This window comes from Homo sapiens, chromosome 17 (assembly GCF_000001405.40).
Source record: "Homo sapiens chromosome 17, GRCh38.p14 Primary Assembly".
In the NCBI taxonomy this organism is placed as follows: Eukaryota; Metazoa; Chordata; class Mammalia; order Primates; family Hominidae; genus Homo; species Homo sapiens.
The window spans coordinates 6,126,489-6,270,667 of NC_000017.11; the positions used below are offsets into that span (position 1 = coordinate 6,126,489).

At 46.1% G+C, this 144,179-nt stretch overlaps 2 long non-coding RNA genes and 1 pseudogene across 3 annotated transcripts, besides 7 other annotated features; 2 read left to right on the top strand and 1 right to left on the bottom strand.

Annotated features, from left to right (window-relative positions):
- Nucleotides 8,963-9,464: an enhancer, noted in NCBI's record as "H3K27ac hESC enhancer chr17:6038771-6039272 (GRCh37/hg19 assembly coordinates)". NCBI's record gives its function as "activates a minimal SCP1, AML or CMV promoter by ChIP-STARR-seq in primed H9 embryonic stem cells {active_cell/tissue: H9 hESC(primed)}" and the evidence as "EXISTENCE:reporter gene assay evidence [ECO:0000049][PMID:30033119]".
- Nucleotides 12,655-13,209: an enhancer, noted in NCBI's record as "OCT4-NANOG-H3K4me1 hESC enhancer chr17:6042463-6043017 (GRCh37/hg19 assembly coordinates)". NCBI's record gives its function as "activates a minimal SCP1, AML or CMV promoter by ChIP-STARR-seq in primed H9 embryonic stem cells {active_cell/tissue: H9 hESC(primed)}" and the evidence as "EXISTENCE:reporter gene assay evidence [ECO:0000049][PMID:30033119]".
- Nucleotides 23,445-64,059, bottom strand: LOC105371508 (uncharacterized). Of its 2 annotated transcripts, XR_934185.3 has the most exons (4): nt 63,966-64,059; nt 63,237-63,372; nt 40,427-40,510; nt 23,445-23,624 (listed from the first exon to the last, which is right to left on the bottom strand). It is a non-coding gene; the product is annotated as an uncharacterized LOC105371508 (long non-coding RNA). The 2 variants fall into 2 exon arrangements; XR_934184.2 differs by lacking the exons at nt 23,445-23,624; nt 40,427-40,510 and adding an exon at nt 62,852-63,066.
- Nucleotides 64,941-65,235: an enhancer, noted in NCBI's record as "tiled region #13257; K562 Activating DNase matched - State 10:DNaseD". NCBI's record gives its function as "activates a minimal TATA promoter and a strong SV40 promoter by Sharpr-MPRA in K562 cells {active_cell/tissue: K562}" and the evidence as "EXISTENCE:reporter gene assay evidence [ECO:0000049][PMID:27701403]".
- On the top strand, nt 80,675-80,781 carry RNU6-1264P (RNA, U6 small nuclear 1264, pseudogene; annotated as a pseudogene).
- Nucleotides 96,838-97,038: a silencer, noted in NCBI's record as "peak2711 fragment used in MPRA reporter construct". NCBI's record gives its function as "represses an SCP1 promoter by STARR-seq MPRAs in K562 erythroleukemia cells {active_cell/tissue: K562}" and the evidence as "EXISTENCE:reporter gene assay evidence [ECO:0000049][PMID:32103011]".
- Nucleotides 111,437-111,954: an enhancer, noted in NCBI's record as "H3K27ac-H3K4me1 hESC enhancer chr17:6141245-6141762 (GRCh37/hg19 assembly coordinates)". NCBI's record gives its function as "activates a minimal SCP1, AML or CMV promoter by ChIP-STARR-seq in naive H9 embryonic stem cells {active_cell/tissue: H9 hESC(naive)}" and the evidence as "EXISTENCE:reporter gene assay evidence [ECO:0000049][PMID:30033119]".
- Nucleotides 112,074-115,098, top strand: LOC124903904 (uncharacterized). The gene is made up of 2 exons (XR_007065593.1): nt 112,074-112,194; nt 114,291-115,098. It is a non-coding gene; the product is annotated as an uncharacterized LOC124903904 (long non-coding RNA).
- Nucleotides 133,441-133,735: a silencer, noted in NCBI's record as "tiled region #9220; HepG2 Repressive non-DNase unmatched - State 22:ReprW". NCBI's record gives its function as "represses a minimal TATA promoter and a strong SV40 promoter by Sharpr-MPRA in HepG2 cells {active_cell/tissue: HepG2}" and the evidence as "EXISTENCE:reporter gene assay evidence [ECO:0000049][PMID:27701403]".
- Nucleotides 143,108-143,308: a silencer, noted in NCBI's record as "peak2712 fragment used in MPRA reporter construct". NCBI's record gives its function as "represses an SCP1 promoter by STARR-seq MPRAs in K562 erythroleukemia cells {active_cell/tissue: K562}" and the evidence as "EXISTENCE:reporter gene assay evidence [ECO:0000049][PMID:32103011]".

A 144,179-nucleotide genomic window follows, 5' to 3' on the forward strand; every position in this document is an offset into this window, starting at 1 on the left:
ATACTTTCTAAGCCTTCAACCATCCAGTTGTACCATGGCACTTGCCGAAGGTTGAAATCATCCCTCACCAGAATCACCTGTATTTGTTTTCTATTGCTGAGCAACAAATGACCACAAACAGAACAGCTTAAAACAACATGCATTTATCATTCCACAGTTTCTGTGGGTCTGGAGGCTGAGCATGGTTAACTGGGTTCTCTGCTTCAGGATCTCATCAGGCTGCAATCAAGATGTCAGCCAGACTGCGTTTTCATCTGGAGATTTGACCAGGAATAATCCAAACTTACTTAGATCGTTGACAGAATCAAGTTGCATGTGGTTGTAGGACAGAGGCCCTGAGCTCCTAGATGCCATCCACTGTTCCTTGACATGTGGGTATCTCCATGTTCACCACATGGCTGTTGGCTTCTTCAAGGCCCAGAGAGTGAGACAGTCTAACATTCATAATGTAACTACAGGAGTGACATCCCTTCATCTTTGCCACATTCTACTGGTTAGAAGTGAGTCACAGGCCCTAGTCACATCCAAGGGGAGGGGATTGCACAAAGGCATGAACACCAGGAGATGGGGATCATTTGTACACCACAACACCAATAAGGAAAAAGTCCAGCAATCAGAGCATGCTTTGTGGTCCATAGAGAAGCACTGGCCATTGGATCATATTGCATGTAGTGGATATTTTGAAGCATCATCCAAGAGGATCGGTGATATCCAAGTCATAATAATGAATTCAGAGCTAATGTCCTCAACCCACTGCCTTGACAGCAGCAGAATCATCTACTTGTGAAGCTAAAGGAATATTCCCAATTTATATTGGCCAGACCTGTATTATTTTTAAAAATTTATTCTGCTCGGCACATAGTGCAACTTTCAATTTCTTTCTTTTTCTTTTCTTTTCTTTCTTTCTTCCTTTCTTTTCTTTCTTTCCTTCCTTCCTTCCCTCCCTCCCTCTCTCTCGCTCTCTCTTCTCTTTTTCTTTCCCTCCTTTCTTTCTTTCTTTCTTTCTTTCTTTCTTTCTTTCTCTCTCTCTCTCTTTCTCTCTCTCTCTTTCTTTCTTTCTCTCCTTCCTTCCTTCCTTCCTTCTCTCTCTCTCTCTCTCTTTTTTTGGATGGAGTTTCGCTGTGTTGCCAAGCTGGAGTGCAGTGGAGTGATCTCGGCTCACTGCAACCTCCGCCCCCCAGGTTCAAGCAACTCTCCTGCCTCAGCCTTGTAGCTGGGACTACAGGCGCCTGCCACCATGCCCAGCTAATTTTTGTATTTTTAGTAGAGATGGGGTTTTCACCATGTTGGCCAGGATGGTCTTGATCTCTTGACCTTGTGATCCACGCACCTCAGCCTCTCAAAGTGCTGGGATTACACTGGATTTCTTTCTTTAATTTTAGTACATATTAGCTACTATCTCTTTGAATATTGCCATCTCTTTTTGTTAATCTCTCATTCTGGCACTGGTGTTGGAACTCAAAAATCCGGTTTCCACACTCAGCTCTTTTTCTATACTTTTTATCTCTCAATCCCATTGTACTGGGTCCTGCCATAATTCTTTACTTTAATAGTCAAAATTTATAATTTGCACATCACTGTGCACATTCTGCTCGTCAACGCATCTATGGATTTCTATATTTATGTTTTTTATTCATGAGACTTCTAGTTGATTTTTATAACAATCTGGACATGCTTTATGGCCATGATACTCTTTTGCCTCCCTCTGAAGATATTAAATATATTTATGTAAATGTTCTGTCGTGTTTGCCCTATCAACTCTATTTTCTTGGGTTTTAGGTTTTTTCATTTCTTGATTTTGCTATATTTTTCCTGGTTTGGATTTTTATCAAAATTTTAGTGATTGTGTGTTCATGAAAATAGAGGGGAATTGTGGAGGTGTCAACCATCCTGCCTTCTGCCTTAGGTATGACGCCTTAATAATGACTCTGTTAATTACCCCTAGGCCACCTCTTGCTCCCAAATTCCACCCACTCTCAGTAGGAAGCACCAGTATTTCTGAGGCAGAATTCCCAGCTAGGTCCTGGACTGTGGGTTCCTTCTAAGCTTCCCGTCTACTTTCTATCTTTCAGCTCAGTTTTGGGTCCAGTCTAGTGCCTCTTCTTATTTTCAAGCGTGGCTATGTTATTGTATACCTTGATTCAGGGAACAAAGTAAGTGCTTGCTGAACCTACCATCATGTAAGCAAGGTCCTTGATGCTTAATCCATCACCAGGAAAACCAGGTTGTTAGTCATGAAAACCAGATCTTTGATGCTCTCTTGTGACCTAAGAGCACATAAAAATGCTGGCTTGGAGTGAGAAGGCCAAGGTTCTAATCTAGAAGGACAATTTATGTGCTGTGTGATCTTGGGCAAGTGTCTTGCCTCTCTGAATCTTAAAAATTAGAAGTTTGAAATAAGAATTGGCTCAGTCCTCACCTAGCTTGGGCTTTCTAAAGTTCTGCTTATCACATCCACAACATAATCCAATGGAATGATTTTTGTACCAGCTCAAAACATAGACTTCAACAAATGATATCATGACAGACTTTCACTTCACAAGAATTGGCTTCTCAATCTTTGTCAGGTCTCCTCCGCAAAATGGATAGTGCCCTGGGAAAAATAAAATACCCTAAAAATAATTTTTATTTATTCCTTCCATTCTTTGTTTTCTGTGTTTGATTCCATAAACAATTCTCCAATGATTTTTACTCACTTGAAAAGCTATATATATATATATTTTTTTTTGAGATGGAATCTTGCTCCGTTGCCCAGGCTGGAATACAGTGGTGCAATCTCAGCTCACTGCAAGCTCTGCCTCCCAGGTTCATGCCATTCTCCTGCCTTAGCCTCCTCAGTAGCTGGAATTACAGGCACCTGCCATCACGCCTGGCTAATTTTTGTATTTTTAGTAGAGATGGGATTTCCCCATGTTGCCCAGGCTGTTCTCGAACTCCTGACCTCAGGTGATCCACCTGCCTTGGCCTCCCAAAGTGCTGGGATTACAGGCGTGAGACGCCGTGCCTGGCCAAAAAGCTATATTTATATATTGCCTTCATTATATGTTTAAGCCAGTAGAGGCAGGGATAGTATTGTATTTTGCATTTATATTTGTAACCTTAGCTCCTAGCACAGGTCCTGGTATACAGGAGGCACAAGAAATGTTAATGAAATAGAAGGACGGATAGATTAAAATTCTAAATCACCTGGCTTTTAAAGTTTTCCAAGAAAATAATATCTTCCTGGAAAATAGTACCTTTCTCTTCCAATTACAAGCTGAGGATATGTTGCTGAGGATATTTGGTTGAGTTTTTCCACCAGCTGTTTATTGAGAAGCTCAGGAACTGAGCTGTGCTATAATCGTTCCGTGCTGCAGATGTAAAAGGCAAAGAAATGTGGCAGCCACCAAATTTTGCTGGAGAATTGTTCTCAGCTGGCACAGTTCTTGATCAACCACTTGTTCCCAACTCTTGAGGAACAGGAAACAAGTTGTTAGGATACCTGTCAAAATCTCTGTTCATGGATGTTCAGAACGATAGTTTAATGGCACAATCCACACCTTTGCTCCAACTCAGAGTCTCCACTGCAGATGGGCACTGTTCTTTTTTGCCTCGAGGTAGATGGGAAGCAGCATCTTCTCTGCCTCTTCTGGTTCTGTAGCTCATTACCTAAAGCTCATTAAACCTATAGCAAAACTTTTTTTCTTTTAATATTAACCACCCATCTATCGTAGGCCCTGAGGTAGGACACAAAGACCCCACTTCCAGCTAGGTTCAGGAAGAAACTTCCTCTCCCTGTTATAGGGCAAGGGCGAGAATGCAGAGACACAGCAAGGAGGGTCTGCCTACTGGTCAACCTGAGGCCTCCCACCCCAGTATTATCATAAAGTCTAAAGCTCCTTGTGTTAGTTACCCGCTGCCATGTAACGAACTACCCCAGAACTTAGCCACAGCTTAAACCCGACTTAAAACAAACATTTGTTAACTCAGGGTTTCTGCGGGTCAGGAATCTAGGCATAGCTTAGCTCAGTGACTCTCATGAGGCTGTAACCGAGAAGTTGGACTTGGCTGCAGTCTCAGCTGAAGGCTCACTTTGGGAAGAACTCACTTCCAAGCTCACTCAGGTAGAATAATGGCAAGATTCCATTTCTTGCAGGCTGTCAGACTGCGGACCTCTTGCTGGCTGTTGGTCAGAGGCCACCCTCAGTTCCCTGCCACCTGGGCCTCTCCACAGGGCACCTCACAACACAGTGGCTGGCTTCACCACTGTGAGCAAGTGAGAAGAGCCAGAGAGAGTGCAAGCAAGGCAGGAGTCACAGTCTTTTTTTTTTTTTTTCTGGTAACTGAACCTTGGAAGTGACATCACATCACTTTTATCATATTGTATTTGTTAGAAGCGCATCACTAGGTCCAGCCCACATGCAGGTGAGGGGATTACACAAGGGCATGAATCCTGGGAGGCAGGAAACCTGTGGAGCGATTTTCATGGCTGCCTACTATATTCCCATGGAGGGCCTTCTACACTAGAGTCACAGCCATCATTGTTGCCACACACACTTACCCTTGCCCCTGCACATACTACATTGCAGACTTCAGCATACTCAGCAAAGTCTTTCCAGGCCTGTAGGCTGGCTGGCCTTCTGCCTACATCATTATTGTGGCAGAGAGATCACTTCCTACGCTTTCTTTCCTTATAACTGTGCTCATCCCTTCTTTATGCCAAGGAGAATGCTCCTGGTCCCCACATTCAGCCTGGTAGGGAAAAAGCAAAGCAGGAAAACTCCACCCAGGCCTCCCATCGGGGTGCCCCCCTCTATGGGTCCATCCACCAAACCTGCTCTTAGCACAATCCATTCTCCCCGGTTACACCCAGACTTCCCCTGTTCCGTGGCCACATTAACCTCCATCAGATAATTAAGGGCTTGGCTTTCCATGAGAGACCTTAAATGTCACCTTTCTGCCACCCGATATGTCTCTGAATGACAGACTCTAATGAGATATTCAAATATAGAAAACTGAACGACTCTTTGCTTTCTCATCGTGGCATTTATTCAGCTGGAGTGATCTGACTACACCACTACATTACTTATAATTTCTACCTGATCTTGGTGGTGGAGTGTAATCTTTAAGGAAACTATCCGTTTAATCTCTCTTGCCTTATTAGCATTTAATTACTATGACAAATTTCCAGACGTACAAGGGATGTTAGGATTATAATTCAATTTTCCCCTCAAATGGCCCAGTAACCAAGGGCAGTGGAGCCATTTCTGGCACTGTCAAGTTCTGATCAAGGAAGTTGCCTGGACCTGGTGCAGGCTCCTGCCTGTCTGAGTGCTGAGCAGGGCTTATCCCAACCTCAGCTCCCCAGCTAATGGCAGAGCCTTCTGCCAGCCAGGACCCCTCACTCGTTCTCATTCTCTCTCTCTCTCTCTGTCTCTCTTTCAGTGGGCTGAGCCTTTTTACCCTGCTCAGGGTCAGGCCGAGGCCTGAGGCCAAGAAGAGGGTGTTTTATACACAGGAAGGGAGCAAATTCTCAGCTCTGAGAGCTGCATTGGCCAGTGGACGCCATAAGCCAACTGTTCTATGCAGATTTTCAGTCATTGAAGGACAGCAGATGGAAATAAGCCAGAGCCACCTTCAACTACTTTCACTCGTTTAAAAAGCCACATTCTGCTCTGTGTCACTGCTATTTTTCTGGGTCCCATTTTGACACCTCTTGCTTCTCTGAATCCCATAAATCACTGAGAAAGTCCTTCTTAGGGTCACCAGTCCTTCGATGTGGAGAATGAAGCAATTCCAAAGGGACCCTGCCTGGGGTCTGGGGAACTCGGGCTCTACAACTGACCCTACCTCTAACTGGCCATGCATCTTTGGAAGACTCTTATCATTTTCCCTGAGAACTATCACTCAAACAGGGCAGTAGAGCTGACATCTGGGTTTGACTTCATGACCTTGTCTCCTTGGCCAGAGCTCACGGGACTGCTGGGGCCCCTGACCAGAGCTGGGCAATTGGATTCTCCTTTTGGTCACTTGGGCTTGGGCCTGGGAGACCCCTGTCTGTCTGCTAGCTGCGCAAAATGAAGACACAGGAATGTGGGGCCCATGGAGCATAGATGTGGGCACGCAGACGATCGCTGCAAAGAGACCAATGAATGGCATCATTGTGCTGAGAGATGGAGATCTGAGAAGAAAATAACCCAGAGAGAGGCTGAAATAGGATCTGTTCAAGTGAATATTAAAATGGTAACCAATACCCAAGACAAAAATTGTGCACCTAATCAAATCAGTTCTTTCATTTGTCTGCATTGCCTTCTTCTCCCTTTTCCTGCTAATTTTTTACCTGTATGAATGCATGATGTAATAGATAGAACCTTTTCTTTTTTATTTAACATTATATCATGAATATTTTTCCATTTTTCTGTAGTCTTTTTTTTTTTTTTTTTTTTTTGAGGCAGGGTCTTGCTTTGCCACCCAGGCTGGAGTGCAGTGGTGCGATCTTGGCTCGCTGCAACCTCCACCTTCTGGGCTCAGGTGATCCTCTTTCTCAGCCTCCCGACTAGCTGGGACTGCAGGCGTGTGCCAACACTCCCAGCTAATTTTTTTTTTTGAGATGGAATCTTGCTTTGTCGCCCAGGCTGGAGTGCAGTGGCCGGATCTTGGCTCATTGCAACCTCCGCCTCCCAGGTTCAAGTGATTCTCTTGCTTCGGTCTCCCAAGTAGCTGGGATTATAGGCATGGACTGCCATGCCCAGCTAATTTTCATATTTTTAGTAGAGATGGGGTTTCACCATGTCGGCCAGGCTGGTCTCAAACTCCCGACCACAGGTGACCTGCCCACCTCGGCCTCCCAAAGTGCTGGGATTACAGGCGTGAGCCACTGCCCCTAGCCAAATTTTGGCATTTTTAGTACAGACCATGTTGGCCAGGCTAGTCTCAAACTCCTGACCTCAACTGATCCTCCCACCTCAGCCTCCCAAAGTGCTGGTGTTACAGGTGTGAGCCACTGTGCCCGGCCTATAGTTTTTGTATCTTATTTTTCCCCAATTCTTCTCCTTTTCCTACTTTCCCGTTCAGCCCCCTGATATAGTAACCAGTGACAGCCTGGTAGTATCCATTCACACCATTATCACACCATTCACATATAAATATATAAAAGCGTATGTGTATATATCTATATTTCTGTCTGTGTCTATATGTCTATAGATATAGATATAAAAATTTGGGGGCCATCATTTGTTTTTGCAAAAATGTAATAAAATGATTTTTCTGTGTTTTCTATTCAATTTGCCCTTAAATGATGCAAAACGTTCATTCCTTTGAAGGCAAATCTAATATTCTCTAGTTGGGAATCTCCAGAATGAGGTGTATACACTGTACCGGCACAAGGAAAACATATGAAAAATTTTATCTCTATTTATTTTGATCTCTTCTCTTTAAAATTTCTATTTTCTGTTTGTTTATCCTACACTTAAGGTATTCACACATGCAAATAAATATCCATCTTTTGGAAGTGCATGCTATCATCAAATGAGCAATCAGAAATGCTTAGAGACCACTAGTCTACAGAATCAGGGAACAACTTATTCACACATTTCCCTTTTGATGGATATCCAGGCTGTTCTTAGACGCTGCAGCAGGTACCACTACAAACTATGCTTTGACAAGCATTACTCTACACAGATATTTACATACTAGTGCTTTTTTATTTTTATTTATTTTATTTTTTTTGAGATGGAGTCTCGCTCTGTCGCCCAGGCTGGAGTGCAGTGGCGTGATCTCCACTCACTGCAACCTCCGCCTCCTGGATTCAAGCGATTCTCCTGCCTAGGCCTCCTGAGTAGCTGGGATTACAGGCACCCGCCAGCATGCCTGGCTAATTTCTGTATTTTTAGTAGAGACGGGGTTTCACCATATCAGGCTGGTCTCGAACTCCTGGCCTCGTGATCTGTCTGCCTTGGCCTCCCAAAGTGCTGGGATTGCAGACATGAGCCACCATGTCCGGCCGTGCTTTTTGTTCTATAGGACAGATTCCCAGAAGTACAATTCCTGATTCAAAGGGTTTGTCTAGTTTTAATTTTAACTGATATGGGTGGTCTGCTCTCCACATTGTCTGTAGCAATTCATGTCCCCGCCACCAGCAATGTATGAAACACTTATTTCCTGCATCTGTAAAGATTTTAAGAGTTATTACTCTTTTCAACTTTTGCCAATCTGATCAGAGGGGTGAGAAATGGCGTTCAGGCCACCTTCATGTATAAGCAAAGGCATCGGATCAGACAACCTCTAGGATTGTTCTAGCTCAAGTGTCCATATTTCTCAAATTATTTTTTTTCATAACTTATCTGTTAGCAGGTGTGTGCTTAGCCCCCATTCACTGACTGTTTGCAAATCCCAGAGACATCTTTGAAAAAATTGCCAGAAACCAACACATCAAGAACTGGAAAGAAAGAAAGTTGAATAGAGTCCAGAAAATCATCTTGCCAATACTGTTTAGCTTGTAAAAACCATCTAAGCCAAATCCCTGCGATTTCATCCAGAACAAATAATAAAAAAGCAGTGTGTAATATTTCTAAGATGAGCATATTCATAGTAAATATTTTAAGATCCATGGCTGCACAAAATGCATTTTCCTTGGAGGTTCACTTTTCAAATGGCTTCGTATTAAAAGTGCCATTTCAACAAATATTCATGGGGAAATTCATCGATGTGTTTTACCATTTATAGCTAAAATTTCAAAGGACTTAGGAAAAAAAGGTATGATGCATATCCTACCCTCTTCGGAGAAGTGGTGAAAAATACGTGCTATGCTTTGGTTTTCTCTGACTGTAAAACTCCCAGGCAAGTATCTACACTTTTCATTCCCACTCTTCTCTGGCTATTCCTGGGGTGGATGGCAGCCTGGTCAGAGGACAATCAGCAAGGACTAAGGGAGGAAGGGGAAGTGAGAGGTTAGGAAAGCCTAGGCGCCAAGCCTCTCCAAAGTCTCCGGAGCTCTTCCAACAGCTACCATCTGGTGAGCATTTAATGCACACACAGCAGCTTGACAGAAACACTCTATATTCTCTCACTGCAACCTCACTATCACCCTGTGAAGTAGTTATTATTATTATTGAGATGGAGTTTCGCTCTTGTAATCCAGGCTGGAGTGCAATGGTACAATCTCAGCTCACTGCAACCTCCACCTCCCAGGTTCAAGCGATTCTCCTGCCTCAGCCTCCTGAATAGCTGGGATTACACGCACCCCACTACCATGCCCAGCTACATTTTTTTGTATGTTTAGTAGAGACAGGGTTTCACCATGTTGGACAGGCTGGTCTCGAACTCCTGAACTCAGGTGATCCACCCGCCTTGGCCTACCAAAGTGCTGGGATTACAGGCATGAACCACCGCGCCTGGCCAATAGTTACCATTATTATCCTGTTTTGCAGATAAGAAAATGGGGCCTCAGAAAAGTCAAGCGATTTGTCCCTGAGGTCACACAACTAGTTAACAGGTAGAAAGGGGATGCAGACTCAGGACTATCTAGCTCCAACTTGCTATATTATTAGTCCCTCTGTGCCTCAGTTTCCCTTCTATAGCTTCCCCAGATCTCAAGGAGCCCACTGGGGCTGTAGAGATCGAAGGAAGTTTGGTATATGGTGCTAAATGCTTTCTTCATCTCCCCGGCCGCTTGGTCTCCGGTAAGCACGATTTGGCTGCCTGCTCTGGACATGAGGCATCCCACGGCCCCTGTGACATCATCCTTCTTGGCCCCTTTGCCTCCGGCAGGAAGCAAACCCCCACAGACAAAGAATTGAAAATCTGGTCACTTATTCCAGCCAATATTTCTCAGTCTTAGGTAGGCATATTCATTTTTATAATGGCAAGTTTTACCCTCGGTAATGATCAGATCCAATCCTTCTCTTGTTTGAGTTGCTGAAACCACTCACCATGGCCCAGGAGAATAAAACCCACAGGCTCCACTTGGCTTGGCACTCAAAGCCCTCTGCAACCTGCCCACATAACCATCATTTTGCATGGATGCAGTCTTGCATTGATGCTTCAGCCACTCCACATGGTACCTCTTCCACCTGCCTAGTATGTCTTTCTTCCCCTTCTCTGACTATTCAAATCTTAAATATCGTTCAAGGTCCAACTTGAATGAATCTGCCTCCTCCAGGGAGCATTCTCTGCTCTCCCAGGCTGAATGAATGGGCTTCTCCTCTGGAATCCCCACAGTTCCATTTCCACCATTCGGCTTCTAACCATCACTGGCATTTTTTCATATCTGCTTTTGCAACTGGCCTGTGAGCTCCTGTGGGGCAGTGGCAATGTTATTTACATCTGTTTCTACAGCACCAACTCATTATTTGGCTCAAAGTAATAATGACAGGCCAGGTGCAGTGGCTCACACCTGTAATCCCAGCACTTTGGGAGGCCAAGGCAGGCAGATCGATCACTTGAGGTCAGAAGTTTGTGACCAGCCTGGCCAACATGGTGAAATCCTGTCTCTACTAAAAATACAAAAAAAATTAGCCAGGTGTGGTGGCACACACCTGTAATCCCAGCTACTTGGGAGACTGAAGCAGGAGAATTGCTTGAATCCGGGCAGTGGAGGTTGCAGTGAGCTGAGATCGTGCTTTTGCACCCCAGAGTGGGCGACAGAGAGAGACTCCATCTCAAAAAAAAAAAAAAAAAAAAAAAAAAAAAAGGAATAGTGGCAATGACAACATCAATGGTAATAGGGTAATAGTTGCTATATTTATGGGGGGGTTAAAACATGACTTTGTTTAATCCTCAGACAATCTTATGAGGCAGGTACTATATTTACTCCTATTTAACAGGTAAGGAAAGGGGATTCAGAGAGGCCACGTGGAAATGGTGAAGCTGGGATTTGAGCCCAGGCTGCCTTGTTCCTCAGGTAACCACTCTGACCCACTGGCTTCTAAAGGTGCTCAGTAAATGTTTGTTGAATTAAAAAGCAAATGCATTCATGAACAAATGAGTAATAAGGAAAAAAAAGTCAGGCAACAGAGAAAAATCATCCACTCCATTGATGAAAGCAAGGCATTTCCTAGAACTCAAGCAATGATAGTGAGCATTCTCTTCCATCATCCAATCATTGCCCTCCCCTTGTTGGGGAAATCTCATGAACACATTTCACCAATGGGTGTCATTCCAAACCTACTCCTGAGGGATATGGAGGAGAATGTCTCATCCTTTTTAGTCCAGGACAATGCTTTGACTAACGTTCAGGAGGACAGGACCTTAGAGCTGTGCCCAGGCCAACAGGGATGAGTGGCTTGGGCTCATTATACTCCCAACATGATCTTCCTGGGACAAATATTGGTTCTAAGGCTGCTGCCCAGTATCAGAGAGCTGTACAGGCTGGAAATGTTTGGGGAGCAGAAGAAAGCCAGGTGCAATGTAGGAAACAGGAGAAAGGGCAGATGGTGAGCAGGCCACGTCCGTTTGGAGGCCAGGCTGCAGCTGCGGGAACCACAGGTGCTGGCAGAACTGAGGTTGCTGGTGCAGAAGGGAGGGGCCGCATCACCTGGGGCTTGGCCAGGGCCAACATGGAGACAGGGACTTGGCCCACCTGCCTGCTGGTGGTCACCTGTCTTGCTGGTGCTCAGAAGGAGGGGGCAAGCCCTGGAGCTTTCCCTGTCCTCCCTCCTCTGCACTTGCCCCACACAGGGAGAATTCTGGAGATAACACAGATACTCAGTGGCAGCTGAGTCATTCATGCACATATACATGTGCACAGCACATATAAACACACTTTCACACGTACATACGCACACATGCATACATGTACGTACACATGTGCAAACATAAACATGCATACACATGCTTCTGGTCTCACACATAAACACACACTTATACACGTGTGAACACACTTTCTCACACACGCACACAAACACATACGCTCATATGTACACACATTCACACATATACTCAATCACACATGCACACACACCCTTTTGGTCTCACACATAAACGCATACACACACATACCAGGCTCAGAAAATTTGTCAGGCTTCCAAGCACTTCAAAGCACAAGTCAATTGATGGATCTTGTTTCTGGAAAGAAATCAGCATGTCCTAAAGGCCTGGGAGCTGGATTCTTCCTTCTGAGATCTGAGAGCCGACATTAGCTCCTCAATCTCCATGTACATCCTTAATGGGTTTCTGGCCTTGTACACAATAGGAAAGTGGGCTTTGGGGCCAGGTGTCAGTCAGGGGCCAGAGAACAGAATTGCATGGCCAAAAGGAACACAAAGAAAGGAAAAAGGCCTTTCATGTGGAGGATTTAATTTCCAGTTAGGAAGATTGAAATAATTTTATACAGTGGTTTTGAAAACACATGAAAGAGTTTTCCTTTCTGAATTTGAGAGGCAGCTCTGGAGACTGTCACTGCCTCCTGGGTGCCCGAGAATCTGGTTCTCTTTCCAGATTTGCTGTGAACCAGTGCAGTCTCTGCCAGAACCTCAAGGGACAGCATGCCAGACGTTCCATTCAATTCAACTGAGTCCATCCATCCATTCATCCATCCAACTAACCATTCTTTGGACACCCAGCCTTCAACATTCATTCATTTCAACACCCAGCCTTCATCATTCATTCATGTAGTTCAGATCTCCTATCACCTGCTACGCACCTGCCTTTGGCCTGGCCTTGGGGTCCAGGTCCCTTGAAAGGACTTCCAGCTGTCCTCTTGATTATGGAAAGGATGGGATGCTGGTTACAGGGACTTATTCTTTTCTAATTCAAATGCAAAACAGAGGATAAACCCTCTCAGGTGTGAAACTCCCTTGGCTCCAGAACAATGCAGCAGTTAGTCCTGGGCCTGGCCCATGCCAGGTTCCCAGGAAAGCCCTGCTGATTCAGGATAACTGCTACCACCTGTTTCAATGCCCTTGAAGCTCTCCACACTTTTTATCTTTGAAAGTATTTCATTTAGGTTTCATAATGGAAGCAAGGCTGAATGATTATGTAACGGTGCTTTCTGCGACAAGTTTATGAGTATATTTTGAAGGCAGCAAACGTATGCCTATTAAGCATGGGGAGAATTATCAGTGAATGTTTTTAAATGACCAATAAAAATGAAATTATCATTGCTCATTGTTTTTTATGGATCATAATGTGTTTTTCTCTTATGGAAATATCCAAAAACTCCCCTCTTAGTCACCGGCCGCTAATTACATAGTTAGCACACAGTAATCCATGTAAGTGGGTTCTCGCCTGTCGTAATTCGTCTTCATAAATGTAATTGGCCCAATGAAACAGACCACAAAATAATTCTGCAGAGAGGAGATGGATTCAATAAAAACTGATTTTACTTTTCTTTTTCCAAAACTACAAACTTGGAATAGGAGTTTTTAAGAACATATAACTGTTTTTCCCCAGATTGCCACTCCTACCTCAATTTGTTTGTTATTCAACTATTTATTGATTTATTGAGGACCTGCTCTATTCAAATCATTGGCTCAATACTGGGGTTAAGTCAAAACTTGAAAGAAATTCCCGGCTGCAGGGAACTGGCCATCAAGTGAGGAAGTCTCCAAGCAGCAGGCAGAAACCATGGTGATGCAAGGTGGGTAGTAGTACATGCTCCAGAAGAGATTTGGAGAAAGGGCTAAAGGTGTTCAGAGGCAAAGTGGTTGCTTCCTCCTGGAAAATCAGGAAAGGCTTCATGGAAGAAGTGGTATTTGAGCTGAACTTTGAATGATGAAGGAAGGTGGAGCTAAGGCAACGGAGGTATGTTTGGTTAGATTAACCTGACAGTGATTATAGTGGAGTGCCGGCAGGTGAAAGGTAAGGGGAGATGGAGTGGAAAGGTAGGTGGATGGTTGTTATAGATGGAGAAGCACATTTTATACTTTTCAGCTCAAAGCTGTGCCCCCTCCCCTCTGCATATGCAATAAATAAATATTTATTAATATTAATATTATATTTAATATTTATCAATAGCAATATTATAAATATTATATAATAATATATTATATTAATAAATATTATATGTAATATTTTATATGAATTATACAAAATTAAAAATATGTAAATAAGAATAAAATATGTAAATATTACATAAATATAAATATTTACATAAACTATAAAATTATTTTATATATTTTTATGTAATTTTATATTATTTTATATTTTAAATTATATATATTAAAAATAATATAAAATTACATAAATATATAAAATAATATATCAATGATATGAATAATATGAAAATATATAAATATAAATATTTGCATTAATATATAAATATTATATATGTAGAATATTATATAGAGAGACTAATCCAATATAATATATATTGGATATAACTGGACACAATCAATACAGCATACCTACTGCTTGCCAGGTCCTGTGCCGGGGCTGGCTGGGTAGGAGACTTAGATGATTTAACACAAAGCCTACCCTCAGAAACTCAGAAGGGAGGTGGAAATGATGATGCGGTCAATACTGGCTTGAGCCTGTATCTCCATTTATTATTGTGAGATGGGGCGGTGGGGAGTGTCACTGTTCAAATGGGAGTGTCACTCTTCAAATATGGCAGTTTGTCCCAGACGAGCTCACTCTCCATATTCCATATTACAGCAGGCATTGTTAGTGTGAGGCTCTAGTTGCTTCCAAAGCAAAATATTTTTGGACCATTTACTGCCAAACGCTTCTTTTCTCTAGCTCAGTCGCCAACATTTTCCTCCTTGAAAATTTGAATGAGCCTCGAAAAGACACCGAGAAGAAATTCAGGGAGATAGGAGGAAAATGCAAATAAGAATTACAAGACAGAATTCAAGAGGATTGGGACTTTCAGGGAGGACATGATTGACAGTGTCACAGGCTACAGATGATCAAAGTAAGAGAAGGTCCCGTAAGCGTCCATTGGATTTAGCCTGGAAGAAATCACTGATGACCGGGTGAGAGCCAGGGAGCAGAGGTCAGAAGGCAGTAGGGTGAGGAGGGAGCTGGCCTGGGGTGGCTGGAGTTGCATAGGTGGTGCACGGATCTAGTCAACCTCCTCCACCCACACCTCCGCTTAGCTTGTGTGGTCTCTCCTCTCATCAGCAGACCTAATAGCACTCAGGAAATTATGTCTTTCTGCATGATTACAGAGTACATTATGTGCTACTGTGACACTTTTGCATTGCAGGATGTTTGTAGTGCCTTGGGATGACTCTACTGTGGTGGCTCTTGCCCTTTGTTTCGTGGGATTAAAACCCCGACTCAGTCACCTAGATGTAGCACGGATTCTCCCCCTTCTGTCTCCACCTCCAGCTCCTGCTTATCATCTCACTTATCCGTTTCCTCCTCTTTACCCCTATGGTTTCTTAGTGATAGACTGAATTTTTGTTTCCAACTCTTCACTACTTTGTAATAGAATTTTACTTGTACGCCGTTTCCATGGCCTCATGATCTATACAGTATACTTCCCCACTTCTTTACTTTTGAGTTGAAAATACGACTTGTTTGGGCTGACAATATGACTTGTTTGGTTCAATGAGATGTTAGTGAATGTGATGTAATCAGAGGCTTGAAATGTTCTGGTGCAATTTTTTTTTTCTTTCTGCACTGCAATGACCCACCGTGAAAAGTTCAGGTGCCAGGTAGATGCTGCCACCTCAGACTGCACCCCAAAAGAAACATGTAAAATGGACCTGAAGCTATCCTGTATCCTAGAGCCATGTCCAGTCAACCTGTAGCCTGAAGCAAAGCCACCCAGCTGAGACCAGTCTAGGTCAGCCATACTGTAATCAGCCTGCAAACCCATGATTATGAAAATAAATACTATTTTAAGCCACTGAATTTGGGGTTGGTTTGTTATGCAGCATTAGCATGATATCAGTACTGATCCTGACTTTGACCTAAGCACTCATGCTTGCTAGTTCAAATTCTCTACTCCATTCCTTTAAGCCCATCTTCCAGAGAGACTGTTAGACAACCTCAATCATCATTATAAACAAGGAAGACTGCCCTTTCAGGATTTTTCAATATTTCTTCCAGAATGTTTATTCCTTCATTTATTCATTTTTTTCAAACATTCAACAAATGACTACTTGTACTAAGCCTTAGGAAGGGCACTCGGGGGGAAAAATGGGTAACTATAATTTGAAACAAGACACATTCCATCTCTTTAAGTGAGTGCAAAAGAAGTGTGTGTAAATAATTACATCCCAAGGTGCCTGCTGTATTTCTTATCCTAAAGCAAACCAAGTGGAGGTAAAATCATCATTCTTGAAAATGCCCTTGTTTATACTTAAAGGCAATTATCTGTGGGTATTTAAAAATAAAATCTATAGTAATTACAAGCTTGCCTTTTTCTATTTCACATATCACATGAGCCAGTGAAGAAGCGGGATGCAAGACAGTCTTACCATATGTCAATATCAAATACGTTTTCTTTTAAAGCGTGCTTTGCGCATCCTTCTGGAAGATGGGGAATGAAATGCTGTAAACAGGCAGAAATGATTCACGGGATCATGATTGCTTTTCATCAGCTGCATCAATTATACACAGCAATGGGACTTGGTGAAATACATTTACAACTTGTTAAAAACACTCCTTGAAACAATTCAGACCTTGTTAAGTCCTGGTGTGCTCAGCCAAGCATAGCTGGGCTGGCCGTCAGCAGAACTTAGTCTGAGCTGAACAAGTCCAAGCTGTCTTTGGCCAAGAGGAATGGCATGCCAGGGTGGAGATTCCTTCTGACCTCTCCTTCCATTGTCATGAGATGTAGCTATAGGATGGGTTCAGATTTTTGTTAGGCTATCAATAAAGCATCCAAGCAGCCATCAAGCCAATTAACCATACTACGCCAGGGAACAGGGGTACAGGGACAGAAGTAAAACAATAAATACACGGTCCTGCCCTCAGGTTGCTTACGGTCTCATAAAAAATAAAGATAAACATGCCATCCATCTCTAGCTCCTCCATCTACTATGTAATCTTAAAAAAATAAGTACTTAACTTCCCTGTTTCTCAAGTCCGTCATCCACAAAATTACATTAATAATAATAGCTACAGCCTAGGACTGTTGTGAGAATTAAATACATTAATACATGTCACGGCAGACACAGCTAGTTGCCTACCCAATATCCATGGATTCCACTGGGCTGGCAATGCACCCTGGGAAAGTGCTCACCTTCCTAGACTCCCCTGCTGCGATGGATGGCCACATGTCTCAGTTCTGGTCAATGAGAAGTAGATGGAACTGGCCAGGCACCGTGGCTCACTCCTGTAATTCCAGCATTTTGGGAGACTGAGGCGGGCAGATCACTTGAGGTCAGGAGTTCGAGACCAGCCTGGCCAACGTGGTGAAACCCTGTCTCTACTAAAAATCCAAAAAAAAAAAAAAGAAAAAAAAATTAGCTGGGATCCCAGCTACTTGGGAGGCTGAGGCAGGAGAATTGCTTGAACCCGGAAGGCAGAGGTTGCAGTGAGCCGAGGTCACGCCATTGCATTCCAGACTGGGTGACAAGAGCGAAACTCCATCTCAAAAAAAAAAAAAAAAAAAAGAAGTAGATGGAACTCTTGGTTAAGGCATCCCTTCCTGAATAAAAGAACAAAGCTTCACTTCTTTAAAATACTTGCCAGAAAAAATATAATGGAAGAGCCAGCCAACTTCAGACCATGAGGGAGAAACCACATGCTTGGGATGATGGAGCAGGAAGCTGGAACGAACTTGGCTTCCAAATGACATCCTTGCGCACCTGAATAAACTCTGTTCTACTGACTTCCAGACTCCTTGTCAGGGGAGGAAGAGTTTTTGCTTCAGCCACTTTCTTGCTTAAGCCACTCTTCGGCAGGGGGAGTGAGGGTGGTTCTGTACTATGCAGTTGAACCTATTCCCAACTGACAATAAGTAAGGTGCCTGGTATTCAGAAAGAATTTAATAAATGCCATTGGTAATGCTGATTTTGTGGCCATGCAGCGTGAATGGGGAAAACAAGGAACTGTCGGACCACACAGGAGAGGTTATTTATTTATTTTATTTATTTATTTTTGAGACGGAGTCTTGGTCTGTTGCCCAGGCTGGAGTGCAGTGGCGTGATCTTGGCTCACCACAAACTCTGCCTCCCGGGTTCAAGCGATTCTCCTGCCTCAGCCTCCCGAGTAGCTGGGACTACAGGTGCACACCACCATGTCTGGCTAATTTTTGTGTTTTTAGCAGAGACAGGTTTCACTAAGTTGGTCAGGCTGGTCTCGAACTCCGGACCTCGCGATCTGCCCACCTCGGCCTCCCAAAGTGTTGGGATTACAGGCATGAGCCACCGTGCCTGGCCGGAGAGGTTCTAATCCATACCAGATGGAAACTTCTTGGAGAAAGAGACATCCAAGCAGAGACCTGGAAGGTCGGGTGGGGATGCTGCCAATTCTAATTGTTGGCATTGTTCCCTCTTTTTTTTTTCCACGGTTCTCTCATTCCATGGAACCTCTACCTGGGATGGCTCAACAGGCTCTGAGCAGACCTTCTACCTGCAGTCTAGCCCAGACCATCTTCCATTCTTGTTTCCAGGGAAATCTTCCTAAAACAGACCTGATCTTATCACACTCCCAGATGAAAACCTCCTGAGAGAGATCCCTCACCTACACAGAGGTTCTCAATGTTTCCATCAAAGGGCCATAAGCGACAAACCTGTACCTCCAAGGAAGCTGTGGCAAGGCCTGAAAATGTATTTGAACTTCTCTAATTCAATTCCAAAAAATGATGTCATGTTTTGTGTTTATTTTGTAATATATTCTTGCTGGTTTTAATATGAAACAGTTTTAACGTCCTAATGGGCTTAACTCATGTTCTAGGAAGACATGCCACATTGAGCCAGTGGTTCTGAATACACCCTTGCATACTGCTCTATACATGAGAGAGACACAGGACTCCCCAAGCAGGCATCAGGATGGCACTTACTTAGCATCTCATGATACTTTCTTGCCTTTCTACATGCCAGCCCTTCCTCACTGAATATCCTCCTTCCCTGGCTGTCTGGCCAACTCCTGGGTATGCTTTCATGTTGCGGCACCCACCATGTCCTAGTTTGAGCAGTGGTTAAAGAGTTTTCAATCTCTGATTAAATTGTGAATCTTCTGAGGGCAAAGGCTAAATCTGATTCATGACTGAAAGTTTTCCATTTACTGTTGTATAATAAATTACCCCCAAACCTACAGACTTTAAAAAACAATTATTTTATTTTGCTCACAATTATGTGGGTCAAGAATTCAGAAAGGAGCCGGGCATGGTGGCTCACGCCTGTAATCCCAGCACTTTGGGAGGCCAAAATGGGTGGATCTCCTGAGGTGAGGAGTTTGAGACCAGCCTGACCAACACGGTGAAACCCTGTCTCTACTAGACACAAAAAATTAGCTGGGTGTGGTGGCGCATGCCTGTAATCCAAGCTACTTGGGAGGCTGAGGCAGGGGAATTGCTTGAACCTGGGAGGCAGAGGTTGCAGTGAGCTGAGATTGTGCCATTGCACTCCAGCCTGGGCAACAAGAGCAAAACTCCATCTCAAAAAAAAAAAAAAAAAAAGAAGAATTCAGAAAGGGCTCAGCTGAGCATTGTCCCATACAGTTTGCAGTCACACATCAGCTGGGGCTGCAGTCATCTGAAGGCCCGACTGGGCTGGAAAGTCCCAGATAGCTCCTGCCTATGGCGGCAGGCAGTGAGTGCTCGCTGTCACCAGGGGGCTCAGGAGATGCTGTTCATTGGAGCATCTCTGAGCAGCCTCTCTAGTCAGATTTCCTAAGGTAGCTGGCAGAGCACGTGTCCAGAGCAAGTGTTAAAAGAGAACCAGGTGAAAGCTGCATGGTCTTCTCAGATCCAGCCTCAGGAGCCATGCAGTGTTATATCCAACCATATCCTATTGATGGCAAATGAATCAAAGGCCAACACAGAATCAAGGAGTGGGGAGGAATAGACTCCACCTCTTGATGGGGTCACATGACAGAAGAGCAGGTGGGATGGAAGCTATTGTTGCAATTCTCTTTGGAAAATACTTTCTGCCATAGTAAGCAGCTCAGCCTTTAGCTCAGTGTATGGAGAATGAATGAGATCAAGTGTTCTGAGGGCTGCCACCATTCCCAGAATAAGATTTTCACATGGAAGGGAAATGAAATCACTCTCTCTCCTTTCCAAAACTTTCTTCTTCTTTAGGACTCTCTCTGCCTCTCCCTACCCTCTCTCATTGAGGCCAAGAGATGAGAAAGAGTAAGAGAGGGATTGATGGAAGAAGGATTAGAAGATTTCCAACTCTTGAGAAGGAGATAAATAAATTCCTCTACCTTGATATTTCCCACTACCACCAAGCTTCAGTTTTTCTTTTCTACCCCAAATTAGGAAATGAAGTCGTTGGTATTTGTTTTGAGCACAGATGAATGGCCAGTAAAAGAAATGCAAATCAAGCTTGGTATTCCATCTTTCCCCACTGGAACCATTTATGTCCCCCATTTCCTCGGGGCCTCAGCCTGCCCATCTCCATTAGAACATAGAGGACTTTTGGCTAGCCCATCCCTTAGAGAGTCTCCTGCAATTAAATTCTATAATTTCATACCAGCCACCCCCAGCCAACCTAGTACAGCCTCTCCTGGGGAGACGCAGCCTGTCGTTCAGAGAACTCTCCTTCTCCAAAATCTAATTTCCCCTCATTTCCCATTATGAGTTCAGTTATGGGAGCCTTCATAGCAGGTGTCATTAAATAGACATTAAGACCCAACAAGGCATGTTTTACAGGACCATTACCACATGCCTGACGTTTGCTGTGACAAATGGAGATCCAGCCAACCACGCCATGTGATAATGGGCCTGGAAACACCCCCTGCGGTGAGGTAATGTGATTAGAAGATGAGGCTGTCATTGTTTAATGCCATCCATCGGAAGGGGACTGACTCCTCTTTGCTGACTCGCCTGGAAGTCAGGCTTCACCCTCTTCTTCCTGGGTCTATCAGGCTCCTGAGCCAGGAGAGAAGGGGACCACTGTCTGGCCAGCATGGCAAGCTTGATCATGTTCCAAGAACTTTGCATTGTGATGTAAGGACCAAGGGCTATGCTGCCTCAGTTTCCCCCAAGATGATAGGTCTCTGGCAGCCAGAGGCAGAACAGTAAAAGTGAGATGAGCTTATTTATCATTCTGATCATCTGAGTAGGAAGTCAGCCCTTTCCAGCCTCAGAGAACTCACCTTATTTCCCTTCACATCATTTTAGATACCCAGACTCCCAGGTGACCAGGCATCGCTAAAATACTCTTTTAGCTGGAGCTCTCTGTGACCTGGAGGCAGCTTGCATGAGGAGCAAGCATGAGTTTGGGTTCTGCCTTCCTTGGGTGTGAATCCCAGCTCAGCCGTTTGATCTCACTAATACTCCTTCCCATCTTCCTCGCAAAGATATTATAAGGATTACATGAGATGACTTACATGAAATATTTAGCACAGGGCCTAATTTAGCAAATCCTAAATTAGGGTTTTCCCAACCCTCCCCATTTCTTTTTATTCTGGGCTTCTAGTCCTTGGCCTTTTAGGAAGGTAAGGGTCTGGGATCTAGCATCTGGTTGATCCTGCGGCTCCCTGAGGACTGGAGATACTCAAAGCCAGGCTTGCTCGGTTTATGACAGTTACAACCTCAGACACTGCACTTTCCAGAATCTCCACTGTCTGCCTCCTCTGAAACATACCTCATTGACAAAACAGTGCTGAGGACAGTCCTCAAACCTGCCCACCTGCTGACTGAGCAAGCCTCTCACTCCTCCCACTGAGATGTCCAGCTCCCAACCAGATGCCCTACTTGACCCCAAAGCCCTTGATTCTTGGATAAACATTCACTCAGTACTGCCCCCCACAAAGTGTCTAGCCTCCCAATGTGTCTAGACCCCCAATGTGTCTAGACCCTCCACTGGCCCCCTACACGTCCTGCCCTCCTGTCTGCTCTGCAGTCTCTTCCCTTGTTTATCTTCATGCTTGCTCTAGTCCTTGCCCCTGGCTGCTTCCCAGCACTCAGATTTCCCCTGTCCTGAAGGAATCCTTCCTCAACCAACTCCCATCCCCCTGCCTTCACTGCCTCCACTTCCTCTCACCCAATTTACTCCTCCATTCCTCAAAATCTCGGTTCCACCCCCACCACTGCACTTAAATTGCTTTCTCTATCTTGCTCCAATATCCAATTAGCAGGGTGAATTGCCTTTTCTGTGCTCTCATCCATCCCCACACTTCAGCAATGGTTGAGAGCACCAATTGCCCCCAGTGCTTTTTGATTCTAGGTCACTAAGGTCTGGTCCTTGCCCCACCTCTCTTCATGGGCTGCCTCTGCTCCCTGCACCAGCTTCTCTTCTTCCATATTTCTATTCTCATAGCTTCTCCCTCCCTTCTCTAAACTCCCGCTTACTACATACACCCATTCTCATGGACTTGGCCATCATTTCAGGCTGCTGACTTCTCTATCCTCTTGCCACCCCCAGCCTCCTTCTCTAACTCCAATCTCATGTTCCCAGCGACCTGCAGAAACAGGTGTCTCACTGGGATCCCAGAGTCTGGATGTCCCACATCCCCTTTCTTCTCAAAAACCTGCTCCTCCTCCTAGACCGCATCTCCATGATGACACCACCAGTGCTTTGCTCTGTTTCCCAAATGCTTCCTCCCTCCCTCTCGCCATGCCCACTTCTAATTCATGGTCCAGAAGCCCTCTCAAACCACCTCCTCCCTGGTTCCTCTCCTTCCCAGCCCATCCCACCTGATGGGGGAAGATGCCAAGATGGCCTCTTGGTCTTCCATTCCTCCGTTCCTCCTCTATATTCTTCTACGGAGGCTTCCATTGTAAACATCTTTCTTCTGTGCTCTGTTCTGAGCCCCTCCATGTGGTGATGGGGCAGAGCAGTCACCACCTTCCAGGGGGATGAACCTCATCCATTGCCTTGCCTTTGGGCATTTTCCAAGTTTGTCCAGCCTCACCTTTCCAAACTCCCCTCAGACCAGAACCCACTGCAGAGACAGAGTATTCCAGTGCCTCCCCTCAGCCTCCCAGAAGGTCCTCCCACCTATCTTGTCAACGCTATCTTGCCTTTCTTGTTCTGGAACTTTCCGGGTCTTGCCATACCACTCACCCAGGTCCTCAAAAGAGCCAAGCCCATGCCAACCTCAGGGCCTTTTCACAGGCTGTCCTCTTTCTTGAGATTCCCCCTGTCCACTCACCACCCATTCTTCATGTGGCTGACTGACATTTCTCTTCCTCAGCCAGGGTCTCCCAACCTAAATTAGGACCTGTCCTTCATTTTCCGCCGTAGCACCAGATTTCTGCCTTCAACTTACATTATATGTGCATGTGTTTTGTTTACTTACTGCCAGCCTCTCCCACTTGACTGTAAGTTCAACAAGGTCAAGGACAAGTTCATGTTCATGCTGGAATCCCAGAGCCTAGTGCAGTGCCTGGAACACAGTACTCATTCCAGAAATGTTTGATGAATGAATGAAGTAGAGAATGGGAGAAACTCTCATTGGTTGACCCCAACTGCACCATTTTAGGCAGAGGATTTTTGTTTCTATGGAATTTACCAGAATTTCACCCCCCAGACGCTGGAGAGAGATGATGCGTATTCAAATCCCACTGCTACTACTCATCATCTAGATGACCTGGAGCAGCTTGACCTTCCTCTTGACCAACCCTCTGTTTATACCTATAAAATAGGAGTAATAATGGCATTTAATTCACAGGTTGTTCACAAGGATCAACTGATAGATGTAAAGTGCTTAGCATAATGCCTGGGACATGGTGAGTGGAGTCATTGCCACCATTTCCCCATACTTTGTGGGAAGAACTGATAGACACAGCAGGTGGGATGGGCTGGGAGGGAGAGGAACTGAGGAGGAGGTGGTTTGGGAAGGCTTCTGGACCATGAATTAGAAGTGGGTGTGGAGAGAGGGAGGGAGGAGGCATTTGGGAAACAGAGCAAAGTAGGTAACGAAAAAGAGGGAAGTTTGGAGCTGCCATTAAGTCTGAGACTCTTGCAGACCACAAGCACCTGTGGTATTATTTGCTGCTCTACTGTGGCCATGAGAGATTTTTGGTTTTGTTCTTTTTTCTCCTTATAATTTTTTTTAAATGGAGAAAATATTCACATAACTTAAAATCAACCATTTTAAAGTGTATAATTCACTGGCGTTTAGTACCTTTCACAATATTATGCAACCAACACCTCTATCTAGTTTTAAAACACTTTCATCATCCCAAAAGGAAACTCCATGTCAATTAAGCAGTGAGAAATTATATTCAAAACTTTTTGTTTTGATATAATTTTAGATTTACAGAAGAGTTGAAAGTTAGCATAGCTTCACCAAGCTTTTCTAATGTTAATAATTTCTTGCATAATCTGGGTCCATTTGTCAAAACCGAGGTATTAACACGGGCACAATGCTATCAACTAAACTACAGACTTTTATTTGGGTTTCCCCTATGTCTCCACGCATGTCCTCTTCTGTTGCACAATTGAATCCAGGAAACCAACATTGCTTTTGGAGAGATTACTTTGGAAACCTAAAGAGTCAAAATCAAGTCCACAATTCCTTGAGCCTGGGATCCATTGCTAGTGCAGGTTTTGCATTATTGCCTTCCTGAGGTTCCATGTGACTAACCCTGACCCAGAGGAGAGGTTTCCATTGTGCTCATGGGCTGTGAATCCATGAATCACCAAGACCCCAGAGCAGATCAGAGCATGGCATGTTCTCTAAGAATCGCACCTTATTCAGAGTCTCTAGCATGGCCAGCGTTTCCCCTGAGCTGCCTCCTGAGGCACCTTCCAGTCTCTGCTTCTCTCTCTTCCTCGGAGTCTCAGTCTGGAGAGGTGAGGTTATGCATCCTGGAAATCTCAGTGGCTTAGAAACACCGAGGTGCCCATCTCATTCATGCACCCTGTCTATGGGGACCCATCTTGCTCCACACCCTCTTCCCTTGAGACTCAAGCTCATGGGCCAGCCACTTTCTGGATCACTGCATGTTTGAAAGACAGCTCTTGAGGTGCTTACACCAGCATCTGCACATTCCAGCCTCAAACTGAAGCCTGTCATGTCTGTTCAAACTCATTGGCTGGAACCAGTCACACAGCTGCACCCAATCAAAAGGAATCAGGGGGTGTGACCCTCTCATGTGCTCAGAAGCAGAGGAAGAGAGTTGGATTGTTGAGCAAACGCCTTGATGACTACAGCTCTCAAAGATGGTATTGAAAGGCAGGCCTGAAAACCTGCCTCCCCAAAGGCAGACTGGGCGACTTCAGGCTCTGAGAAGACCGTGTGCCTACTGGGGTTTCAGGACAAACATGGGTAGGCAGGAGGGAGGAAGCAGGGCCAGCACAAAGATAAGGAAACCATGCCAGCTCCTAGCCTCAGATGCTCAGCCTGAAGCAAGCAACCATAAACAGAACCAAATCATCAGGACCCAAAGCACTGAAAAAAACCATGAGGCATTCTATCATTCCACCAAGATGAGGTGGAGCCATACCATTCACGCAATTTCATCTGCACATCCCTATCACATGCCTCCTGGAATCATCTAAGATTTACTGAGAACATATCATGTTTGTTTTTGTTTTTGTTTTTGACAGAGTCTTGCTCTGTCACCCAGGCTGGAGTGCAGTGGCGTGATCTTGGCTCACTGCAACCTCTGCCTCCCAGGTTCAAGCGATTCTCCTGCCTCAGCCTCCTGAGTAGCTGGAACTACAGGCGTCCACCGCCATCCCCACCTAAGTTTTGTTCTTTTAGTAGAGACAGGGTTTCACCATGTTGGCCAGGATGGTCTCCATCTCCTGACCTCGTGATCCACCCACCTCCGCCTCCCAAAGTGCTGGGATTACAGGCATGAGCCACCGTGCCTGGCCGGTTCTTTTACATTTATAATCTCATTCAGCGATGTTGGCATTAGTATCTGTAGTGGGCTGAATGGTGATCCCTAGAAAGATTTGTCTACATCCTAACCCCTAGAACATGTGAACATGATCTTATTTGGCAAAAAAAAAAAAAAAAAAAGTCTTAGTGGATACAATGAAATTAAGGATCTCAACTTAATATGAGATCCTCCTGGATTAGCCCCTAAACCCAATGACAAGTGTCCTTATAGGAGACAGAAGAAGAGAAGACACCAGCACACAGAGAAGAAGTCCCTGTAAAGACAAAGGTAGAGATGGAGTTATGCAGCTATAAGCCAAGGAACACCTGAAGCGTCAGAAGCTGGAAGAGGCCAGGAATGAACCCTTCTCTAGAGCCTCCAGAAGGAATGTGGCCCTGAAGACACCTTGGTTTTGGACTTCTGGACTTCTGGCTTCCAGAACCATGAGAGTAAATTGTTGTTGCCCTAAGCCACCATGTTTGTGGTAATTTGTATGGGAGCCATAGAAAACCAATACAGAATCCTTCATACATAGTTGAGGAAGCTGAATCTCAGAACAGTTGGGCAATTTCTCACAGTCATACTGATAATAAGTGTCAGAGCCAGGTCTTGAACTTGATTGGAGTGGCTTCAAAGTCTGAGCTCTTAAAGACAGTGCAGGGAAGAGCTGACAGCTACATACTGGAGCTAGGCTGCCTGGGTTCTAATCCCAGCTCTGCCATTCGTGAACTGTGTGTTTTGGGGCCAATTGCTTAATCTTTCAAGCCTTAGTTTCTTCCTCTATAAAATAGGGCTGCCAAAAAGAGTCCTTTCTCTGCAAATTTATTTTGGAATTGAAAGGAGTGGATGAGTGAAGGTATGAAAAGTGCTGAGAACCCGACTTTGAACACAGGAAGCACTAGAAAAGCATTTTGTATAACCATACATCTGCAGAATATTTGCTTGCCATGATTCTCCTAATCATATGCTATGGCCCATTCATTCCCCTTAGTCCAGGGCTTCCCAATTTCAACACTAATGATGTTTTGGAACTGATAATTCTTGGTTTCCGGGGCTGTCCTGGGCTCTGAAGATTTAGCATTCCTGGCCCCTACTCATTTGATGTCAGTAGCAATCCCTCCTCCTGAGTCTTGACAATTGGTCTGTAGACATTGCCAATGTCCTACGGGGGGCAAAATTGCCTTCCGTTGAGAACCACTGCCCTTGGCCTCGCAAAGCCAGGCCTTTAGGATGGAAGTCTCTTTACTGAGCAGCCTGGCTTGCAGCTGGGTCTTGGAAGCAGATCCGGTTTTCATGCCAGAAGTTGTGGAACTGTCAGGCAGATGACTGTTCACAAAGGGCTGAGCTATCCCCAGTCCCCAAGGACTCAGCACACTGAGTGAAGGGACGTCAGTGCTGGGGACACAGCTGGTAAAGTTCTGGCTCTATTATTTGACGTTTCTGAGCCTTCAGAGAAAATTTTTGCAATCTATCCATCTGACAAAGGTCTAACATCCAGAATCTACAAGGAACTTAAACAAACTTACAAGAAAAAACAACCCCATCAAAAAGTGGGCAATGTATACGAACAGACACTTCTCAAAAGAAGATATTCATGCAGCCAACAAACATATGAAAAAAAGCTCATCATCCCTGGTAGTTAGAAAAATGCAAATCAAAACCACAATGAGATACCATCTCACGCCAGTTAGAATGGTGATCATTAAAAAGTCTGGAAACAACAGATGCTAGCAAGGATGTGGAGAAATAGGAACGCTTTTACACTGTTGCTGGGAGTGTAAATTAGTTCAATCATTGTGGAAGACAGTGTGGTGATTCCTCAAGGATCTAGAACCAGGAATACTATTTGACCCAGCAATACCATTGCTGGATATATACCCGAAGGATTACAAATCATTCTACTATAAAGACACATGCACACATACGTTTATTGCAGCACTATTCACAATAGCAAAGACTTGGAACCAGCCAAAAAGCCCATAAATGATCGACTGGTTAAAGAAAATGTGGCACATATACACCACGGAATACTATGCAGCCATAAAAAAGAATGAGTTCACGTCCTTTGCAGGCACATGGGTGAAGCTGGAAACCATCATCCTCAGCAAAGTAACACAGGAACAGAAAACCAAACACCGCATGTTCTCACTCATAAATGGGAGTTGGACAATGAGCACACATGGACACAGAGAGGGGAACATCACACACCGGGGCCTGTCTGGGGGTGGGGGCAAGGGGAGGGAGAGCATTAGGACAAATACCTAATGATGGGTTGATGGGTGCAGCAAACCACCATGGCACATGTATACCTATGTAACAAACCTGCACATTCAGCACATGTATCTCAGAACTTAAAGTAAAATAAAAAATAAAAAGATACCTATTATGTGGGACTAATAATAATATCAAACTCATCTAGTGATTATAGGCATTAAATAAAATATTAGATGCAAAAAGATTAGCAGAGTGCTGGCCAGAGAGTCAGCATGTAGTCAGTGTCAGCTGTTATGATTCTCACCATTATTCCCTCCGCCTGGGGAGCTGACCCATAAAGGGATGCAAAAGCAAAACACCTAATCTTCATGGCTGCAAAGACCCCAAATCAAATCAGGATGTGTTTGACGGCCGCCATCAAGTAAAACATACATGGCCAGGACGAGGGAGGGAGTTGGGGTGTGTGTAATGTAATTTAAAGGAATGTCTTTGCGAGGGCAGAAGGAAATTGTGAGATTTACATTGGCGTGACAAAGGTTCCCGAAAGCTGCAGCTCTCCCACGGCCTGAAATGATGGTATTTGCTGTTGGCAGATGTAGCTGAATTGGAAAAAGAGAGACCGCACTCACAGACTGTCACTTCATTTTATTCATTGGTGGCTGTCGTCCAAAGGGTGAAGTGAGAGCTCCTCCACGGAGGAGGCGGCTTGCAGGACGATAATCCTCCTCCTTTTCCTTCTCTTATACTTCGATTGCCTCAGCTACCAGAGGAAAGGGCTAAGGCCTTGGAGTCAGGAGGTCTCAGTTTGAGTCCTGGTTCTGCCACTTGCCAGCTGTGTGCGTGACCGTGGGCCAGCCACCCACCCCTCTGAGGCTCTCACCTCTTATCTTTCTAGAGGACCAACAAAGACACAGTGCTTATAGCTGGTGGTGAGCCTCCTGGTGCTCTTTCACCTGCCTGGTACTTCTCACCTTGCTCTCCAAAGACTGCCTGCTGCCCTTCTGTTCCCAGAATTGGTTGCCTGTTGTGGTCACCTCAGTAAAGTTCCAAGTTTGCATCTTCATCTTGGAAGGAGGAAGAAACATTAGGCTCATAATGTCCCACCAACAGCTGATATTAAGGGAGTACATCTCACCAAAGAGATCAGGCATTTGGCAGTAATGTTGAAAAGCATGGTTCCCTGAAGGTGCCTATACCACCTTTATGAAAATAATAGGAATAGCAGCAACAGGCCATTACTATTTCTTTCTTTCTTTTTAAATTATACTTTAAGTTCTGGGATACACATGCAGAACGTGCAGGTTTGTTACATAGGTATACATGTGCCATGGTGATTTGCTGCACCCATCAACCCATCATCTACATTAGGTATTTCTCCTAATGCTATCCCTCCCCTAGTCCCCCACCCCACAACAGAACCCAGTGTGTGATATTCCCCTCCCTGTATCCATGTGTTCTCACTGTTCAACTCCCCTTTATGAGTGAGAACATGCGGTGTTTGGTTTTCTGTTCTTGTGTTAGTTTGCTGAGAATGATGGTTTCAGCTTCATCCATGTGCCTGCAAAGGACATGAACTCATTCTCCTTTTATGGCTGTGTAGTATTCCATGGTGTATATGTGCCGCATTTTCTTCATCCAGTCTATCATTGATGGGCATTTTGGTTAGTTCCAAGTCTTTGCTATTGTGAACAGTGCTGCAATAAACATATGTGTGCATGTGTCTTTATAGTAGAGTGATTTATAAGCCTTTGGGTATCTACCCAGTAATGGAATTGCTGGGTCAAATGGTATTTCTGGTTCTTGAGGAATCGCCACACTGTCTTCCACAATGGTTGAACTACTTTACACTCCCACCATTACTATTCCTTAAGCATTTATTCCAGGGCGACGTGAATTATCAAATCCTCAGGATACCGCTCTGAGGGGAGTGTTCTGATTATTCCCATTTTATAGAAGAAAGAGAAGCTTAATGAAGTAAGATAATTTGCCCAAGGCCAAGCATCTCATCAGGGGTGTCCTGTATGGTTGTTCAGGTTGTGCACTGCATGAGGAAACGCCACCTAAGAAGGTGACATTTACATTGTAGAAAAATACTAATTTGTATTACAGCACACAGTGAGCACAGAGCTTCTAGGCCTCTGAGGCATGTCCTAGAGCAACTGGTCCTTTATAAACCCACCCCGACACCATGATAAGGCTTCCACTCAGGAGTGCAGGAGTCACACACTCATTGATGCACACGGGCATGTAGTTGTACCAGGTTCTTATTGTGCCCCAGTCATCTTCTGAGGTTGCTTCTCTCATTGCTGTAGCTCTTGGTGGCCCCATTCACATCCTATACCAGACTTGGAGTTGGCTACGATTGCCTTTTGGGGAAGGATAGGGCAGGTGCACGTTGGTGTCAGTGGGGGCCTGAGAGAACCGGGCTATCTGTATACACAAAGCTGGGGCCTGATTCCTAATCAGATGCTATCTTACCCTGAGTTCCCCAAACAGCAGAGCCAAAGGAGAAGCTTATGTGTGAGCATCTCACAAACAGTGTGAGCCTAGGGAGCAGAAGTGAGGGACGGGGAGCCGGATGAGCTTCCTGTGGCTGCTGTAACAAATTACTAGAAACTTGGTGGCTTAGAGAAACACACACTTGTTCTTTTACAGTTTACTGGTGGTCACACATGCCAAATGAGTTGCAGTGGGTTGAAATCAAGGTGTCAGCAGGGTCTTGCTCTCTCTGGAGACTATGGGGGAGAATCCACTTCCTTGCCATTTCCAGCTTCTGGAGCTGCATTCCTATAATTGCATTTCTTGGTATGTGGCCCCTTTCTGCATCTTCAAAGTCAATGGCACTGGATCTTACTCCATCCTCACATTGCCTTCTTCTGTAATTGCATTTTCCCTGCCTTCCTCTTATGACACCTGTGATTATACTTAGAGCCTACCAGCTAAGCTGGGATGATCTCTCCATCAAGATTCTTAATACAATTGCATCTGCAAAATGTGACTGAAACCCCCCTTGCCAGTAGGTAACAATCACAGTATCAGGAGTTAGGACCTGGATCTGTTTGGGGGCCATTATTCAGCCTACCATGGAGTGAAGAGGGGAGGGAGAGGAGAGCCAAGATAAGGATGCATTTTCTGCTTGGCCGCTCTTATGGGAGACTGGTTGCTTGATTCTCTGGGGCCACCAAGAAGCTGTATGAAATGTTTCCATCTCAGAACTGCCTCTGGGGAAGAGTGGGCAGTGGGGAAGGAGGAAGTATCTTTCCACGGCTCCTATCCCCTGTTGGTCAAAGGTTCACCCCCTGGGGCATCCATACTCCCACAGCTGTGGATTGTGCCCAAGTGGATGCTGGGGGTCTCCCACCTGGAGGAGGAGATGAGACCAGTGGGTGCCACTAGGCTGCACCGCCGGCCAGGGCCCCCAAGGAGCTGCCCATCAGAGCAGAGGCTGGAATAAGGACAGACAGGTAAGGCCCAGAGGGCCTGAAAGGGGTGCAAAAGAGGCGTCCAACACAGGTGCCTGTGCTCTGTCTACAGGTACAAAAATAAGTCTGAATTAAGGGAACATGGTTCATGTGAATTTAAGTGGGATGCTTCTAATGAAACCCCAGGTCCCAGGGCCCTTGCTCCTGTCCCCCTGCCCCCCGCTTCCTCTTGCCTCCTTGTCCTTTACACAGGTGGGGGCATCTTGTGGGGCCATCTGTGGTCAGTTATCTGACACAACCAGAGAGGCCGCCTCCCTCTTCCCCCTTCCCTGCCACATAATGCGCTTCTGGGTATGCTTTAAATTGTTTTATCCCGGCTGGGCGTGGTGGCTCACGCCTGTACTCCCAGCACTTTGGGAGGCCAAGGATGGTGGATCGCCTGAAGTCAGGAGTTTGAGACCAGCGTGGCCAACATGGCGAAACCTCGTCTCTCCTAAAAAATACAAAAGTAGCCGGGTATGGTGGCACACGCCTGTAATCCCAGCTATTCGGAAGGCTGAGACAGGAGAATCACTTGAACCCGGGAGACAGAGGTTGCAGTAAGCCGAGATCACACCATTGCCTTCCAACCTGGGGGAAAAGAGCAAAACCTCCGTCTCTAAATAAATAAATAAATAAATAAATTGTTTTACCCCATCCCCACTTTCTTTTACCTTGAAGAAAAGGTGTTGATGTCCTGTTTTGTTTTTTGTTTTTAATTTGCATCAATGTCCCCCAAGGCAACAGCCCTGCAGCATTTGGGAGGCAGAACCAAACCCTAAATCCAGATCTGGTCATTGCAAAACTCAAAGGAAACTACAAACTCCACCGCTACCTTGCAGTTCATAAGGAGCCAAGGCGAACAGGGGAAGGTTTGCCTCATTCTCTGATCAGGGTCCCACACACCCACGCTTCAACAGGTCTAGCAAAGAGGAGAGAAGCCCCAGGAATAAAATGAAGACTTTTGGAGAGGAGTGGGTGCTTCATTGAGAAGAGCAGAACTAGTAGAACGGGCATCGTGGGCAGCATCGGGGATCTAGGTGGTGCTGGGGTGTGGGGTTGAGTGAGTGGGGAAGGTTTGGGGAACCCCAAAAGGAATTGAGCTCAGTGAGTGCAAGTGCGGGAGAGGTAAGTGCTCCTAGCCTCAGAGATGGGAAGCTCAGGGCAATGGCTTCTGAAGTTCTTTCCCTCTGACCCTGTGGGACCAGAGTAAAGCTCAGGTCTAAAGAGGTCTCCAGACCAGGTCTTTCTGACTGTCTCTCACCTGCCCTTGCACCGCTGTCTCTTGAAGCCCTTTGGATACATTCATATGAACTTCTGTCCTCATTCCCATGCGGCTCCTGCCGCCCTTATTCCTGACTCCATCTTAGCTTATGACCACCTCCGCCTTGCAGTTCCGGGTATGGAGTGTATTTCTGCTCTCCCCCGACTCTCAGAAGCCCCCTCCAGGACTCCAGCATGTCCTTGTTCTATCCCTCGCACCTGGTAGCACGTCTCCCTGGCGAGCCCTTCAGGCCTTCATCCTGTCTCACTCCACAGCGAAGTGATTCAGGCACTTCCAGCAGGTTCTACATAGAGAAGATTCTGATGCCCTAGACAGGCTGAGCCTGACCCTACCAGTCCCAGGCCCAACCCGACCCTGGCCTTGACCTTGACCTTTGAGTCTCAGTCCCGTCCCAGGCTTAGCCCAATGCTCCTGTCAGCCTCATCCCTCAACTCTGCCCCCAAAGGTGCATTTACTGCAGACAGTTCCAACCCCTGTCCCAGGCTGAGCCCCAGATAATCCCAGATTTTCCCTCAACCTAATCCAGCCCAGAAACGGACCTTTATTTAAAATGAATGGTATAGCTCAGCCCTCCCACTTCGGCAGCTCAGCTCTCATATCATGTGCCTCAGTGGGCCGATTTATTGAGACCGTCAGGGCCACGCAGTAAAAAGACCACCTCGCTTGGGCCTGAGTCCAAGTTTTTTCACTTACCAGCGACATCACTTTAGGCTAAGTTCCAACGGGCACTTTCTGGGCCCCAGTGTCCTTTACTTACCACAAATAGCTATGACAAGAGTTCTGCAACCTGGCGCCTGGGAGTCCTTTGTACACTGTGGGATACTGCAGGGTTTCACATTCAGGGATACTCGGGGACTGAGCTTTCTGTCTCTCCCCTGCCGCAAAGGGCAGTTCTTTTCCCAACACTGCAGGTGTGCTAGGCCTTCCACAAATCCCCGACCTGCCGACAGGATGTTTGAACAAGGCTCCTGCAACAGCCTTGGCCCTGGTGCCATCACCCGACCTAGTTTTATTTCCGTTTCCTTGAGAGAAAATGTTATCCCAGTCCGCTCTCTGTAGTCTGACAAATGTGTTCCTTTATGAGGGTGAACCCAGCCCTGGGAGGCAGCAGAGCAGGTCACGTGCTGGCAGGGTTGCCATGGAAAGTATTCACTTTTATTGAATTATTCATTTGCGGCGTCCACCTAGAATGTCCCCTCAGGCTCACAGCTGTGACAGACAGACACTTGGACAAAGAGACGTGTGGCCAAGGGCCCCTCCACACGTCAGCTTCCCTCCCAAGAGCTGTCTCCCGACAGGGACAGAGCAGAGAACTTTGAGTCCGAGACCCCGGATCCCCTACCCATCTTTGTTCAGGAGACAGTGGCTCTACAGAGATTTAGTGTGCACACTCTGGCTCCAGACCACCAGAGTTCAAGTCTCCTCTCTTCCTCTTCTATTTCCTCTACTGAAAAGTGGGAATAGGAAGATACCCACCTCTCCAGGTTGCTATTACATTTTAGACTCAAAAATATCTAAAATACAAATAGTAATGTTGGCTTTTATTTATTTATTTATTTTTACCAAGTAAGTGATTATGGGCCTCAGTTTTCCCCATCTGTACAATGAAGACAACTGACCAGATAATCCCTAAGGAAGCCTCCAGCTCTGATACTGCCTGCCATTGACAATGAAGCCAAATGGCATCGTCCTGCCTGAATTCTTAAGTTTCTCAGGGACACAAAATCCATTTTCTCCAGTAGACGTTGTCTTCTTCCCAGTAGCGGGGGTCACAGGTCATGGTCGTAAAGTGAGTGTGTGTTAAAGACTCAAACAGGCGGCCGGGTGCGGTGGCTCACGCCTGTAAACCTAACACTTTGGGAGGCCTAGAAGGGCAGATTGCCTGAGCTCAGGAGTTCGAGACCAGCCTGGGCAACACAGTGAAACCCCATCTCTACTAAAATACAAAAAATTAGCTGGGTGTGGTGGCATGTGCCTGTAGTTCCAGCTATGTCGGAGCCTGAGGCAGGAGAATCGCTTGAACCCGGGAGGCGGAGGTTGCAGTGAACTGAGATCACACCACTGCACTCCAGCCTGAGCAACAGAGCGAGACTCCGTTTTCAAGGAAAAAAAAAAAAGACTCAAACAGGCCCGGTTCCAATTTCAAGGTCAGGGGAAGGATGAGTTCTGCCTTCCTTTAACTCTCCCAGGCTAGGAGTGGGGTGTGATGTGGCGTCATCAATAGCCTGGTGTATCAGGCAATTTTTACTGAAATCACCGCCACCATCTGCAACTTGAAGGGCTTGTTGGGGCACGCTGGCATTGCTTTCAAACAACTGATTCTCGGTAGAATGAAGAAAGATCAGCAATGTAATGTTTGCATGGTTATTTTTTTGTATTCTAAACTGAAACCCGTTTTTAAAGTGACCACCTCAACATATGTGTCAAGATATAAATAGAGGGAGGATGTTATCACAGAAGCTTTGGAAATCACCTAAATGCCCATTAGGAGAGGAGTGGCTGTATACACTGCTAATTCCTTTCCAATAATTTACCATGTAGACATGAAGAGTGAGCGAGACGTATACTTACGGACAAGCCTAGATCATAAGACCCAGGACTGAGTAAAAAGAGATTTAAAAAGCAAGTGCTATAAAATGTCGTTTAAATCAAACCTATAAACATAAATATATAGCCCAGCTGTCTAGGGCCAGCCTGTAGTTTTAGATCTAGAAAAAGTTGGCTTGTACCTCCCATCCACAAACTGGGGAGCCCCCTGACCCCCATATGTTTGGGAATTCCTGAAGGAATTTTCTAGGCAGGGTCACATCTGGATTCTCTAGCACCTGGCTACCCTCCCCGCCCCCCGCCCCTCCCCGATTCTGCTGAATTAGCTCAAGGTCAGGATTGTGTGACTGTCTCGTGTTCCAATTTTCCTTCCACACCACAACTGTCCACATATAGATTCAGCCCTTTCCTTAATGTCTCCCCCCAGAACACTCATACTGGGTCTGTGTGTGTTGGAAGCATTCTCGAAGGCTTGGGGAAGGCCATTGAAGGCTTTTCATAGCAACAAAGCAAGCAACTTGAAATTCAATCAGGTGCCCCTGCTTTTCAAATGTCCCCTGACCACTCCCATACCCAGGGCCCCAGCCTCCTGCTGGGATGCGCTTTGCTCCTTTATTTTTCTTTCTATTTTCAGCTCTATTGCTCTCCCTCTAGCGCTTGATTGGCCCTGGGAGCACCAAGCTCCTCTCACTTTATGAAGCAGAGCAATTCAGTTCTTTTTCTGCCTCACCCCCACATTTGGATATAGGCCACTCTTGCAGGTATCCAAACCCGTGGAGGGGCTCAGGGTCAGCTTCCAACCGGCTCTGCACCAAACAGAACTTGCCCTCGTTAGAGAGCTGTTGGGGTTGTAAATAGCAGCATACCACACCCACCCACCCCCACACACACACACAGAAAATCAGTCTGGAATTGTGTTCACCAAAACGTTAACAGCGGTCATTTCTGAGTAATTATATTTTAGGTAATTTTTTGCCTAAAATATAATTTAAGGCAAAAATTTTTTCTTTATATATTTTTGTATTATTTGAATTTTCTAAAATGAGCATATATTAGCTTCCCAGTCTGAACAGGGAGCAGAGGAAGCAATTTTGGGGGAAGACAATACCCTCTGTGATGCAGAGGCCCGCTCAAGTTCCCCCTCTTCCCCCACGTAGTCCGCGAGCACATCCCTTTAATGCCCACGCCTCAGTCAGTCACTGCCCAGGCCCTGCTGCGACTCTCTCAGCACCCTCCCACCTGTCACTTCCGACCCCTGCTCCAACTCTCTCAGCACCCTCCCACCTGTCCCAGCTGTGTTGCCGCAGAGGCTGGCAGGCAGCCCACCCAGACCTCCCAGGAGTCCAGCAGAAACTGACTTCCCACACACTCTGCTCACAGCCATTAGGAGGGCAACCGTGGCAAGGGTGCAGAGAGCCAGTGGGGCCTGGGCCATTTTGAGAGCACCCCTCCTCTGCCCATTTTTGCAGAAGTGATTGAACGATGTGAGCCACACATAGGATTGACTGGAATTACTAGGAGCAGGGCTCAACATCCTACATCACCTTGCTAACAGAGCCTTGGCCTCTGGAGAAGAGGTGCGGAGCTGGAGGGAGGAGGAGCATCCGGGAGGCCTGGGGAGCACTTCCAACACCACCCCCTTCAACAGATGCATCTTGTATTGCTACTGGTACAGTGTGTTTTGATTGATATGTCACCACGCTCTCTTGGTGAAGGGACAGGAGATGGGTAAAGTTGCTTTTGTTGCCAAGAAACATGAAAGTCAACTCATGCTCAGGAAGAGAACATGCAGGTTCATTTACGAGTAGTGAGGCTCAAGATTTAGGAGAAGAGGTTTCAGACTCTCCTGCTGCCCCACCCCCAATCTGGCCTGGATTTCTGCCCAAAGACCTGTCTGAGGCCAATATGAATCATGTAACAGGAACTGGATTTTAAATCCATTCCGCATGGTGTCTGGCACCGAGCCAGCCGCTGTGGGCACTCAACACCCTTTTGTCAAATCAAGCTCTTATGGAATCACTCTTCCCTCTTTTTAAAACCACCATTCATCGAGAGCCTTCTGTGGAGCAGGCACCAGGCCATGTGCTTTACTTATGTCATAGCCCATTAAACCATCACACTAGGGCTTCAAGGTAAAGGGTTATTGCTCATTTTTTTATAGATGAGGAAACTGCATCTCACAGAGATGAACATAAGTAACTAGCCAAGGGTCCCACAGTCCATTAGTCAGCTATTGTGGCAATAATGCTATGCAACACACACTGTCTGCAGACTGAGGAGATGGCAACAAGCACTTACTTCCCACTGACAGCCGTGGCTCTCATGGGCTGGGCTCCAGGCTGTGGGTTGGGCTGTTTCAAGGATCTCATTCTCCTGGGACCAGTGGTTACCCACTCCATTCCTCTCATGGCAGATGGCAGAAGAGCCAGATTCCAAGCCAAGACATGCAAATATGGAACAGTTTCTTGGCCAAGACCCACATCTATGGGAGAGGGAAAGATATTTCACCTCTTCTATTGAGAGATCTTGTAAGGTCGCATTGCAAAGGGTATGAATGCATCATTCTGACACCAGGAGTCAAGAAATGGGAGTAAGGGTACCATTTGTAGACATAGCTAGTGGAGAGCTGAAGCCAGGTTCATACTAAGATCCTTGCAATGCTAAAACCCGCTGTCAGTCACACCACAGCTCTTCCTCTGTCCCCTCTGTGAGTGACACACTGAGCTCAAGTCTCAAGATGTAGGTAGCATGGATAAAGAAGCCTGGAAGACTTAGCAGACCTCAGGAGAAAATCGGGCCTAGGATGCTTGCTCGGTGCACTTGCTGCAGCGGTAGTTACTCTGGAAGACGACAGCTGTGGACCTTTGAAGACTGGGTGGGGAGCCAAGGAGAGAAACTACTCCTCTCCATCGGAACCAGATTCAGCAGCAATGCTTGCTCTCTGTCCACCCGGGGCCAATGAAACTGTTCACTCATCTCCAGCTTCTGGCATGACTGTGCCCCAACGTCCAAGACAGGATGGATTCCACGTTTTGGGACAGCATTCCCCACCATATTTCATGCAGTGCACCCCCAAGATCTTATCAGTGAACTTCAACTCTTGGAACATTAGTGGGGAATAGCACTATTAATATCTGGGGGCAGTTTACTTCCAACGTCTGGAGCTCAAGATACCCTAAACTGGACTTGGCAGTCACAGGGAATAGCCAGTGTCCTGGGTGTAGGATCTGAGGCCCTGACTTCCAGTCTCAGCTCTGAGGCTCATCTCTAGGCCTCGACTTCCCTACTGCTAAAATGGGGCTGGGCTATAGCCCGTGTCCAAAGCCTTTCCCAGCCCAGCAGCTTCTGGTCCCAGGAGGCCAGCTTACTGTCGGGGCATTCTAAACTCAGTGTTCAGCTGTGTGGTGCCTTTTGTCTCCCCAGTTTCACCTATGCTTGTCACATAGAGTCCAGAGCCCTTAGACTTCTGGAAGAAAACAGAGTAATTAGGGGGTTGGCTGACTACGGGCAGGGGTCTTGTTACTCAGTCTCCTCAGGCTGCAAGCAGGGCTGAACCTGGATTGCTCAGTCTGCGTGGGGCTCAGAGCTGGGGCGGGGTCTGGGGCTTCCCCACAAAGCCCACATCAGGCTTGGACTGGAGAGCCATTGAGGGAAACCAGTGGATGTGTGGGCCCAGGAGGCAGAACAAGGGATATAGCTCTGGCTAATTCAAGTGGGAGCCACAGACTAGTGACAGGAGCATCACCTGGCAACATATTAAGAATGCAGACTCTTGGCTGGGAGCAGTGGCTCATGCCTGTAATCCCAGCACTTTGGGAAGCCAAGGTGGGTGGATCATTTGAGGTCAGGAGTTCGAGACCAGCCTGGCCAACATGGTGAAACCCTTCCTCTACTAAAAATACACAAAAAAATTAGCCAGGCTTGGTGGCGGGTGCCTGTAGTCCTAGCTACTCAGGAGGCTGAGGCAGAATTGCTTGAACATGGGAGGTGGAGGTTGCAGTGAGCCAAGGCCACACCACTGAACTCCAGTCTGGCAACAGAAGGAGACTCTGTCTCAAAAAAAAAAAAAAAAAAAAAGCAGACTCTCAGGCCCCTCCTAAATCAGCATTGAACAAGGTCCCCAGGTGATTTGTGTGCATGTTGCAGTTTCAGAAGCGCTAGCGTAGCAGATGCCGATATCCACCCTCGCCTTTGCCATTTCCCCTGCACACTGGCTCCTGGGGCACCTTCACTCCCAGCAGCCCACGCCTGCGATTTTCTGCCAGAGGGCTGTCCTCAGGCTGCTGGAGGCCCCTTTGCTTGTAGCACCAAGAGCCAGAGGGCTTGGAAATTTACATCCACCCAGGGGCAGCCCTTAACCCAGAGGTTCCAGAACTTCCACAGTTCATGAAGCCCTTGGAGACTCAGTAATTTTTCACAGCACTCATTCCTAGGCTAAAAAACAAACAAACAAACAAAACAAACCTAACAGTTCCATTTATTATGTAGTAAGGTGCAAACAGCTTAACTAGTATTTATAGCCTAACAACTTAGCAGCTGTTGACAAATATGATACCCAAAAATTAAAACAGAAAGGAATGTGTTGATTTCACTCATAAATAAACACAATTACTTATTCATGGGATGTGTGTGCCTGTTGGGCACTGCACAACTTTTCAGTTCTCAGAATCACATTGGATGCCACCACCCTCATTGCCTGCTCTACTCTGATTTCCATTCAGTACTTCCTTTTTGTCACAGCTTCTGCTTAACACTCAGCTTCACAAAGATGTGACATCAGCCAAGGAAATGCAGGGCAGTCTGATGTTGAAACTGTGAACTGTCTCAGGAGTGGTGTCTGGCAGCTGTTGCGGTGTTTCCCTTAAAGACTTAAAATATGCCACGGCATCTGCCTTGGCACACAGTTTGAGAACTATGGCCTAACCCATACTTGAGGTCATCAGGTATAAATACTCCAGCTTCCTCACCCTGGTGGGGCCAGCTCTGAGGCATGATGGACCCTGTCTACTGTTAGACTAAACTGAGTTCCCCTATGTGGGCTGTGTGCTCCTATTCCTGGGCCCCTTCCCTTCCCAATCTCACTTCTCCACTCACCTCCTGGTTTATCCTGGGAACGTTTCCTAATGCATGTCTTTCACAGGAATCTTCATATCAGAACCTGCTTCCGGAGAACACAGCCTAAGGAAAAGGCGAACAGGAAGATATGGGCTTGGGAGGCAGTTAGGAGGCAATGCTGTCATCCAGGGAGATGCAGATTCGCCTGGGATGGTGGCAGTGGATGGGCACAGCAGACCAAGTTGGGAAATACTAAGGATGTGGAATTAGCAGCCTTGGTCACCAGCCAGGTATGGATGGCAAGAGAATCTCAGAAACTCTGGGTTTCACCCTAGTATGGGGATGCCACTATCAGCCATCTGGAGACTAAGAGTCAGGGCAAGTTTGGGGGGAAGGTAGGAAGTACATTTTCCAACATGTTAAGTTCAAACCCTGAAATCCCAGTTCTAAAAAAAGGAGAAAGCCGAGCAGGCAAACTTTTCCACCCACTTTTTTTTAAAGGTTCTGTTTAAGTGTATGCTCAATGTGCCGTTCCCAGCCTCGTTAACCTCCCTAATAATTATACTAATGACTGCAGTCTCCGCGTAAGGATGTGTTCAGAAGCCCCAGCTCATGCTTGGCTTCACATGGCAGACTATGCGTTCCTGCGTCGTGGTGTGTTGCTGCTGCACCCTGAAATGTTTAAGGCAAACAGAGGCAGCACCTGTGAAATATCATGGCTGGCAGCGCGTGGCTCGAGCTGCCTGCAGGCACTCACAGTGGCAGAGCCACACTCCCCAGAGCCAGACACCAAAGCCTTGGTTCTCTGAAGGGGCCAGTGAGGGGGGTGGGATCTGCCCTCTTAGTCTTCCGAGGACCCGTGGGGACAGCCTTCCCACTTTGTGCCTCATTTATTCTCCCAACAGTCTTGAGATGTGAGTGTTGCTATGTCCATTTTGCAGGCAAGAAACCTGAAGCTGAGCTGCCGTTTTATAATTCATCCAACACACATATTCTGAGCACCTACTATATGCCAGTTACTTTCAAAGGGTCTGGGATTCAACCCAGCCCTGTCCCACCCTACTTCTAGTAGACATAAACAATGAATAAATCAAACCGGCCGGGCACAGTGGCTCATGCCCGTAATCCCAACACTTCGGAGGCTGAGGCGGGTGCGTCACGAGGTCAGGAGATCAAGACCATCCTGGCTAACATGGTGAAACCCCGTCTCTACTAAAAATACAAAAAATTAGCTGGGCATGGTGGCACACACCTGTGTCCCAGCTACTCAGGAGAGGAGGTTACAGTGAGCTGAGATCACGCCACCGCACTCCAGCCTGGGTGAGAGAGTGAGAGTCTATCTCAGAAAAAAAAAAAAAATCAAGCCAAGTGGTAAAGAGATGGAGGACAACTGAGGCAAGGGGAGGAGGAGTGAGCTTAATGAAAGGCCAAGAATTTTTAACAAATTCTTGGTTCTACAGACTTAACAGGAGAGGGGAGGCCTAGATTTTAATAGTAATTTATCTCAATGTAGGCTTTTAAACCTCAATTTATCATTGTCGCTGACAACACTTGGATTAATCTGTTGCTCAGTGTCTTTCTCACTGCTGCGAATCCCAGAAGGATAAAAGGGAATTGATATACATAAAGAACTAAATTTCAATTAATGCAAGCCTGTGCTAATTTTCCAACACATAACCCAGAAACATTCTCATTCATTACAATTTTATCGTGGCAGATCCTCGAGGGGAAACACACCCACAGATTTATTTATTTTTTCCGGTGTCGAATTTATCATCCAAGGCATTTTGGGGGAGGGGGGATGGGGGGCAGCTAACTGGACTCTGCGTATCCCCAGCAGTCCACTTTTTGCTGACGGATGGGGAGCATTTCCCAGAATCTGCCTGAAGTTTCTCAAGTGGCATTCACCAATTCTTCAACAGCTGGAAGTGTGGGTCTTGTGTGGTTAACCCATGGAAAGGGAGCAAGGGGCTCTGGAGACGGAGGCAGATTCTGTTATTCTGAAACGGACTCAGTGTCTGCCTGTCCCTTAGGCTGGGGCAATTTCCTGCTCTTAGGAGTGGGAAACCTCCCTGGGGGTAGGGGTCTGAGGTCAGCTGTCCTTCTCTGCCCATTCTGCTCAACAAGCTGGGCTGCAAGTTGGTTGGAGGAGGGGATGCAGTTGTTTCTGCCCTAAAGCACCTTGGCAAACATTGCCCCTGAGAGGCTGTGTCTGCAGCTTTTTCTAATCTGTCCCCCAAGTGAGGGTCCTCATTCTAGATGACACAGAGGCACACTGTGTCCACCTGCCCTAAACTGTCCCAGCTGAGAACATTCCTCACCTTGACCCCAGAAGTGTTTCTGGGTGCAGGTGGCACTCTCTGGGAGCAGGGCCTCTCTGCCAAGCCCAGACTCAGCATTCTCCCAGACAAACTCATTAGAATTCCCTGTTCTACCCGGGCTTCCCCCAGTCTATGTGACTGGCAGGAGCAGAGCCCTGTTGGAGTTGCCTTGGCCCAAACACAGGGAAGAATCAGAAACGTAAGTCCCATGGCCCTCAACTTGGCCCCCCTTGTGCATACAGAAGCCCCCTTCTTACCTGGGTCATGGCCTTGGATCCAGCCCCGGGATGCCAGCCCAGACACCGGAATGCCTGTGCCAGGAATCGTGGATGCCTGTGTCTGTTCTGCTCTTCCTCTGAGTTCCTCTGTCCCCACCTGTGCCCCACTCCAGCCAGGAGGCCACTATTCACCCCCTTTTCCTCTTGGGGCTATTTGTCCCTTTGCAGAAGAGCAATCGCCGATGCTTTCCTTCCAAATAATTAAAAGGGCCCGGTGACCGAGGGATGACATGGAGAGTTCGACTCCACTGGGAGAAAGGTTTAATGTTCCTCCCAATTCCCAAGGCACAGCGTGCCACACAGGGCTACAGGGGCAAGAACCAGCGCTGGTCAGGAGGCAAAAGCAGGAGCAAGGGAAGGCATGGGTCACAGCCGTGACTAGGGTTTCCCTGGGAAAAACAAGGCAGGGCCAGGTAAGTCGCTTCAAGCTGGCTAGTTTGAATAATTCTCTCAGGCTCTGGGCTCAAGGGAGTTCCCGAGTTGCCCAGGACCTGGCCTTTGGATGATTTAGGACAAGGGAAGTCTGACCCTGTGTGTGCGGGTAGGTAAGGTGATGGCTGGGGGCTCAGACTCTGGATTCGTTGGTTTGTAGATGAAAGACATGCTCCCAGCTGTGTCCTTTGCTTTCTCTAAGAGTTGGATAGCCCTTAGAAGGGAAATATCTTCTTGGGCCTGTAAGATCCCCAAATGCCAGAGCATCGATACAGAAAATAGGAAAATGTAGTTAAATCAGCCCTGTGATGAATGGATGCTGTATTAGTCTGTTCTCATGCTGCTAATATAGACATACCCAAGACTGGGTAATTTGTGAAGGAAAGAGGTTTAACGGACTCACAGTTCCACCTGGCTGGGGAGGCCTCACAATCATGGTGGAAGGCAAGGAGGAGCAAGTCACCTCTTACATGGATGGCAGCAGGTGAAGTGAGAGCTTGTGCAGGGGAATTCTTCTTTGTAAGACCATCAGATCTCATGAGAGTTATTCACCAACACGAGAACAGCACAGGAAAGACCCGCCCCCATGATTCAGTTACCTCCCACTGGGTCCCTCCCATGACACGTGGGAGTTGTGGGAGCTACAATTCAAGGTGAGATTTGGGTTGGGACACAGCCAAACCATACCAGATGCCAAATAGACAAATACAGAACCTCCCCCTCCACTTCACTGCACTGGGCTTCTCACTGTTCATCAACTCAACAAGCAGGCACCTGCCAGGTCCTTTGTACTCAGTGCCACTTCTTTTTGGCATCTGCTTTCTCCAAACAGCCCCGTGGCTAACTTGTTCCATTCTTTTGGGTCTCAGCTCAAACTTCCTTGCTCAGACAGGCCTTCCCCAGCCGGCTGCCCCATGTGATGCTGCCCCCTATGCTCTCCTCCTCCCCTTGCCTCAGTTGTCCTCCATTGTATGGACAGGTTACCTGATGTGTACTGGTGATCAGTGAATGCTGGCTACTATTAGTGAGTTGCCTTTCATTAAGCTCACTCCTTGGGATATGGCCTAGATAGTGGATGGTGGCTCCTCAGTCCCTGGGTGCTTTTTATTTGCCTTAAGGGGTGCTGTTTTTTCGGGGTTGGGCTTCCCACTCTCACACTCCCCTGGCTCATCATATAGCTTCCTCTCACTTGGCCTCAATTGCTAAATCTGTCTCTATGACCCCCATACCTGTGTCTGTCCCCTAAATACCAGGCCTGTAGATCCAGCTGCCCTGGGCACCTCTTAAGTTCTAGGACTTGGCACAGCCAAGACTTCATGTTCCATTTTCTCCCCAAATATGCATCTGATCCTGTGTTCCCATCTCACCAGTGCCATCATCCACTCACTTATTAAGTCACTGATGTCATCCTGGGCTTCTCTCATCCTCGTATCCTCCCACCCAATCAAAGCCACTCCTTCTTCCAACAACAGCCCTCCTCTCCCCACCCCAAGTCACTTCTCTGGTTCGGATCTTCGTCAGCTTGCCCCTGGATATTGTAATTACCTCCTCAGTGGTCTCCTAGCTTGAGTCTCCTTCCAACTCCTTCCTCAACCTCCAAATCCATGGTCTTCCTATAACCTTGCCCCATCACTCCCCTGCAGCAAAACCTCCAGTGATTCCTCATGGCGCTCAGGGCAAAGTCTAAACGTTGAGGCTCTTTGCGGTCCAGGCCCCAGCCCCACGCTGAGCCACACCCACCTTCACTCCATCAAGATCCTTGATGTCTTTGGAACACAGCACATTGTTTCTTGTGCCTTTGACTGTGCACCTTTTCCTTGGAATATCTTCACCCGTCTCCACCAGTTGATGTTGACTTCATGCCCAGCTTTGGAGCCCACTCTCAAATGGGATGGAGTTTGCAGTCCTCACCACGGGGCAATTGGAACAGTTTTTCTGCAGCCTGAGTCACCCTGGTTTGTGTGTTCGCCATCACTTTCCTCACTCTCTGACCGTCAGCCAGGACGTAAGATGTGTGTGCACCAAAGTCTGGGTGTGTGCACCCATCTGTGTCTGTGCTAGAGGTAGGAAGGCGGGCAGGCCATTGGCTTGCAGTCAGAAGTCAGCAGAAGGGGAACACCACCCTTCTAGACACTTCAGGGTCCAGTTTCGGCCACCTTGAGACAGCTCAGGACTCTAGAGCCCTGAGACCCCCCGCGGAGACCCATTTCCTCCTGTTTCAGCTCCTGCAGACATTTCCAGGATCCTACCCTTTCTCAGAAGCTGCAGGAGTCCAAAAACACCGTTACAAGCATGTTATCATAGTTCCTCACACTACCATGTGGCGGGAGACGGCTCAGAGAGTAATGAATTCATATTCGTGTATTCCCACGATTAACATACTGAAAGCTTCCTTCATTAAAATTACAGTACTGCAAACACTTCCTGGTTAACTTGGACAACAAGGAAGCTCCTCTCCAAGGGATAAGAAGTTGTTTCAAGATGAAGATGTTATCCGGCTTGTCATATCTGATTTCTCAGGCCAAAAAAGAAAATAATAATTCCCTATCTCATTCTCATTCTTTTTCTCCCCTGCTACCTCTCTCTCTCTCTCTCTCCTCTCCCTCCCTCTTCGGCTTCTTCTCCTCTTTCACTGTGTGCCAACCTCTCTGCAATTTCCCAAGTAAAAATAAAAGAGATGACCTTCTACATAATCAGCCATTGCAATTTGGAGGTGAATATTCAATTAGTTCCAGGCCAGGGATTCCTGATCAATATTGCCTTCTCACGGCAAAACAGTGTAACAAACTCTCGTATTAAGCAATTCTAAGTCCCGGTGCTGATACCCATGACCGACAGTTAATCTGCACTTTAATTAATACCTGCCCCTCAGTCAGCTAAAGCTGTGGATTACCCACAAAGGTTTTCAGTCCCCCCTCCCCAGTGAAGCTGGCAGGAGCATGGCTATTGTGTGAGCCTGCGATAAAGTCAGAAGCCCAGCTTAACCTGGCCCTTTGGTGCTGGATCTCAGGGATTTAGAAATAGAACAATAGATCCTCATGAATGGAAGGGCCCTGAATTGCAGTGAGATTCAGGGGAAGAAAAGCCACAATTTCTGGGGAAGAAAATCACCCCCCCGCCCAAATACACACGAATACATTCCTGCACTCACACGCACATTCCACATCTCTACCAAGTAACTCCTCATCATCTACTTGCACACCTTCAGTCACGGGGAGCTCACCACTCTAGGAGGGACCCAGTTCTCTGGCCAGCTATGATAATGAGATGGATTCTGCCTCTACTGAGAATGGATTTTGCCTCCACTGATCCTGGCTTCATATTTCAGGCTTCTTGAGTTCCCTTTCTCTTCAATATGCCCAGTGCTGTCTGCCCTAGCCCTTCCCTTGGCTTCTGAAAAGATCCCCTGGTGGTGGACCACTAGGGGCCTCTGTGATAACAGTAGCATCAACAATCAGAACTCGCTGAGCGTTTACTATGTGCCAGTCCCCTGCTTAGCATGTCATAGGTGTTTTTAATCCTTAGAATAACACTGTGAGGAGGATGCTGTTCTTATTCCCTGTTTTATAGCCAGGGAAACTGAGGCACTGTGGACTTAAGTCATGCATTCAAAGCGAGGCCACACATCTAACAAGGTTGATCTCTCCTTCACTGATGACTCAGGGGTCACCTCCTGGGCAAGACTTCACAGATTCTCCAAGGACAGTGTCCTCACCCACCCCACGGGGCTCTCACCATGCCTCATCCATGCTCCTGCTACTGCCCTCATTTTTGGGTATTGCAATTCACTTGTTTTTTTGGCCTTGTCTAACACTGTCTGCCTCACATACTGCTCTTTGGGGTTCTCTGGGATAGAGGCTGAACGTGCCTCATTCACTGGTAATATCCCACACTTAACACAAGCCTGGTTCTTAACTTGTATTATATCTTCAAGGAATGTTACGGCTCAAACTTCTATGGAGGCTGCTGGGGCCCAGACCAGCATGCCCACAGATAAGATATCAATCAAAGCAGAAGCTAAATGTCAGGGGAGCTCCACAAAGACAGCCTGGATATATGCATAGAAGAAAAGGCAATGAAGAGTAGTAGAAAGAGCCCCAGTCAGGGGAGTCAGGTGCTCTGGGTTTTAGCCTCAATTCTTCCAGGCTCTTTGTGGTATATAGGACGAGTCTCTTTTTCTCACTGTGTCTCAGTATCCCCGTGCTGAACCTCAGGTTGTATGAAGGACTACTGGACACTCCTGGCACCATCAGCCTGCAGATGAGACTCTGATCGGGTTGTCCAGGATGCTGCTGGTGCCGAGTTCGGTCAGTGACTCCCAGCAGAGTCTCATTGCCATTGCTGCAGACCTGCTGGACGTGGCCTGTGTGCTACACCCCACAGTATCCCCATCTCCTGGCTGAAGGAAGCAAAGAGGAGTGGTCGGGGTGAGAGCCGCTACAGCCGCCACGGCAGCAGCAACCACAGCAAACCAGGTGCTATTCTAAGCGCTTTGCAGGCCCAGCTCCAAAAGGCGGGATGCTTGGAGGACTTTTCCAATGTGGCATTAATGAAGCTGTTGGCCTGGGCCTCGCCCTAGAGGTTCTTTGTGCAGAAATAACACCCCAGACAAAGGGATTCCCTTTGCCTCTGATCTTGGCCCAGCACAAATTCTCAGGCCCTCTCTGGGCTGACAACCTTGCTTTTGAATTCACAGAGAAAAGAGAAGCAACCAGACAAGCCTGGATCATCCCCTCTCTCTCCACAAATCTTCCGACTCACCTGCATCTATACCCACATTCTGAAAGATGTGAATTGGCCCATGTCCCTGTGCCTGTGGCTGTGGCAGCCACGGTGTGCCCATGGGCAATGATGGTGGGAATGGAAGTTGAATCCTGAGAGGTGCTGGGACAGTTAGTAAGATAATTTCTGGAATACACATGGCACAGGGCCTGAGCTGAGAGCTGGGTTATTGTAGGCATAATAACCCTCCAATAATAGTAGCTAGCACTCACTGATCACCGGTGCGCATCAGGCAATCTGTCCATATAAAGAGGCAGAGCTCAGAGACAGTCAGTCCGTTGGCGAGCAGGTGACCAGTTATCTAACTCCAGAACCACCCACTTCAGCATCCCCCTAGACCTCTGCTAACTGAGAGTGTTCTTCTCACTGGCACACAGGCAGTGCCCACTGGCTTACTGAGTAGGACCCAGGTCTTCTGGCTCCTAATTCATCACTATTACCCCTATTAACCCATCACCCTTCTCTGCCTTTTTTCTCCTCGGTGCTCAAGTATCATTCACATCTCACCAAGCATTTGGGCATTCCCTTAGTGACTCAGTGACTAATGACTGTAATGTGACATGTTATAAATTGTGGGGTGGTCTCAGGGTGGAAGACCACTCCCAGCGGGCCCTCTCTGAGTGGGAAATCTCTGCAGGTGACTTGAACAGAGTAGTTTACTGCCACCACGGGATGTCCAGCTGGATTGGATGCGTGTGAGTTACTTGGTAATGGAACCTCTAGCCTCTGCAATGGTTTCCTCACTGCCTGGTTTCGTGGCTTGTGCAGTTCCCTCTCACATCACACCAGATTGGCCTAGGTGGCCAATAGAACATGGAAAAAGTAATGATATGTGGCTTCCAAGCCTAGGTCATAAAAGACACTACTGCTTCCATCTCCCTCCTTTGAATCACTCCCTCTGGGGGACACAGACACAGTGACAATCTGATCTCTCTTGCTTTTCCCCACATTTCCCCCTTTTCTTTTCGACAAAACCGCCATCGTCATCATGGCCCGTTCTCGATGGTCGCTGTCTCTTCGGAGCTGTTGGGTACACCTGCACCTCACCATATCATGAGGACACTCTAGTAGCCCTGTGGCATTGCTTGCGTGGAAAGCAACAGAAGCCCCCTGCCAACACCCAGCACTGTCTCCATCCGCTCAGGTGGCTATCACAAAATACCATGGACTGGGCAGCTTATAAACAACAGAAATTTGGCCGGGCGCGGTGGCTCACACCTGTAATCCCAGCACTTTGGGAGGCTGACGTGGGTGGAGCACCTGAGGTCAGGAGTTTGAGACCAGCCTGACCAATAAGGTGAAACCCGGTCTCTACTAAAAATACAAAAATTAGCTGGGCGTGGTGGCGTGCGCCTGTAGTCCCAGCTACTCAGGAGGCTGAGACAGGAGAATCGTTTGAATCCAGGAGGTAGAGGTTGCAGTGAGCCGAGATCGTCCCACTGCACTGTAGCCTGGGCAACAAAGAGTGAAACTCCATCAAAAAAAAAAAAAAAAAAAAAAAAAAAACCCAGAAATGTATTTCTCACAGTTCTGAAGGCTGGAAGTCCAAGATCAAAGCCCCAGCAGGTACAATGTCTGGCCAGGGTCCACTTCCTTGTTCACAGACGACCATCTTTTCAATGTAACTTCACACACCAGAAGGGAAGAGGAGTCGCTTTCTGGCCTCTTTTATGAGAGCATTAATCCCATTCATAAGGTGAAGCCCTCCTGAATCACCTCTCAAAGGCTCCACCTTCTAAAAAAATCACCCTGAGGTGACGGGTCTCAGTATCCCCGCGCTGAACCTCGGGTTGTGTGGAGGATTTCTGGACACTCCTGGCACCACCAGCCAGTGGCTGAGACTGATAGGGCTGTGCAAGCTGCTGCTGGGGCCGAGTCCAGTCAGTGAGGGTTAGGATTTCCTAACCCTAATCCTTGAGGACCGGGATTTCAACGTATGAATTCGGGGGAGATACGAACATTTAGATCACAGCAAAGCACCGACTTGCCAACCATGTGAGTGAGTTCCATCGAAGGCAGGGCCTCTGGCTCCAGTCAAGCCTCCAGATGACGGCAGCCCTGCAGAGACCCTGAGCCGGAACTGCACACCCAAGCTCTTCCCAAACCTCGACCCGTAGAAACCATGGTAGATCATAAAGTCTGATTGTTGTTTTAAGCCATTAACTTTGGTGTAACTTTTTTTATATAGTAGGCAACTAATGCAGTGAGATATCCTTCCACCTCACACCTCAGGATTCACTTTGTCAACAAACTTTGGTGGCATTTGTGTTCTGAAAAATTGCTCATCCAAACACATGCTTGCAAGAGTGGCCGTTTTCTTCCACATCACCCTGTCCACAGGAAGAACCCTCATTCAGTGATGGAGATCTGAGGGCACCACCTCAAAGGGCCATTTCCATGCCAAAGTAAGGCAGGTGACATACCAGTTGTGAAAGGGGTGTCTGGATTCATCTCAGGTCTGTGGTTAAGCAATACCAAACCTTAATCCTCACAAAAATCTCTCTTTGTAGTGCGGATTAATAGAAGTGTAGCTAGACTATCTCAGTGTGGGATGTAAGGACCACCTGCATCAGAAAGACTCAAGGGAAGAAGGGGAGGTTTGATGAGAATAAACATGACCAAACAAATTTAGAGGATCAGAGCTTCACTGTCTTTTCCAAGCCATGAGCTCCTTAGTGAGGGTAGACCCAGCTTGTGTCTGCATCCTCTGTAGTAGAAGAAACACATTAAAATCCAGCCTGACTTTGGACTTGAGCTTTTGGGTGCTAGAACATCTTCAGAAGAGCACCTGGGGCAGGTAATGCTGTCTCAGGTCCCTGCTGTGTGTGAACTGGAGAAGCGGCTTCCAGGTACAGACAGCAAGACACTCTAGCCTCTGAGACCTCCCAGTCTTGGATTCCACACAGTGACACTCTAGCCTCTGAGACTTCCCAGTCTTGGATTCCACACAGTGACACTCTAACCTCTGAGACCTCCCAGTCTTGGATCCCACACAGTGACACTGTAGCTTCTGAGACCTCCCAGTCTTGGATCCCACACAGTTCTTCAGTTACTGTACTTTCATCAAACCCCATGTTACATCTTGCTAACTGAAACAAGTGTATATCTTTAAGGAGAAGTTAATGCATATGTTTCAGATTCATCCTATGTGGAAACTATCAAAATATTGTGCCTGAAGTCAAGTAACATCTAGAAAAGGCTTTTGGTAGTGCCAGGTTTTTATATGTCTCTTGATAGGACTGGGTTCTGGCCTTACTGCCTGCCAGAGTTTTACCAGTCAGTGCCAACGTCACCTCCTCCAGGAAGTCCCCCCTGGCTGCCCCAGCTATCTGGAGCTGCCCCTCCTCAGAGCACAGGAGGCTCCTAATCAGGGCCATGGTGTATGGAACTGCTCTTGTTCCCACAGGTCCCAAACCTGCCCAGTCAGATTGTGAGCTTCCCCGGGGTGAGCATCTGACACCCCCTCACTGGATTCTGCCATCACACACCAGCCTGGGCTCACAGGTGTGGGTCGGGAGATGAGGTGGTGCTAGCAAGGCTGGACTGGGGGATGGGAAGGCAGGAAGGGCAGTGGCAACTGGGGCACTGATGTATGGGAAGTTTGGTTTCTGAGTCCTCGGCTTCTTAGAATTGTCCTTTTCCTTAGGCACATTCTCAGGGGTGACACCAAGGCAGAGTCCAGCAGATAATGCTTGTGCCTCTCCTACTGAGCCAATTGAGTCTTTTAGAATAAGAGGAAGAACATTGACTCTAACCTGGCCACCCAATAGGCCCTGATGTCAGCTGCAGGCCTCAGTCACTGATAGAGGGCGGTAATGGCCTTAGATTAAGCCACTACCTCCTCTACAGACACAGGGCTGGCCTAGCCAAAGGCTAAAGCTGATATCAGCCTTAGACTGAGCCTCTAACAGAGTCCACAGCCTGTGCTTGGACCCCTGACCTGTACCACAATTCAGTGTAATGACTTGGCACACCTCTCCCCACTGCTGGGGCAGCCAGGGGTGCATACCCCTCTCCCCAAGTCCTCATTTCCATTCACCCAGCTGCTAATGACTTAGGATCTGTTTAGAGTCTGGGCAACTCCCTGTCAGCACAGACCACATGAGTTAACTCTTCTACTTTAAGGATATGGGGAAAGCAAAAGATACCATCTCAAACGAGAGATGTGTTCCTTCTGTTTGAAAGGCCACACTAGGTCATGCCCACCAAGCACAGCATCCTTGGTAAGACCTGGCCCTCATCACGGCTCTCTCTCTCCCAAAGCACCTTCCCTTCACTGTGTCTTCCCAGACCTCCTAGGCCCAGTGCCCAGCCTCTAGCAGCAAGCAGAAACAGACTCAGGGGCTGGTCCTCACAGATAAGATGGGCAGGGTTTGGAATTTTCCTCTCTCTGGCAACTCCTCCCAGCTTCTCCATGGGTCTCGGCCTTCCAGTTTCTGCTGACGTAGATGGTGCTGCTCAGAATGGCCACTTCATCCCCTCTTCTGAGGCCCCTTCCTGTTATTCATGCAAAGCAAAAAGCCAGGGTCACTTCCTTAGTGACGAGGACCCACTGCCAGACCCAGTGGCAGGGCAGCTATACAACTCTGCATATTCATAAAGGGCAATGCTGAGGTTCTGCGTGCACATCTGTGTGGGTGTATCTGCTGGTCAAACACTGAAAGGAAGCCTGCGCTGCAACAGCACAATCAGGAGCATCAGGAGTGTAATGCCCACGCAAGAGAACAACACCTTCCAAAAGTCCTCATGGGGGACAGAGAGAAAGACCTGGTGAGAGATCCCGGGAGAAACCACAGGATGAGAGGTCGGCGAAAGAACATTCTGAGGGGGTGCTTCCTCAGCAAGGCTGCCCCTTTGGACACACACCCCCAGAACATCAGGAAGTCAGCAACCTGTTTTGAAAGACTAGGGAAGACTCCTCTTGCAGAAAACATCATGCAACTCACTCCATACTCCAGCAAAGATCCTTTGGTGACATCACAGATTCCCAGAAAGAGGATGGCACATGGGTCTCCTTTTTCCTGAGTAACTGGGGGAGTGGGGTGGGTAGAATAGGCATGTTTACAATAGAAATATGTGGGCTGTAGAAAACAAAAAAATAAATCAAGAAGGGCTTGTAACTGTCACACAGAATCAACCCAGTCTTTTCTCTTCCACATGTTCACAGTCAGCATCATATGCTCAAGAATGTTCTCTTCTGCTCTTTTCACTTTGTATCATATTAGAATCATTTTCTGCCAGGGCTGGGCACGGTGGCTCACGCCTGTAATCCCAGCACTTTGGGAGGCCAAGGCAGGCGGATCACGAGATCAGGAGATCGAGACCACCATCCTGGCTAACCTGGGAAACCCCATCTCAACTAAAAATACGAAACATCAGCCAGGTGTGGTGGCACACGTCTGTAGTCCCAGCTACTCGGGAGGCTGACGCAGGAGAATTGCTTGAACCTGGGAGGTGGAGATTGCAGTGAGCCGAGATCGTGCCACTGCACTTCAGCCTGGGCAACAGAATGAGACTCCATCTCAAAAAAAAAAAAAAAAAAGAATCATTTTCTTCTGTCATTAAATGCTCATTGAAAGTATCGTTTTGAAGGGTACCTACTAATTCATGGGAATGTGGCTGGCTTTACTTTTTTCTTACTGATAAGCCTTTAAGTTTCTCTTCTCAAGATTTGCTCATATTCACAATGCTGAAATTAATCTTTGTACGTAAGTCTTTCTTTGCATCTCAGATTACTTTATTATCCAAATCTTGAAATTATTGATTATGAACCTATTAAGGCTTCTGACTCACATTTCTGAATTGTACTTCAAAATATTTGTGCCAATTTTTGCCCCTAACAAAAACAAATGAGATGCCCAACTCTCTGCAATCTCACCAGCAATGAGTATTTTCACTTTAAAATGTTAGCCATTGGGACAAGTAAAAGGGCAAATCTTATTTGGTTTGAATTTCCATGATTATTATTCAACTATACGTGATAGGTTGATGAAGAGACAAAGAAAGTCTTGCCAATGAAGGTCAAAATATCAGATACGGTACTTTTTAAATTATTATTTGTATACCTTTAAGGAGTACAAGTATTAATACAAATTTGTTACATGGATTTATTGTGTAGTGGTGAAGTCTGGGCTTGTAGTGTACCCATCACCTGAATAACATGCATTGTACCTTTTAAGTAATTTATCTTCCCTCACCCCCATTCTCCTACCCTTCCAAGTTTCCAATGTCTATTATTCCACACTCTGTGTCCTCGTGTACACATTATTTTGCAGTCATTTAAAAGTCAGAACATGATTAGATTAAAAAATGTGGTACATACAGACAATGGAATTCTATTCAGCCATAAAATAGAATGAAACCACGTCTCTTGCCGCTACAAGGCTTTTTTAAAATTTTTATTTATTTTTATTTTTATTTTTATTTTTGTTTTTGAGACGGAGCCTCGCTCTGTTGCCCAGGCTGGAGTGCAGTGGCACGATCTCGGCTCACCACAACCTCCGCGTCCTGGGTTCAAGTGACTCTCCTGCCTCAGCCTCCCAAGTAGCTGGGATTAAAGGCACACGCCACCACGCCTGGCTAATTTTTGTATTTTTAGTAGGGTCGGAGTTTCACCATGTTGGTCAGGCTGGTCTCGAACCCCTGACCTCAAGATCCGCCCACCTCAGCCTCCCAAAGTGCTGGGATTACAGGTATGAGCCACCGTGCCTGGCCTTCAGGGCTTTTTTTTTCACCTGATAACTTTATTTTTATTTTGTCTATAGAGATACTTTATTTTATTTTATAATTTCAACTTTTATTTTAGATTTGGGGGATACACTTGCAGGTTTGTTACATGAGTATATTGCATGATGTTGAGGTTTGGGATACAAATGATCCCAGCACCCAGAGAGTGAGCATTGCACCCAATAAGTGGTTTTTTAATCCTTGTCCCTCTCCCTCCCTGCCCCCTCTAGTAGTCCCCAGTTTCTATTGAGAGCATCTTTCCATGAGTGCCCAACGTTTAGCTCCTACTTATAAGTGAGAGCATGCAGTAGTTGGGTTTTTGTTCCTGTATTAATTCACTTGGCATAATGGCCTCCTGCGGCATTCATGTTGCTGCAAAGAACATAACTTTGTTCTTTTTTATGACTGCATAGTACTCCATAGTGTACATGGACTACATTTTCTTTATCCAATCCACTCTTGATGGGCATCTAGGATGATTCCATGTCTCTGCTATTGTGAATAGTGCTGCAATGAACATACAAGTGCATGTGTCTTTTTGGTAGAATGATTTATTTTCTTTTGGAGATACACCCAGTCATGGGATTGCTGAGTGAAATGGTAGTTCTGTTTTAAGTTACTTGAGACATCTCCAAACTGCTTTCCACAATGGCTGAACTAAACTTAAAAGCATAAACAAGATCGATGGTCCACTAGCTAGATTAACAAAGAAAAAAAAAAGAGAGAAGAACCCAATAAGCACAATCAGAAATGACAAAGGTAACATTACAGCTGATCCCACAGCAAGACAAAGACTCCTCAGAGACTACTATTAACATCTCTAAGAGCACAAACTAGAAAATTTAGAGGATACGGAAAAATTCCTGGAAGCACACAACCTCCCAAGACTGAATCAGGAGAAACTGAAACGCTGAAGAGACCAATATTGAGTTCTGAGACTGAATCAATAATAAAAAACCTACCAACCAAAAAAACAAAACAAAACAAAACAAAAAACACCCAGACCAGATGGAATAGCCAAATTCTACCAGACATACAAAGAAGAGCTGGTACCAATTCTACTAAAACTATCCAAAAAATCGAGGAGGAGGGACTGTGCTCTAACTCATTCTACAAAATCAGCATCGCCCTGCTACCAAAAGCTGGCAAAGACACAACAAAAAAAAATAAAAAACTACAGGCCAATATCCCTGATGAACATAGACACAAAAATCTTCAACAAAATACTAGCCAACAGAATCTAGCAGCACATCAAAAAGTTAATTCACCACAATCAAGTAGGCTTCATTTGTAGGATGCAACATTGGTTCAACATACGCAAATCAATAAATGTGATTCACCACATAAACAGAATTAGAAACAAAGACCATATGATTATCTCAATACATGTGGAAAAAGCCTTCAATAGAATCCAACATCCGTTCATGATAAAAAAAAAAAAACTCAACAAACCAGGCATTGAAGGAACCTATTATTATTATATAATAAAGTATTATCCATATGATAAAGTAGTATCACAAAATAATAAGAGCCATCTATGACAAATCCACAGCCAACATCATACCAAATGAGCCAAAGCAGAAAGCATTTCCCCAGAGAACTGGAACAAGACAAGGATGCCCACTCTCACCACTCCTATTTAATATAGTACTAGAAGTCCTAGCCAGAGCAATCAGGCAAGAGGAAGAAATAAAAGGCATCCAAATAGGAAAAAAAGAAGTTAAACCATCTCTGTTCACTGGTTATATGATTCTATGCCTGGAAAACCCTGAAAACTGCCAAAAGCCTCCTGGATCTGATAAAAATTTCAATAAAGTTTCAGGATACAAAATCAATGTAGAAAAATCAGTAGCCTTTCTACATAACAATAACATTCAAGCTACAAGCAAGATCAAGAATGCAATTCCATTTACAATAACCACAAAAAAAAACTAGAAATACATCTAACCAAGGAGGTGATCTCTATAAGGAGAACTACAAAACGCTGTTGAAAGAAATCATAGATGACACAAACAAATGGAAAAACATTCCATGCTCATGGATGGGAAGGATCAATACTGTTAAAATAGCCACACTGTCCAAAGCAATCTAAAGATTCAATGCAATTCCTATCAAACAACCAGCATCATTTTTTACAGAACTAGAGAAAAATCTAAAATTCATATGGAACCAAAAAGAGCCTAAATGGCCAAAGCAATCTTAAGCAAAAAGAACAAAGCTAGAGGAAATCACATTACTTAACTTCAAACTATACCATAAGGCTACAATAACCAGAACAGCAGTACTGGTACAAAAACAGACACATAGATCAATGGAACAGAATAGAGAACCCAGAAATAAAGCCACACACCTGGTAGCCATCTGATTTTCAACAAGGCTGACAAAAATAAGCAGTGGGGAAAGGGTTCCCTATTCAATAAATGGTGCTGGGACAACTGGCTAGCCATATGCAGAAGAATGAAGCTGGACTCCTGTCTTTCACTACATACAAAAATTAACTCAAGATGGATTAAAGATTTAAATGTCAAATTTAAACCTCAAACTATAAGTTAAACCTCAAACTATAGTTAAACCTCAAACTATAAGAATCCTAGAAGAAAACCTAGGAAATACCATTCTGGACATTGGCCTTGGGAAAAAAATTATGACTAAGTCCTCAAAAGCAACTGCAACAACAAAAAAGTGGACCTAATTAAACTAAAGAGCTTCTTCACAGCTAAAGAAACTATCAACAGAGTAAACAGACACCCTATAGAATGAAAGAAAATATTTTCAAATTATGCATCCAACAAAGGTCTAATATCCAGAATCCCTAAGGAGCTTAAACAACTTAACAAGCAAAAACCAAACAACCCCATTAAAAAGTGGGCAAAAGACATGAACAGACACTTCTCAAAAGAAGACATATAAGCAACCAATAAGCATATGAAAAAATGTTCAACATCACTAGTCATCAGAGAAATACAAATCAAAACCACAATGAGCGCCTGTACTTTGGGAAGCCCAGGTGGGTGGGCCACTTGAGGTCAGGAGTTCCAGAATAGCCTGGTGACATAGCCAACATGGTGAAACCCCATTTCTACTAAAAATACAAAAAAAAAAAAAAAAATTAGCAGTGTGTGGTGGTGCACACCTGTAATTCCAGCTGCTCCGGAGGCTGAGGCAGAAGAATCGCTTGGACCTGGGAGATGGAGGTTGCAGTGAGCCGAGGTTATGCCACTGCACTCCAGCATGGGTAACAGAGTGAGACTCCATCAAATAAATAAATAAATAAATAAATAAATAAATAAATAAATAAATAAATATAAAAACCCACATGAGATATCATCTCACATGAGTCAGAATGGCTATCATTTAAAAAGTCAAAATACAGTCCTTTTAAAGCTGGTTTGGAGGATATGGTTGGGATATGCTACAACCATGTGCTTCCATATTCTGAACCCCAGAATTAGAAATAGACACAGGCCACAGGCAGAACATTACCAGGCCTCCTCTGCATGAAGCAGCAGCGCAGAATACACATGCTCTGCAGCAGGTGGAGTTCAAAGAGGAAGCAGAAGGAGAAACTAAGTTAGGCGGCCCAGGTCCCAGTCCCAAAGGCACCAGCCAAATAATTCACTCCTCTTCTGGTAGAAGCAGATAGAGGTTACAGAGAGGAGAGAAGTCAGGGGTGTTTAAGAATAACTTTTCCTTATAGAATCTGGTAGAGGAAAGAGGAAGACGTGTTTATCCCTTATTCCATACTAATAAAGTCGGACTTTCTGCTTGTGTATGGACTGCTTGGGTTTGGAAAGAATTCGCAACCCCTGTCTTTGTTTCCTTTTTACCTTCATCCTTCCCCTTGGATTTTACCCTTCACATATATAGTTTGCAAAACTGTGCCCTGGCTACTGGTCTCTGTGACAGGTCAGGCACAAAAACAGCATGTTCAGACTGGGTAATTTGAGGACAATTTAATAAAGAGGCTATTTACAAAGATTTAGGCAAGGTGTAGGGAAGTAGCAGGGAGAGAGTGCAGGACTCTGGAACCAACACAGGGCTTGGAAGAGGAATATTACCACCCTGGGGTAGACATACCCTAAGGTGACCCACACTGAGTCCACCCTTGTGTAATCCCCTCCCCTTGAGTGTGGGTGGGTTTTTAACCAATAGAATATTTCAAGGGTGATGAGCTATTACTCTCATGACCACCTTACATTTTCAGGACTATGTCTTAGCAGGTTGAAAACAGTCTCTTGCTGGCCTTGAAAAGCAAACCGTCATGTGCTAACTGCCTAGAGATAGGGAGACGGCCATGTGGCAAAGAGCTTTGGGTGGCCTCTAGCACCAGGGGCAGTCTCTATCTAATAGCCAGTAAAAAAAAAAAAAAAAAAAAAAATGGGGCCCTCAGTCATGCAGCTACAAGGAAATGTATTCTTCCAACAGGCTGAATGAGCTGGAATGAACTTGGACGCTTCTCCCATTCAAGCCTCCAGATGAGAACACAGCCTAGTGGACACCTTGATGGCAACCTTGTGTGATCCTGATCAGAAGACCCAGTTAATACAATCTCATTATAAAAGAAAAAAAAAAGGCCTGGCGCAGTGGCTGACGCCTGTAATCCCAGCACTTTGGGAGGCCGAGGTGGGTGGATCACGAGGTCAGGAGTTCAAGACCAGCCTGACCAAGATGGTGAAACCCAGTCTCTACTAAAAATACGAAAATTAGATGGGCATAGTGGCAGGCACCTGTAATCCCAGCTGCTTGGGAGGGTGAGGCAGGACAGTCGCTTGAACCTGGGTGGCAGAGGTTGCAGTGAGCTGAGATTGTGCCACTGCACTCCAGCCTGGGTGACAGAGTGAGACTCCATCTCAAATAAAATAAAATAAAAATTAAAAAATAAAAGAGAAAAAAAGAAAAGGAAAGTTCTTTATTTCTAAACGTGCCTATGTATGTGCGTGTAAATAAAAGTCATAGATGAACAGACATTTAATGAGAATAGTGGTTACCTCCAAGGAGGGTCGGGGGCCTGGGATAGATGGTAAAGGTCTACTTACATGTTAACATCATTGTTTAAATGTGTGCAGTAACAATATATTCATATATTATTTGTATAATTAGAATACTAACAATATTAACCAAAGAAAAAGAAAAGATCATTTGCTCATTCATAATGTCATTCTCTGTTCACAACAGTGAACAGAGGCATTACCTATTTTTACTTTTCAAGTAAAGAAATGAGACCCAGAGAGGGGAAGAGGGTTGTACTTGTCGGTAGCCATGCTTCAGCCCATGGGGCCTCCACCAGCTCACACCATTCACTGTGCCTTTTCGGTGAGGATGGACTCCAGACCCTATAAGCGCCTTCCATGCTAGTGCTCAGATCCCGCATTTGTAGGCTCACAGCCCCCACTTACCCCCACAATGGACTGAATGTTTGTATCCTCCCAAAACTCATGTGTTGAAGCCTCATTCCCTAATGTGATGGTTTTAAGAGGTAGTGCCTTTGGAAGGTAATTAGTGCCCTTTTGAGAAGAGACACAAGAGATATGATTTCTACCCCCTCTATGAGAGGACACAGCAAAAAGGTAGCTGTGTGCAAACAAGGAAGAGAGCCCTCATCAGGAACTGAATTGGCCAACACCCTGATCTTGGACTTCCCAGCCTCCAGAACTGAGAGAAATAAATGTCTGTTGTTTGAAAGCCCCAGCCTATGGCATGCTTGTTACAGCAGCCCAGATGGATTAAGGCACTCCCTCCAAGAAACATCAGGCTCTCTACACATATCCTGGGTCAGACCCCCTCTGAGTCACTGGCAGAAACCACAGCTAGACCAGTCTAGGGGACAAATGCCCTATTCATTGATGCTTCAGGCAAACTCAAAGGTGATGCAGATTGATCCTCTATGTGACAGATGAGGAAACTGAGGCTCATGGAAGGGAGGACCCAGACACTCTGCTCTGAGTAACCAGAGCCTGGCTTCTCCTGAGCATGGTGTGTACGGCCATTTCTTGGAGGGAGATGCCACAGGGCCTCTCCTCCTGCAGCACATGACCTACCTGGAGCACAGGATATGCACTGATGAAGAACACACTGTACAAGGTAGGCTGTGAGCACTGCCTAGGTGTGAGAAAGGGAATCCAAGTGTGGGAACTTCCTCCCCTTCTTGAGGGGTCACCTGAGCCTTAGCTTACTCATACACTAAGCTGCATCTCCAGGGGAGAGCCGAGCCTATGGGAGTCTGGGCTGTGGGATTGTGTCTATTCTTATTTATTTCTAAGTGGCAGAATGCTAAAAAAAAAAAAAAAGAAAAGAAAAGAAAATAAAGACCATACCACTGCAAGTTAATTCAATGAGTTACTTTTTAAAAATAAATTTGTGCAGAAAAAATTCCTTGATCAGACTCTATAGCATGCAGCTACCCTGTCTGCTATGCAGGAAGCCACAGGACTCCCTGGCAAGAGGAGAGCGGGGGTATAGGCATCAGGGCGGGGGGCCCGCCTGGATGCAACGGGCAGAATTTTTCCTGCAGCAATGGAGCTGTAAGACAGCAGCCACAGGTGTCTTCCCCACCTCCAGCTCATTCAGCCTCTGACTCAGTCACCCTGCAGCCCCCCTTCTCTCCCAGCTCGGCCTCGGGCTGTTGTATTTTGCGTCACTCATTTCTCTGTGGCGCCAGCAGCCTTTATTGTTGAAAACGTCTGTATTTTGCTTTAATCAGAGCTCCTGTCAAGCACTGGCCCCCTCCTTTTGTACTTCATTGTCCTCAAGGGGAAAAAATTTATTACTAGCATCATTTTACACAAACCTCCCAGACGTGCTGGGATTCCACAATTCATGAAGCCACCACTTTGGTTTCTGCTCAGCACCAGGAGTCACAAAAGACAAAAGGAAAGAATGTCCACCTCTCCTCGAGCTGCTGCTACCAGTGCTGGTCAGCTACTGACTTCTGTGTGATCATCAGCCAGTTGCTGCCCCTCTCTGGGCATCAGGTTCATCACCTATGCAACCAGGGGGATAGAGATGGTTTCCAAAGATAATTTCATCCCATTCTGCTATAATTTTGATTCATAAGAGTAATTGGGGCTGGGCGCGGTGGCTCACACCTGTAATCCTAGCACTTTGGGAGGTCAATTGGATCACTTGCGATCAGGACTTTGAGACCAGCCTGGGCAACATGGCAAAACTCCATCTCTACCAAAAATACAAAAAAAATTAGCTGGGCATCATGGCATGCGCCTGTGGTCCCAGCTACTTGGGGGACTGAGGTGGAAGGATTGCTTGAGCCCAGGAGGTTGGGGCTGCAGTGAGCTGAGATCACACCACTGCACCCCAGCCTGGGTGACAAAGTGAGTCCCTGCCTCAAAAAAAAAAAAAAAAAAATAGTAATTGGAATTACCCAGACCTGTGCATCACGTCTCTCGGCCTCTGGTCATCGTTATCCCTAATGCTCATTGGACTTTCTGTTGTTTTTTTTTTTTTTTGAGACGGAGTCTCACTCTGTCGCCCAGGCTGGAGTGCAGGGGCGCGATCTCGGCTCACTGCAAGCTCCGCCTCCCGGGTTCACGCCATTCTCCAGCCTCAGCCTCCTGAGTAGCTGGGACTACAGGCGCCCGCCACCACGCCCGGCTAATTTTTTGTATTTTCAGTAGAGACGGGGTTTCACCGTGTTAGCCGGGATGGTCTCCATCTCTTGATCTTGTGATCCACCCGCCTCGGCCTCCCAAAGTGCTGGGATTACAGGCGTGAGCCACCGCGCCCGGCCCTGATTGGACTTTCTTATTGAATATCCGAGCATCACATTCCCCAACTTTAGACTTCTATGTCTTCTCCCTTCCTGGCCTGACACCCCAAGGCCTTCATAGCTTAGCTTCAACCTCCTCTTCCTGCCATTTCTCCTGTCCCTGTCACCCCATCCCATCACTGCCACCAGCAAGAAGGCTACATTTTTTAAAAGTTTATTTTATTTTATTTTTCTATGTTTATTTTTTTATTATACTTTAAGTTCTAGGGTACATGACTTGGAAGACTACATTTTAAGTTTTCTTCATGCCTCTTTGATTCTGCACATGCTGTTCCTGCTACCTGGAGTGCCTTTTCCCTCTCTTTCATTTGTCTATCTGACTTCTTTGCCTTCAAAACGCAGTTCAAACACCAAAGTCTTGAGGAAATGCCAGGTGAAATCAGTCTGAGCCTCCACTGGGCTCCCCTCGCCCCCCTGCACACGCCCCAAGCCCAGCACTGCCCACTGTTCTCAGGACAGGACCTGGCATGGACAGGTTGGATGCAGTTGGCTGCATGTGGGGACACACAGGGAGGGCCAGAACTCACCTAAACAGGGCTGGTGGACTCATCTTAACTGTGGCACAGTGGGAAGAATGCAGTTTTGGAGATGCTTGTGTCAGGGTTCAAATGCTGGTGCTGTCACTTTCTGGGGGTGTGCACTAAGGCAAGTCACTTAACTGCACTGTAAAATGCAATGTAAAATGGTAATTATTAAGCTTACCTTGCAAGGTCACTGTGAGGAATAGATAGAATTATGTGATGTCTAGCACACACTGAATGGTAGGTATTCAATAAATAGTAGTTATAGGGCCCACTTATCATTGTTTGTCTGTCTGTCTGCCTATTCATCCATCTATCCATCCATCCATCCATCCATCCATCCATCCATCCATCCAATACTGATTGAGTGTTTTCCACGTGCTGGGCATAGTGCTAGGCTGGAGATGTGGTAATGAGTATTCAGGACAAGCTAGGTCTCCCCCTCCTGCTCTGATATTTGAAGTGGCCTTAGTTTCCGTCTCACCTCTCCCAGTGCCACCTGACCTGGTGCTGCTCTAAGCTAGTGGGATGAAACTCTGGCCTGGCTCAGGCCACCCAGAGAAGGAGCATCATTTCCTTCTGCACCTGCCTGCCTGGTGCATGTGGGCCTGGACTGCCCTGAGGTGGGCCTCAGAGATGGGAAAGAGGCTCAAGATGGTGCTGGGCAGGGCCTGAGCCACTCAGAGACATTTCTGCAGCAGCCTTCATGGCCCTGCCACACTGGCCGCCACTTACCTGGCCATACCCCAACCCTTCCTCCAACTCCTCACTCCTATCCAGCTGATCTACTCACTCTTCCACTTGCCCTCCCAGAGGGCTGTTGTGAGGACTAAATGAATTGATGTAGGTAAAGTTCTAGAACCTTCCTGGCATGCAGTGGGCACTGCAGAAGCATTCAGGTCCACTATTCTATCATCAAATAATCAAGATGACTCATGCAGGGGCATCAATGCCCTCAGTTCACAGTCGTGGAAACACGCTGAGAGACAGAATGAGGGTCGCCCAAGGACAATGTCTGGGAAGAGGCGAGAGAGACTGGAAGCCAATTTGGACTGCAGTGAAGGGCTGAGGTCGGGCTCTTTCAATAAAAACATGTTATTACTGCCCTGAGCTGTTTACACCTCCCTCTAGATCAGCTGCATAGCCAGAGTGGGGAGGTGAGAAGTGGGCAAGGGAGCTGAAGCGGTGCTACCCTTCTGTGGGGGTTTGATGCAGCTATAGCACCCCCAGCCAACACACACACACAACATACGCAACACACAATCCTGAGAAATCCTCCCTGGAAAGCTTCCCCTGTAGATGCATGGACATGAGTCAGAAGTCAGCCATCGGCCGGGCACGGTGGCTCACGCCTGTAATCCCAGCATTTTGGGAGACCGAGGTGGATGAATCATGAGGTCAGGAGTTCAAGACCAGCCTGACCAACATGGTGAAACCCCGTCTCTACTAAAAATCCAAAAATTAGCCAGGCGTGGTGGTGCGTGTCTGTAATCCCAGCTACTCAGGAGGCTGAGGCAGGAGAATCGCTTGAACCCAGGAGGTGGAGGTTGCAGTGAGCCGAGATCACACCACTGCACGCCAGCCTGGGTGACAAAATGAGACTCTGTCTAAAAAAAAAAAAAAAAGTCAGCCATCAACTGCAGTTGTGCCTGGGTAGCTCCTTGGTGAGGTGCCTTTTGGAAACACCTCCTAGCACCCCAGGTAGTTCCCACTCCCAGGTCCCTCCATCCCAGACACCAAGCTGGAGGATTTACAAACATCTCATGCCCCAGGAGCTCAGAGTTAGGTGTTATTCTGTCCATGTCCCAGACAAATGTCCTGTGACTCAGAGAGGGGGCTTACTCAGGGACAATGAGAGGACGAGTGGCCCAGCGAGATAAGAAACAAGTATCCTGAGCCCTTATCTAGGACTTTCCTCCGCTTTCTTGTGCCAAGTCCTCAATGTCTCAGTTGCCTTGGGAGCTCCCTATATTCCTGGTCCCTGAGTACAAAAGAATGAGCAAGACAGGGCATCCACAAGGGCTCTTCCACTTGGCTGTCTCCTCCATCCCAGCCTTGGGGGGTCATTCTATCACCCACCACATATCCCCTCACTCGGATCCAAGGACCCTCTGTGGGCTTTCCTGATGCATCTCCCAGCACCTCACAAACACCCCCAGCCCGGCTGCCTTTTACGGAGCTGAATCGGGCCAAGACCTCCCTTTCACATGAGTTTTATTCCCTTTCAAAGGTGACTTGGTGACACTGTTCAGTGCGGACCCACCTCAAGCTTCGGTTGTTTGTGATTTAATGAGGAGCCTTTTAATTATAACATCTGTTGTTTTAATTACCAAAGGAATTATAATGAGGCTCCCGGAGGAAGCTGCTGCCAGAGTAGAAGCTGGAGAAGAATTCTCGGCATCAGAGGGCCGACAGGGTCCCTGGCACGGTGGCTGCCACTGAGTGTGACCCGTCATGGAGAGTACTTCATCTTCATTTTAATTAAGCTTCGGGGGTGAGACAGGCAGCCTCCGGATTCAAGGGAGCTGACTGCCCGTATCCTGAAAGAGGCTCTGCTTTAGGAAGCCTCGGATTTTGTGGATGGAGAGAAGGCAAAAAGACAAACACGCCATTTTGCTGATGCTGATAGAGGCACACATTGGCCACTCAATAAGCAGGTGGGGACAAGAGCCTGGGCCTCCCTACTGTGCAGCTGTGTGACCTTAGCACGATCAGCAGATGTCGGCAGATTTTAGTTTTCTCACGTAGAAAATGAAAGTGATGGTCAAGTGCAATGGCTCATGCCTGTAATCCCAGCACTTTGGGAGGCCAATGCAGGAGGATTACTTGAGATCAGGAGTTTGAGACAAGCCTGGGCAACATAGTGAGATCCCATTTCTAAAAAAAAAAGAAAGAAAAAAGAAAGCAAGAAAGAAAGAAGGAAAGAAAGAGAAAGAAAGAAAGAAAGAAAGGAAGGAAGAAAGAAAGAAAGAAAGAAAGAAAGATGAAAATGATGCCATCTCTTTCTCTCTCAATGAAATGATTCATCCCTGACATTAGAACCTGGGTTTAGAGTTTGTAAGCCATGTTCACATCCATCAGATAGAAAGAACTGTGTATATTGTAAGATGAATTTCACACAGACAGAGGGTCCATGATGAAGGTGAGGATACGAACCTTGGTGGTAGTGAGGCCAAGTTCATAATGGTGGTGAGAGTGATTATGTTTCTGAGATAGCAATCATGCCCATTATCTCAGCTCTTTACCCCTTCTGTATCCATGCCCATTGAAGTTCCTCTCCCTAAAGAGCGTGAGTCTTTTCTCCCACTGAATTTGGACAGGTCTTGCAACTTGCTGCATTTAAAAGAATGCAGGAGAAATGATGATAAGCCTGTTCCACACCTAGGTCTCGGCAGATCTTGCTTGCTTCTGCTTCCTCTCTGCTTCTCCACCACAACCCTGAGAACTTGCCCAGGCTTGCCTACAGAGAATGAGATTCACATGAAGGAGAGCCAATGCCATTCTAGATGGGCCAACAGCCCACCAGCTGCCAGACACATGAGTGAGCCCAGCGAAGATCAGCAGAGCGGCTGGGCCTCCTGCAGCTGACCCCAGACACACGCACAACAAATGCAATGCTTGTAGGTTACAGAGGATAAGTAGCAATTTTATGTAGCATTATATGGTAATAAATAATAGATACACTCCTCCAGGTTCTGAAGCAATTGAGTAATAGAGACAAGAAACAGACAGGTAACAAAACAGTTTTTGTTTTGTTTTGTTTTTCCTAGTAAGACTTGGTTGGAAAATGCTACTTGAAACTTCTGAACCAAACCTGGATTTCTACCCAAATTGAATGTACCCATCCATGACTGCCCAGGTGAGATTATCATATACAGGGGAGGAAGAAAAACACCTGCAGCCATAGTCAGGCTGGTCAAAAAGAGAGAATGATCCAGAGAAACCCAGCAACTCATGCTCAATCCTTTAACAGAACCTCAGGCCAGTCAAGACACTTCTCCCCTAGGGAGGAATGAGCGAGGGGGTAGAGACAAGGGTAAAAACGATGTGCCCACACTTCCAGGAGGGCTGAAATTCCTATTTTCATCTTTAATGGGGCCATGGCAGAAATTTAGGGCAAGAAAGAAAATGGCTTCTGCTAGACAGGAGCTGATGGAGGTGGTGTTGTTGGAGGTGGTGGTGATGGAGGTGGTGGTGATGGAGGTGGTGGTGATGGAGGTGGTGGTGATGGAGGTGGTGGTGATGGAGGTGGTGGTGATGGAGGTGGTGGTGATGGTGATGGAGGTGGTGGTGATGGAGATGGTGGTGATGGGGGTGGTGCTGATGGAGGTGGTGGTGGTGGTGGTGATGGGGGTGGTGGTGATGGAGATGGTGGTGATGGTGATGGAGGTGGTGGTGATGGAGGTGGTGGTGGTGGAGGTGGTGGTGGTGATGGGGGTGGTGGTGATGGAGGTGGTGGTGATGGTGGTGGTGGTGATGGGGGTGGTGGTGATGGAGGTGGTGGTGATGGAGGTGGTGGTGGTGGTGGTGATGGAGGTGGTGGTGATGGAGGTGGTGGTGGTGATGGGGGTGGTGGTGATGGAGGTGGTGGTGATGGTGGTGGTGGTGATGGGGGTGGTGATGATGGGGGTGATGGTGATGGGGGTGGTGGTGATGGTGATGGGGGTGGTGGTGATGGGGGTGATGGTGATGGGGGTGGTGGTGATGGAGGTGGTGGTGATGGAGATGGTGGCGAAGGAGGTGGTGGTGATGGAGTTGGTGATGGTGATGGTGATGGTGGCAAGGATGCTTCCTATCCACGGGCTACACCAAGACATCCTCTGGTGTCTTTGCAGGCTGGCCAGTCCCATGCAGATGCTTGGCTGAGCAGTGGGGCTTTTTTCTATCACAGCCTTCTTGGAGTTGCCCAATCACAGCAGCGTCCCATGCACCTCTGCCTTGGATCATGCGTGGGATATTTTCCCCCATTTTGCCCATCTAGAAAACTGCCACTCACCCATCAAGTCTCAGTTCGAATGCTGCCTTTTTGGTGGAGTCATCCTACGTTCTACTTGACAGACTCAGGTTCTGTATCTCCAATGCTCCTGCTCCCCTTCCTACATCCCCTAGTTGGAGCACACATCACACTGCCTGCATTCTGGTTTACCTGATTCCCCACAGGACCCTTGAGGGCTAAGAATGTATCTTACCCATCAATGGATAATTTGTGCCCAGCATTGAACCTGGATCATAGTTAGTGCCTCATATATGTTTGTTAAATACATTAAATCAGCCCCTATCTGAGCAAGCATGGAGGGAGACACAGGTAAAGGAAAGGGGTAAGTACCAGAGAGGTTCCAGGTATAAATGTGGAGGCCAGCAGGGTCTGGAATGTGTACTAAAGGACTGGATCAGTGGATACAGCAATACTGACTCATCAACCAGCCCCTATATTTTTCTATGAATTAGCTTTTTAAAAATGTTATTTTAACAGAAGGAAGCAGGCAGGTCTCACTCGACAGGGTATTGACTTTCTGTAGCACATTTTATTAAGACTCATCAGGACTGCAGGTCTCTGCATCCTCTGAGGGTGCCTGTGTGTTCAGGAGGCAGAGTGATAGGGAAATTAAATGCAGCAGCTGCATCCTTTGAAGCTTTTTTAAGCAGGCAAGGCCAGCCAACTCCACAGCATACAAGCTGGAGAATACCAGATATGCTGCCTTCCTGGACTTCTACCCAAGCAGGGAAAGATATTTTCTAATTAGCCAAGTTAGATAAATGTTCTTCCACCATGCTCTTGTTTGGAGAATAGGTGGATGCTAAGAAACGTGGCTGTGGAGTGAATTTGTGTAGAGCTATTCTTTTGCTTTTAGTGGTTTCCAATATTTAAATACACATACACACACACACACACACAGCTCTGATGCCACACAGCTGGGGAAATTGAAATAGAAGGGAATGAAAATATTTTGAAAAGTGGAGATTTAGGTGGTGGTAAGACCCATGACATATTGTGTGGCCAGGACCCCCAAGGAGTTCCCTTCCATGGGCATCTTTCCCCCTCCATAGCTGACTCTCAGGTACACTTCCCTTTCACTGGGCTGTGCCCTATTTTATATAGCAAGTCCCAACTCAAACACCTTCGATGACTCCTTGGGAGACCTGGAATAATGTCTGCCTTTTGGGGTGGTGTTTATGACCCTTCACAGTCTCACTTGAACCTGTCTTTCCTTTTGTCTTCTTACACTCCTCTTCGACCCCACACATCCTGTGCCACTCTACTGCTAAAACCAATAATCATCATCATTGTCACAACCATCGCTTGCGTTTATTAAGTGCTGACTCTTGAGTGGCCCCAGAACAGGAGCCTTACATTCATTAGCTTATTTCATCTTCATAATTCCACGAAGCTGGCACTGGGATGACCCTCAGCTTGACGATGAGGACATTTGGGCTCAGATCAGTTAAGGGACTTGCCCAAAGCTACACAAGTAATAAGTGACCAACGGTACCCATCCTGACCTCTTTGCCTTGGCAAATGCTGTTTCTCCTGCTTAGTGGCTTCCTCTCTCCACCTTCTTCATCTGACAATCTCCTGCTTTGGAGCCCTGGTAACCGTTTCTTTCTGATTTTTGACCTCACCTTCCCTGATCAAACTCCCCTGGCTCCATGAGTCATTTCCGAACAAATGCCACTTGGTTGAATCCCATTTCTCAATTGAGTAAATGGGATTCAACCAAGTGGCATTTGTTCTGATATGATTCTGAATTGAGCAATTGTGAAAGGAGTCTTAACGGAATGAAAGGCTGCTGTTCTCCAGAGCTTTAATTCTGCTCTGCCAGTCAACACATCTCTGTTGGGGGCCTGCGCTGTCCCAGGCTCTGTGCTGTGACCTGTGGGAGTCTAAATGGAATCAAAGAGGCACTCTCCAGGGTTTCAGACAGATTGGCACCTGGTGTTCAGAGCACTCATTTATGGTAAAACATCTCTAGTTTGTATGCGGACATTTTCTTTTTATTTTGAATATTGTTCATGTACACCTTCTCTCTCTTTTTCTGAACTACTGTTACCAAAATCGGTAAAACATTGGCCTTTCCAAGCAACCACACTTAGTTTTGCTGATGTCTTTATTTTATGTGGCTGTCTATTATTTGTTTTATTGTTTATTCATTTCTATCATTATCTTCATTATTCCCTTCTTTCTAGTTTCCCTGATTCTTTTTCCAGATTCTTGAATTGATTGCTTGGATTGTGGGTTATATACAGCTGTTCTAATTTCCTAATAAATGCATTCAACACTATAAATTACCCCTCTAAGAACCAGTGAAACTGCCTCAGACAAGCTGAGATATGTAATGTCTTTATTACTTTCAATTTGAAATACCTGTTAATTTCTGTTATGATTTTCTTTTTTAACCCCTGGATAATTTAGATGTGTGATTTTTAATTTCCAAACATGTACTTAAAACATCTCTTTGTTGTTGATTACTAATTTTATTGCATACCAGATAGAGAAACTGTAAGTAATGAAGATTCTTTGGAATTTATTGATACTTCTTTTGTGGTCTGTGCATAGCCCATTTTTTGACATGTATCCTCTCTTTGTCAAGTTTAAATTTACATTTATGCAGACATAACTATACATTCCTTTTAATCCACCAGCTTCTGAAAAAGATTTCTTAAAAATCGCCCACTATATTTGTTTATTTGTCAACTCTTCTCTCTAATTATTTCAGTTTTTGCTTTGTATATTTCAAGGCTGGTATTGACGGATTCATACACGGCAATGCCTGTCCCTAATACTTTTAATATCTTCCATCTTAAGTTCAGTTTTGTCTGATGTTAATACAGTCATGCACTACATAGTGACATTTTGGTCAATGGCGGACCAAGTATATGATGGTGTTCCCATAAGATTATAATGAAGCTGAGACATTCCTATTGTCTAGTGAGGTTATAGCCATCATAACATCAGCATAGACAATGCATTACTCATGTGTTTTTGGTGATGTAGGTGTAAACCAATCTACTGTGCTGCCAGTGATATAAAAGTATAGCACACACACGATTACGTACAGCACATAATACTTGATAATGATAATAAAAGACTGCATTACTGCTTTATATACTTACTATACTGTATTTTTCATCGTTATTTTAGAATGTACTTCTGCTGCTTATAAAAAATGGTTCACTGTAAAACAGCTTCAGGCAGGTCCTTCAGGGAGTTTTCCAGAAGAAGGCATTGTTATCACGGGAGATGACAGTTCCATGCATGTTATTACCCCTGAAGACCTTCCAGTGGGACAAAATGTGGAGGTGGAAGACAGTGATATTGATGACCCTGACCTTGTGTAGGCCTAGGCTAGTGTGTGTGCTTGTGTCTTTGTTTTTAACAAAAAAAGTTTAAAAAGGAAAAAGAAAAAGAAAAAAATTTTAAATAAAAAAGATCTTATAGTGTAAGAATATAAAGAAAGAAAATATTTTTATAGTTGTACAATGATGTATATATTTAATGCTAAGTGTTATTACAAAAGAGTCAGAAACTTTAAAAATTAAAGGTTTTTGTTATTTTTATTTTATTTTTGAGACAGAGTTTCACTCTTGTTGCCCAGGATGGAGTTCAGTCGTGTGATCTCAGCTCACTGCAACCTCCGCCTCCAGGTTCAAGTGATTCTCCTGCCTCAGCCTCCGAAGTATCTGGGATTACAGGTGTGCACCACCACACCTGGCTAATTTTTGTATTTTTAGTAGAGATGGGGTTTCACCATGTTGGCCAGGCTGGTCTCAAACTCCTGATCTCAGGTGATCTGCCCGCCTCAGCCTCCCAAAGTCCTGGGAGTACATGTGTGAGCCACCGTGCCCGTTCTTAAAAATTAAAGCTTATAAAATAAAAATGTTGCAATAAGCTATGGTTAATTCATTATTGAAGAAAAATATTTTAAAATAAATTTGAGTGTAGTTTAAGTGCACAGTATTTATGTAGTGTACAGTAATGTCCTAGACTTTCACATTCATGCCCACTCACCACTCACACACTGACTCTCCCAGAGCAAGTTCCAGTCCTGAAAGCTCCTGCATTTATAGTAAGTGCCCTTATCTCAGAACGGGGATATTCTCATCACTAGTTGTGGTAATATCCTCAGTTCACAAATTCAGCTGTGCAAAAATATAAAACTTAATTTTTCTATAATTCAACCTAATTTCTGTTTCAAGCTTCCCATTCAGCTGGTATAGAAACTTATGTCCTGTATAGAAGTGTCATTTTTTTTTTTTTTTTTTTGAGACAGAGTCTTGCTCTGTCGCCCAGGCTGGAGTGCAGTGGCGCGATCTCGGCTCACTGCCAGCTCTGCCTCCCGGGTTCACGCCATTCTCCTGCCTCAGCCTCCCGAGTAGCTGGGACTACAGGCGCCCGCCACCACACCTGGCTAATTTTTTGTATTTTTAGTAGAGACAGGGGTTTCACTGTGTTAGCCAGGATGGTCTCGATTTCCTGACCTCGTCATCCGCCTGCCTCGGACTCCCAAAGTGCTGGGATTACAGGCATGAGCCACTGCGCCCGGCCAGAAGTGTCATTTTTAAATAATCTTTTATGTCACACTTTTACTGTCTCTTTTCTATGTTTATATACACAAATACTTCCTATTGTGTTACAATTGCTGACAGTATTCAGTACACCACCGCGATGTCCAGGTTTGTAGCCTGGGAGCAGTAGGCTATATGCTATAGCCTTGGTATGTAATAGGCTATACTATCCAGGTTTCTGTGAAGTGCACGCGATGATGTTCACACAACGAAATTGTTTAACAGCACATTTCTCAGAGTGTATCCCAGTTTTTAAGTGATGCCTGACTATATTTCTTTTGCAGGTCTGTTATTGCTATTTATCTCTTTATTTGTAATACTTTGGTGTCATTTAGTTTTAGCTCTTTTGCTTTTAAATAGTACATGAGTTGCTCTTATATAAATAGTTATAGATGCTCTTAAATAGCAACCATTTTTTTAAAAATCAAATTTAAGAATCTCTTTTAATTGGTAAATTTAATATGTTTGCATTATGTAATAGATAATCTATATTTATTTCTGCTGTTTTATTTTGGTTTCCCAACTTCCTATTTTTTCTTTATTTTCCTTTCCTTGTTTCTCATGGGGTTGATCAAGTTGTTTTTGTTGTTATTTCAGATATGATATTTTTCCTGTGCTGGACTTAAAATTACATTTTCTATAACTTTATTAGCAAACATACATTTTTTAAGCAATTTCCAGCACAAATCTGTAAATACATCCCTCTGGTTGACTGAGATGAAACCTTAGCATAGTTTTATTATGAGTTGAGTTGGGTGAGGCCATGTCCACCCATTTTTCCCCCACCCCACCTTGATAACATCACCTAGAATTTTTATTTCAAATTGTTGACCACACCCCTTCCACTATATCAGCCCTCCTGAACATGGAGATGCAGCCGTGAAGACAGACAGGGAGACAATTACAGATTTCTTAACTCATTCAGGCAGCTATAACCAAATACCATAAACTGAATAGCTTATAAGTAACACAATTTTATTTCTCATGATTCTGAAGGCTGGGAAGTCCAAGATCAAGGCAACAGTAGATTCAGCGTGTGGTGAGGGCCTGCTTCCTGATCAATAGATGATGCCTTTTCACTGTGTCCTCACCGGATGGTGAGGGCCTGCTTCCTGATCAATAGATGATGCCTTTTCACTGTGTCCTCACCGGATGGTGAGGGCCTGCTTCCTGATCAATAGATGATGCCTTTTCACTGTGTCCTCACCGGATGGTGAGGGCCTGCTTCGTGGTCAATAGATGATGCCTTCTCATCATGTCCTTACATGGTAGGAGGGGCAAGGGATGTCCCTGCAGCCTTTTTTATCAGGGCACTAACCCCATTCATGAGGGCTCCACCCTCCTGACCTAATCACCTCCCAAAGGCCCCACCTCCTCATACTATCATCTTGGGGGTGAGGATTTCAACTTATGAACACAAACATTCAGACCATAGCAACTGAAAATAAGTTTCTATCCCAGCTGAATGGGACGCTTGAGACAGAAATTAGGTTGAATTACAGAAAAATAAAGTCTAATTTTTTTTGCTCAGCTGAGTTTATGAATTGAGAATATTACCACAATTAGTGACAAGCCTGTCCCCATTCTAAGATGAGAGCTCCCCTGGGGTGGAACTATGGCTGTTTCCTCTCTGGACTCCCAGTGCACAGGCCATTGCACAGAGTGGACAAAATGAAACATCTGGGAATGCTTCCTGGGTAGGAAAGAGGAAAGCACCTCAGTAGCCGAGAGCTGGCCTGGTATCCTCAGCTAGGCCTTGGTGCTCTACTGTTGAACATGGGCAATTTTGCAGGACATCAACATTGGACATGGAGACTCTGAGACTGTGATGCCTTAAGACCCAATCCAGACCCCTCATAATCATGTTTGAACAGAGTCAACATGAAACTTATCCAGAGGTGCATGAAAATCACTAAATATCTCCCAATCTGGGCTGCCATGAGGAACTGCTACGTCTTTAGCAATCACAGCCTTTGTCTCTCTCTATTCTCCTCACCTTACAGAAAATAATTATTAGATACCAGATACAGAATTACCTTCACCAGCATCCAATCCAGAGCAAAGCTCCATTCCCTTGAATTCTGTCCGCCATCACCTAACATAAGCCTGGTTCCTGTAAGTCCTATTCAAGTCTCCCTTACTGGGATGCTTCACAGTTTCCTGTAGTGGATCTTTGCTCTTGTTTCAACTTGTGTATTAAAGCCAATGTTGTTAAGCTACCTGTGTGTTTCTGGTGGTCTCTGGCTGGCAGTCATGAGCTATGGGTCAGGTGGGATGTGATTGTAGTCTGACTGTAGTCTGAGAGTGGAAGTTTTCAAATGCTGGTTGAATTGAGTTGAATTCATGAAATGGGTGCTTGGAGTGCCTGGAAAATAGTGTGCATTTCACTTCTGACTGTCTCTCCTCTCGAGCCCAAACCCAGCCAGGTCTGCCTGTCAGATACTCTGAGCAGCTACGGGAAGGGCTCCTTTTATTGCAAGGAAGCCTCATGTACTTCCCATTTCAGCCTAATAAAAGAAGCCTTCACCCAGGCAGGTCTACTCTCAGCCATTCCCTTCATCCTAAGAGATGAAAGGTTGAACCTAGAGCTAGAAATATGTTCAGAGGAATCTGCTAGTGGCATGGCTTGTATGCCCAAGGCATGGAGTGTGGTTACTATAAGGTTCTCAGACTGGGTCCTGCCTACTCACAGCCCTGGAGGAGGCTGATGGAGACCAAGCCAAGGATTCATGAGGAGTAGACAAGGACAGAACTGGTTTGGGACTAGATGATTCCCTCCCAGTGCAGATGGACTGGTCTCTGGCCAGCCCTGTGCCCATGGCCTCACCCAACTTCTTCACATACATTGTGACTCTTCTGTGAGCAGCTACATGGTTCCCAAGGCAATGGGAACGAAGCTGCTAGCCATGGGGACTAGCCCTGGTACAGCTTTTTGCTGTCAGAAACTGCCAAAGAGGTATTGAGTATAACGTCTTCTCACCTAAGAGAAATTAAATTAACTGGTAACAAAAATATTGATCTGGGTTTTGGCAAATAAAGATCAGGCTGCAGGTACACTTCCAGAGTGCTCTCCGATTACACACACACACACTCACACTCAGGGGTGTATACACAAACACATATACACGCTTAATCCCACTGAGACATCTACTCTGTCAGATTTGTGGAAATGCAATAGGAAATTGGCCTCTTCCCAGAAGAACTGAGGTGTCACTGAGCCCAAACTTCCCTCCATTTTCGGTAAATTGCTTGATTTCTCCAGGACCCCGCCGTGTGGCCTTTAGTCATGGAGACTGTGAGAACACCACGCGGAGCCAGAAGGGAGTGACTCCCAAATTCATGCACCGAGTCTCAAGGTAGTGGGGGAAGATGAGCAGGACCTGCCATCCTTCCCTCCCAGCCTGGAACGCTCAGTTGCTTCATAGACCTTGCTCAAATGTCACCTCCTCTATGAAGCCTTCCCTGACCTTTTCCGAGTAGATTTTATCGCATTCTCTTCTGGGTTCCAGCAGCAAATTGGAACGACCTCTTGTTGCAGGCATCAATACTTTTGCCTGCTGGATCTCTTAGGATTTGGTTCAGCTGCACGTAACAGAGTCCCTCAAACAACCATGGCTTAAACAGAATAGGAGTGTAGTCATCCCTCCAAATAAAAGCCCAGGGTTGGGAGGCAACTACACAATCTTCTGGAATCCAGGCTACTCTGGCTTTTTTTTCTTCAGTTCTCCCTGGGGTGTGGTTCTCAGGCTCTTAGCACATGATGGTGGCTGGAACTTCAGCCATCAGAGCATATCCAATGCCACAGGATGGAGTGGGCAGGAATCAAGGAGGAGGTGACAAAGGATTCTGCCCTCTTTTAAGAAAAATTTTCAAAAACTGCCACACGGCACTCTACTTCAATTACACTGGCCAGGACTTAGTTACACAGGCATGCCTACCTGCCAGGAATGCAGGGAAATGTAATGTTTAGGTGGTCATAGGCCCATCTAGAAAATTCAACTAGTGGCCAGGAGCAGTGGTGACTCACGCCTGTAATCCCAGCACTTTGGGAGGCCTAGGCTGGTGGATCACCTGAGGTCCGGAGTTCGAGACCAGCCTGGCCAACATGGTAAAACCCCATCTCTACGAAAAATACAAAAATTAGCCAGGCATGGTGGTGGGCACCTGCAATCCCAGCTATGTGGGAGGGTGAGGCAGGAGAATTGCTTGAACTCAGGGGGCAGGAGTTGAGCTGAGATTGCGCCACTGCTCTCCAGCCTGGGTGACGAGAGTGAAACTCACTCTCAAAAAAAAAAAAAAACTCAACTAGTATGGAAGAGCGCTGATACTGGAGCCAATGATGAGTCTTCACCAGCCCCTCCCAGCATCTCTCCTTGCATCTCTCCTTGCCTTGTTCTGGTTACAGGATGCAGATCTCTATAGGGGGCTACTCTTTTTCCTATGGATATAGCCTTGGTGGTGCCATCAGCCAAGAGGCCCTGAAAAAGCTAGGGGATGGTCCACATTAGACCAATCAGATTATCTTGCATGGCCTTAAATTGCCAGCAAGTGATCCAAGATGGAAAATGACCGGGGTGACTTTGCTCCTGAAACTGGAGCCCTGAAAACACCGTCCATTCTCTCCTACTCACTGGATCCTTGGACAACTCTCTTTCCCGAGCTTTCCAAAGCCTGGTGCTGCAATGTATCTTTAATTCTGTGAGTCATCCCACATACTTCTAGTGAATTCCTCCTTTTTTTGCTTAAGTTACCCGAAGTTCATTTATGTTGCTTGCAACTCACAATCCCTAACTGATTCTCCTCTGTTATGTCACTAATCATGTACAATTTACACACCTGTGTCTTTTTCATATAACTTTTTACTTGCATAGAATTGTTGTACTTATTTTGGGGGTATATATGATGTTCTGATACCTGCATACAATGTATAATGATCAAAGCAGGATAATGGGATATCCATCACCTCGAACGTTCACACTTGTGTCTTTAACGAGATTAAACTCTTCAAAGTAGAAAGCACATTTGCTCATCTCTGTGCATCTGCCCCAAAGATCGACACTCTCCCATTAGGGACTCTGTAAATGTTTGTAGAAAAAACGAATGAGAGATTCTATGTGATTCTAAGGACATGTTATGTGAACTTACAAAAGCCATCCAACTTCTTTGCCTCACTGTCCCCAGTAAAATCCCCATTAGTAAGTGTTAAACAGTGAGGGTGAGGGGAACGGCTCGTGTATTCCTGACTTCTCCCTTCACTCTCAGAACTTCCAGAACAGAAGGCACAGAATGAGTTCCACTGGAGAGCAGAACCTGCTGTCAAATTTATAAATACTGGCTGGGCGCGGTGACTTATGCCTGTAATCCCAGCACTTTGGGAGGCTGAGACAGGAGGAACAAAAGGTCAGGAGATCGAGACCATCCTGGCCAACAAGGTGAAACCCCGTCTGTACTAAAAATACAAAAATTGGTCGGGCAAGGTGGTGCACACCTGTAGTCCCAGCTGCTCTTATGGCTGAGGCAGGAGAATCGCTTGAACCCGGGAGGCAGAGGTTGCAGTGAGCCGAGACTGGACCACTGCATGCCAGCCTGGGCAACAAGAGCAAAACTCCAGCTCAAAAAACAAAAACAAAAACAAAACAAAACAAAACAAAAAGTTGTAACTACCATTGATTTTATGATCATTGCTGAAGAAAGTTTTTCTAAAATTTACCTACTGAAACGATGTCAAATTCACACCCTCCCAATTTTTCAGTTTCTTTATTTATCTCCCTCACTGAACTCAGATGCGTCAGATGTATCTCAAATGACTGATCACCGCCTGGTGTCCAGGAACCGTGAGACCACTTTCTTTCTCAGCTCCTGTTCCAACTCATGGGACAACCATGCTAACACTATGTGATTCTCAGTCCCTGATGTTAGCTAATTTGGAGCAAGAGGATGCCTAATCCATTGCACATCAATCAAATTCTCTCTCACAAGCAGTTGTAATTGCCCTTGAGAAATGCTGGTGTGAATCCCAGATGCTCACAGGAAGAGAGAATGTGTAAATACGAGAGGGATCAGGCTTTTCTGTCTGGCAGCCATTGTGTCAAAAACATAAAGAAAGTCAATCTGTAGAGAAAAGGGACTGCAGAGGATGCATAGAGGGAAGCCGAAAGAGAAAACCCCATGGTCTTAGGGAGAGAAAACCAAGAGAAGCCCATCCTTTCTGACAGCGGTGCAAATGCCAAATCTTTTGCCTTTGAGTTAGTTCTGCGACATACCTGAATCCATGTACTAAATACTCTTTGATTTTCCTGAGCCACTCTGACATGGGGACGTACAACCAAAAGCCTAACAAAGACAGCTGCCCTAGGTCAGGCTTCATCTTCTTTCCAGAAGACTCTTGCTAGGCTGGCTTCCTCACTGACCTCCCTGCCTCCTGGCTCCACCGCCAATCCACCTCTCACATGGGTTTCCAGGCAAACCTCACCGTGTTAGTGCCCCTGTGTGCAGAAAAGAGTTGGCGTTACCATTCTTGTTTTGTTTTGTTTTGTTTTGTTTGTTTGTTTTTGAGGCAGAGTCTCGCTCCTGTTGCCCAAGCTGCAGTACAGTGGCACCATCTCTGCTCACTGAAACCTCTGCCTCCCAGGTTCAAGTGATTCTCCTGCCTCAGCCTCCCAGATAGCTGGGACTACAGGCGTCCACCACCAAGCCTGGCTAATTTTTTATATTTTAGTAGAGCTGTTGTTTCACCGTGTTGCCCAGGCTGGTCTCGAACTCCTGAGCTCAGGCAATCCCCTCACCTCAGCCTCCCAAAGTGCTAGGATTACAGGCGTGGGGCTCTGGCATTCTAAAAAGGCCTGTTGCAAGCTCGCCCTTGGCTGGTGTCTGGGAACGTAGGTGACAGAAGGGTCCCCATCCTAACTGATGTGAGCGGCTTACTCTGCCTAAAATGTTTGTGCAAACAGCGTGGTTTAAGCTAAACACCTGCTTTGCCTTTGGGAGTCTGGAAATTTAGTAAGCATTAGACCAAGGGTATCTATGTGACCATCCCCCCAATAAAATCTCTGGGCACGGAGTCTCCAATGAGCTCCTCTGAGAGACAACATTTCACACTGTTGCCCCGACCTGTGGCTCAGGCGATTGAGCACCACATGTGCGGCTTCTCTGGGAGAGGACCCTTGGAAGCTTGTGCCTGGTCTTCCCCAGACTTCACCCAGGAGCCTTTTCCCTTTGCTGGCCTTACTCTGTATTGTTTTGCTGTGATGAATCGTAGCCATGAGTGTGACTGCATGCTGAGTCCCACGAGCACTCTTGGCCAATCATTGCACAAGGAGGTGGTCCCGGGGACTCCAGACACACCCTACTCGAAACACAAGTATCCTTCCAGGATAAAGCCCACATCTTCGTTTGACACCAGGACCACTGTAAGCCAGCTCTAATTGACATCTCAACCTCATCTCTCCTGTTCCCAACCTACCACCTTATGTTCCAATTACACCCCTGCCTCTATTACTTACCACTGTAGGCACCTGTCTTTCATTCGCCTGGGCCCATCTCAGGAAGCCCTCCTGGAGGATCCCTTCTATCAGAACCCAGATGTTCCTGCCTCATGCTCTATCCCACTTCCTAACACAGATCCTGGAGTCCTAGAAGTTTCACCACACCCATATCCCAATCAAGGGTGATTCCTGGAAGTCAGGGGCGCAGCCCATCTATGATTTGCATCCGCAGGGACAGGCCAGGCCCCAGCACACAGTAGGTGCTCAATAGAGGTACTGCAAGCTTTAGCCTCCCTATACAGATGTCTCTCTCCTCTGAAATCAGGAAATCAACACCCCTGAGACTTGAGACTTGTGGCCTTGTGCACCTATGATCCTTTTGATAAAGACACTTGAGTGCCCCCTTCAGCAGCACATAGACTAAAATTGGAATAATACTGAGAAGATTAGCCTGGCCCCTGCTCAAGAATGACACAAAAGTTTGTGAAACATTCCACATTTTTTTTTTTGAGACAGAGTCTCGCTCTGTCGCCCAGGCTGGTGTGCAGTGGCGCCATCTCGGCTCACTGCGAGCTCCGCCTCCCGGGTTCACGCCATTCTCCTGCCTCAGCCTCTGGTGTAGCTGGGACTACAGGTGCCCGCCACCATGCCCGGCTAATTTTTTGTATTTTTAGTAGAGACGGGGTTTCACCATGTTAGTCAGGATGGTCTCGATCTCATGACCTCATGATCCGCCCACCTCGGCCTCCCAAAGTGCTGGGATTATAGGCATGAGCCACCGTGCCTGGCCGCATTCCACATTTTTTTAAACTACCATGCTTTAGTCATTATACAGTGCATACATTGAAACATCACACCGTACCCCACAAACATGTATAACTATTATGTGTCAATAATAAACAACAAAAGAGGTACACAAATCCCCTGACTCGGTCTAGATTCCAATTTAGACTCAGCATATATGATGGAGAACCTGGAAGTGGGGGCTATGCACTGAGATTCCCTGATCTCCACATTACATGACACTGTCAGAGAAGTAAAGCGACCTAACCGAGGTTGCCCAGCTGGTGAGTGGCAGAGCTGGGACTCAACTCCAGAGGAGTCAGGTCCAGAAGTCCACCCTGTGAACACTGTCCTCGAATCATTGCTCAGTGTGTGCAGACCTGGCCTGGGGAGCCGTCCCCTGAGCTCCGGGGCCGCCCTGGGTCACTGTCCTCATCAGTGACCTCCCCGAGGGCCAGGACTCCAACGCTCCTCTTACCCTGCTCCCAGCTCAGGGCAGTGCAAACTGGTGATACCATGTTGACCCCCGAAGCTGACACTAATTCTCTCCTCCCATGTGAGCCTGCTCCAGAGAGGTCTGAAGGTTCTATTCTCCCAGGAGGAGCTCCAACTGCCTCCCAGCTTTAAGGAAATTCACATAAATTGAATCCACATGGAAAAGAGGCATTTTAGCCTGTCCTTCGCTGCAGCCTGAGAGCCAGCTTCAGGGTCCTGCACCCCAGAAAGCTCCAGGTTTCCTTTGGCTGAATCCTTTTGACATTTTCAATGGTAAAATAAATTTGATTTGCAGAAGCCATGAAGGAACTGAGGCGATGTGATTTCCAAAATGCACTGTGTTATTGGATATGATAAAAGACTGAATGAGTCAGTAAATGTAGCAGTTTAGTAACTGTTTAAAAAAACAAAAAAAAAGGGGGCCAGGTGCTGTGGCTCATACCTGTAATCCCAGCGCTTTGGGAGGCTGAGGTGGAGTTTGAGAGGTCAGGAGTTTGAGACCAGCCTGACCAGTGTGGTGAAACCCCATCTCTACTAAAAATACAAAAATTAGCCAGGCGTGGTGGTGCACACCTGTAATCCCAACTACTCAGGAGGCTGAGGCAGAATTGCTTGAACCCAGGGGGCAGAGGTTGCGGTGAGCCGAGATCGCGCCATTGCACTCCAGCCTGGGTGACAGAGCAAGACTCCGTCCCAAAAAAACAAAAAAAAAAACAACAAGACCCACGTGGTCTGGTGGAGGAGGAGGAGGAGGAGGAGGAGGAGGAAGAGGAGGAGGAGGTTGTGGTAGATGGAGAAGGAAAGATTCATGCCTGAACTCACTGCCCACACCCAGAACGAATCCCCAGCCCCACTCACTCCCTCACAGACACAGACAGACACACGGATTCACACCCCGCACTCCTGCATACATAAACAGGCACAGATACAGAGGCAGAAGTTCACAGCCACGTGCACATAAACATAGGTGCATGCGCCAGGCATGTCCACGAAAAATCGTCATAGCCGGTGCCAATCATTGGGCAGTGAAAATGTGCCAGCTACTGCGATGAGGACTTTGCATCCTTTTGTCTCAGCTACTAACTTACTCGTTTGCACAACTGTCTGAGATAAGCAAGTTATTATTCCCATTTTACAGAAACTGAGGCACCAAGATCTTAAGTAACTTACCCAAAGAGATCCCAGCTAGGAAGTAGGGAAGCCAAGGTGAGAACCCAGACAGATTTCAGAAGCTTTGTTCTCTTTTTTTTTTATTTTCCTTTTCTTTTTAGTTTCATTGAAATATAATGGACGGATCCTCCACTTCACAGCTGTATAGTTTGATGAGTTGTGATGTGTGTGCATACTCATAGACTCATCACTACAATCAAGATAATGAACACATCTATCACCCGCAAAAGTTTTCTTGTGCCCTTGGTAATCTCTCGCTTATGTCCCCATCCTTGAGCAGCCACTCTTCTGCTGTCTGTCACTGTAGATTGGTTTTCATTATCTAGAATTTTCTAGAATGGGTCCTGCAGTGTGTCCTCTCTAATGCCTACAGAAGCAATGCTCACTATGACCACACTGTGGGCATCCTCACACATGCATGCACAATGTCCGCAAGTCCTCACCAGCACGCACCCCCAGCACCACATTCCCCCCTCATCATCCCCCCTTACACCCATTCCCAACCCCCTAGGCGTAAAGCGCTCATATGCCCCCCACCCCCACCCCTCACTGTATCTTTCAATCCATGCTGCTCCTCGGGAATAATTTTGCTCCATTCATCAGCAAAATAAACTCCTCACTGTTTCCCAGCAAAGCAGTGCAGCTCCTTTCTCCTAAGTCCACATGACAGGTGACTGCAGACCCACCGTCCTCAGCACGTGAGCCCTTTGTAGGCTCTGGTTCAATTCTCAAAAGCTTTGCTCATTCGACAACTATGAAGATGCCCATTCCCCTAGGCACTATATATTCAGCAATGACCAAGAAGTCACAGTCCCCTCTGGCTATGGAGCTGAATCACCTCCCCAGCCAGCATAACCGGCCTTGTGCTATGGGGCTGGCCAGAAGGGGAAACCCTCCGGCACTACCAGGCTGGCTGAAGAACCAAGTCACAGGTTCACAATTAAGAAAGAGAATAGGAAGATGGCATGGAAAGGAGGGGTGAGGGGAAGAGGAAGAGAGAAGGACCCCAAACCAAGCTCAGACCGGTGTGGCTGGCCAGGAGAGGAGGAGTCTTCCTTCAAAGGTGGACGCTGAAAGACAGCCACAAGACACTGTATGGAGACAGTGGGACAGGGCAGGGCTGAGCAGAGCTCCATTGCTAGGAGCATGGGCCATGGCTCGTGGCTGACCACCAGCCTTTATGGGACAGGAGAGGGGGCTTGCACGCCCTGCATCAAAGCCAGTTACTGCAGGGGGCTGGTGTCCAGCTCATACCTCAGGTCTAACTCACCCCTAAGCTGTCAATCTGGATACACACTGGAATCATTCTAGGAGTTTAAAATAATATTGAGCCCTGGGTTCCACTCCCAGATTATCTGATTTAATTGTTTGAGGGAGGGGTATGTGTCCTCGGCATATGCATTTTTAAAAGCTCCCCAGGTGATTATCTAATATGCAGTCCAGTTTGAGAACCTCTGTAATTCTTCATTCGCCTCCAGTCTTAGGATAGGTACCTCCCAAAAGCACCGCAGGATACAAGAAAGCAACACCACTAGAAGGAACGCCTCCAATCCCATCTCCCTGCAAATACCCTAATGGGAATTTAACAAGATGACCTATGTTGATTAGATATCAATTAATTGTGAGAAGAGGACTGAAGATTTCATAAGCAATCAATCTCACTGTCATGTAATTAACTGAAATTGGTATAAGTAGTAAGTAAATGCTCAGTGATAATGACTTTCTTATCAATATCAGATATTTAAAACCTTTCAGGTTTTACTGGTAATTCAATGTCAAGATAATTAGGTATCAGTCAGGCACATTAAATATTGTTTACATTGGCCATTGTTCTTTAAATCTGTGGTAAGACAGTTATGGGGTCCCCAGCCAATGGCTCTTGCTTATTTGGGATGACATGTCTAATACATTGACAAGTATTAGATAAGATAACATCTGAATAATGAACTACCATGGAAAGTAGAGAATGCTGAGTTTATTTCAGCGTCACACGCTGGTACCAGAAGCAGACGTCTAGTCTAATATGTTATCTCAGCTAAGCTGAGCTATTGAAGAACTACTGCAAAATCCCTTCCCCTTAATTACATTTTACTGTTAATTAATCAAATTACTTTATCATTACCTTGATGCCAACTCCTATGAACCAGATTACTTCAATCATGTCGAACCTCTACTTCCTTGTAGATGTTTTTGATGTATGGAAATCACGATGGGGCTAGAAGCACTCATGACTCCCGCATGAAGAAAAAAAACTATTGCTTCCGACCATCAAGCTTTACAGACATGGACCTGAATCATCTTAAGTGTCCCGAGGAAGGCAGAGGAGGCAAGGCATGAGTGTGCTGAGAAGAGACTTTACGGGAGTAAAAGATGCAGGCGGTAGAGTGGCTTTGATTAATAGATGGTATCATTCCGTTGAAAACAAGTCCATCTGGTATATTTTAAAAATTGTTAGAGGTGTTCCAGTGGGTTATATCCCCAAAAGGCCACATCATAAAGGTGCAATAGGCTCCACATCAGTGCCGGCCCTGGGTAGAATGCTGTTCTTGCTCTCATGAAGTAAGGGGGAAGGAAGAGGGTGCTGGTCAAGAATGTGGGCTTCAGAGTGGAAGCCTTGAACAAACTGCTTAAAGTCTCTAGGCCTTGATTTATGTATCTGTAAAATGGGGATAATGATAATATCCACCTTACAGGGCTATGGTGGGGACGACATGACATCATTCCTTGAACTCCCCAGCTCTATGTACATAGCAAAAGTTCAGTAAATGATGATTATTACTATGCTTCATTTTGCTTTCATTGTATCATTGTCTTGATCCCATTCAGTGCCTTTGGGCCGCAGTCTCACTTTGATATTAGTATTTTCACTCCCTCTTCTATGGTTGTGGTTAGGGCTGAGGCACTTTTCCTGACATCCTTTTGCCCAGACCTTTATTTTTTACCTTTCTTAATCATTTCTTTCTAGATGAGATGCTGGTAAACAGGATAGAGCCAAGCTTTCTTTCTTGACTCAGTCTGGAGTTTCTGCCTTTTATTCAGGGGGTTCAGTCAATTTCCTCTCATGGGAATAATTGGCACACTTGTTTTATTTCTGCCCTCTTAAGTTATGGCTACTGTTTATTTTACTTTGTTATTGTTTTATTTTTCCTTTTCCTTCATTTATCTGGCTTTGTTAAGTGACTATGCATTCCTATCCTCTCCACTCCATGATTTTGAAAATTCCCTCTGGCTTCCCAGCTATTAGCGATGACCATTCTCATCTTTATATACACGAAGCACCCTGTATTCTTCTCGTTATGTTAAACAGCCCTGTCCTAGCACAGAAGTCCTCTCCTAGCCCTTCATTGAGGTCTACGGAATCTCTCTTCTTCACTATCTGTCTCTGTCTCCCTGATTTTTCTCTTTGTATTTGGGCCCTAGGTTTTGAGATACTTCTACTCCTGATCTTCTGTCATTATTTTAATTCTCCATAGAGACAATTCTCTAATTAATATATTCATTTATTATGTCCAAACTTCAAGATTTAAGAACCACTTCTAAGTTTCAGAAAATCTTTACTTCACTCCCATTGGATCTCTTTAAGAGTTTGTATTTCTTTTTTGTCCAAGCTGTCTCCTGGATCTTGCCCAGATCTATTTCAGACACAGACACCTGTCCCAATTCTTCCACTGGGTCTGCTTCCCTCTGGTTCCTGTCCCCCTCATCTGTGGTTTTTTTCTTTGCCTGCTCATGCTCCCTGTACCCTCAGCGGCCGACTCCAGTTGTCACAGCCCAACCAGAGTGACAGGCACATGGGCTTCTGTTCCTCTGGACTGGCAGTGACTGACCTGGCCGGCCTCTGCTGAGACCCTGGAGGATGCCTCTCTGCTCCCAGGGGAACCATGTCAATGGTAGCGCTCCCCCAAACTCAACACCTGTGAGCAATTCAGCCTCGGGTGGAAAAGAAAAAAAAATGACAAAATGACTGCAGCAAAATTTAAATTTTAAAAATAATTTGCAAATTGGTCATTGGCCAAATTGATTGTATGATGAATTGACTGGTGTAGACATAGTTTTTGGTAAATTTGTTTGCTTCCTCACAAAAGAACTGGCAATCCAGTTTGCAAGGATACTCACCAAGGCCCCTTCCCGCCTTGCTCTGGAGAGGGTGTTGAGAGGCAGTGGGCAAGTGGGAGGTGGGGACAGGCGTTCAGCCACCATCTTCCAGAGTTCTCATTGTGTTGCCACTGGAGTCATCTGCTTCTGCTTTTTTTTTTTTTTTTTTTTTTTTTTTGAGATGAAGTCTCACTCTGTCACCCAGGCTGGAGTACAAAGGCACGATCTTGGCTCACTGCAACCTCCGTCTCCCGGGTTCAAGTGATTCTCCTGCCTCAGCCTCCTGCGTAGCTGGGATTACAGGCGCATGCCACCACACCTGGCTAATTATTTTATTTTCAGTAGAGATGGGGTTTCACCATGTTGGTCAGGCTGGTCTCGAACTCCTGACGTTGTGATCCAGCCTCCTCCCAAAGTGCTAGGATTACAGGCGTGAGCCACCGTGCCCAGTCTTCTTCTGCTTTAAACCAGGTGAATTGTACTTGTGGACTTGAAGGTGCAAGTGAGAGTGTGTGTTGATACTGGTGTCCGTAGCTACAAGCCCTGCAGAGCCAGCTCATAACACAAGTGCCAGCTATTGCTAAGGAGAAGCAAGGCTGACTTGGAGTGTATTTTCCAGAATATGAGTGGCAGCTGTGATGCCCTGCTCTGCCCCGTGAGGTGGGAGCCAGGCTGATGGGCCATGTCCCCAGGAGGCCAGCATGGGGAGGGACTAGAGACATCATACTACAGAAGACTGTGGACTGGGCTTGGGGGCTGAGAGGTAGGAGGGTGGGGGGTAGGAGTCAGAGTGCTCAGCCTAGAGAAGACGCACTAACATGGAGTGATGTCCTAGGAAGAGCGATAGGCTTCTGTGTGGCCCCAAGGGCTGGGACTGAGGCAGTGTGGAGGCTAGGAAGACCATTCTACCATCAGAGCTTACCAGCGATGGACTTGTCTAGGAGGAGGGAGCTCTCCATCATAAAAGGCATGCAAGCCAGACCTGAGAGGTCATTTGATGGAGACAGATTGGGTAATTCCAGAGCTTCTTCCTACCTGGGAGTCTGTAATTCCTAAAATGGCTGAGATGTAATGGTTGGGGGAGCCCTACTTCTCACCACAGGTACTAAGATTCGTGAACCCTGAATGCGCTGAGCAGAGGAATGGGGAAGCTTTGCTATGGAAAAAGTCACAATACCCTTATCTTTCCTCCTAAGAGTCTTACATCCATCTTGAGGGAGTAACCTCTTTCTTTATTTTAGGCAAATTATCGTGATGTGCTTTTTAGTAACATAAATACTCACCAGTTGTTCTTGGAGAGAACTGTGAGATCACCATTGACCAGCATACAAATCTTTTAAATTAAAATTTTTAGGGTTCTCTTTCACCCCTCAAGTTGGGAAATAGTGGCACCCAGTCATGTAGCTCTGAGAGTCTCTTGTCTCCCACCCCCATATGGGAAGATATGGAAGCTATAGAGAAATACTTCCTGCTTCTACGTGAACCGTTGCTGCAAATGGATGCAGATTCCTCATTTTCTTGGGGAAATGGGAGTCCTTTTCTAGGGACTTATTTTTTATTATTATTATTTTTAGATGGATCCTTGCTCTGTCATCAGGCTGGAATGCAGTGGCATAATCTTGGCTCACTGCAACCTCCGCCTCCTGAGTTCAAGTGATACTTCTGCCTCAGCCTCCCAAGTAGCTGGAACTACAGGTGCATGCCACCACGCCTGGATAATTTTTTTGTATTTTAGTAGAGATGGGGTTTCACCATGTTGGCCAGGGTGGACTCAATCTCCCGACCTTGTGATCCGCCTGTCTCTGCCTCCCAGAGTGCTGGGATTACAGGCATGAGCCACAGCGCCTGGCTGGGACTTTTTATGGGAGAGGAAAATCTGACCTCAGAGGGAACACGCTACTGTTACCTGCTCCACCTGCCCGCTGACCCTTCATTGATTCCTACAAGAAGAGCCTAGTGGTCTCTGGATAGCTAGATGTTTATTTCCAAGAATGGGCTAGGTCTGACACAAGAGCAACTGATAACTCTGTCCAGGCCCATTGAGTCCAAGGGTGTTCCAGACGTCACACTAGGCATGGAGGAAACACAGAAGCAGCATAAGTGATTGACGAGTAAAAGGAGATAAGGGTTTTGACAAAGGTGACCTGGGTTCACTGTTGGCCTATAGAGAGCAGAGGAGGTGAGGCCTAGGGGAACAGTGTGGATGCTGCCTCCTCCATGCCCCACTTGCGAGGCCCACTCATCAGGCAACTAAGCACATGGGAGCAAGGATCTCTATGTCACTGTCTTGCATCAGATGCTGAGCTGCTCAAGAATGGGATCCTCTCTGGTTTCTCTGCTCATTCCTCTTCACAGGGAAGGGTCAGTCACATTCAAGGTATGCCATGAGCAGAAAGTGATGGGAGAGAGTGGAGAAGTGGCAGTAGCTCCATCAAGGAGGTCTTGCAATTCTAGCTAAGGAGCTGGACTTCGAGCAGCAGGTGGCACGGCCAGGGGAGCAGGGAGCGGAACTGAGGGCATGGTGGGAGTTAGCTATGAAGCAGTGAGCTCTGCTGCATCCATGGCCTTGGTGGGCCATCTTGGAAGGGACCAGCAGGACAGTGGCTGCTCCAGACCCATCCCACCCAAAAATGTCCCCTAGAGCAGGAGAGAGACCTGTGGGAGAAGCAAGCCGATATAAATCAGAGCTAACCTGTGCTGATCCCCGGCTCCCTAAATCAAGAATCTGACAGGTTTTCTGGGCGAGAATCAATCTTACTGTCCCCACAGTAAATACCATAATCCTTTTTCCAGTGTGGTTTAGAGAATGTAACTGCCATGCTCATGATTTATTCGAAAAATATTCTGCCAGGTTATGTGAACGAATGGGGGAGTCCACGTGCTTTTAAACAGGAGTTCAGGGAGCTCTCAATGGGACTGGCACCTCCCTCTTGGGGCAGCTCCAGCAGGCTGCCAGCTTCCACACCTGCCCCATGTGGTGGGCCACCAGAACCAAGGACACGGGAACTGAGGGCGGGCAGCAGGACACCAGAATGACCACTCTTTAGCTGGGAGGGCAGAGCAAAGGCAGCCAGCCAGCCAGTAGGTGGCCAGGCCTCTCAGGGCTCCTTTCTATGAAAACCATGACTGGACTTCTCTTTTCTATATTTTTTGTAATTTATTTGTTACGTAGCTAATATGAGAATGCATTCTTGGCCGGGCGCAGTGACTCACGCCTGTAATCCCAGCACTTTGAGAGGCCGAGGTGGGTAGATCATCTGAGGTCTGGAGTTCAAGATCAGCCTGACCAACATGGAGAAAACCTGTCTGTATTAAAAATACAAAAATTAGCTGGACTTGGTGGCAGGTGCCTGTAATTCCAGCTACTCGGGAGGCTGAGGCAGGAGAATCACTTGAACCCAGGAGGTGGAGGTTGCAGTGAGCCGAGATCGCACCACTGCACTGCAGCCTGGGCGACAGAGCGAGACTGTTTAAAAAATAAAAGAAAAGAAAAAGAAAAAAAAAGAATGCATTCTTGTTATGCCTAATTCAAATAATTCAGAAGTTTTCAGAGAAAAATGTGAATCTCCCTTCTATACCCTCCCATGACTCAACTCACTGCGTTCCTGTTTCTTCTTTCAGAGACGGCACTGGCAAACGCTTAGTTACCACCATCCTATATTCATAAACATGTATACCCTTTTCGCACAAATAGGTTCTTTTTTTTTTTTGAGACAAAGTCTCGCTCTGTCACCCAGGCTGGAGTGCAATGGTGCAATCTTGGCTCACTACAACCTCCGCCTCCCAGGTTCAAGCAATTCTCCTGCCTCAGCCTCCCGAGTAGCTGAGACTACAGATGTGTGCCACCATGTCCGGCTAATTTTCTGTATTTTTAGTATCGACGGGGTTTTCACTATGTTGGTCAGGTTGGTCTCGAACTCCTGACCTTGTGAAGGTTCTTTTTTTATGATATGTAGTTTATAGTTACAGTTTATGTATTTATATGGTATTTTTATATAGTGTTTATATATGCATGCATACATAAATATATAGACCCACACATATACAGTATGTATGGGTTTATACTGCTTCCAGTTGTTTTTAACCTTTGTAAACAAAATCATGATGCATTTCTTTATAACTAAATGCATCTTGGCACATATGTATGAGTTTTCTTTTAATATAGATTCTGAATGAGACATGGCTGGTGGGAGTTCTGACAAATTCTACCAAATTGCCCTCCAAGCATAATATGCCAATGGGATATAAGTGTCTGTTTCCCTATATTACTAGGAACGCTTTCATTTAATTTTTGCCAAGTTGATGGGCATAAGCCCCTCATTGTTGATTTACCCATAACTGGTTCCTAAGAACGTGGAACACACCTCCCTGCATTTAGGGGTTTGGTGCGTCTTTTTTTCTAGGTATTGTCTAATCATTCCTTTGCCCAGCTTTCTATTAAGTTCTTTGTCTTTTTTTCTTATGGAATTTAGGGATTTTCATCTTCGTCTTTCAAACATGTTGCAAATACTTCTTTTCACTTTGCTTTGCTGTTAACTTTGTGGTGTCTTTCTTGTTTAGAAATTTTAAATTTTTAAAGAATTCGGATTTGATTGTCTTTTCATTTATGGCTTCCAGATTTTGTGATTTGCATGGGAAGGCTTTCCTTTCCCAGAATTATAGTCTCATTTTTTTCCCCTCTATTTTCTTCTAATGTTTTTGCATTTCTGTATCTCACATTCACTCACGGTTAGCCTCCAGCATCTCTGCTTTCTCTGTTACTTTTCTCTTCTGAAACTACACTTCCCCCCAGGTAATCGTAGTCATGCTGTGACTTTAATCAGCACTTTTAGGCTCATAATTCCCTCATGTGTATCTCTGATCTTGCTTTCCTCTGGGCTCCTGACTTGCATATCTGCCTATCTACATGATATCACAAAAGTACCGCAGACTCTACAAACCCAAAACTGAACTCATGATCTTTCTCTCTAAACTTTGACTTCTTTTCTATCCTAGTGGATGGCTCAGAAACTTGAGCCTCACTCTTTGCAGTGCCCTGTCCTTCATACTCCATGTTGATGTCCCGCCAAGACTTTGGCCGGGACCTGGTCAGTTGCACCTACCAAATTCTCTGCCACTGTTCTGTCTCTCCACCCTCACAACCCCAGCCTAAGCTGCCTTCATGTCTGGCCAGGTTTCTGCATTAGCCTGCTAACCCGTCTCTTCAGCTTCACTCTCACCTGCTCTAACCTTTCTCCACAAAGCAGTCTTCAAGATACAAATGTGATCATGCAACCCTCTTCGTCTCAAAACCATTCAGAGGACGAACAAAATCTTTCTTGTGGCCAACAGGACTTTGCGTGACCTGGGCCCTGCCTGCTTCCCCGGTCTCAGTCTCAGTCTCTGTGCACCAGCCATGCTGTCTTGTTCTGTTTCTCCAGCCAGAGGTCCTTTCCACATGCCTCTCCCTCTACACCTCTACACGTTATATCTTCTCCCTTTTATTTTTTTTTTCTTAGACAAAGTTTCGCTCTTGTTGCCCAGGCTGGAGTGCAATGGCATGATCTCGGTTCACTGCAATCTCTGCCTCCCATGTTCAAGCGATTCTCCTGCCTCAGCCTCTAAAGTAGCTGGGATTACAGGCGCCCACCACCACACCTGGCTAATTTTTGTATTTTTTAGTAGAGACGGGGTTTCACCATGTTGGCCAGGCTGATCTTGAACTCCTGACTTCAGGTGATCCTACCGCCTTGGCCTCCTAAAGTGCTGGAATTATAGGCATGAGCCACCACGCCTGGCCTATATTTTCTCCTTTTCCATACCCCACATCTATTCCTCACTTGAATCCTATTCCTCCTTGCTCTCTCAGCTCAAATGACATTCTTATGATCCCATAGATTAGGCCAGGCCCTCATGCTCTATTTTCTCATAGCGTTATGAAGCTTTTTCTCATAACACTCATCCCAGCTTATGTTTATGTATTTAAGCATGTGATGCATGTCTGCCAAGACAAGGCCAAGAATGCTCCCTCTTCTGAGTTGCAATAAAAAGCGAGGACTTGGCCGGGTGCAGTGGCTCACGCCTATAATCCCAGCACTTTGGGAGGCTGAGGCAGGCAGATCACGAGGTCAGTAGATCGAGACCATCTTGGCCAACATGTGAAATCCCATCTCTACTGAAATAGAAAAAATTAGCCGGGCGCGGTGGCTCACGCCTGTAATCCCAGCATTTTGGGAGGCCGAGGCGGGTGGACCATGAGGTCAGGAGATCGAGACCAACTTGGCCAACATGGTGATACCCCATCTCTACTAAAATACAAAAAATTAGCTGGGTGTGGTGGCAGGTACCTGTAATCCCAGCTACTTGGGAGGCTGAGGCAGGGGAATCGCTTGAACCTGGGAGGTGGAGGTTGCAATGAGCTGAGATTGCACCACTGCACTCCAGCCTGGCAACAGAGCAAGATTCCGTCCAAAAAAAAAAAAAAAAGCGAGGACTTGTTTCTCTTCGCCAAGACCCCAGTGAAGCTCTGTTCTTGTCTTGCGGGAGAGAGTGAGGAGAAGTACAAGGCATGGGAGGAGACAAGAATATTGTTTCTTTAGGGAAAGGTTGGAATGGGACGATGATGTATTGGGATGCAGCTCACCTCCCATCCTCTGACAAAATCAGCCAAGGAAATTGTGAGTGTGTAGTTGTCCGAGTGGATAAGGGAGAAAGAATCCATGAGTGGTCCTGGCAGTTTGTACTTAAACATCAGACAGAGCCTTCATGGCACATAAGCTGGACTAAGCTCAGATGTATGCTTACAATAATGTCCCCAACCTAACAGTAAGTGTGCGGCCTGGTTGGGCGCAGTGGCTCACACCTGTAATCCCAGCACTTTGGGAGGCCGAGGTGGGCGGATCACCTGAGGTCAGGAGTTCGAGACCAGCCTAGCCAACATGGTAAAACCCTGTCTCTACTAAAAATACAAAAATTAGCCAGGCATGGTGGCAGGCACCTGTAATCCCAGCTACTTGGGAGGCTGGGGCAGGAAAATCGCCTGAACCTGGGAGGCAGAGTTTGCAGTGTGCTGAGATCACACCATTGCACTACAGCCTGGGCAACAAGAGTGAAACTCCATCTCAAAAAATAAAAATAAATAATAAAAGTGTGCGACCTAACAACTACAGAATACACAGTTTTTCAAGTGCATATGGAATACTCTGGGCCATAACAAATGTCTCTACAAATTTTTAAAGATTCTAGTTATACAAAGTATGTTTTCTGACCACAATAGAATCAATTTGAAATCAATAATAGAGCAGTATTGGGAAAGTCCCTAAATACTTGTGGACTAAATAACACAGTTCTAAATAATGATGGGTCAAAGAAGGAATCAAAAAGGAAATTAAAAAGCATTTCCAGCTAAATAAAAACACAGCATATCAAAACGTGTTGGGTGCTGCCAAAGTAGTACTTGGAGGTAAACGTGTAACACTAAACACCTGCATTAGAAAAGATGGAAAGTTTCAAGTCATTCAGATCAATGATCTCAGCCTCCACCTTAAAAAACTAGAAAAAGAAGGGCCAATTAAATCCAAAGTAAGCAAAACAAAGTAATAAAAAAGATCAGAGCAAAAGCCAGTGGGATTAGAAGCAGAGCAACAATAGAGAAAATTAGTAAAACCAAAAGCCAGTTCCTTAAGAAGATGCATTCTAGATAGACTGATCAGGAAAAAAAGAGTGAAGACAAAAATTACCAATAGAGGTAGCATTCATCAATTCTACAGATATTAAAAAGATAATGGGAAAATATCATGAATGACTATATTCCAATAAATTTGACATCTTAGATGAAACGTATAACTTCTTGGAAAAATCTAAAGTACAAATTATCAGTTGAGAAGTACTAGGTCATTTGAAGAGCCCAAAATCTATTAAAGAAATTGAATTATTTGTTTGTTTTTAAATAAAAAGTCTTCTCACAAAGAAAACTCCAGGCCCAAATGACTTCATTTGTAAATTCTACCAAACACTTAAGGGAGAAATAATATGAATTCAACTGAAACTCTCAGAAAATTTAAAAGATTATTCTTAACTTATTTTATTAGGCCAGCATTACCCTGATACCAAAAACAGATACAGACATTAAAGAAAAGAAAACTACAAATCAATATTTTTATGAATATAGATTCCAAAATTTCTTATAAAATTTTAGCAAATTTAATCCAACAATATATTAAAAGAATAATATATGATAACCAAGTAAAATTTATCCAAGCATGCAAAATGGTTAAGCATTTTTTTTAAAAAAACAATTATTTATCATGACAACAAACACTTAAAAAGTAAAACTCTACGATCATTTCAATAGAGGCAGAAAAAGCATTTGACAAAATCCAACATCAATTCCTGATTTAAAAAAAAAAAAAAACCCTAGGAATAGAAGAATATTTCCTCAATCCAATAAAGGAACGAGGCAAAGATGACTGCTTTCACCATTTTTAGTAAACATTCCACTGAAGGTTCTAATCAGTGAAGTAAGTCAAGAAAAAGATAAAAGGCATCCAGAGTGGAAAGGAAGAATTGAAATTGTCTTTATTTGCACACGACATTATTGTCTGTGGAAAAACGTTTTATGAAAATCTACCGAAAAAAGCAGGATAACTAAAAAGCGACTTTAGCAAGGTTGTAGGATATAGTCAAAATTCAGAAATCAACTCTATTTCTATATACTAGCAACAATCAGAAAGAGAAACTAAGAAATAATATTACAATAGCATCAAAACATGAAATAAATAGAGATAAATCTGACAAAAGACATACAAGACGTGTACACTGAAAACTGTAAAACATTCATGAGAAACATTAAAGATGACCTAAATAAAAGGAGAGATATATTGTGTTCATAGACAAAAAGACTCAATACTGTTAAGACGTTAATTCTCCCCAAAATGAACTTTAAATTCAATACAATCCCAGTTAAAATTCCAGCAAGCTTTTTAAAAGAGAAGCTACCAAAATGAATCAGAAATTCATATGAAAATGCAAAAGACGTGGGGGGGTCAAAACAACTTTGAAAATGAAGAACAAAGTTGGAGGGCTAATATTTTCTAATTTCAAGAGTTATTATAAAGCTACAGCCATCAACACACTATGGTGTTACAAACAGATCAACAGAACAGAATACAGAATCCAAAAATAAGTGAACACACATACGGATAATTGAATTTTGACAAACGTGCAAAAGCAATTCAATGGATAAAGGATAGTCTTTTTAACAAGCAGTGCTAGAACAATTGGATGTACATGTGCAAAAAAATGAACTTTGATGTTTCTCTTGCACCATATTATGAATGTTTGTGTTCCTTAAAATTTATATTTTGAAGCCTTAATCCCCAATGTGATGGTATTTGGAGATGAAGTCTTTAGGAAGTGATTAGGTTAAGATGAGATCGTGAGGATGGGGCCCCCATAATAAGATTAGTGCCCTTATCAGCTGAAAGAGGAAGAGACCAGAGCTCACTCTCTCTCTTTGCTATGTGAATATACAACAAGAAGGCTTCCGCTGACAGTGGAAGACAGCTTTAGCAGGAACTAGTGGGAGCAATAGCAGGACCAAATAAACCAAACCGACCAAAATAACACCACAGAAGTTCTGAAAGTTAAACCATCACTGGAACTGTATCCCACAAAAAGTAAGTTAGGACCCAGTGTGTGATGTCCCCCTTCCTGTGTCCAAATGTTCTCATTGTTCAGTTCCCACCTATGAGTAAGAACATGCGGTGTTTGTTTTTTTGTCCTTGCAATAGTTTGCTGAGTTGGGGGGAGGGGGGAGGGATAGCATTAGGAGATATACCTAATGTAAATGACGAGTTAGTGGGCGCAGGACACCAACATGGCACATGTATACATATGTAACAAACCTGCACATTGTGCACATGTACCCTAGAACTTAAAGTAAAAAAAAAAAAAAAAAAAAAAAATATATATATATATATATATATATATATATATATAGTAAGTTAGGACCAGCATGCTAATCCTAAACAGAGTGGCACCTGTTAAAATAAAAAATTCAAATACCACCCAGTGTCTCCTAACATAAATGATGACATGTGCAGGCTATAACCAAAAATGACTCATCCCACCAAGAACCACAAAAACCACAATTTGAGTAAGAAAAGACAACCAACTGATGCCAACAGTGAGATGAGTCATATGGCAGGATTCTCTGACAAGGATTTTAAAGGAGCCATCACAAAGATCCATCAATGGTAAATTACAAATTCTCTTGAAACAAATGAGAAAACAAAAACAAAAACAAATCTCAGTTTTAAAAGGTTATTTAAGGCCGGGAGCCTTAAATACGACAGAATTGTAACAGGAAAATCTCTAAATAGGTGGAAATTAAAATAATTTAAACTTCTCAATAATCTATAAGACAAAGAAGTCTCAATAGACTAAATGAAAATAAAAATACAACACAACAAAATATGTGGAATGCAGATAAAGCAGCCCTGAGAGGGAATTTAATGGCACTGAATGCTTACACAAGAAATGAGGAAAAACAGCCGGGCGCAGTGGCTCACACCTGGAATCTCAGCACTTTGGGAGGCCGAGACGGGTGGATCACAAGGTGAAGAGATCAAGACCAGCATGGCTAACATGGTGAAACCCTGTCTCTACTAAAAATACAAAAATTAGCTGGGCGTGGTGGTGCCTGCCTGTAATCCCAGCTACTCAGGAGGCTGAGGCAGGAGAATCGCTTGAACCCAGGAGGCAGAGGTTGCAGTGAGCCAAGATCGTGCTACTGCACTCCAGCCTGGCGACAGAGCAGGACTCTGTCAAAAAAAAAAAAAAAAAAAAAAAAAAAGGAAAAACCTCAAATCAATAATATAAGTTGCTACCTCAAGAAACTTGGGGGGAAAAAAAAGAGCAAAATAAACTCAGAGCAGGAATAAGAGAGGAAATAAAGATTACAGCAGAACTCAATGAAATCAAAAACAGGAAAACAATAGAGAAAAATCTGCTTCTTCAAAAACATCAATAAAATTTGCAAATCTTTAGAAAGATTGACAAAAATGAAAGAAAACACAAATCACCAATATCAAGAGTGAAATAGGGGCCAGGTGCGGTGGTGGCTCATGCTTGTAATCCCAGCACTTTGGGAGGCCGAGGTGGGTGGATCACGAGGTTGGGAGTTCAAGACTAGCCTGTCCAACGCAGGGAAACCCAAAAAAAAAAAAAAAAAAAAAAAAAAAACACCAGACTAATATCTCTCATGAATTTGATGCAAAAATTTTCAACAAAGTATTAGCAAGGTCAACCTAAAAATGTATGAAGGTCATTATAAGTTATGACCAAGTGGTATTTATCCCAGGTGTGAAAGGTTGGTTTAACATTTGAAATATCAATCAATAGGCCAGGTGCAGTGGCTCATGCCTGCAATTCCAGTACTTTGGGAGGCCGAGGCAGGCAGTTTGCTTGAGCTCAGGAGTTTGAGACCAGCCTGGGCAACGTGGCAAAACCTCATCTCTACAAAAAATACAAAAAAATTAGCAATGCGTGATGGTGCATGCCTGGAGTCCCAGCTACTTGGGAGGCTGAGGTGGGAGGTTGCTTGAGCCTGGGAGGTGGAGGTTGCAATGAGCCATGCACTCCAGTGTAGGCAACAGAGGGAGATCCTGTCTTAAAAGAAAAATGAATAAATAAATAAATAATCAATATAATCTGCCCTATTAACAAGATAAAGAAGAAAAACTGCGTAATCATATCAATTAATTCAGAAAAAGCATTTGAGAAAATCCAACACTCATTCTTAATTTTTTTAAGACCCCAAAAGTTAGGAACTTGATGAAAACCTCTATGAAGAAACCCGATAGCTAACGTAATAATTAATGGTTAAAGACATTATACTTTCTCCCTAAGATACAGGAACAAGAAAAGAATGTCTTTTCTCACCTCTCTGATTTGACATAGCACTAGTTCTAGATACTGCATAAGGCAGGAAAAGAAAAACATACAAAAGACATACAGGTTGCAATGGAAGAGGTAAAACTGCCTCTATTTGCAGATGACATGATTATGTATGTACAAAAGCTCAAGGAAGCAACAAAAATACTCTAGAATCAATAAAGGAGTTCAGCAAGTTTGCAGGATAAAAGATCAAAACACAAAGACCGATTGCATCTTTATATATTAACAATGAGGAGAATCGCTTGAACCCGGGAGGTGGATGTTGCAGTGAGCCAAGATGGCGCCACTGCACTCCAGCCTGGGTGACAGAGCGAGATTCCGTCTCAAAAAAAAAAAAAAAAAAATTATAACTATTTTATCAATGAAAACAGCCAGCTCCCGCTCCCGCTCCCGCTCCCTCTCCTTCTCCCCACGGTCTCCCTCTCCCCACGGTCTCCCTCTCTTTCCACGGTCTCCCTCTGATGCCGAGCCGAAGCTGGACTGTACTGCTGCCATCTCAACTCACTGCAACCTCCCTGCCTGATTCTCCTGCCTCAGCCTGCCGAGTGCCTGCGATTGCAGGCGCGCGCCACCACACCTGACTGGTTTTCGTATTTTTTTGGTGGAGACGGGGTTTCGCTGTGTTGGCCGGGCTGGTCTCCAGCTCCTAACCGGAGTGATCCACCAGCCTCGGCCTCCCGAGGTGCCAGGATTGCAGACAGAGTCTCGTTCACTCAGTGCTCAATGGTGCCCAGGCTGGAGTGCAGTGGCGTGATCTCGGCTAGCTACAACCTCTACCTCCCAGCCGCCTGCCTTGGCCTCCCAAAGTGCCGAGATTGCAGCCTCTGCCCGGCCGCCACCCCGTCTGGGATATGAGGAGCGTCTCTGCCCAGCCGCCATCCCATCTAGGAAGTGAGGAGCGCCTCTTCCCGGCCACCATCCCATCTAGGAAGTGAGGAGCGTCTCTGCTCAGCCGCCCATCGTCTGAGATGTGGGGAGCGCCTCTGCCCCGCCGCCCCATCTGGGATGTGAGGAGCGCCTCTGCCCGGCCGCGACCCCGTCTGGGAGGTGAGGAGCGTCTCTGCCCGGCCGCCCCATCTGAGAAGTGAGGAGACCCTCTGCCTGGCAACCGCCCCATCTGAGAAGTGAGGAGCCCCTCCGCCTGGCAGCCACCCCGTCTGGGAAGTGAGGAGCGTCTCCGCCCGGCAGCCACCCCGTCCGGGAGGGAGGTGGGGGTCAGCCCCCCGCCCGGCCAGCCGCCCCGTCCGGGAGGTGAGGGGCGCCTCTGCCCGGCCGCCCCTACTGGGAAGTGAGGAGCCCCTCTGCCCGGCCACCACCCCGTCTGGGAGGTGTGCCCAACAGCTCATTGAGAACGGGCCAGGACGACAATGGCGGCTTTGTGGAATAGAAAGGGGGGAAAGGTGGGGAAGAGATTGAGAAATCGGATGGTTGCCGTGTCTGTGTAGAAAGAAGTAGACATGGGAGACTTTTCATTTTGTTCTGTACTAAGAAAAATTCTTCTGCCTTGGGATCCTGTTGATCTGTGACCTTACCCCCAACCCTGTGCTCTCTGAAACATGTGCTGTGTCCACTCAGGGTTAAATGGATTAAGGGCGGTGCAAGATGTGCTTTGTTAAACAGATGCTTGAAGGCAGCATGCTCGTTAAGAGTCATCGCCACTCCCTAATCTCAAGTACCCAGGGACACAAACACTGCGGAGGGCGCAGGGTCCTCTGCCTAGGAAAACCAGAGACCTTTGTTCACTTGTTTATCTGCTGACCTTCCCTCCACTATTGTCCTATGACCCTGCCAAATCCCCCTCTGCGAGAAACACCCAAGAATGATCAATAAAAAAAAATAAAAAAATAAAAATAAAAAAAAAAGAACTGAATAAACATACCACATTTAAATTAAAAAAAAAAAAAAAGAAAACAGCCAATGCCAAAGAGAAAGATAGAACGAAAATGCCCTATTCCATGGAACAATTAAAAAAAAATTAACAACTACTTATTCCAATCACTAAAAGTGGATGACCAGACGTTATGGACCTCCTGATATGATGCAACAGGAAGGACCATTAGGAAGTGTTCCTGAAAAAAAAAGTTTTAAGAATAAGTCAACCACCACTAGGAAACAATTAACCAAATTCAGAATATGGGAAATTCTATATAACAAATGAACTACTTTAGTCAATAAACAAATGGCATTTAAAAAAAGAAAGGGGTCTTTCTTTAAAAATTAAAAGATACTTTAAAAAACTGAAACAAGACCAAAAATATGCAATGTATAGACTCTGTGTGGATACTGATTTAAGCGAATTAACAATAAAAATTTTTAAGCACCTGGCAAACTTTGAACGTGGAGTAGACATAAGATATTAAGAAACATTGTTAGGTATGATAATGACATTGTAGTTTATGTTTAAAGTCATTGAGATTTATAATAAAGTATCCAGGGATGAAATAAAAAAAAAAAAAAAACAATGAATACACAGAAACTGAAATTAAAAGCATAATGTCATTTACAACTACTTCGAAGATAATGAAACACTTAGGTATATATTAAACAAAACATGTACAGAATCTGTATATGAAAAATTACAAAATCCTGATGAAAGACATCAAAGAAAATCTAAATAAACAGAGATGCTGTGTTCATGTATTAGAAAATTCGGCATCTTAAAGGTATTCATTCTCCCTGCATTGTTCTACAGGTTTAATGCAATTTCCATTGAAATCCCAGCAAGGTTTTAGTGGACATAGACAAGCTTATTCTAAAATTTATTTGAAAAGGCACAGATTCTAAAATAGCTAAAAGTCTTCTAAAGAAGAATAGAGTGGGCCGGGCGCGGTGGCTCACACCTGTAATCCCAGCACTTTGGGAGGCCGAGGCAGGCGGATCATGAGGTCAGGAGATTGAGACCATCCTGGCTAACATAAAAATACTAAAAACCCGTCTCTACTACAAATACAAAAAATTAGCTAGGCATGGTGGGACCTGTAGTCCCAGCTACTTGGGAGGCTGAGGCAGGTGAATGGCCTGAACGCAGGAGGTGGAGCTTGCGGTGAGCTGAGATTGTGCCAGTGCACTCCAGCCTCTGTCTCAAAAAAAAAAAAAAAAAAAGAATAGAGTGGGAGAGATTACTCTATTCAATATTATTGTTATAGTAATCAGGATAACGTGGTATGGGTGAGGAGATAGACACACAGATCAATGGAACAGAAAAGAGAATCTAGAAATAGACCCACAAAAATATACTCAACTTACTTGTGACAAAGGTGCCGAAGCAATTCAGGGAAGAAAAGACATGCATTGGCAAAATATTGAGCCTCAACCTAAACTTCATCATATACAAAATATAAAGTCTATACAGAAATAAACTCTAAACTTATGGAGGTGAGTTTGGGTTTTTTTTTTTTTTTTTTTTTTAAGATGGAGTTTCGCTCTTCTTGCCCAGGCTGGACTGCAATGGCGCAATCTCGGCTCACAGCAACCTCCGCCTCCCGGGTTCAAACCATTCTCCTACCTCAGCCTCCAGAGTAGCTGGGATTACAGGCATGCGCCACCATGCCCAGCTAATTTTGTATTTTTAGTAGAGACGGGGTTTCTTCATGTTGGTTAGGCTGGTCTCGAACTCCGGACCTCAGGTGATCTGCCCGCCTTGGCCTCTCAAAGTGCTGGGATTACAGGCGTGAGCTACCGCGCCCAGCCGAGTTTGGGGTTTAATGTAAAATGCAGAACTATAAGACTTTTAGAAAACAATGGAGAAAGTCTGCAGAATACAAGGCTAGGCAAAAAAAAATTGTTGGAGTTGACACCAGAAGCATGATACAGAAAATTGATACAGAAAAAATTTATGTTGGACTCCACCAAAATTGAAAGTTTTTGCTTTGTGAAAGACCTTGTTTAAAGGATAAATAGACAAGATACATACTGTCTTTGCACATAATGTATTCAAGAAAGGACTGTTGTCTATAATATATAAAAGAATTTCAAAACTCTACAGTAAAAAACAAATACGCAATCCACTTAGAAAAGGAACAAAAGACATTATTAGACATTTCATCAAAGAAGATATATAGATAGCAAATGAGCACATGAAAAGATGTTCACCATCATTAGCCATTGGGGAAATGCAAATTAAAACCACAGTGAGATATCACCAAACATCCATCATCACAACGGCTACAATTAAAAAACAGTGACAAAATATAAAGTTCATACAGACCAACACCAGTGCTGGCAAGGAGCTGGAGAAACTAGCTATCTCGTGCATTGCTGGTGGAAATGTAAAACAGTACAGCCACCCTAGAAAACAATGTAGCAGTTTCTTATAAAATTAAGCATGCAACCACCACACAACCTAGCAATTGCACTCTTAGACATTTATCCCAGAGAAATGAAAATGTGTTCACACGGAAACCTGTACATACATGTTCACAGCAGCCTTATGCATAACAGCCAAAAACTGGAATCAATCAACCCAGATGTCCTTCAACAGATGAGTGGAAAAACAAGCTGGTACATTTATAACATGGAATTCCACTGGACAATAAAAAGCAGTGAATTTGGCCGAGTGCAGTGGCTCACACCTGTAATCCCAGTTACTCAGGAGGCTGAGGCAGGACAATCGCTTGAACCTGGGAGGCAGAGGTTGCAATGAGCCGAGATCGCACCACTGCACTCCAGCCTGGACAACAGAGTCAGACTCTATCTCAGGAAAAAGAAAAAAAAAAGCTGTGAATTCGCAGTGGCTCACGCCTGTAATCCCAGCACTTTGGGAGGCCAAGATGGGAGGATTACTTGAGGCCAGGAGTTGGTTAACATAGTGTGGCCCCCATCTCTATTAAAAAAAAAAAAAAAAAAAAAGAGGCTGGGCATGGTGGCTCACACCTGTAATCCCACCACTTTGGGATGCCAAGGCGGGCAGATTACCTGAGGTCAGGAGTTCGAGACTAGCATGGCCAACATAGCAAAACCCCGTATCTACTAAAAATACAAAAGTTAGCCAGGTGTGGTGGCATGCACCTGTAATCCCAGCTACTCAGGAGGCTGAGGCAGGAGAATCACTTGAACCCGGAAGGCAGAGGTTGCAGTGAGCCACGATCATGCCACTGCACTCCAGACTGGGCAACAGAGTAAGATTCCATCTCAAAAAAAAAATAATGAAATTTTTTTTTTTTAAAAAAAAGAAGCAGTGAATTACTGATTATAGGCAACATCTTGGAAGAATCTCCAGGAAATCATGATGAATGATAAGATCCAGCGCCAAGAGGGCATATACTGCATGGTTCCATTTATATTACATTTTTGAAATGACAAAGTTTTAGAAATAGAGAAAAAATGAGTGATTGCCTGGGGTTAGGAATGGGGGAAGAACAGGAGAAGGGATCTATACTTACGGAAAGACAAGACAGGGATCATGGTTCCGATGGAATTGCTCAGGATCTTGGCTATAGTGGTATCGAAACTCCACATGTGATAAAATTGTGTATAACTAAATACACACACAGACACACAAATTAGTACATCTAAAACTGGGGAAACCAGAATAATATTGATAAATTAGATCAATGTCAATATCCAGTCTTTGATATTGTACCATAATTTTACAAATTGTTATTATAGGAGAAAAATGAGTCTTAAAAAGTCTTAAACGGTCTTAAGATCGCTTAAAAAGTCTTAAAAAGATCTTACATGAGATCTCTCCATATTATTTCTTAAAACTGCATGTGATTCTACAATTACCTGAATAAAAATTTCAATTAAAAAAATTAAACATAGGGTCAGACATGGTGGCTTATGCCTGTAATCCCAACACTTTGAGAGTCCAAGGCGGGTGGATAATCTGAGTGAGGTCAGGATTTCGAGACCAGCCTGGCCAACACAGTGAAACCCTGTCTCTACCAAAAATACAAAAATTAGCTGGGCGTGGTGGCACATACCTGTAGTTCCAGCTACTCGGGAGGCTGAGGTGGGAGAATTGCTTGAACCTGGGAGGCAGAGGTTGTAGTGAACCGAGATCATGCCACTGCGCTCCAGCCTGGGTGACAAGAGCAAAAGTCCGTCTCAAAAAAAAAAGAGAACTTATCAAACTGTGCTCTTTAATGTGTACTATTTATTGTGCCTCAATAAAGAAAAGAATAAATGGATGAGTATATGAATGAGTAAACAAATCAAGAATGGATGTATACATTTAAAAATTGACAAAGGAGGCTGGGTGCGGTGGCTCACACCTGTAATCCCAGCACTTTAGGAGTCTGAGGTGGGAGGATCACTTGAGCTCAGGAGTTTGAGACCAGCCAGGGCAACACAGGGAGACCCCATTTCTATAAAAAATACAAAAATTAGCCAGGCACGGTGATACGCACCTGTAGTCCTGTGTGGGGCAGGAGGGGTGCTCCAAGAAGGGGAACAGGCTGAGCGTCTACACCAGAGCTGGCACCAGGGCACGGATGCCTTGTCTGGAGGCCACCCACTCCCATAACACAATTCTGAGAATGCCGCAGTCCCATCCTGGCCTCTGGCCTCGTAATGTTAACGCTGGATCCTGGTCTCCTATTTTTATTCAGTCTATGTATTATGTCCTGCTGAATGAGTGGAATATGAAAATAACTTTTTATTTCCCTTAAGACGGCATATCCGGAGCTAGCTCCTATCTCAAGGAAATCCTTTGCTGGGGGAGTCTGCAGCTTAGAGGGGGAAGCGCCCTTCTGTGGAAAAGATGGGCTTGAGAGGCGGCAGGGCACTGTGGGGAGTCCCCTGGCTTTGGAGCCGGGCTGCCCAGTTGCCCAACACCAGAGTGGTCACAGTCCTCCTAACCTCTCTGGGCCTCGCAGGACAAACCCGCCTCTGTTGCACAATAAACCCAGTAATACAGGCCAAGTACCTAGCACAGTGTCTGGCTCATCACAAGCCCTTCAGACCCTCCAGATTGTGATGGGGTAGAAACCTGTGAACATCGTGAATATTCTCCCTGAGGAGGGGATATGACTAAGCAAGTTGTCGATTCTACCTCCGTTGCTGAGAGCTGACAGCATCCCAGCATCAGGTTTCTCGTTTGAGCACCTAGCTGGGGGTGTTCCGGTGCAGAGGACCTGGAGTTCAGTTTGAGACATGCAGTCTGCGATCCAGACAAGGCATTGATCGTGAGGAATGAGCTGCCGGGTTCTCCAGCAGAGGGAGAGGGGCTGGGGACCGAGGTGTCATGAGTGGAGTGATAACCGCTGTCTCTGTCCCTTCCCTAAGCTGTCTCCTTGCTGTTCTGGTGGCTCTGACCGCCCCAGTGGAAAAATTTTCTCCCTCCCAGCCAGGACCCACCAAAAGCCCTTGGGAGGCACTCAAATGTGCAACTTTTTTATAGTTCACATTTATTCTACCGGGGAAATCAGCCCTCGACCGCAGCGGTGCCCAGGCATGAATCATCATGTCCATGGTGTACAGAAAATGCAGTAAGTCAGCAGTTACGGGGTGGGGCCCCAGGGTTTTCATCCACAAAGAGATTTTTCAATTTTATTAAAATCAATACGAGTTTTATTACAGTATAAATGAAATGAGGTCCCCTTGCTTCCGGGATAACGAACCACATCGCCATGACAGCGGGGTAGGAGAACCCCTGCCTGAAAGAGACCCTCCTCGGGAAGGCGAGTGCTTTGATTCATGTGCCCAGAGTGGTGGCGACCCTGCAGGAGAGAGAAGAGCTGCAGCCAAGGAAACAGGTCTACTGGGAAATTTCCAGCAACATGCCAAGCCCCCCGCTCCGTGACTCCTTCCTGTGTTCTTGCAAATCTTTGTGAATCCTAGAAAAATCGTGACATAACAGGTGGGACAAAATTTTCCGTGGAAATCACAGGTAGAGTTGATTTCATCATTGAGGTTGGCTTGGTGCTGAGATTGTCCTTCTGTAGGAATGAAGGCAGGCACAGAGAGCAAGCTGGTGTGGAAGCATTCCGTAAACAAGTGCTGGTGGTTTTTACCTTATTCTTGTAGTTACCATCCACAGCAATGGGTGCTCAGGTCCTATAAACAGGCTCTTGGGGAAAGAATAACAAGGGCCACCATCTCTAAGTTAATGGTCAAGACCCAAAGACAGTCCCCATGGAAACCAGAACAGAGATGATCACTGAACGCCTGAGAGAAGGCGTAAGAGGAGTCCGCCCATGTGTACACACACACACTGCACACTCACATCACACACATTGCACACTCAGATATATACACTCACATTGCACACTCATGTGCACACACATTGCACACTCACATGCATGCACACATACTGCACACTCATATGCGCACACACATATTGGACACACATTGCACACTCATATGCATACACATTGCACACTCACATGTGCACACACATATTGGACACTCAGATTGCACATCATATGCATACCTACACATATTGCACACTCATGCACACACACATATTGGACACTCACATTGCACACACATGCATACCCACACATATTGCAACCTCACATGTACACACACACACACACACACACACACACACACACACACTCTTAAGCAGCTCTCTGGGCGGGTTGTGGAGGGGCCTCAGAGCCCAGTCTGGAGCCCCCGGTGCAGACATGGGGCAGGAAGGGGTGGAGTTCTTCTCCGGACAAGGCCCCAGGGCCTAGGTAGCTTGGCTTCCAGGGGTGGCCTAGCTCCCCAGGACAGCTGTGGGCAGTCTTCTGGCTCCTGCGGGAGCTTCCAGTACCCATCCCCTGGCCAGGACTTGAAGGGAACTGAGTTTGGATCAGAACCTCAGACTCCTCTAGTTTGAGCCCTGGAAGCTCGTCTCCTGGCTGTAGGGTTGTAGTCTCAGTCCTGACTGCTGAGATGTCCTGGCAGCCCTGGGAACTAGACCAAAGCTGCTTAATCGGGGTTCTGCAGTCATCATTTATCTGGAGGACAGGTTCTGCCACCTGGGGCCTGGTGCTGTAGAGGTGGCTGTCTCAAAGGCCTCAAAGCTGCTTCAAGTACTGAGGGAGAAGCTTCTGCTGGAGCTCTTGGAAAGCTACTGGGCTGGTTGTCCACATTCAGAGGGGCGTAGACATGCCCTTGTTTCATAGGGGCAGGCAGAGCCCAGACCCAGAGAATGGGGCATCCAGAGTGATCCAGGGGACACCGATTTCAGCCAGGAAAGGGACTTTGGTTGAGAAAGTGCCTGTGATGTGGATCCTACAAACCTTGGAGGATTTCCTCCCAATTTTTTTTATTTTATTTATTTAATTTTTAGACAGGGTCTCACTCTGTCCCCCAGGCTGAAGTGCAGTGGCATGATCCTGGCTCACTGCAACCTTGACCTCCCAGGCTTAAGCAATCCTGCCACCTCAGCCTCCCGAGTAGTTGAGACCACAGTGGGTTGCCACTATGCCCAGCTAATATTTTAATTTGTAGAGATGGGGTCTCGCTATGTTGTCCAGACTGGTCTCAAACTCCTGGGTTCAAGTGATCCTCCTGCCTCCGCCTCCCAAAGTGCTGGAATTACAGGTGAGAGCCACTCTGCACAGCCCCAACTTTTAAAAATGAAAACAACAATAACAGCAAGGCATCCCAAAATCCCAACCCTAACAAAGCTATTTTCATTTTTGTGTATCTAATTCTTGTCCTCGTCTACAGAGACACACATTTTTCTTCATTGGAATGATAATATGTACATGATTTTTATCTACAGGTGGGGTTTTTTGTCTACTTAACAATACATAATAAATATTTTTCATTTTTCCATGCAGTTTTGATTAAATGTAATATCTGTAAAAAAATGGAATAGTGAAGATGTTTCTCTGATTACTGAGTTTTTGTTATTGAATAAGGCTACACTGAACATCTTCAAAGGGATTTTTTCTTTCCAGAGGTAAACCAATAGGTAAATCCCAGCACTTTGGGAGGCCAAGGCAGCGGATTACCTGAGGTCAGGAGTTCAAGACCAGCCTGGCCAACATAGTGAAACCCCGTCTCTACTAAAAATACAAAAAGTAGCTGGGTGTGGTGGCACATGCCTGTAATCCCAGCTACTCGGGAGGCTGAAGCAGGAGAATTGCTTGAGCCCAGGAGACAGAGGCTGCAGTGAGCAGAGATCATGCTATTACACTCCAGCCTGGCCGACAGAGGGCCACAGGACATAAGTATTTTTTGATTCTTATTGCAGATTGCTCACTTAGAGTAACCCATTGTGCCCCCATCCATATCCCACATCCCACCCCCTAATCTTGCCGTGGTGACTTGTGACACGTGTCTGTTTGGAGGTAGGTGTTTCTGCTACTTTAGTAAGCATCAAATAGCACCTCAAGACTGCTTAATTTTAATTGCTCTGATTACTAGCAAGGCTAAACATTTTCCCAGGTGTTTGTTAACACACTGGATGCCCCTCATGTGAATAGCCTGCTTAAATGTGTTGTGGGGTGGAGGGACGGGGGAGGGATAGCATTAGGAGATATACCTAATGTAAATGGCGAGTTAATGGGTGCAGCACACCAACATGGCACATGTATACATATGTAACAAACCTGCACGTTGTGCACATGTACCCTAGAACTTAAAGTATAATAAAAAAAAGTATTGTCTACTTATCTATTGGGTCATAATACTTTCTCTCTCATACATTTTAATAAACTCTTTAAGTAACATTGCTATCAACTCTTCCTGTATCAAAGTTGGTGCAACTATCTTTTTCCATCTAGCATTTCATTACATTTTTTTTTTGACATATGGGAGTTTTTGTTTTGTTTTTGCTGTCTTCTGTCTGTTTTATCTTTTGTGGTTTCTTCTATTGCTTCAAAGCTGACACTGGTCCTTCTTCGTAGAGGTAATAAATATTCCATTTTCTGCTAACTTTTCTATTTTTAAAAATAAATTCAGCTCTTTCATCCATCTGTAGTCTATTTCAGTGGAAGGGGGAAGCTCTATTAAAATTCTTCCATACTCTCTGGTTTCACAACATCATTTATTTTAAATTATTATTTTATAAAACGTTCTAATGTCTAACAGGTTCGGCTGTGGGATTTACTCTTTTTTCTTAGACTGCCCTTTGAAATCCTCATCCGTTTGTTTTTCCTGAATCAGTTGTGTTCAGAGAAGTACTGTTGAGATTGATTTGGGGTAGGCTATGTTTGTGAATTCACCTAAGGTAGTGAGACATTTTCATAATACCAAATGTGCTCGTCTTGTCTCTCCCCACCCCCACTCTATTAGGATGTGCAACTTTCCTGATAAAGGTCAGGCGGCCGGGCGCGGTGGCTCACGCCTGTAATCCCAGCACTTTGGGAGGCCGAGGTGGGCGGATCACGAGGTCAGGAGATCGAGACCATCCTGGCTAACACGGTGAAACCCCGTCTCTACTAAAAATATAAAAAAATTTGCCAGGCGTGGTGGTGGGCCCCTGTAGTCCCAGATACTCCGGAGGCTGAGGCAGGAGAATGGCATGAACCCAGGAGGTGAAGCTTGCAGTGAGCTGAGATCGCGCCACTGCACTCCAGCCTGGGCCACAGAGCGAGACTCCGTCTCAAAAAAAAAAAAAAGTTCAGGCATATGTTTGTTCCTAAGTATGTTAGATCACTTTTTTGTGTTGTAAATGGTTTTTTTCCATTATATTTTCTAGCTAGTGTGGTGTTCAGGACTATCAATTTTTATGTATGTAGTTTGCATTTGTCCTCTCCCTTAAACTCTTTAATTTGTGAATTTGTACTGATTCTTTTGTATTCACTATCCATACAAATGTTCTCATGTTGTCCCTTTTTTCCCCCAAGTTATTTTATCTTGCCTTACTAAATTGACTGGGATGTCCAAATAAGATTAAATCGCACCACTACCTTAAATCCTTTTAGGAACTTGGTAGGGTTTAAGTTAACTTGGTTTTTGTTTGTTTGTTTGTTTTGAGAGAGTCTCACTCTTGTCACCCAGGCTGGAACGCAGTGGCGCAATTGCAGCTCACTGCAACCTCCATCTCCCGGATTCAAGTGATTCTCCTGCCTCAGCCTCCCAAGTAGCTGGGATTACAGGTGCCCATCACCATGCCTGGCTAATCTTTTTTCTTTTTTTTTGTATTTTTAGTAGAGACGGGGTTTTACCATGTTGGCCAGGCTGATCTCAAGCTCCTGACCGCAGATGATCAATCCACCTCAGCCTTCTAAAGTGCTGGGATTACAGGCGTGAGCCACGGTGCCGAGCCTTAACTTGTTAATGAATTATCAGTGTGATAACAGGCTTTCTTTTTTGTTCCTAATTTTAAAGCTACTGGTGTTTCACCAGTGCAATTTTTGCATTGAAATAGGTATGTTTTATCCTGTTGAAAAATCCTTGAATTCTTAGGTTATAATTTTTTTAATGACTGCATTTTATCGAATTATATTTGGGGTGATTATTAAGATGAGTTTAACATCCTCCATTCTGGCCTTCATTTTTTTCAACAATCCTTTGTGGATTGAATGTGGAATGAATAATGAAATTCTCCCCTAGTGACAGAGCTGGAATTGCAACCCAGGTATTCCAATTCCACCTCCCACCTTACTTGGCAAAATTAACGTTTCAGAAGGTATGTTTCCATTTTCAAAGGCGTGAACATCGCTTATTGCTGGAGGATCCGCAAACACAGGGAGATAAATGATGTGTTTTCGATAGAATTTCCTGTGTTGAACCCTTTTCAGGGCACCCAGGTTTTAATTGGAATTAGCAAAATAGGCCATACCCAAGCTTCTCCAAGAGTGACTATTAAACTTTAAAAACTTACTAAGACTGGAGGGTTCACCCGGGAGGCGGAGCTTGCAGTGAGCCGAGATCGCGCCACTGCACTCCAGCCTGGGCGACAGAGCGAGACTCCGCCTCAAAAAAAAAAAAAAAAAAAAAAAAAAAGACTGGAGGGTTCAATGACAATGATTGAAACCTCACTTTGAAAGGGGAACTAGATGATTTTGACTAATAGTTAACTGAGACCTAAGTACCTGAGCCAAAGTAAAACACTCTTTGGATATTCATTTCCAGATCCTCCCCACAGCCGCCACCGCAAAGCAGCGGAGCTCCTTCCCCGGTCCCTCCGGGCTTGCTGTCCGCTCTCCCTGCCGGCTGATCCATGCATCCTCCTCTGTGTACCCCGCAGCAGTCGGCCCCCGTCGGTGCTTTCTCTCCTGGATGCTTGCTTTCTGGGGCACTGGGGGAGACTTTTATTCTGCTCCAATTAGCCAGAACAGTTACTGCTTCTGTGGGATTCAAGCTGAAAACAGAGCCCACGCTGCACAGCACCGCGCCTCCTCCGGCAAAAGCGATGTTCAGGCGCTCTGCGAGCAGCACCCGTGGGGAGCTCAGTGACCTTCTCGCTCCCATCATCCCTTGGGCCACAGTTTCTAAAGCAGCCCCACAAACACTCACCTGATTTCGGCGTCAGACCTATGAGGCAGGTAGGGAGGGGTTCTTCCTAACATCCTCATCTTACAAATGGAAACGGAGGCACAGGGAGGGTGAGTAAACTGCCTAAAATTCACGCAGCTAGAAAGTGTAAATGCCGATAGAATTCCAAATCTGTGTCTTTTTATTTTTATGAGACAGAGTCTCCCTCTGTTACCCAGGCTGGGGTGCAGTGCTGCAATCTCGGCTCACTGCAACCTCCGCCTTCCGGGTTCAAGCGATTCTCCTGCCTCAGCCTCCTGAGTAGCTGGGATTACAGGCGCACACCACCACGCCCGGCTAATTTTTGTGTTTTTAGCAGAGACAGGGTTTCACCATATTGGTCAGGCTGGTCTCGAACTCCTCACCTCAGGTGATCCACCTGCCTAAACCTCCCAAAGTGCTGAGATTACAGGTGTGAGCCACTGCGCCCTGCCTGAAATCTGAGTCTTTCCTACCACACCACACTGTCTTCATGCAAGATAATCTGTTCTCCTTTCAAGCTTGAAATACAGAATTCAGATGTCTGCAATTGAAGGAGTTAAGTGCGCATTTGTTTAAATAACTTGAAGCTTCCAGGCATGCGGGAATTTGCATGGGCTGCTGCAGGCTGGGTGGGGGACAGGGAATCCCTTGCTGTCCCAGCTTTTTTAATTCTCACAGAGTGGATTGTTCATTCTGATCCTCTTGGTGACCCACATGCTGAGCAGAGCGGTGGGTGGGTGGGCAGAGGGGAGAGGAGAGGGGGCCACCTAGGCTTGCCTTGGCAGAGGGCTTTGGTTCTACGGGTGAAAACTTGGTTTTGGCAGCTTGTTTGCGCTACTCCTAGCGTGCTCAGGGGAAGTCAGGAGGTTTTGTGCATGTTCCAATGCCTGTGGGATGTAAGAAAAAGATTCTGGGTCCAACTCCAGCTCCAGGCACCCAAGGGCAAGCTCTGCCTGGAGGGAAAGTTGGGCTTATCTGCCAGGCCAGGTGAGGAGGGGCTGGAAAGCAGGAAAGAAGCTAGCTGAACTCATTCTGAGTCAAGAGGAAACAGACGTGAGCCACCCTGGAAGGCTGTAAGGGACGCTTTTTTTTTTTTTTTTTTTGAGACAGAATTTCACTCTTGTTGCCCAGGCTGGAGTGCAATGGCAAGATCTCGGCTCACTGCAACCTCCGCCTCCCGGGTTCAAGCGATTCTCCTGCCTCAGCCTCCCGTGTAGCTGGGACTACAGGTGCGTGCCACCACGCCCGGCTAATTTTTTGTATTTTTAGTAGAGATGGGGTTTCACCATATAGGCCAGATGGTCTCGATCTCCTGACCTCGTGATCCGCCCACCTCGGCCTCCCAAAGTGCAGGGATTACAGGCGTGAGCCATCGCTCCTGGCCTCGCGCCTTAGAAAAATCATTCTTTAATCCCACCTTTCCCTCTAGCCACCAGCCCATCTCCCTGCCTCCCCCCTCACCCCAACAATAGAACTTAAAATAGCTGTACCCTGGCAGTCCTCACTCCGTCACCTCCTACTCACCCTCTGACCCACCCTGGTCTGGCTCTGCCCCCACCTCCACTGGAACTGCATCTGTCCTTGACCATGTGTCCACTGTTGCCCACCGCTGACCTCTGCTTTGCTTGGCCAAACTTTTCTCAGACTTCTCTCTTGCCTGTGGGCCTCTAAACTCTGCTCTCCCCCAAGCCTGGGCATGCACAAGAAAGTAGAAATCACCCCGCACCAACCAACCTCTCCTGGGAATTATTGACCAGAGTGGACATTTCCCAGACCCACTGGGCATGAGCTCTTGTGTGTCCAGCTTCCCCTCGGAATATTCTGCCTCTCTCTGCTTGCTCCTGCTTTGCTCAGTGAAAGATACCCTTCTGTTTGATCATGAGGCACTTGCAGATTTCTGAGCTCAGAGTGTCCTCCCTATTGCAACAGTCTTCCTTTCTATTTGGCATCATGATCAGCAAGTCACACCCATATTTTCAAATCCAGTGGCCACTTCGGTGCACACCTAACTCCTCCTCTCAATGGCATTTAGCGCGTTTCTGTCCTACTGAAAACACTTTCCTCCTCACCTGCCATCACCCTGTCCTCTGGCCTTTCTCCTGCCACGTTCGTCTCCTTGCTTTTCCCCTTCCAAAGTTTGACTCTTTGCACCTTGTCCTGGGCCCTCTCTGCTTTCTCTCTGCAGGGGGTCCCATCCCTCCCCATTGTCTTGATGGGCATCTGTATGTTGACGGCCCTCTAAGGACGTTGTCACCCTTCTGAGCTCCCAATTCACGTACCTGAGGTCGGCCTGATGTTTCCACTTGCTTATCTAATGGACACACCCAACCCGAAAGGAACTCTTCACTTGTAACCTTAAACTGGTTATTCTCCAGGATGATGGATTCACACCTGCCTCGGCCATGCACCCCATCACAAAACCAGAAGCCTAGGAGTGCTCCTGTCATCTTGATTTTTCTCTCACATCAGTGATTCCAAAATAAGGACTTAACCTGTGTGCTTCTCTTCTTCTCGCTGTCCCCACCCACCAGAGTCTCCCACCTGGACTGTTACCATTGCCTCCTAACTGACCTTCCTACTTGCATGCCTGTCATCATCTGCCCATTTTCAACATGCCTTCCAGAAGACAAAATCTATACTTATCAGCTGAAGTTTGCATAAAATGCTCCAGTGCCTTCCACTTGCACCCAGGATTCAATCCAAAGCCCCTCCCAGGGCTGCCCAGGCTGTTTCCCCAACCTCCTTAGGGCCATCTCCTCCTGGCTCCTACCCTCCTTGGCCCACTGCTGCCCCCGGATCACACCCAGCTCCTCCCAGGACCTCAGCCCTGGCTGCTCCAGACCTTCCACTTGGTCCCTTGCCTTCTGTCAGTTCCCAAAGGTCATCTTCCCAGAGAGACCCTCCCTGACCCTGGGTAAACTGCGTCTCCCTATGCTGCTCCAGCCAGCACCCTGTTGACTCCCCTCACAATGCTAACAAGCATCTGCATTCCATTTGCATTTGTGGTTGTTTGCTTGTTTGTTCTGTCTCCCCCACTAGACATTCCAGGAAGGTGAGGCCATGCCTTGCCAGTACCTACTTAACATTCAATGAATGAATGAATGAATGAATGAATGAATGAACGAACGAACGAGTGAACTCAGGGTGGTGCTTCACCTGCTGGTTTACACGCCTGTCTCTGCCCACCCACCCTGGTAGAGTCTCTTAAGGGAGGGACCCCCTCTGACTACCTCTGTTCTTAGTGGGCCTGAAGAACAGAGGCCACCGGAGAGTGAAGTCAGGGTATTAATGAGACAGGACAAGCGGCTCCTGCAGCAGGCCTTGTCATGCATGAAGGACAACAGGGCAGGGGTCCTCATCCACAGCTTCAAGCCTCCTGGCCACGTGCAGACCCCTCTCTCAGGAGCTGGGATGGCTGCAGACCACAGCATCTCTCAGCCACCCCTGTGCCTAACGCCCATTGGCAACTGCAGCACAGGGCTTAGCAAGAGGCAGGAGTGCTGCCTTGCCTGGAGAAGCCCCCATTCTGGGCACCTGGGCACTCCAACGGGACATGCAGGCCAGAGGCCAGCTGGCGGGCCTCACTGGCCCTGGGCCACAAGGCCAGCCTTTTATAAAATGTGAGACACAGCTCTGGGCCAGCACTGGAGCCCTTCTGGCTCAGGGGACAAATCCCAGCTGTCACCCTCTGCAGAGCAGTGCCCTGGAACAAGCCTGTTGGGGAATCCCTCGCCTAGACTGCAATGGTAGCAAAACACTAGCACCCACCACATCAGCCAAGGCTCCAGGGTCATCCAAGCTGTGCAATTTAACAGACAGAAGGTGACTTTGATTGAGAACCAGCTGTGTATAGTGCCTGATCCTGTGCTGGGGGTATGGGAGTCCAGAGACAAAATAATAATAACCCCTTCTGCTTTTAAAGGACCAAAGACTCAACCTCTAGGCTATGCTTCCCCTTCACACCAAGTGGAATCGAATGAGCTCAGGATGAACGGGAGAGATGAAGCTGGGATTTGTAGAGGGCTGAAATGGACCGGAGGGTGGGTCATTGTTAAAGCTCTGCCGGGACCTATCAGGCCTCTTTATGCACAGCGCATCCTCCCCAGCTCCTTTCTCTGTGCTTTTTTCTTCAATCACCTGCACCTGTGACTCTTGAGACCCGCTCTCTGGCTACTGAAGCCACAGCCCTGCCCGCATAGGAAGAGACAGTGCCCAAAAATTTCTGGCACTTGTCAGGGCAGCCCATAGCCAATCCCTGGTGCAGGAATAAGAATGCCCAACTGTGGAGCAAGGGCAAACTGTGCGTAATTTATGTGCCAGAGATCCTCACAGGATCAGCCCAAGAAGCCGGGAGTTCACTTGGGATCTGACTCTTGCCCGGCTTCTTCCCTCCCTGTCCCACCTCCCCGACACCCAGTTAATTCTATACTGGACTTTCTTCCTTTCCATTCATTGATTTCACAACTCAGTCCAGGATCAACAATTCAGTCCTCGTGAATGCTCTCCCCAACCCTCCCAACAGGTCCCAGCCTCTCCTGGCCCACCCCACAGGAAAAGGAGAGGATCCACTGCTATGGCTGAGCAATCAGCGGTTGGTAGTAGGGGGAGGTTCCCCACCTGGACTTGGTCCCCTCTGCTGGCAGCCACTGCTGATAGAGTGGCTGTTGTCACTTGTCACCTGCTGCTGCAGCCCAGGCAGGGCACAAGACTGCTCTGAGGAGGAAGAGCCATGATTTCCTCATTGACTCAGACCCTATCTCAGTTCTTACCACCATGTCTGACTCCTCAGTAGGGTAGCCAAGCCTCATGACCACCTCTTGGTGGGGAAGCACTGTGCTGTGTCTCTCTGATCCAGCATCTCCATGCCCCAGGCCATGGGGATGCCAACAAGCCTGTGACTGTTCACTGTCAGAAACCCCAGCTCCTGAAACCCAGGGCTGCAGCAATGTTAGGAAGGAACACTTTCTGCTGCCACTCAAGAATGGGGTGGGCCCATGGGCATTTGTGCTGTCTGCTGAGCCCTTCACTGTCAGCCCTGCTGCCTCCCAGTGCCGTGGCCAAAGAGCGTCGATGAGGTGCTGTTCTTGCAAAGGACCCTTTCAACAATAAACTGGAATATGGCATCTGCACCAGGCCAATGGCTCAGAGTCACAGATTACATTTATTTCTAGAAATAGAGACAATTCCTCTGTTGGACATCTAAGCGTGTGACAACACAAGTAGTACGCATTCCGGAAGAACTTGGGGAATGATCTATTTAATGTCAATTTCCCCTACTGGACCATTAACCTCACAAGGATAGAGACACTGTCAATCCTATTCACCCCTCCATCCCTGTTATAGAGGGCAGGAGACATAGATAGCAGGATAGATATCTCTGTGATAGATAGCAGGAGTTGCCTACATGTTTACTTAATGAGTAAATGGACAACCACTGGAGGAGGGATGGGAGGGGGCTTATGCATCAAACTAGATAGGCTTGAAGGTCCCTCAAGGCTTGAAGGCCACATGATGCTCAGTCAGAGCTGGGCATCCCCTGGAGGGAGAGGCCTTGCAGAAGACACCATCTAACCCACAGAGGTGAGGATCAGGAGCAGTGTAGACATTCTTCTGCCCTATTTTCTCCTTTTTGATTAGCAATGAAAATGTTGACCTTACTGGGCAAAACTCCTCAAGGGTCAGACCCAGAAGAAACTTTGGAGAGTTGATACTCTCACCAATTGTGCTGATGGGAGGACTGAGACCCTGAGACCAAGAGGGCAGAGACTCTTCCAAAGGCAATCAGGGTGTCAGTGACAGAGTCAGGACTAGGTCTCATGTTTCCTGCCCCCAGCCCGGCTGACGCTCCTTCCAGGATTCCATTCTCCCTGGACACATTTGCAGATGAGAGCACAGAGGTGCCAAGGTCAGGTGGGGAAGCTGCAGGCAGAGACGACTCCTGCCTCTCCAGGGGACAGCCTCAGAAGGGTTGAGTTCCAGGCTTCCTTGTCTCCCCCGAGCCCCCATCCCTGCTTTGTTCGTGCCATTAGCCATTCTAATTAATGAGCAAACATTCTTTGCAAAACAATGTTTAAACACCTTAGCATTAATTTAATCAAATATTTAATTGCCCTGTAATTAATCATCTAAGCTTAATGAATTGAGCCTCCATCTCTGGGAGTTGGGTTTGTCCCAATGACTTCTGAAAATAAGTCTGTGATGGGGCCTCTTGGAACCAGACTTCCTGCTCCCATTTGGAGCTGCTGGGTGATGGGGTCCACCCCTTCATAGCCTGTAGGAGGTCTCCTGCTCTCTGTCCCCAGCGAACAGCCTGAGATCAGCTCTCGGGGGCTGAGGAGCCAAAACACTCACTGGGAGAGGCTTGTTGGTTAAGAGTCAGAGCCTGGGGCCAAGTCTCTCCAGAGCGGGGAAGGCTGAATAAGCTGGGCAGCTGCAAGACAGGTCTCACTGTCCTAGCTGTGTGCCCTCGGGCAAATCACACCCCCTCTGCAAGTCTCAGCATCTTCCTCTGTGAAATGCCAGTCTCCCTGGGCTCTGGAGAGATTCAAAAAAGATCTCCAAAGGGGGTAAAGAGGCTTTGTAGACTGTAAAGTTCTATGCACCAGTGAGGAGGTGCTTGAACCCCCCTCTCCACTGTCTTCAGAGTCCTGGAAGCATGGAGCCCAGGAGGCAGTTTGAGAGATGACCCTGCCCAGAAGGCTCAGCCCACTGCCTGTCACAGTGCAGGCTGGCAGTGGCCCACCATCAGCAGAGCATCTGAGGAGCTGAAGGTTGACCCCTTGCCCATGCTGGGGCATGGAAAATCCCAGTCAAGCTGGCAGGAGCCTCAGAGCCCCAGCAATGGGGTCCCTGTGCACCTACTTCTTAGCCCTGCCCTTCCCCTAGGATGCTGGAAGGAAGGCCAGGGCATCCATGAGCTGCTGCAGATGCTTCCCAAGAAACCAGGACAGATGAGGTCCCCCGAGGATAGAGATCTAATAATAGCTAATACTTAGTGAGCACTTCTGATGTGCCAGGCCCTGCCCCAAGACCTTACATGAGGTCGCTCATTAAGTCCATACAATAAGCCCTGTCATTGGGTAGGGTCAGCCTAGATTGTTGTCCTCATTATTACCCACCTATCTTACAAATGAAGAAGTGGAGGATCCGAGGACTAGGCAACGTGCTCAAAGTCTCAGAGCAAGTAAGAGATGAAGCCAGCGTCTGAACTAAAGCAGTCTGGCTGCAGGAGTATGTTGTAAACCCTGTGCATCCCATCTCTTGGAGGAGATGGAGGCTCTGATGGGGCTGGAGCAGGTCAGCCATTGGCTGAAGGGCCACACGCACAGAACAGACAGATGAGCAGCACTCCTCTGACAGGGCCTCTGCCGCCTGCAGTGGGAGGATGAAGCAGCCTCTCCCAGGAGCCTGGTGGAACCACCAGATGCAGTGTCAGCCACCTTAACTCACTCACGAGCTGGCTGAGTTTCCATCTGCCTCTGAGCCAAGGAGAACATCAGAGGGCAGATTTTTTTTTTTTTTTTTGATGGAGTCTTGCTCTGTCACCCAGGCTGGAGTTCAGTGGTGTGATCTCAGCTCACTGCAACCTCTGCCTCTTGGGTTCAAGCGATGCTCCTGCCTCAGCCTCCTGAGTAGCTGGGACTACAGGCGCCCGCCACTACGCCTGGCTAATTTTTGTGTTTTTAGTAGAGACGGGGTTTCACCATGTTGGCCAGGCTGGTCTCAAACTCCTGACCTCATGATCCGCCTGCCTCAGCCTCCCAACATGCTGGGATTACGGGCGTGAGCCACCGCACTCACCCCAGAGGGCAGATTCTTAACTTCCCACTGTTGCCTTCTTCTGACCTAGACTTTGTCTTCTTCTGAAGGCACCTAGACTTTCTGGAGTGGCATCTGTTAGAAGGAAATTAGCCCATAGACAGACACAACCTCTGACCTAACATCTGAGCCTTCAGCTACACTCCAAGCAGAGGATTGATTAACTCCAGCCTGACTTAGGAGCTGCCAGGGCGCATGCTTCCCCTGGAGTTATTTATGCCACCCCATTAGCTCAGGAAAGGCAGGATTCATAGAGCCATCGTGGCCTAGGAACTCAGCAAGATTAATATAACTGGGACTGAAATACACATGAGGCCAGTGCCACCTCCATTTAATTAGGAATGAAGGGAAGGAAGGGGAGTGCCAGGGTCTGGGTTAGAGGGGACAGACCTCCTATCACATGGGTCCCGCATTTATTCCGTGCTCTCCATCCACACGGCCCGTCCCCCCATCTAGTTCACATTATCTCAGTAAGTCCTTGCCTCAGCTCCTTTCCCTGGGCTCCCAGCCTCTGGGCTCACCCAACCCTGACACCCTCTATGAAGTTTCAGGACTTGGGGCAGAGCAACAGAGGCTCATTGAGCCAATGGATGAATGCAGAGATGGAGCCACCCTTTCCTTTTTCAACAGCTCTTTGAAAACTCCTTTCTAATAAATGCCTTCACAGCAGAGCAATACGAGCCTGGTGGTGTGCTCCAACTTTGCCAGATCTCTGCATCAGCTCAGGGCACGGGATATGAGCTGCTTGTGCTGCTCCTTTCCAAGTCAAAGGTTTGCATTAGTTTGCTGGGGCTTCTGCGTCAAAGCACCACAGCGCATGGCTTAAACAACATGCATTTATCTCACAGTTCTGGAGGCTAGAAGTCTCCAGTCTAGGTGTCATCTGGGTTGGTCCCGTCTGAGGGCTATGAAGGATGGGTCTGTTCCAGGCCTCTCTCCTTAACATGTAGGTAGACACCAGTCATACCAGATTAGGGCTCACCCTAATAATCTCATTTTAACTTGATAACATTTATAAAGACCCTATCTCCAAATAAAGTCACATTCTGAGGTACTAGTGGTTAGGGTTCCAACACATATACATATATAAACACACACACACACGCACATACACACACACACATACATATATACACACACATATACATATATGTACACACACACATATACATACACATACACATACACATATATATTTGTGGCACAATAGGCTTTAAATTCCATTCTGGTTGTGTTCCTTGTCTGCATAGCTCCTTCCAGAAGCACTCGGGCAGGAGGGGTGGGTGTCAGGGCAGGATCAAGCTTCCTGTTCCCCAGCCGTAATGCATCAAAAATGGCACCACAGCCTCAACTCCCCTCCAGACAAGCCAGGAACAAGGAGCTTTGGATGCAGGAACTTTCAGCCAACTGACCTTCTGATTCTCCATGGCAAGTGTCACCTCGCACCAGCCTCCCCCTCTTTCGACCAAAAGGCTGGACTCTAAATCCTCTAGACTTTTTATTCCCACGCTGGAATTCACGAACTCATTCATTTGTTCACTTATTCAACAACGCTTTACTGAGCAAGCGCTCCATAACAGGTCCAGTGTGCTACCCCAGGACACAACAGTGAACAAGGTGTAGCCTCTGCCTTCAAGGGGCTCCCAGCCTTGCTGTGGACGCAAACAGGAAAATGGACAATTCCGACATGATAAGGCCTAAGACAGGGGGAAGCAGAAGGTGATGCTTTCAGATGCTCCAGACCAGACCCTGGAAAAACCCTAATCTTTAAACCAGGGATAAGCAAACTATGGCCTGCCTGTCTGTCTTCGTTTACAAAGACAGCCTACTTCCCGTCTTTGTAAATAAAGTTTTATTGACACAGAGCCACACCCACCCATCATTTACATTTTGACTATGGCTTCTTTTTGCATGACAAGGACAAAGATGAGTATTTGTGACAGAGATTGCATAGCCTGCAAACCTAAATTATTTACTGTCTGACCTGTTACAGAAAAGGTGTGCCTGCCCTTGATGTAAACCATGAGAACTGCAAAGCTGTAGTTGCCTCCAAGGATTTTATGTCGTGATCGTGACCAAAGATGCCCAGGGGACCATCCAGTGGGGAGATGTGAAGTATGTCCTGGCCGGGTTCTGGTCTGGTTTTTGTTGCTGGGTGAGTTTTGGTAAGCAGCTTTTTCTCTCTGAGCCTCAGTTTCCCTATCTGAAAGGGGAAACAAGTGGAGTAAGTGATTTTATAATTCCCATCAGCTGGGAGCCACTGGGTTTGGGTTTAAGCAGTTCTTTATCCTGTCGGAGGCTCTGTGACCCTACAAAAGCTCTGTGACCCCCGCAGGTGAGCTTTGTGGTCTCAGAGAGGCCTTGTGATTACTCTAGCGAGCCCAGAGAAGGAGGCCATGAGAATTATTAGGGCAACCGAGGCCCGGGCATGCCAAATTATTTCCCCTGGTGATGCCCTTTTGCACAGAATTTAGCACTGGAAATGAAGACCATATGTGCCCAGCAACAAAACATCCCAATGAAAAATGGAAAACGAAGGCGCTGCTTTGTCTATTAAATGCCAAACATCCAGGACTTTCCGCATAAGCAGATGCTGATCACCACCCTGTAGGAGAGCGGCTCATAGAGTAGAAAGCGTGCAGGTCTGAGTTCGGGCGCGGTGACTCATGCCTGTCATCCCAGCACTTTGGGAGGCTGAGGCAGGTGGATCACTTGAGGTTAGGAGTTCGAGACCAGCCTGGCCAACATGGTGAAATCACATCTCTCCTAAAAATACAAAAATTAGCCGTGTGTTATGGTGCGTGCCTGTAGTGCCAGCTACTTGGGAGGCTGAAGCAGGAGAATCACTTGAACCCGGGAGGCGGAGGTTGCAGTGAGATGAGATCAAGCCACTGCACTCCAGCCTGGGCGACAGAGTGAGGCGCTGTTGAAAGAAAGAAAGGAAGAAAGAAAGAAAGAAAGAGAGAAAGAGAAAGAGAAAGAAAGAAAGAGCGAGCAGGAGTGAGACTCAGGAGACTGTTCTTCCAGAAGGCTCTGCCACGAGTAGCCAGAGGTCACCTCAGTCAAGTCATCACCCTCTTTGTATCACAGTGTTCTCACCTTCAATGAGGATGATGATAATCTCCACTTGGGGGCATTGGGAAGACTAAATGAGATGATGGGTAAAAACATAGTCTGCAACATGTAGAACATTCCCTAAAATATTATTACTAGCTTGTCTTCACGTTTGCACAGAAATTCATCATTTGTACAGTTTTCACACAGACCAACTCATTTGACAAGAAAGCAGAACCCAGAGAATTTTAATGACTTACCCCAGGACACACAGATAATAAATGGTCGAGTTGGGACTCAAATCCAGAGCTTCTGATCCCACTTTCAAAGCTCTTTCCCCCTCAGCATGCTGCTCTTTCCTCTTGTTAATCTTGTTCACATGTCCCCATTGTCCCTCAGTGACTTGTTACAGCTGGTGCTCATTAAATGTGTGCAGATGGAGAAATCAGTTATAGTTTTTAGTTCTTCCTGCTGCTCCCTGTGGAGAGGTCATCCTCCCTCTGCCTCCCTCCCCAGAGCCATCGCATCCTGAATTCCACCTTTCGGGCCCTTTGGCCTTCTGAACTTCCCTTGTCATCCACCGTGAGGCCTTCCACTGTAGCTTCCTGGCAAGAATGAGCACTGCCTGAACTGGGAGGTGGCAAGGCAAGGGGCGAATCACAGAGATTATGTTCCTGGGAGGCTGCACTGCCCCATACACACAGGTGGCAAACATTTAAAGGAAGACTTTAACTATATGGTGAAGGAGCCCTATAGTTATGGTTGTGAGAAGCAATATTTTTCCTCCTGGTCCTCGCTAGGCTTCCTCCTCTTCCTTTTTTTTCTATTTTTATTTATTTTATTTTATTTTATTTTTGGCTGGAGTGCAGTTGCATGATCTCAGCTCACTGTAACCTCCACCTCCCAGGTTCAAGTGATCTTCCTGCCTCAGCCTCCTGAGTAGCTGGGGCTACAGGTGCGCGCCACCATGCCCAGCTTATTTTTGTATTTTTAGTAGAGATGGGTTTTCACCATGTTGGAAAGGATGGTCTCGATCTCTTGACCTTGTGATCCACCTGCCTCGGCCTCCCAAAGTGTTGGGATCATTGGCATGAGCCACCGCGCCTGGCCCCTCCTCTTCCTTTCTAGCCCTGGGCTCCAAACTTTTGCCCTCACAGATGCTCCTTCTAGACTGGCCAAGTGTAGGTATTTCCCGGGGTGGAAGGGAGGGGGCAGAAAGAAGAGTAACGGGACCACCCGGACGCCATGGACAGAGAACCCACGGAGCCGGTGGTATCCATGATGTGGAGTCCAGGGACGCCCTGGGCAAAGCAAGCCCTGAGGAATGAAGCTGCTCTCCCTGTGTGGGGCTCCTGCAGCGGGTAGAGCATCACTGGGAGGTGCAAATGCTCAGAAATAGAAGAAAACTGTGGGGCCTCGGAGCAAGAGCTCCCTTGTTCTTTCTGCCAGTCTTTTTGTCCCTGAGCTCTAGAGATTCAGAGACGAGTAAGACCACGTCTCAAAATCGAGTGGGAAGGCAGAGACGAAAGCTAAACTTATCATTTACAAGGTAGAGAAATAAAGAACCACATCATGGCCAGATGAGAACAAAGCCTGAGGGAGAATAAAACCACTTTGGGCATGCGAAGCCTTGGAAACAGGAGCTCCTGGGCACCCTCTCCAAACAAGTTACTTCAAGACATATGTCGGTAAAATGAGGAAAACATCAAAAAAATAAAAAGAAAGAAAGAAAGAAAAAGAAATAAAGAAAGAAAGAGAAAGAAAGAAAGAGGAAGATATAGAATAAACAAACTGGTATAAAAAATCCAGGGGTCAAATGAGAAAAAAATACTTCAGACTTGTGTACCATATCTAGACAGCAGTCAGTTTGTAGAGCCAGAACCTATGAGTTCCAAGGGGGAAAAAAAATAAATCAAGGAGAGAGAAGGCATTCTAAGCAATGTTTGTAACATAAACAACAAAGAATTTTGACATCTGTAATAAGCAAAGAACTCCCATACATCAATAAGGAAAAGAGAACTAGGCAGGGGTTATAAAAGGCAATCTCACCAGGCGCAGTGGCTCACGCCTGTAATCCCAACACTTTGGGAGGTTGAGGTGGGTGGATCACCTGAGGTTAGGAGTTCGAGACCAGCCTGGCCAACATGGTGAAACCCCATCTCTACTAAAAATACAAAAATTAGCCAGGTGTGGTGGCAGGTGCCTGTAATCCCAGCTACTCGAGAGGCTGAGGAGGGAGAATCGCTTTTTTCTCTACCTTTATTTCTTTATTTCTACCAGGAGGCAGAAGCTTCAGTGAGCCAAGATTGCATCACTGCATTCCAGCCTGGGCAACAGAGTGAGACAGCATCTCAAAAAATAATAATAATAATTGTAATTGCCATGAGACTACAGAAAAAGTTAACATGTATAAAAATTACATAACTAAAGACAACCTGAGGCTGGGCACAGTGACTCATGCCTGTAATCCAAGCACTTTGGGAGGCCGAGGCGGGTGGATCACCTGAGGCCAGGAATTTGAGACCAGCCTGGCCAACATGGTGAAACCTCGTTTCTACTAAAAATACAAAAAATTAGCTGGGCGTGGTGGCACACGTCTGTAATCCCAGCTACTTGGGAGGCTGATGCAGAGGAATCGCTTGAACCCGGGAGGCGGAGATTGCAGTGAGCAGAGGTCGTGCCACTGCACTCCAGCCTGGGTGACAGAGTAAGACTCCGTCTAAAAAAAAAAAGAAACAGGCCGGGCGCTGTGGCTCACGGCTGTAATCCCAGCACTTTGAGGGGCCGAGGCGGGTGGATCACGAGATCAGGAGATCGAGACCATCCTGGCTAACACGGTGAAACCCCGTCTCTACTAAAAATACAAAAAATTAGCCGGGCGAGGTGGTGGGCGCCTGTAGTCCCAGCTACTCGGGAGGCTGAGGCAGGAGAATGGTGTGAACCCCGGCGGGTGGAGCCTGAAGTGAGCCAAGATTGCACCACTGCACTCCAGCCTGGGCGACAGCGAGACTCCGTCTCAAAAAAAAAAAAAAAAGAAAAGAAACAGAAATAAAAGAAAAAGAAATCTACCCGCAGCACAGGGAACTACAAATGGTCAATGGCACAGGACACATTGTTCAATCTCTTTAGTAAGCAGAGAGATACACCCTAAAGCAATGACAAGGGTCCACTACCCACCTATTAGTTTTCAAATGTTGTAACATAAAGTGCTGGTCAGGGCGTGGAGAGACGGCCACTTCTCTCCTCACTTGCGGTGGGAGTATATACATGGGTACAGGCTTTTTGAAGGACAATCTGTCAGTATCTGATGAAAGTTTAAACAGCTTGGCTCTGTTTAAAGGGAGAGAGGAGGACAAGGATTGTTCCCCTCACCTTCCAATCTCCTGCCTGTGCCCAACTTTGGTGGACACCAGTTGCAATGGAGCCGGGAAACCCAGTGGACCAGGCTCGGCCTCCCTGGCAGCCTTCCCTGCCAGGAAGAAGGGAGCAAGGGCAGGGAACAGATGTGACAATAAACCCACACAGGACCAGCTCAGCTGTGTTCCTTTGTTTGTGGTTTTTACACACACCATTCATGTTACCTGTAGAGCGTAGTCTGGTGTGTGATTAGACCACAGTTGGTGGGGATGTAAATTAGTTCGGCCTCTGTTGAAAGCAGTTTGGAGATGTCTCAAGTAACTTAAAACAGAACTACCATTTGACCCAGCAATCCCATGACTGGGTGTATATCCAAAAGAAAATAAATCATTCTACCAAAAAGACACGTGCACTCGTATGTTCATTGCAATGCTATTCACAATAGCAAAGACATGGAATCAATCCAGGTGCCCAACCACAGTGGGTTAAACTTTGAAAATGTAGTGCATATCCACCATGGAATACTACACAGCCATAAAAAAGAATAAAATCATGTCCTTTGGAGCAACGTGGATGCAGCTGGAGGCCATTATCCTAAGCCAGTTAATGCAGAAACAGAGAGCCAAATACTGCCCATTCTCACTATTAGTAGGAGCTAAACATTTGGTACCCGCAGACACAAAGATGGGAACAATAAATGCTGGGGTAGGTAGGGAGGAGGACAAGGGTTGAAAAACTATCAGACACTATGTTCGTTACTTGGGTGATGGGATCCTTGGAAGCCCAAACCTCAGCATCACACAATATACCCATGTAACAAGCCTACACATGTACACCCTGAATCTAAATATTTTTGAAATTAAAAAAAAATAGACCACAGCCTATGTATCCATTTTCCTGTTTCTGAACACCGAGACTCACCTCTAGCTTTGTGGAATTTCAAAGTGTTTTACAAAATATGACTGTACACCATTCCCTGTGTACACAAATACAATGCTCTCTAGGACAGATGGCGTAGACACGGGATTGCTGGGTTGAGGAGATGGAAAGGTAAGGCAAAGGAAGTGCCATGGTATTGCGTTCATGCTGTCTGCCTTGGACAGAATCTGTAGAAATGGCTGATTCCCTTTGTCTGTGGCTCCACTTTCTATCAGACATCCCCTTCCACAGGCTCTGCTCCCACCAGGTGACCCTGGCTCCTGGGCTCCAGTCACACCGGCTCCTTCCTTTGTCCACAGCTCTGGGGTGGAGCGGCTCTCTCCCTTCTCTGGGCCATCTCGCCTTCCCTGTCGCCCTTTCAGCTCCTTGCACACCTTGGTAGCTTGCTCCCTGTATTAGCGTTTTCCTGTTAATATCCATCTGGCATGGATTTTGTTTTCCTGGATGAACACTGACTCATACATAGGCCACAGTCAGGAGTTTGGAGGGCAACCAAGTGCCAAGAATTTTATGCAGAAGAGTGTCATGATTTAGTATCTGACCTAAACCCATGATGTTGGCCATGGTGTGGAGGTTAAATTGAACAAAAGCATGGAATTCTGTGAGGAGGTTGATCTAGCAGAGGCTTGCACAAGGGTAATAGCAGGGAACAGAGACAAACAGAGGGCTTTGCAGTATTTTACAGTGATAGATGTGGGGGTGAGAGGAGGACACGAGTAAGGAATGAAGCCCAGATTTCTGGGTAGTGGCGCTGCCATTTACTGAGGTAGGAAAGGAAGGGTTTTGTTTTGTTTTGTTTTGTTTTGTTGTACATGGAGTGCTGAGAATATATGAGTTTTTCTTTACTAAACACCTTCTCTCTCTCTTTTTTTTTAGACAGAGTTTCCGCTCTTGTTGCCCAGGCTGGAGGGCAATGGCACAATCTCAGCTTATTGCAACCTCCACCTCCTGGGTTCAAGAGATTCTCCTGCTTCAGCCTCCCAAGTAGCTGAGATTACAGGCACCTGCCACCACGGCCAGCTACTTTTTGTATTTTATTAGAGACGGGGCTTCACCATATTGGTCAGGCTGGTCTCGAACTCCTGACCTCAGGTGATCCTTCTTCGTGTAGGTGCCCTCCTGTCTTATCTCCTACAGCTTCTGGGGCTGCAGGGGGACATAAATACCACATGTGCAGGCACCTTTGTAAACTATGCAGCAGTTTCCTTAAAAAACAAAACAAAACAAGAAACACAGTGACCACAGAGGGGAGCTGGGAAGGAGAGTGAGGGGCAAGGGCATTTCTGGGGCCCGTCTCTCCTCTCTGTGGCTCCAAGGGCAAGATTCCCATCACTAGCTAATGCAAATAACTGCATGACAGCACGGAACACCACCAGCTGCCCCGTGGCGTGCCTACTAGGTATCAGGCCCTATGCTGGGTATTTTATACACATTCTCTCTGATCCTCTGAAGTGGGAGCCAGCAATCTTAATTTGATTTTCAGAGTCAGAACTGGTGGAAATTCACTTTGGTTTCTCGTATGGCTGGATCTCGTATTTCTAAAGGCCCATGCCGGGTGGACTATTACATCATGTTGACAATATAAATTAGACTGATTAGAGGCTGACAATATCATTAGGAATGACATACTATTTAGTAGCTGGCATTATTGTCTGTAACATTTATACATGACAAAGTGCTTTCTATCTCTGCCCAGTGACACTTTGACACCAACCCAAATCATAGAAAATGCTGTGGTGTGAGCCATAGGCCAATTATTAACTGTCCCTGGGAGGTCCCTCAGCCCTTCCAGCCCTGCTGACAAATTGGTCTTTGGTGAAATTAAGAAGTCTTGGGAGAAGCTTATTTTTCTATTCTTGGGAACCCAGGGATCTCCCCAGCTCCCAGCTCCCAGGTAGAGAAGCCATCACTGTACATGGGAAAAAAATAAAAAAGAACACTCAGCACTAAAAGCCTAGGTTCTATCTCTGATTACCTTCATGCCATTAGTAAGTCATTTATTCTCTCTAAGCTTGTTTCCTCATCTAAAAAAAGAGAAACAAAAATACTTAACCTATCTCTACTATGGAAGTTTTCTGCAGATAGAATGAGCCAGTGGATATGAACAGACTTTGTGTCAGTCAACCTTTGCTGTATAACAAACAACCACAAAAAAATCCCAGAGTCAATAAGCATGTATTTACTTCACGTATCTGGGGGTTGGTGAAGACTTGTCTGATCTAGGCTAGACTGGCTGAGTGGCTTTGCTTTAGGCTATGGGTTTGGTTAGAATGGGTTCCTTGCCATACATTGGGCTCTGGTGTGTTCCTTGTATGTTTATCCTGGAGCCTGGGATACAGGGGAAGCATCTGCTGGTGAGAAGCTCTTCTCGTGGCGATGGCAGAGGTGCAAGCGGGTGAGCCCAGCTGCACAAGCACATTTCACGTCCTTGTTTGCGTCATGTATGTTAATCTTCCAAAGTAGGTCACATAGCCAAGCCCCAAGCCAAGGAGTAAGCAAAAAAACTCCCATGTATGTGGAGAAGAGGGAGGGAACGTTTTTAAACAATAATACCACCTCCTTGTTCCATACATACATAAGAAAGGACTGTTGCTTATCATTATTTTTTCAACACCAGTAAGGACAGAGATGTCAAATATCCCGTTTTTCATCTATTGTTTTGGCCTCACAGCAACTGGTCTGGCTGTAGTTAATCAATCCAACTGACCATCAATCCACTGGACAAATTGACTTTTCGGTTGTGTCCAATGAAGTTGATTTCCACAGGTGCATTGGGCCCCCTGAGTCCTCTCTGTGCTACGTGATGGGTTAGAAAGTAGCCAACTTTGGCCGGGCACGGTGGCTCACCCCTGTAATCCCCGCACTTTGGGAGGCCGAGGTGGGCGGATCAAGAGGTTAGGGAGCAGCCTGACCAACGTGGTGAAACCCCATCTCTACTAAAAATACAAAAATTAGCTTGGCGTGGTGACACGTGCCTGTAATCCCAGCTACTCAGGAGGCTGAGGCAGGAGAATCGCTGGAACCCAGGAGGCGGAGGTTGTAGTGAGCTGAGATCGCACCACTGCACTCTAGCCTGGGCGACAAAGCAAGACTCTGTCTCAAAAAAAAAAAAAAAAAGGAAAGAAAGAAAGTAGCTAACTTTAGCTACCTACCTCTTTGCCAAAGGTAGGGTACTCCAGGGAGCTTCCTTTCTTATTCCTGATTTCTCCCAGTTCAACGTCCTCAGGCTAGAAGCTACATACATAATAACCACCGACATGTATGCAGACCTTTACTGATAGCCAAGTGCTTTTATAGATGTAATCCATTTTGCATCCCTAAGATAGCCCCTCATCATGCCCATTTCACAGATAAGAACCCCCTGGGTCACATCAATAGGGAGTGGGAGACCCAGGATTTGAACCTCTCCTGCCTGATTCTGGGGCTTGGGATCGCCCCTCCCCCAGTCCAAAGAGGGGTTTCCTGCCCTCCAAGTCTTGATCTCCTCCTGCCTGACTTCACAGCACTCCCCAATGTAATGTCAGCTCCGTGTGACGGCCTATCTACCACATCCACAATGGTTTAATTTCTGCCGTTTATGTGAAAAGAAATTACTCACTAAAATTTAATTTGGTAAATTTCAGTCTTTGTAAGCAGTGAATTCAATGACGACACAGTTCAGCAAGTCAGCAGTTACTCAGGCAATTTCCGAGCCACCAGCCCCCAACCCTAATAACAAAGAAGGCCCAGCCTCTCAGCCTGTTTTAAATTCACATTCCTTCATTATTATGTCAAGGGAAGTCATTATGGGACTGAAGAAAATGCTTCCTGTCTAGAAAAGTAAAACGCAGTCTTGTGCGGCGGATTAGCGTGTTCTGTCGGGTATTAAATGGGGAACTCTCGAGGAGCATGATTTCTGAATTACGTGGTTTGATGATTATTTAACCACGTTGGCTGGTGATAACTATTTATCTAGTCCAGAGCAACGCAGTTCAATAGGCCTGTCCTTACGTCCCCCTTGGAGGCTGCTGCCAGGAACCTGGCTCCCAGAATTTTCTGGGGAAGGGCAGTGAGGGGGTGGGGAGGTGACGGGAGATGAAGGCAAGTTTCTCAGGTTGGCACTGATGCCTGGAATCTGCACATATTTGCCTACTTTGACTGGACGCTGGTAGATTTCCTGCAACTGATACGCGTGTGTGTGTGTGTGTGTGTGTGTGTGTGTGTGTAAAAGACAGAGAGAGACAGAGAGAGAGATTGAGAGATTCAAGCTAGGCATGTTAATCAGGTTGTTTAAGCCAATGGGGCTATGGGCTTTCAAGGCAGGAACAATATTCTGTTTACCTTTGCACCTCCAGTGCCGAGCACAGTGCCTGACACTTATGTATAACCATGATTTTGAGGCTGATTGTCAAAAACACGAGTTAGGTTGCAGACTCCAATGATGGTAGATGCAGCTGGCCCCCAGGATGGGAGCTTCACCTTGACTTCTGTCTGTTAAATTTACTGCTGCATCCTCAGCTCCAAGGCCAGTGCCTGGCAAAGAGATAGTGCTCAGTAAATACTTGCTGCATTTTGTCTGAATTTGCATCGAGGTGTGGAAGGTAAGAAGAGTTGCTAGGACGAAAGAAACCGGGGCATCTTTTGGGAAAGGGGCCAGGATAGAGGAGCAGATGGGGGCTGAAATACAGGGTGGAAAAGTTGTTTTGTCTGAAGAAGAGCAGGCTCGGGGTCAGGACCATGCCTTTCCACCTCTGAATGCCACCCTGGAGCAGGACTGGCCCCATCCTGGGTGGCCTGCAGGGAGAGGAGGCTGTTGCTGGTAGGCACATTTTGAGGTGGGGGGAAAGGAAAAAGTTTGTAAGAGAGCTGTCCAGAGAAGGCATGACTTTCCCTTAAGAGTTAGCGAGTCTCCAGGTGTCAGGAGAGGCTTGACTTTGGGAGAATGTTGGAGTGGAAAGTGTAACAGAGGGATGTCTGGTCTTTTGGCTTCCCTGGGTCACACTGTAAGAAGAATCATTTTGGGCTGCACATGTCGTATATTAACACTGACGATAGCTGATGAGCTAAAAAAAATCACACAAAAAAGAAATCACAAAAAAAATCTCATAATGGGCCTGATGCAGTGGCTCATGCCTGTAATCTCAGCACTTTGGGAGGCCAAGGTGGGCGGATCACGAGGTCAGGAGTTTGAGACCAGCCTGGCCAACATGATGAAACGGCATCTCTGTATTTTGTAAAAATACAAAAAATTAGCTGGGCATGGTGGCGGGCGCCTGTAATCCCAGCTACTTGGGAGGCTGAGGCAGGAGAATCGCTTGAACCCGGGAGGCGGAGGTTGCAGTGAGCTGAGATCACAGCACTGCACTCCAGCCTGGGCAACAGTGTGAGACTCTGTCTCAAAAAAAAAAAAATCTCATGATGTTTTAAGAGACTTAACAAATGTGTGTTGGGTCACATTCAAAGCCATCTGGACTGCAGGCCTCAGGTTGGGCAAGCTTAATATAGCATAAGATAGAAGGTAGAAGTAGGGGACCTTTGAGGTCCCATGAGTGTCTGCAACTTATAGTCCATATTTGATTGATTTGCTTCTGCTGAATCAGAGAAAGATGAATCTATTCCCCTGGATTAAGGAGGGATGTTGAATTGGACCTTGAAGACACTGAGATGGAGGTAACTGTGGTCAGAAGAGTTGCTATGGATGGGACCATGTGTGAATAATCCCATGTTGTATGGCTTGGTAGAGTAACATGTGCCATAGGCACACGACAGATGAGGGAGAGGAGATCAGAGCTACTGCAGTCTGAAGACCCCTGGAGAAGGGCAGGAGGCCAGAGAAATCAGGGAGACCTCCCTGAAAGAGGTCAGGTGGACATATTGGAGTGCTCAGGAAGCCCTGGGGAGGTGAGACTGAAGGAATTGTGAGTAACTAGCCAAAGTTGTGGAATGAGGGATCCGGCTCTTACTAGCAGAGAGTGGTTAAAGACAGACCAGGGACCAGGCACGGTGGCTCACACCTATATTCCCAGCACTTTGGGAGGCCGAGGCAGGTGGATCATGAGGTCAGGAGTTCGAGACTAGCTTGGCCAAGATGGCAAAACGCCGTCTCTACTAAAAATACAAAAATTATCTGGGCGTGGTGGCAGGTGCCTGTAATCCCAGCTACTCAGGAGGCTGAGGCAGGAGAATTGCTTGAACCCGGGAGGCGGAGGTTGCAGTGAGCCGAGATCACGCCGCTGCACTCCAGCCTGGGTGACATAGCAAGACTCCATCTCAAAAAAAAAAAACAGGAGACAATGAAGCCGCAGGTGAGCCAGGTAGTTACAAAAGAATGCGATCTCTCAGCAAGGGGAAGACCCAAGGCTGGGGAGAAAGTAGCACCTGGCTGGCTTCTTGAGGAAGCGTTGCCAGCAAGGAGCTCTCACATCTTAGCAGCGACCAAGGTAGTAGGCCATGAACTGTAATAGAGGCAGAGGGTTTGTTAAGATTTTAGAAGCAGACAGTCCTGGTTTGAAGTCCTGACTCGACTATGTTCCGAATGTGTGATCTTGGACAAATGGCTTAACCTCTGAGCCTTAGTTTCCTCATCTGTAAAATAAGTCTTAAAAAAAATCTCTCCAACCCTCCAAGAGCTGGTGTGAAGATTAGATGGGGTCATGGATGTCAGCATGATATGTAAACTCTGAAGTGCCCTGTGCTTATGGAGGTGGCCACTAATGGCATAGTATGGCAGAATCTCTGAATTAGAGAGTGACGGGAACTGCCTGGGGCTCCGAGTCAGGTCTTGAACTTACCATCAAGCTGGAGAAAACTTCCTTCTTCAATTTAGGGGTTGAACTGATAGGCCTGGCAGTGGTCCCACCTTTGAGCGGCTGTCCTGGAAACAAATACATGCGAGGATGTCGGCTCTTCTTCCATTCTGCAAGTCAGTGTCAGGTCAGTGTTGGGAAGTGGTGACCTGCAGCTGTCCACCTCCAGCTGCCTGCAGAAGGCAGACTGATCAGAAAGTTCTTCCGTGGCATTAGAATGGAGAGACTTAGGCATGCTAAATGCTGAAGGGAAGAACCATGGAGAGGAGGGGGTGGTGACTTGCAGCTGGCTGACAACCCCTCCCTGATGGACGCCATGAAGCCGGTGTGTCCATGACTCCCGTGACCTTGTTCCCAGCCTCCCTTACCACGTCACAGTGAAGTCATTTTTCAAAGCTAACACTTGTAGAGGCTCCTCCAGGAGGCAGTTGCTGATGACTTTGAATTCAACGTGTGGATTTGGATCTTCAGCCCTGACCCCTTCTCTAAACCCCAATTCGATATATCTAACCTGCCTACTTGATATCATCATGTAGATAAGGGTCTCAAAGTATGACCCAAACAGGGTTCCCAGAAACCTGCTTCCCCAAATTTGTTCCTCTTTGAGTCCTCTCCTGCCACTGCCGTCCACCCAACTCTTCAGGCCAAGACCCCCCCCATGTCATCCGTGACTGCTCTCCTTCCTTTATCCCTCCATCGACCCCAGAAGGCCCTGCCAGCCCTTCCAAATATATCCCCAGTCTGCCTTCTTTTCTCCAGGTCCCATGTTGCCACTCTGTCCATACCAACATCCTCTCTCAGCTGGTGATGCAGCAGCCTCTTACTGAGCAACCTGCTTCCTCTCTTGGCTTTTCAAATCCATTCCCTGCAAAGTAGCCAGAAGGATCTTTTCAAAACATAAGTCATGTTCATCTTCTTAAAGCCCTTATTCTCAAGGCACATAAAATAAAAACAAAACTGAGTGGAAGCCACACTGCATGGGGGTCGAGGTGTGAATAGGATTTTAGGACAGGACAATGAAGAATCTAGAAACGCTTGCAAGAGACATGGCTGGGAAAGGAAAGACAGGGAGAGAGAGTCAGAGCTGCAAGCAGCAGACTGATCAGAAAGTGCTTCCGTGGTGTTAGAATGGAGAGGCTTAGGCATGCTAGACGCTGAAGGGAAGGACAGTGGAGGGGAGGGGTGGTGATTCGCTTGGTAACAGACGACTCCTGTTTTTGGGAGGAGAGACTTGAAGCTAATTCATATTGTTCACAGTGGCATTTCTTCCCCCAGATAAGCTTGTTTTTGTCAGTTCTCTTTAAACAATAAATAAAATAAAGGTGGGAATTGAACAATGAGAACACTTGGACACAGGGTGGGGAACATCACACACCGGGGCCTGTTGTGGGGTGGGGGGAGGGGGGAGGGGGGAGGGATAGCATTAGGAGATATTTCTAATGTAAATGACAAGTTAGTGGGTGCAGCACACCAACATGGCACATGTATACATATGTAACAAACCTGCACGTTGTGCACATGTACCCTAGAACGTAAAGTATCATAATAAAAAAAAGAAAATAAATAAAATAAGAGCCTCCTTACTAAGGCCCACAAGACCCTCCAAGATCTGGCCCCTGCCCAGTCTCCAGCCCCAGCCTGTGCTATCTCCCACCGCCTACTGGCCACCAAGTTGTGTGCTTTAGCCTGCATAAGAATTATCCAGAGAGTTTGTTGAAGCACGAATTCCTATTCTTCCTGCTCCTCACCTTCCCCCTCCTTTGCCTTCTCCTATGCCCTTCCTTCCTGACATTCAGTCCTAAAGCCGTTAGGTGTAGCACGGGAAGAGAAGCCTCTGCAGTGAAGGGAGGGCAGCCATCATGGCCCAGAGCTGAGGCCAGGACAGTGATGGTACTGGGAGGCTCCCCAGCAAAGGGTGTCAGGGCATCAACAGGGTGAGGAGGTCATCTATGTGGTGGGAGGAAGACGGTGTGGAATATCAGCACCTACGCAGGGGGAGGAGGGTGCCACTGCAGAGGCATCCTGGCAGAGGTGACAGCACCAGACTGGCTGAGGACATTCCTACGAGGGGTGAGTGGCCTGATGCATGTCAGATCCTGAGCCCCGTGATGGGGGCAGCCCTGTTTGGGGAGCCCAAGCCCAAGTGAGAGAGATGGTCATCCCTGCAGATGAGTGACTGGTGGGGGTGTCAGAGCTCAGGTAGGGAAACAGCAGCATCCACACAGGGTCAGAGCCCAAGCAGGAAAAGAGAGTCCTGTGTGGGGAAGAAGGAGGCAGTGAGATGGAAGTTCGATCACACTGAGGAGGATTGTTAAGTAAACACTAAGGGTAACAGAAGCCAGGTGTTGTGGGTGGAATTGCATCCTTCTGAAAATTTACATGTTAAAATTCTAAACCCCAGTACCTCAAAATGTGAGCTTACTTGGAAATAGGGTCATTGAAGATGCTTTTTTTTTTTTTTTTTTTTTTGAGAGGGAGTCTCACTCTGTTGCCAGGCTAGAGTGCAGTGGCGCGATCTCAGCTCATCGTAACCTCTGCCTCCCAGGTTCACGCAATTCTCCTGCCTCAGCTTCCCGAGTAGCTGGGACTACAGGTGTGCACCACCACTCCCAGCTAATTTTTTGTATTTTTAGTAGAGACGGGGGTTTCACCATATTGGCCAGGATGGTCTCAATCTCTTGACCTCGTGATCCACCCACCTTGGCGTCCCAAAGTGCTAGGATTACAGGCCCTTCCTCATGATTAGATCCTGTTTATGGATCATTGGCAGAAATAGCTCTGAAATGAGCCACCGCACCCAGCCTGAAGATGCAATTATTAATAGTTAAGGTGAGGTTATACCACAGTGGAGTGGACCTCTAATCCGATATGACTGATATCCTTATTAAAAGGGCAAAGTTGGACACAGAGACACACACACAGTGAAGTGTCCAGGTGAAAATGAAGACAGAGATTGCAATGATGTGTCTATAAGCCAAGAAATGGCAAAAATTGCCAGCAGTCACCAGAAGCTAGGGAAGAGGCATGGAGTAGATTCTCTCTCATGTCAAGAGAAGGGACCAACCCTGCCAATAGCCTGATCTTGGACACCTTGCCTCCATCCAGAACTATGAGGCAATAAATTTGATTTCTGTTATTTAAGCTACCCAGTTTGTGGCACTGTTTTATTTTACAATAGCCCTAGGAAACTAACACACCAGAATTGTTATTATTAAGGAAGGGAGTTATGAACATCAAAAGGGAGAAGAAGACTGGAATGAACCTTGTGATGTTGAATTTGAATTGGATGTATTGAGGTAAACTCATGTTTTTTAATGTTTAGAGATAGATATAGAAATAGGCATAAATGCCATGTGTGTATGTCTACTACACATGTTTCTTAGCTCTGCTCTGAGAAAGCCTGGATGCAACAACGGTCCCATAGCAATGAACATGTCCAGCACCTAGATCTAAATGGCATTTTCCACTAACAAGAAAAAGGGTTTCTTGGAGAAATGGCGGATTCCAAGACTGGGAAACTACACGAGGAAGGTGGAAGGTCTTATTGTGCCAAAAAGCAAGGAAGTGCTCCAAGAATGGTGGGTACATGTCACGGGGCACAAAGGGCAGCTTGAAGGAGCTCCCATTGGTGGACCATGAGACAATTCAAGTACCAAATTAGACAATGATAGTGGTGGACTATGACCCATTGAATAGGATTGGAAACCATGGGCCCATGAAGACAGAAATAAATAAGCAAATAAACTGAAAATGTAGTGAGAAATATGATAATCATGTAATTTCAAAGTGCCTCTGCAAAACACGTATTAATTACAAAGAAGAAAAGAGTAACTTTATAGTGAAGAAGTCTGGCAGACAGCAACTTAATTAAGTGATCAGCGTGAGCATCTCCAGTAATGGGGCAAATTAAAATCACGTGTCCCTGGATAGGACGTCAGGGGAAGAATTCAGCGTCATTTCTGAGCTATTTCTGCCAATGATCCATAAACGGGATCTAATCATGAGGAAGCGTCAGACAGACCCAAAATAACTGTCCTGTAATCTGCAGACGTGTCAAGGTCTTTAGAGTCAAGGAAAAACTGAGGAACTTCTTCAGATGAAAAGAGACTAATGGGACATGAGAACTAAATGCAACATGATTCTGTAGTGGATCTTGCTGCTATAAAACACATTATAGGAATAACTGGAGAAAGTGGAATGGGCCCTGAGGATTAGATTCATCCATGTGTCATTGTTAATCTCCTGATTTTGATGCTTGCATTGTGATTGTGTAAGAGAAGGCCCTTATTTATAGAAAATATTCACTGAAGTATTAGACAGTAATGGGGCATCCAGTCAGCACTTTGCTCTCCAATGCTTCAAGAAAACGGAAGTTTTTTGTACTGTACTTTCAACTTTTCTGTGTGATATTTGAAAAAAAAAAAAAGTGTGATCATTGCACAAAAAGCATCCTCCTGGACTCTGTCTCCGGAGGTTCTGATTTAATGGGTGTAAGTTGGGACCAGGACGGCTGGGAGTGGTGGCTCATGCCTGTAATCCCAACACTTTGGGAGGCCAAGGCGGGAGGATCACCTGAGGTCAGGAGTTCGAGACCAGCCTGGCCAACATGGTGAAACACTGTCTCTACTAAAAATATAAAAATTAGCCAATCGTGGTGGCAGATGTCTGTAATCCCAGCTGTTTGGGAGGTTGAGGCAGGAGAATTGCTTGAACCCAGAAGGCAGAGGTTGCTGTAAGCCAAGATCACGCCACTGCATTCCAGCCTGGGCAACAGAGCAAGACTCCGTCTCAAAAAAAAGAAAGAAAGAAAAAAAAAAAGATGGGACCAGGACATTTGCCTGTGTAACCACTCCCCTAAGAGATGTCAATGCTGCTGGTCCGTAGACCAGGCCATGAGTCCTAAGTGTCTATACACTGACCTCACTGTTCCTGGACTCACCAATTCATCATCAGTGCAGGTCCTTTGCTCTGTGCCTTCTACCTGGAAAGCTGTTCTCTCAGATCTTTTAGAATTGGCTCTTGTGTGCCATTCAGATCTCAACTCCATGCCACGTTCTCAGAGGGGCCATTCCTGACCCACCCACCCCCAGCTATCCACAGCTGTTCTACCACGACTCCCGGCTTCCTTTCATCTGTGATCTCTGTTAGTTTTCTATGGCTGCTGGAACAAAAGAGCACAAGCCTAGTGGCTCAATATAACCCAAATTTATTATCTCACAGTTCTGACACGTTGAAAGTCTGACATGTGTCCCACTGGGCTAAAACGGAAGCCTTGGGAAGGCTGTGGTGATCCTTCTGGAGGCTCTAGGGGAAATCAGTTTCCAGATTCTAAAGGTTGGCTGCATTCCTTGGCTTGTGGCCCCTTCCTCCATCTTCAAAGGCAGCAGCAATGCATCTCTGTGCCTTTTTTCTGCAGTCACATCTTCCTCTGATGAACTCTTCTACTTCCTTTTACTTTTAAGTATCCTTGTGAGTATACTGGGGTCACCCTGATAATACAAGATAATCTCCCCGTCTCAAAATCCTTAACAGAATCACATCTGCAAAATCTCTTTCGCCGTATAAGGTAACATATTCACAGGGTCTGGGGACCAGGACATATCTTTGGTGGTGGTCGTGGCGGGAAGGGCATTATTCATTCTACTACATTTTCCTTGAACCAACCTTTCAGGATGGAAGAAAACTTTGAGGTTGTCTGCCCCCAATGTCTTTCTCCTAGCTCTGAAATGAGCTGTTGGTGGAAGGGCAAGCCACTTCACACCCTCTTTGCCTGTTTTCTCATCTCTGCAATGGATATGGCAGCATGTACCCTTTAGTGTCTTTGGGATGAATGAATGAAGCCTCTGATGCAAACCATGTCGTAAGGACTCCCACACAGGAAAGGCATATTACATGTTCACACTTTCCCCTTTTGTCCTTGCCCCATCAGGAGACTGAGGCCCCAGGCAGGGCTGAGCCTGGCCTCTTCCACAAACAGACCTCTCTAACCCCTTGCTGATTTTCTTCTTCCCCTCTTCCCGTGGTTTAAATGGCAGTGAGCTTCTATCCTCAGCTTTCATAAGACTCTTTGACCTAAAGACAATATGATAGAGTCAGTAGCAAAGCTCAGCTCTCCCTCCCACACCTTGCCCACCCCTACTTCCTGATACAACATAGAGACACACATTCATTGTCTTCCCAGGTCTTCCCACTCAGGTGACCTGATCTGAATGATGTGAACTTTCCTGTAGACAGCGGGAAAGAAGCATATGGAGGAAACTCCTTTCTGGAGCTCCAGGAAAGCACTGATGGATGTGAGAAGAAGACCTATGAATAAATCACTCACCACCCCTACTGCCACTATCATGACTATTACTGTTTTTCTCTCATATGTTATCCTAAGGGCCTTGTCTATATCCCAGGATTTGAGGAAAAATCAAGTATTTGATATGAGAGTGCTTTGCACTGCTGGGAGCCTGGATATGTGTCTGACATCACCATTATTAATAGATCAAGCCCAGCACCAGGTGCCATTCTATGCAGCAGCACTGCTGACCTGGTCACTTGGGACCATACCAGAGCAGCTCAGGCCTCTACCAAACCCTTAGGAATCTGGGTTTTCTTCCTGTTTTCTTGCATGGGAATCCCTGAAAACTGCTTACTTGCCCCCATCCTACCAATCAAGCCCATGAATTTATTCAAAGACACTCTACAAGCCAAGTGTAATTCTAGGTTCTGGACCTTTAACAGTAGGAAATATAAACAGACTTTCCCTACATGTGGCTCACAGTCTAGCCCACCTTAGAGCTTACTTTTAGAATGAGGAGTGGGGTAGGGATGTGGGTAGCAACTTTAGCCAGAGACGGTTGAGTCCTCTAAATCTATTCTTCTCTATCCTGTAGTTTTTAACTCATTTGGAGGAGTCATGAGCCTCTTAGAGCATCTAAAGAAAGTTATGGTCTTGCTTACTTGAAACATGATCATAAACACCCACCTCTACACACACACACACACACACACACTCACACACACACCCCTACACACACACACACACCACTACACACACACACACACCCCTACACACACACACACACACCCCTACACACACACACACACACACACACACACACACACACCATTTTGTAATATTTTTCTTTTTTTTAACTTTTATTTTCAGTTCAGGAGGTATACGTACAGTTTTTTTGTTTTGTTTTGTTTTGTTTTTGTTTTGTTTTGAGACAGAGTCTCACTCTGTCCCCCAGGCTGGAGTGCAGTGGTGCGATCTCGGCTCACTGCAACCTCCGCCTCCCAGGTTCAAGCGATTCTCCTGCCTCAGCCTCCTAAGTAGCTGGGATTACAGCTGCATGCCACCATGCCTGGCTAATTTTTGTATTTTTAGCAGAGACGGGATTTCACCATGTTGGCCAGGCTGATCTCGAACTCCTGATATCGTGATCTGCCTGCCTCGGCCTCCCATGTACAGTTTTATTACATGGGTAAATTGCAAGTCACTGGAGTTTGGTATGCAAATGATTTCATCACCAAAATAGATAGCAAGTATAGTGCCCGATAGGTAGCTTTTTAATCCTCACCCGCCTCCCACCCTCTACCCTCAAGTAGGCTCCAGTGTCTATTGTTCCCCTCTTCGTGTCCCTATGTACTCAATGTTTAGCTCCCACTTATAAGTGAAAACATGTGGTATTTGGTTTTCTGTTTCTATGCTTATTTGCTTAGGATAATGGACTGCAGCTGAGTCCACATTGCTGCAAAGGACATGATTTCATTCTTTTTTATGGCTGCATGGTATTCTATGGTGTATATGTACCACATTTTCTTCATCCAGTCCACCATTGATGGACATCTATGTTGAGTCCACATCTTTGCTACTGTGAATACTGCTGCAATGAACATACAATTACATGCATATTTTGGTAGAATGATTTATATTTCTCTGGGAATACACCCAGTAATAAGATTGCTAGGTTGAATGGTAGTTCTGTTTTTAGCTCTTTGTTCTTTTTGCTTAATATTTACAAAGAATTTCTGAGAATCCATGACCCATGGAAGGAAGCCCTCTTGTGGATCTCAGGTTAGAACCCATTTCTTTCCACCAGTCCTGTCTAATCCAAGCAAACTTCTACTCCTCTCCAACAAGTCTTACTTTTTTTTTTTTTGACAGAGTCTCACTCTGTCGCCAAGCTGGAGTGCAGTGGCACGATCTTGGCTCACTGCAACCTCTGCCTCCCAGGCTCAAGTGATTCTCTTGCCTCAGCCTCCCGAGTAGCTGGACTACAGGCATGAGTCACCACACCCAGCTAATTCTTGTATTTTTAGTAGAGACGGGGTTTCACTATGTTGGCCAGGATTGTCTCAATTTCTTGACCTTGTGATCTGCCCACCTCGGCCTCCAAAGTGCTGGGATTACAGGTGTGAACCACTGTGCCTGGCCACTTTCTTAAAGGCCAGAGAACAGATGAATTAAAAAGTTGAGAGCTTGCTGAATAATGATTCAGTTACATACTCAGGCCTGTGGATGCTCATAGGAGAGAAGGAACAGGACAGAGTCTAACTCAGGCAGAAGAAAGGGAACAAATACTTCTTTAGAATTGCCAAAAATGGAAGGTGTGTGAAGATAAGGGTGTTGGAGATAGTTATTATTTTTACCTTATGTCAAAAAATGTTCAAATGAATTGTATCCTCAACAAACTGAGAATTTTCCATTGTACATCCTGACTTTTTGACTGTAATGAGCAGTTTTCTTTTGAGAGGCCTTAGCTTCAAGCTGAGACCAAGGATTCTAGTCTCTGAGCTGGTTCATATAACCAATAAAGTAATTAAATCACATCCATGAAAGAGAACATTTTCATCATAGGATACAGTAGGGGTTCAAAGTTTGACTCTTCTGTGCTTCAGAAAGAATGAATCAGGAAATTCAGAAATGAATTCAGGAAAAATGTCTGCTAACTCTACCCAATTTTGAATCACAGCATTAATTTCTTAAGAGCATCTTCTGCACTCATCCAAGAATAAATGAACATACACACACTCTTCGTTATAACCAGAGTCTGAGCATCAACTCTTCAGCCACTTCCACTTCCTACTCCTTAGCGCTTTGAGATCTTAGGGTGCAGCTCAAAATCAGAGAATGAGCTTTGCCTCAGATCCTGTGCAAGTGTGCTAGCCGCTGGCCGTGGTGCTGAAACAAAGCCTGTCCTTCAGGGCTGCAAGTCAGCTCTGTCTACTTTCTCATTTCTGAATGTTGTCTCCAGCACAGGATTACATCAGGTTGCACACAGTGTCTTATTTCCTGAAAGCCTCTATTTCCCAGATGTTTTACTTGGATCTCTGATTTACCCCGTCCTCTTCTAACTCTCCCCTTTCCAGCCACTCTCCAACAATAATCGCATGCCCCAGCCACATGGCCTGACTTGTAATTTCCCCCACATCTCAATCCTCTCCATAGTTCTGGGCCTTCATGCATGCTATTTTTTGAAATCACACACACACACACACACACACACACACACACGCACACACACACACACTTTCACTTGTCATAGCCCTTACTGATTACAAATTCTTTGAGACTCGCCAAAGTGTCACTTCCTTTAGGAAGCCCTTCCTTGATTACCCGTAAGTTGAGTTTATTTTACCTTGAAAATTGTTACCCTCTGCTACCTCAAATGAAATAAGTCAGCCCCAACTCTATATCCCCTGTGTTGCTCTCTACCACTGCATTCAACTCTCAATTATAATTTTCTTTTACATCTGCATTTTTTACTAGACTCTGCATTCCTAGAAGTGGCACAAAAGAGAAGGCACATGGAGATTAGGTTGATATCAGCTAAAATAAGTCATAAATGCCAGAGTAAGAAGTCTAGGATTTATCCTAGCACCTACACACAAACCGTGCAAAGCATAGGGGCAAGGAAGCCACTGCAATTTATAAAGACTCCACCTTCTCAGTACCTGACCCATTGTTCCAGCAATCAATGATTTAAAGTCTCTTTGAGCTCTTCCTGCCTTATGAAAATAAGAAAAAAAGAATGATATGAGGAGACTGGAGACCTTCTACACTACAATTATCCTTTTAACAGTGATTTTCTCAGAAGTGTTCCCTTGGCTGTGGCATGATTCATCTT